Source organism: Phoenix dactylifera, unplaced genomic scaffold, assembly GCF_009389715.1.
Source record: "Phoenix dactylifera cultivar Barhee BC4 unplaced genomic scaffold, palm_55x_up_171113_PBpolish2nd_filt_p 000190F, whole genome shotgun sequence".
In the NCBI taxonomy this organism is placed as follows: domain Eukaryota; kingdom Viridiplantae; phylum Streptophyta; class Magnoliopsida; order Arecales; family Arecaceae; genus Phoenix; species Phoenix dactylifera.
This window is the reverse complement of record NW_024067717.1, coordinates 745851-890029: the sequence shown is the minus strand read 5'-3', so window position 1 is coordinate 890029 and position 144179 is coordinate 745851. Positions and strand designations below refer to the sequence as shown.

The following is a 144179-nucleotide window of genomic DNA, read 5'->3' as shown; positions in this document are numbered from 1 at the left end:
AGTAGTTGCAACACAGTTGTTGAATTTTCTATTGCCCATGGACCAAGAAATATCTAACATATTATGTTATTTGAGTTTTTTGGCTCTGTATAACTAATATGGAATTAAACACATGCCCACATGAATCTACTCATACTCTTTCTGTTTAAGCCCTGGCATCCTCGCTAGGCTAAAAGTTCAAATCCATTTAAATTTAATTACAAACACCACGATTAGCTCGTGGTCATCTCCATGAACCCATGCTGCAATGTCACATAGTCTATATAGACTATGGGTTGATTCCGCTCTGATATATTTGTCACAATTTAAGAGCTCACCCAAAAAAAATAGCCAAAAGATATTATTTAGATTTCTTGACGCTATAAATACCTAAGATCTACCTACCGCATAACTGATGTAGGATTAAACATACCCCATATGGATCCTCACAAATTATCACTCTGAATCATTTTTTATCAAATTGCTGGATATTGGTGTGTTGCTTGTCTATAGAACACTGTATTCAGCGAGGGTGGCAAATGCTAGATCCATGGCAGATATCTGACGATGATTCGCACCAGTGAAGTACGTCCTTGAGCAATGGGGAACCCCATCTTCTTTGAGCCAATTATATTCCCACTTACCTTTGTTACCGTGGCTCCAAAGGCAGAAGTTAGAACCTGAACCTCTGGAGTTAAACTACATCCAGGTGCAAGAAATGGCTAGGTTATAACTTATAAATCACTTGTATAAGAGATACACGTACAGCTGTTTTAAACAAGTCAATACTAACAGACAGCGAGCAACAAATATATTTCTCCTCGTATAAACAGAAGCAACAAAAGTTTCACATCCAGGAGCAAAACTATTGAAAATGAAAGACAACGTCATTTAAAAATAACATACAGTGTAAAACGATACCATAGATGCCGATCTTAGAACTACTACTTTTACATCAATCTTGGATGGATTTCAGGTATGAGAATAACCAGCAGCAGTGGAGATATCCCTGCCCGTGGAGTCCTCTTTGGTATCGAAATCGCTTGCTATTATCCCCTCCACCTCCCTGACCACCTCCCCCATCTCCGGCCGTTTGTCAGGCGACATCTCGATGCACGATAGCGCAATCTCTAGCAACCTGATCATCCCCTTCCCCGCACACCTCTCGACTAAGATCTCAGCATCAAACACCTCGGCAGTCCACTCCTCTCGAACTGCTCGGTGGATCCAACGGCACAGCTCCACCCCCTCGATCCCCTCTGGTGCAGTGTAGGCGGAGATCTTGCCTGTTAGGAGCTCGAGAAGGAGACATCCATAGCTCCATACGTCAGTCTTCTCAGAAATTTTTCCAAGTTGCTTATAATCAGGTGATTTATACGACACCATCCTTCGGACAGCCAGCGATGGAGGGAAGAGGGAGATAAGCCCATAATCACAAACCAAGGCAACATCTTTCTCGTCGAGAAGAACGTTTGTCGATCTTAAATTCCCATGAGGTATCGATCCTTTGGTGTTCCGGTGCAAGTATTCCATTGCTTGAGCCACGCCATGTGCCGCCGATAACCTCGAGCTCCATTTGAATGGAATTCTGTTCGGTCCCTTTCCTCCTGCTTATGGAGATGATCATTTGGTGATTAATAATGAGTAAATTAGTACGATTGCCTCGATGATCTAGCAAAAAATGATTAGTTAATCTTACCATGGATTCGATCGAACAGGTTGCCATTTTGTGCAAAGTTAAAGAATAAAAGCTTTTCATTCTCGGAGTAATGGAAGCCGAGCAAAGGCAATAGGTTTGCATGCTCCATGGCTCCAAGAGCTCTCATCTGCTTCGAGAATTCTTCGCTGCTTAATGGGCTTAGCTCCCTTAGCCTCTTCACCACGATCACCCGCGCATCAGGGAGAATAGACTTATAACTAGTCCCGAAGCTCCCCCTCCCCAACCCCTCAGCCGTGGCTTTCAGAAGGCTGTCCAGATCAAAACCACCCACATCCCTTACAAAGGTTATCTCCCTCTTCACTTCTTTCACTACTTCTCTCTCTTCCTCACTTGCCAAGCCATCTCTATTCACATCCAACCCAGAAAATTCTACCTCGAAACTCTTCTCCTTCACTTCCTTGCTCTCTTTTGGCTTCATACAACGAACAAAGATGCTCCGTGCCAAAAAGATTAGTGCGATAATATCTAACAATATAAAAACGGCTACAATTGGACCATCTGAGAACAAACTTCTTTTCGTCTCTGGGCGGTTGTTCACTTCAATATCTTGGCATGGTATAGGACCAGGCTCGCCGCACAAGCCTGGATTATGGAGATAAGAAGACTCGTTGAACGCTTGGAGGGTGGCGGTCCGTGGAATCTGGCCAGTTAGATTGTTATATGAAAGGTTCAATGCCTTCAAGCTCGATTGATTCAATGGCGGGATTTCCCCATTTAACATGTTATGATCAAGCTGCAAAGACTCCAAGCGATCAAGATATTGCAAAGAATCGTAGATTGGCCCGCTAAGCTTGTTCATCGAGAAGTCGATGCTTGTGAGCTTAAGGTTGAAGGAGAACTCCAACATGTCACCATAGATCGAGTTGTTTCGGAAGGATAAGATGGTGAGCTCCGTGAGGTTGGCGAGAACTAAGGGGTCATCGAGCTGGCCGGAGAGGTCGAAGTCTGGGAGATCGATGGCTGTGACACGGTTGTTAAGGCAACTGATGCCGCGCCATGCGGAGCTGTTGAGCAAGCAGTGCGGTCCATTCCAGCTGGGTTCATGGAGGAGGCGGCGGAAGGCCTGCCTGAAGGCCAGAAGTGCTTGCTGCTCCATGACCATGTACCCTGGATCGTTACCGTCGCCGATGACGGCATCATCGAAGGTTAGTAGGAGGAGTAGGAGGAGGAAGGAGTGGTGGTGGAAGGATGTTGAGTGCATGAGATAATATTTTCGCCACAATGGTTATGGAGAGCTTAGAGGCTAGCTACGTGTTGGTTGTCTCTGGAATGGGCCTTGAAAGAAAGAAAGGGGTATTATAGCTTGGCTTCGAAAGTTCCTTATGGATATTCTTCGATGATTCCAGCTCTATAGCACCGCTTGCATTGAGAACAACGGGGCCAGGCCTTTTTTTTAACGGTATTAACCGGATTTATTTGTTGAGAAAACAAGGGAAGTTGTTGCTCTGGTGCAAAGCTTACTGCAAGAAACAATTTGCAATGCCGTTTATTTGCTTTATACTGGTAGCATTTGTCCCTTTCGGACCTGAATTTCTTGTAGGTGCTGAGTTAGAAAAAAAAATGCAAGGTCGTCAGTTCTTTGTGAGAATGGACAGGATCCTGTGAGTTCAAGGGCAAAATTCCGGCACTTACTTATGGTTATTTCCAAATTCCAGGTGATTTTAAGCTGACTTAACCTTAACTTGCCTTGCCAATGCTTACAAATTAAATTGTCTAGATATTGGATGTTTTTGAATTATTCAAGTCTTTTTCATTGGCTGAATGATTATCTTCTCTAAAATTCTTCATGAATTTTATGACTACTCTTAACTACTCATGACCTTTTCAAGCATTATCCATGGATTTAAAAAAACAAAAAAATACTTGATGGTTGTATAATGCTATCATATGTTGTGGCCACCTCACTAAAGCTAGCTGCTTTTGTGAGTAAACATATGAATATACTAAAAATTTTATATTTTATTGTTTAATTTTTAATAGTGAATTTATCACATTTTTTAATGAATCCTAGATTTTTGCATTTACCCCAAGTTTTCTCAAACATGATATTTATGTTGCATTGCAGTGTTGAAGGGTTAGCGGCATGAAAGGTTGAAGGGTTATGGAGCCATTCTAATTGCTCGGTTGAAGAGAAATATAGGATGTTGAGCACATGACAGATATTGCACTTACTAGTATTTATAATCAGGTGATGGCTTATGTGGTTGGAAGTTATAAGCAAGCGTGGTTTGCTAGTTTAATTAATTGGCTGCGACATCATATAGGAATATTAGACAGGCTTGGTTGATAGTTTCTCGGCTGCGGTGTGTGTAAGGTGAGCTGGACTACGTGTGAGAGGTGTGAGGACAAAAGTTAGAGATAATACCTAAAATGAGGTGATAAAAGATGAATTCTTCTTGTTTTATCTCTTTCACTAGATAGAAGCCTATCTATAAAAAGAGCATATACGTTTGTTATATTCCTATGCATCGTTGGTTTCTGCTGAATAGAAGATTGTTTAATTGGTTAAACAAGCCCTCTTGATAGCAGATTTTATTCATGCTAGCAATAATCACAAGAAATGCCAACACGATTATCGTTTTTGGTGCAGTTCAAATTCGAATTTTGTAATTAAACCCAAATCAATTAGGTCAAATTTTCTATATGTATTCTTATGTGTCTATAAAAACAATACAATACAATAGTGGTAAAGCGACCACTATTCTCATTCTCAAAAATTTTCTATTCTTTCTCCAAAATCTTCTTCTCTTTCTTGGTATCAGAGCGTATAGGACTCATCGCCACTTGTTCTTGGCATCAAAAATTCGAAGGTCATGGAAGAACTATCATCTTTAGTCCCTACATTTGAAATATCATCAGTCGCTCCTCTGGTAATCGCAAATATCGCCAGTCTAATTCCTATTAAGCTTGACTCCAACTGTTATTTTATATGGAGTTCTCTTTTATTCCCAATCCTTAGAGGTCATAATTAATGGGTGTTGTAGATAGAAGTACTTCTAATTCATCAAAATCATCTTAGAAGGTGATAAAAGAATAGTGAATATTGCCTTTGATAAGTGGTATGAAAAGGATCAAATGGTGCTATCCTGGATTAATGCTACTCTTTTAGAAACAGCCATCCCATACCATTTATCTAAAGCAAGGACTAACTAGGTACTAGTGGAGAACCTGTAAGTGACATGGATATTCTTTTATACACCCTAAAAGGTTTTACAAAAACTTATAGATCATTCCAAACTGCAGTTAGAACATATGCAAAATATGCACCAGTTACTATAGAAGAACTCTATAGCCTTCTTCTGATAGAAGAGTTAAGTCTCGACGAGCCATCCAATCCCACACAATACATAATGGGTTCAACAGATAGAATAATGATTGTGGTCCATTCAACAACAAGCAACAACAATGCTCCAACAACCATCAACAGCAACAGCATGCATTCACTACAAGAAAATACATATTCAACGACTAAGATTCTAGTCGCCGAATAATTATATTTGGTCGCCGAAACCTTTTCGCGACTAGCATACCCTTCGTCGCCGAACCCTAGTCACTGAAAGGTTTTGGCGACCAATATTGTGTGGTCACCTAAGGTACACCAACAACGACCAACGTTTGGTTGCCGAAGAAAATTTTCAGCGACCGAATCTGTTGTCGCTAATTTCAACGCCGACCAAATAGTTGGTCGTGGAATGTTTGTCTTCCGCTACCAAAAACATGGTCACTGAATGTCTATCTTCCCCCATCAATAGTTTGGTCGCAGAATGTATTGGAATGCATTGGCAACAAACATTTTTTGGTGGCAGAAAGTATTAACCTGTATTTAATTAACAATTCAAATTATATGCTTAATATTTATTTTTGGGCTCGTTCCAAATCCTGTACAACCAACACAGCCTATCCAATATCCATATTGCATAATACATTTGCTCATCCAAATAGAAGTATACACAATGTTGGAGAATCCATAATCATTCATTATAAATATCATCATCTATAAGTCTAAAGTCAAGCATATCTATTAATACCATACATCACAATATTTCATCCATACCATATGTTAAGGTGATAATCATCACCAAATACATCAAAATGTAAATTAAAAATTCCAAAATATCTGATCTTGCTGTTCATCCAAACAACCATCATGTAGTCAAAAATATTCTTATACCAAAAACTAGATTCTGCTTGTAGACAACTCCACCATGATCATCTGAACAAAAGCTATCCATGTACCAAAAACTAAATTTCACATGCTCATAACTCCACCATGTATCTGAGAAAGCAAAAAAGAATACAAAATCAATAACCACATGTGAAAAATAATAAACTAAAATTCAAGTATAAGTTCACAATGACATTTCGCTTAATTTGGTCAAAATCTCTAAATAACCTATGTAATATAAATGAGAATACATACCAACGAGTATTTGTACCACCAGTTGAATACATGGCCCCATCATGATGGATAGATGACTTGTGCGTTTGAGTCTTTTTCTTTAAGAACTCTGTCACCAAACTTGTAAGATGTGCAATTTGCTTCTATTCTTTCTTTAAGAACTCTGTCACCAAACTTGTAAGGAAGGAAAGGTTACAGATTTAATGAAGATTTGCAACAGTGAATAAACCAAGAAAGCAGACAACATGTGCAATATCACTGTCAGGCCTTGAAACAACAATATAAAGGGGATAATACTCAGGTTATAAAGGCTTCAACTGCAGGGCATAGTTTGAAAAGGCAATAATTTTCTTTGAGCTGAAGATTGGATAGAACACAACATTCCCAACCAAAGACATGCAATGGAAAATAATCTGATCACTTTTTTCCCCTTTTGGTTGGGCATGAGTACATGAAAATTGAGGACATGTGCCTTAAGATTCAAGGGAACTTCATAAAGCTTCAGGCAAACTTTTTCCATTGCATTATGCAGTTGTGTTGCAGATTTATAAGCATGCACTAAGTTGACGATCAATAGATCTTATAAAACTAATGAGCTAAACTGAATATTCACCTAAAACAATAATCCAGCATCTGTAACTTTAAGACACATAGAGGACCTCTGTTATCAATTATGTAATGATAGAAAGAGCTTTAGTAATGTATTATTCATGCAAATAGTAAAATCAAGATTTTATCTAAAAGGAAATATACTACCTATAAACAACACACCAAAATTTTCAATGGTATTCAAGCTCCGAATCAGATTTAACATATGGAGAGTGCACTGTGTTTGCTGAGCTGCAGTCAAATTGAATAGGAGGTGTGCCTAAACCTTGTTGCTGATCAGATTTTGGATGTAGTTGATCTGGTGGTAGATCAAGTCGATGCAAACTAGAGAATAATTGAATCCAACCTCAATGGCAAAGTAAGTGATAACACTGATTAGCTATCTCTACCTGGTTGCATGTGAAATATGACAAATAGAATGTACTCTACCTAGAAAGCAGAAAAATACTTAGAATGTGCATATAAACAGAAATGCTGTATATATTCAGGCATGCATACAAAAATTTATCTGCATCATCCAAGTAAAATTATTTTCTTTGAATTATTTCTGAAAGAGCTGGGTTCTCCCATCAACTCTCATCTTATTGAGCTACTTGTGCTACAGCCCTCCTCACTGCACCAGTTGACCGCATTCATCTCCACTAAGAGCAGGGAGGAACCATATCTGTGAACTGATTGAATTCAAAATATGGAAGAGCTAGAAAATGGTTATTTCAACTGCACAAACTGCTGTCATTTTGGTAAACACAAATCGCAGCATGGATCTCTCAAATCAGATGAGTTTTTAAGCAGCAGAAATTAAAGCTCCAAAGCAATGGCCACAGAAGGAGTCAGACTAACATACATCCTAGATGCTAGGGCTCTGCCAAACAAATTCTTCCATGGCCATTTATTATAGTTGAAGCAATTTCCATCCATCATCAGATCAAGCTACCAATCCCTTCTCATGATCACAATGTGGAATAAACGCTGCATAAGCAAGTATAATTATAGTTGAAGCAATTTCCAATTCCATCAAGATCTAGCTACTAAACCTTTCTCATAGTTGATATGTGGAATAAACTCAGCATGAGCAATTATATTTAAATAAAATAACCAGAAATGTTTTCACATATAACACAAAGTGTTAAATAAATACTGCACCAGAAACAAAGTCACTGCACTGGATACAAACAAACAATTGCATGACATTGATTACAGAATCTTTTTAACAAATTCTGGCCAGTGAGACTAGAGACCTCTTACAAGAGAAGCCTGGGTAATGAGACGAGCAACATTGGTTCAGTGGTTCATGCTCAGCCATGTGGCAACTGGCAAGCGATAATCCTAACATTTTAGAAATAGTATTGGAAATGAAACCTGGTATTACACTCCCAAGCCATGAGATTGTCTAAGAAACCTCCAAAAATATTGCTTGAATTTATGCAGTTCAGGCACTTTACCAGTGGGAAAAGCCTAACCCAGAAAAGAATCATCATATGTTGGATATATGGTACATAGATCTATTTTTTTCATATCGAACTTCCCAGCTTAAGTAACTTTGAGCCTGAGAAAACTAATATCTCCTCAGCATACATATTCAGCCTTCTTATTACATAGTGGAGAAGAAAATCATGAGAAGTGATCCAAGAATCTCAGCCTTCTTACCGAATGGAACTATTCAAAAGGTGATTTTCACAGAACATATGATACGATTATAAAAATGTAATCCCATTTCCTCATGTGAGGAAACAAATAGCATTAATTATCCAACATATGAGAAATTTTTTCTTTATTTCAATATTACACTACCTACTTGAAGAAAGCATCTCTTTGTGACTCAAGAATCTTTACAATGAGGAAATTATGATGTAACAGAAATTAAGAGAGAGAGAGAGAGAGAGAGGAGAAATTTGCCTACGTTGGAAGAGAACTGGACCAACCGGTACCTCTCCCCATCCGGAATCGAGGTTGCGAAACCTCGATGAAGAAGAAGAGCAGCAGAACCCTAGGCGGCGGAACCAGAGGGGTCTCTGGTGGCCATCGAAGCAGCTCCGCCTGGCCGAGACGGAGGATCTCAGGGCGGCAGCGGAGAAGCGGCACTGGCACTGGGAGGATAGGAGGGCCGCCATGGGAGCTAGGGTTTCGAGAGGAGAGGGATTGGGGAAGCTAGGGTTTTGGAGTTAACGCAAAGGAGAGAGGAGGGGTTAGGGAGGAGGAGGAGGAGGGGGAGGGGTCATCCCTGCCGTGGACGGCCTTCCGGTTAGGGATTTGTTGGATTTGGGTTAGGGAGGAGGAGGAGGAGGGGTTAGGGATCGCTAGAGGGGGGGGGGAGAGGAGGGGGGTGGGGGGTGTGCGCGGGTTGAGGGGCGGCTGCAGGGCTGGAGGATTAGAATTTACCATTCCTTGCTTTCGTGTTGGCGCCGGACTGGGGGGATTTGAGCGGGGCACACTTAGTTTCATTTTAAATTTTTCTTTTTTTATTTTTTTTAATTTATAATTTTTTAAAAATAATATTTTTAATATTTTTGGAATTAGAAATTAAATTTAGTGACGGAAATTTCTATCAATAATCCGTCATTGCCAAAAATAATCTTTTAAAAATTTATAAATACTTGGGTTACGATTTTTGTGACGACTGAATTTGTCACTGTCTGGTTGCAATTTTGGTTACCAATTTTGCGACAGATATCCCGTCACTACGGTGGTCACTAAGTTTTGCCGTCCATCCTATCCGTGTATTCTGTGACCGGTCTATCACTAATCTGTCACTAAGTTCACACCACGGTGACCAAATTTCTGTCTGTCACTACTACATCACAAATAGTGACTGATAACGGGCCGTCACTAGTTTTCCGTCACTATACGCTTGTTTTCTGGTAGTGTCTGCCGCAACCGGACATAGTCTTCCTCTTCTCCAGATATAGGGCAGGAACTCGGAAGCGAAGAAGGCTTGGCTAGCACCGAGTGGGAGGGATTTGGGATTCTGGATAGGGGAACGGCGAACGGGCGAAGGAATTAACTACGGCGACGGGTGAAGGCAAGGAGTTAAAGCCGAATAGAGGAATAGGGAATTAGGGTTTGTTTGGTTTCTCGCACGACGTCCCTACATGCATACTTTTCTCGACTTTTGTGGGATTGAGATTCAGCCGAAGAGACGAGGATATGCCTAAGTGAATTAAGGTGTTAAACGGCACCGTTTGAAAATAAGCCGTTTTTTTTTTTTTTTTTGAACTTAGAAATTAGCATCTTACAGGGGCTAGTACAACATCGTTCGGTTTTACGGGAACCTTCCACTACCAAAAGTTTGGTCACTAAAAAACTCAAACTTTCTGCCCAATTTTTTCATCGAAAAAAGGCGCCATTCGTAAAAGTTTTCCTTGACTAAATTTTTTTTAGTCGCTGGAGGTGAACCTTTAAGGACCAAAATTTAGTCGCCAAAAGTTTTACCTCCAGCCCGCCAACTTGGTATTGCTTTTCCGCGACCAAATATGCATTTAGTAGGTGTAGGACAATTATTCAGTAACTAACAAAAATGTTGGTCGCATATAGCTTTCTTTTTAGCGACCAAACTTTAGTCACTAATCGTTTTACCTCCACCCCGCCAACTTGGTTTTGATTTTCCGCGACCAAATATGCATTTAGTCGGTGTAGGACAATTATTCAGTAACTAACAAGAATGTTGGTCGCATATAGCTTTATTTTCAGTGACCAAACTTTAGTCACCAATCGTTTTACCTCCACCCCGCCAACTTGGTTTTGATTTTCCGCGACCAAATATGCATTTAGTCGGTGTAGGACAATTATTCAGTAACTAACAAGGATGTTGGTCGCAAATGGCCTTATTTGCAGCGACCACTATTCATTTAGTCGCCGACAGTGGTCGCTGAAAGTGTATTTTCTTGTAGTGATTTAGCATTCAAAATTGATTTCAGCAGTATTGTAGAGGGCCTAACAATCAGGCAAATAATTGTGCAGCGCCAGTCCAGCAAAACACTATACATCCTACTTATCAAATATATAAAGAAGTTAGGCATACGGCTTTGGATTGCTATCATCGTCTTGATCTTGCCTTCCAAGGTCGACATTCTCCTTAGCGACTAGCTGTAATGATGGCCACAGCACATCCCACGAGTGACTTTACATGGTACACAGATACTAGAGCTACTCACCACATTACAACTGATCTCGGAAATCTAACCATCAACTCTCCATACCAAGGCTCAGATAATGTGCAAATCGAAAATGGTGAAGGTTTGGTTATCAAATACATTGGATCTTCTCATGTCACCACTTCATCCCAATCATTTATATTAAAATATATCCTCCACTATCCAAATGCATCAAGCAATTTACTTTCTATCAAAAAATTTGCTTATGATAACAATTGTTCCTTTACATTTGATGCTAATAGCTTTGTAGTATAGGACAAGCCTATGGAAAGGACGCTCCATCACGGATTTCTTGAGAACGGACTCTACACCTTTCACCCACTCTAATCATCAAATAAGAAGACCTCTCCTACATTATTTATCGTGCATCGAGTATCAGATGAGGTATGGCACCGTCGGTTGGGGCATCCATCTTCTTCTCTATAACATTTAATTCTGTCTAAAGTTTCTCCTTCAATAAAGTCGTCCAATAATATTTGCCCATCCTGTCAACTTGGAAAGAGTCCCAAAATCTCTTTTTCTCCTTCTAGTTCCTTGTCTAATAAACTTTTTGAAATAATAGATTGTGATGTATGGGGCCCTCCTCTTGTTGCTTTGATTTCAAACTTCAAGTATTATCTTATTTTTGTTGATAATTATAGTCTTTATACAAGGTTATTTCTATTTAAATGCAAGTTTGATGTGTTCATTATATTTGTTCACTACAAATACCAAGCTAAAAATCTTTTTGAAACAAAAATCAAAATTTTATAGTCGAACGGTGGGGCGAATTCATAGGACATGCATTCACTATTTTTTTTAAATATCATGGTATTGTTCATCATTTAACCTATCTATACATGCCTGAACAAAATGATGTTTCTTTTCCAAATGAAAACATCACCATATTGTTGAAACCGCTCTAAGTTTATTGGCCTACTCTAATTTACCTTTAAAGTATTGGCTCGAAGACTTTTTAACTGCTACATATCTTATTAACAGGTTGCCTATTTCCTCTTCACCTCGCATATCACCTTATAAAATTTATTTTAAAAATCACCAAACTACACCCGTCTCAAAGCCTTTGGATGTGCATGTTATCCATGTCTTCACCCTTACCGATCTCATAAACTAGAATTTAAGTCCTCTTGTTGTATTTTCTTAGCTACAGTACCAATCAAAAGGGGTATTAATGCCATGATATTAAATCAAGTCGCAATTTTGTATCAAGATATGTCGCCTTTGATGAGTCTTTCTTCTCATATTGCCATATCACCTCTCTTTCCTCATCCCCATCACTTTCAGATTTGTAACATCGTGGGTCGCATTCAGTTTCCAACAGTGCCACACCAAAATACTACCCAATGTTCAAGCTCTACTTCAAAACTCCAGCCTATTTTAAGCATTTTTCTAGCAACTAGGAGTCCATCGACCAACTTTCCCAACCACTCTATTCAACTCACCGAGAACAGTCCCAAAATAATTTCATCCCATAACCTAATCCAACATCTAGCTTATTTCCATCTGGCCCACCTCAACTAGCCTCAAACCCAAGCCGCACTCATTCAATGGTGACGAGATCCCAACATAGAATTGTTAAAAAGAAGACCTTCTTTAGCTCCAAACATCTTGTTCCTACTTTTTTATTCGTTGCTCATCCATCTGAATCATAATATACACAAGCATCTAAAGTTTCAAAGTGGCGTGCTGCTATAAACACTGAACTCCCCGCTCTCCAACATGTTGGTACATGGTCTCTTGTTCCATTTCAGTCCTGATGTTGTAAGTTGTAAGTGGCTACGATTTCTTAGATTTTTTTTGGCAAAAAGAATCTTTTTATGCTTGGATGAACTGGCTTGATTAATTATGTCTTTTTTGTTAATACCAAAACTGTAGTCCATCCAAAGTAATCTTTTTTGTGCACTTGAAAATGATGCTTTTATATTTGGGGGTGACTGTTGTAGAATTGGAGGTGCTTTATACTGGTGGGTGCTCTATATTATCTTTGGTAGCAATTTTGGTGTTGGTTGAGTCACGACCATGATGTTTGTATTGTTGCTATCCATGTTGTGGATGGAGTTTTCTTGTTGTATATTGTATGCTCATTTCAACTCTCCAATTAATTAAAGGTTCTCAACCTTACATATTTGCAATAGGGGTTTTTCTTTGTTTATTTACCAAAAAATTGTTTTGCTTAGAAAAACAAAGAAGAAGAAAGACTCATCCATCTCATGGCCTAAAAATATCAAAACTTAAATAATCCACATATTATGTTTGAGCTCAACTTTTCTAGACTTTCGAGTTTTACTTGTGATCTACCAACTCAACAATCTAACATTGATGACAAAAGTCCAAGAAAGTTATATTGCTTAGACAAATAGACCGATGTAGAAAGCAAGAACATAAACATATTCTTAGAGCTTATTTGGATAATTCTATTAGATCCTTGAATTTGGAAACAAGATTTCTAGTATTATAAAATATGAGACCTGATTCAGCTAATGTTAATCGAATCTTTCCAACCCATTTTTTCAAAAAAAGTGAGAAAAAATTATTGAGATTTTTTTCCACCCTATAGTATTCGGGCCTTCCTAACCCCCAGCCCCTCTCTCACCCTCTTCTTCTTTCCCTTCTCCTTCTCTTTCTTTCTAATCTAAGGTACCAAATCTCAATTACTAGGTTGTAATAGGCCCTTGAAGTGAGAAGCATGCTTCATGCCAGAGCTCTAAGTCATTTCAATTTCCAGTGTTACTTTTCTTGACCGCCACATATAATTTGTCCACAATTTAGATCTAAATTTTACTCTTTAACTTGATAAGTTAGAACATGTTGTCCTCTTCTCTTCTCAAGTTAACCTATATCTAACATGCTAAATCTACTTTTCGGCGCTATGTAGCCCTTTCTAGTTTGATCAATGGGCCCAATCCTTCAAGGCCTTTGTTTAACTTAGTTAAAAGTGAAAGATAAGACATCATATGATTAATCTACAAGAGTATCATGTTTAAGTCCAAATTACATCATTATGGATCAAATTCGGGCTCATTTAACCCCAACATTTTTTTTTTCTGATACGAAAGGACCCACACACAATCAATCATACCACATGCTCGGCAATTAGATTTTCATGCACCTTTATGTGGGCCCCACCACACAGAATATTCCAACCCATTCCCCCCCTCTGATCACCTCATGACTCATCAACCCTATTATGTTGAAATCTCTACCGTCCAATTGGTGGACCCCCGCCTTCCTTTTTTTTCTTTTTTTTCTTTTTTTTTGCCGAACCTCCACCGCCTGCTCTTTGGTTTTATTGCTCCCTTATTAACCGGCTCACCCCCCACACCACCCCCCCCCCCCCCCCCCCCCCCCCCACCTCTCTCTCTCTCTCTCTCTCCCCCTCCCTCCCTCGGTCTCGCTTTGGACAGCCTTTTTTCGGATATCTCTACCCTCGGCGGTCGTTCAGCTGGTCGGACCGTGGCTCCGCTGTCATCCGCCGCCAGATTTGCCGGAGGTAAGCCACTCCTCTCACGTTAGCACCGCCCTCATTTGCTCTTGTTTATCTTGCGCTTGTGATCTCCTTCTTTTCCTCTCTGGATTCCATCTGGCATCGAGTCGTTATCTTTGCCAACAATTGATATGTGGGCTCCCGGAATCTGGGGGGAACACAATTTAACGATTTTGACTAGTTTGTTTTATTGGTTAATGGTGGATTGCGATCTTTTTTATGGATGTTGGTTGACTTTTGTGATGGGTGTGGATTACGATCTTTGACCTACTTTTGATTAATGTCATTTGACGAATTTGTTGCGTTCTGTGAGTAATTTAGCTCATCCGATTAAAGCGTTTAATTGAATAATATAAGAAAATGGTTGTGCTCTGATCCGTTAGAGATTAGTTTGTTGACGGCATTGAATTGATCCCTTGGATATAAATTTGTGTTCTGGATACCATTTTTTTTTTTTGTCTTTCAGTAGTGGAATCGGTAGAGAATGGTGTTGACTAACTGGATTTTGGTCAAGATGTGGACCAGAAATTGGCAGATTTTTGATGTTTGCTCAACAATGGCTGCAAATCATGCAGCGAAGGAGAACTGCATGATGTATTGTGTCAATGGAGTTTTGGGTGGACAAAAGAATATCTTCGTTAAGAAAGTTTAATATATGCATGGAGGATGCCAAGTGGCTTAATTGGCAGGGTACTGGGCACTGGATGCTGGTGACCTGGATTGAATCTTTCCCTCACCCCAATTTTGGCTCGGCTTCCTTCTGTCCTATTCTCAGAACAAAAACAAGGAAAATAACAAGGACACCAGAATGCTATCCATGCAATTGTAGGCAATGTTTATTCTGTTTGGCTGATATGGGGCAAGTTCATAATCCACCATTTATGTGATTTATGCTGCTTATAAGAAGGTGCAGGTAGCAGAAGTTTGCAGAAGTGTATGGCATGCTAGGAAGCATGGACTCAGATATAGTATATGGATATGATGTTATTACCAATATGTAGGTATGGCAAATTTTGGAAAAGTAGAATATGATATGGCTAGAATGTGGCAACATATATATTTTTAATTTTGTTGTCTGAAGCAACATAGTTCATATAATAACTTCAGAAGATTGACGGGAAAGTCTTGGAGACTTATGAGGCAAAAAGGTGAAATCTTTCCAGCTGTGAGTTACTAGTCCAGGACGCCGATTAAGTGTTTACTTAAGAAGTTACCCAGAGGTGGAAGTCTTAGGGTTTGGTTCCCTCGAAGACTTCTTATCTAATAACTGTTTTGGTCAAAAAAGACTTCTTATCTAATAAGGATTGTTTTTCTCTAAGTCAATTATAGTATTCTATTCTCAGGTCGGGGGTCCTTATGCTTCTATTTTCATTCATTCTGGAAGTTTTCAGTTACTTTACCAAAACATGAGCCTTTATACATTTGTTTCACCGTTTGCTTTTAGGGGTCTCTAATTATTGCAGCATGGGGCACCACAGGGATCAAATTTTATAACCTTATTAGTGAACTCTTTGTAAGTCTAAAGGTGTCCCTTTTGGACTCAAATCAGCTAGCTTAGTGACTCTTTGTAGCCGGGAAGAGACCCAGATAAGAACAGATGGAGCCTCTTCTAGGAGCAGTTTATTGTTTTATTAGATTCGATAAAAGCTTGGCTGATTTTCTTGAGTTTTCCCCCTTTTCTACACTTAGAGGCTTATGTTTAGGTCAGGGAGTTAACTTAAAGCACAAGAAGTGATTTGAAGATAGACTGAAAGTGCCTTTAGGAGGCAGTGACTCACTCAGGACAAAGAGACAGATCTAAATGCACAGTGTGTTTGTAAGTGAACTAACAGGAATGACACAAAATTAATTCAACACAAAGAAGCTGGATGATGGTTTTAACCACACAAGGCTAAGATATCGAAGAATGTTCAACATGCTAGAAGGAAAAGTGGACAAAGAAAATGGATATAGCGGACTAGTTGGGGCCGGTAAAGAGACACAAAATGCAAGTAAGTTCGGTAAGTCAAACTTGCAGAGAGCCAAATGATTTATCTATAACTAAATCATTTTATTTTTCTTCAAGTATTGTGATTTGGTTTCATCTTTTTTTGGCCACAGTTGATTAACTCATTCTCGTCTTTTGGTTAAATTCTCAGAGGAGTTATCATGTTAAATTAATTGCAGTTTTACATTAGGTTTAAGAGAAGCTGATTGTTGCCTGTTTCTGCGGGCAAAAGTTTTTTCGTGAACATCACATTCTTTAGCTCTTTCTCTCCAGGAAACCTCAGAATTTTTGAGTATGAGTTCAATGAACTCCGCGTCAAATGGTTCTGAAAAGCAATCTGTATTTGAGGAGCAGAGAGCTAAGGTGATCCATCTTTCTTCTGCTGCTTTCTTGTTTATAAAGTTTAGAATGTTGGTAAAGTGGATGCATTATGCCTTCAAATTAAAGGTTTAAGAGATTTTTTTTTTGAGGAAAAAAAGGTGTATCCCATTTTCTCTTGATTTTGATGTTTTCTTTATTTTCCGTCGCAGATTGGTATAGTAAGAGCATCATTAGGCACATTGCCAGACAAATTATCCCTTTATTGTTCTGATGCATCAATTGCAAGATATCTGGCGGCAAGAAATTGGAATGTTAAGAAGGCAACTAAAATGCTGAAGGAAACCTTGAAATGGCGCCTTCAATACAAGCCAGAAGAAATTCGCTGGGTAAGTCAGTTATGACGGAAGCTCAGATGCTAAGTGTTTTTTTTTTCTTTTGAGAACTAGTTTGCATGCTGAAGTTATAGTGCAATCATTCTTGTGTATCATCGTTTCGGAGAATGTAATCATTGGGCTAATACAAAAGAATTTTTCTGATGTGGAATGGCCAAAATGGCGTCTTTTAACTATATCTTCTAAATGTTGAATGAGAGTTGTTTAGTTGATATTGGAACTAAAGGTTCTGCATACTTCTTCATAAGTTTCTATCCTGCTTCCTGTTGATGTATATATATAATTACTTTGTATATGATAGAAACTTAGTTCTTAATAGCAAGCAATACAACTTGTGCTCAACTAAAAAAGGCGGCCAACGCCAAATCTAAAATATATTTAAAGAAAAAAAGGAGGTAAGAACAAAACATATTTAATTACAATAATGAAAGCAAAAAGGAGTATGGGCCTAGAAGACCAAAATAAAAGAAAGGGAAAACAAAAGGAAAAAAAAACAAAACATAGCAGTGCAGTAATGGGGGAGAAAGGAAGGGGGAAGGGGAAGTTAGGAGAGGACTTAGGCACGATGGCAGAGTTTAGCAAAGTGAGTTTGTGGGGAAATTTATATGTTGTCTACTTAAGTTGCCTTCACTGAAGATTTATATATTGGCTTTACTTCTACTATTCCTTGTTATATGTTTCTGAATTTTATTGGTCAATCTTGTGGCTCTTAATAGAGACAAATAGGGCAAGTTTCCATGAAACCTGCGTGCTTTTCTATCTTGTTTGTCAATCTCTAGGTCATCTGTTTATTCTCACAGCTTGAAAATTGGAACTAAGTTCCTGAAATCCATGAGAATTTCTTATAATGGTATCGAATATTGATGATCCAAGAATAGGCACTTAGGTACCATGTTATTGAAAAAGAGGCAGGCATATGATGAAAAAACAAACTGGTGCATGAAAAAACAAACTGTCTCGGCCACTGCTCCCTCTCAATGTACAGCCAGGTGAACCTTAATGTAAGAAATTGCTTCACCCATTGTCTTGGAAAAGCAAATGAGTCATTTCTGTTGTTTTAGAGTTAAGCAAAATTAACAACTTTAATGCTGTTAAGGATATAAAACTTCAAATGTGTCTCTAGTTATGTGCTTTGTTAGCAGCCTTAGTTTTTCAAGTTATGTCATTGGCAGCAGCTGCAGTTATGTTTCTGAGTTATCTTCCCAAAAACTATCCAAGGAAGATGCCGCATAATGTAGACAGGGGTTACAGTTTTAATGTAATACAATTTGCTTGTTATCGTGAAACTTACTGGTTTTTATTTTCCTTTTATCCTTTTTATCCTTTCAATACTATTGCTTTTAGGAGGAGGTAGCCAATGAAGCCGAGACAGGAAAAATTTACAGAACTAATTACTTCGACAAGCATGGGAGGAGCATTCTTGTCATGAGACCTGGGTGCCAGGTTTGATCTGTTTCTATTCCTTATGGTTCACCAAGCCTAAATGCACATATGCATATGGATATTGGATTTAGTAGAAACCTGTTTCACGAAAACTGTAATTTCACATTGCTGATACTTGCCTAAATGTCACTTTCTCAAATTTCAATTGAACTGCAGAACACAAAGTCAACAAAGGGACAGATTAGATACTTGGTATATTGTATGGAGAATGCTATTATAAACCTTCCACCAGAGCAGGAACAGATGGTGTGGCTCGTTGATTTCCATGGATTCAACCTCTCAAACCTATCAGTGAAAGTAACAAAGGAAACAGCCCATGTTTTACAAGATCATTACCCAGAAAGACTGGGCTTAGCAATTCTGTACAACCCACCAAAGTTCTTCGAGTCTTTCTGGATGGTAAGTATCCATTTTAACATTAAAAACATCAATACATTTTTATACAACTTGCCTCTTGAGATAGAAGCGAAAAAATGACTTGCAGCTATAGAATTGCCTCACTTGCCATGTGTAATTACTTTTATTTTTTTGATATGTGTGTATTGAAGGTTTTAAATCCCATAGGACAGAGGTGTCCGGTTTCTCCACGGAACAGGACGTCCGTTGTCCTACCCCATCTTGGCGGCGGTCTCGATCATCCATCTTGATTGATATCTTCCGTCTCTCTCCTTTTCTTCTTGCTTCCCTTCCTTTCCTTTTCTTCTTGCTTCCCTTCCTTTCCTTTTCTTCTATCTTCCTTTCTTTCCTTTCCTTTTTCTTTCTTTTTCTTATCCCTTCCTTTATTTCTTTTTTCCTTTTTCTTCTTCTTTCTCCTTCCTTTCTTCTTTCTTTCCTTCCTTTGTTTTTTTCTCCCTTCCTTTCTTTCTTTTCTTTTTCTTTTTCTTCTTTCCTTTCACCTTTTCTTTTCTTCATCTTCCTTCTTTTCTTTCTTTCCTCTTTCTTCTTCTCTCCCCGGTTTTAGAGTCCTGACATTGTCCTTGTCCCATTTCTCATAGGAATAGGACAGGACGACTGGGACACCCCCCCCCCCCCCCCCATCCAACCGGGACTTAAAACCTTGTTTGCATTGCTGATCAATGATATATTATTTAATACCTACCTTTTGATATTTGAAGCTGAAATTGTAAATAGTTCTCTCACGTAACCAGATGATTCATTTTTTATGATAACAACCAGATGATTCTTTGCTTTTTGATTCATATACCAATGTTCTTCGTGGGGAGATGCCAGCCACTTTTCATGAGGCTGCAAATGCACCATTCCATGCATTCTCATGGTCCATCTAGCATATATTTTCTAAATATCTGAAAATACAGAAATTACTAACTTATCCTTAACACATAATAATCCCTAATCCTAACTAGTAGGTGTATCTTAAGCCCCAACGCCTGCACTGGTTATATAGGTTTAGTTTATTAGCCCATTATCGATATTTTGCTAAAGATCCAGCCAGGTGAAGTTGATCATTCTAAAAATTGTGCATCATTATAGAGCTCGACTTTCATGTAAGTTTATGGAAATATATATTTTTTGGATTCGGGAGATCAGCAAAATCAAGCATGTAGATGTACTTTTGTTAGTTAAAGATGCATTAATCATGTGTGGCAGGTGGTGAAACCCTTTCTAGAGCCGAAGACTTACAGAAAAGTTAAGTTTGTGTACTCTGACGACCACAGCACCAAGAAGATCATGGAAGAACTTTTTAACATGGATGAACTAGAATGTGCATTTGGGGGCCATAACCAAGTGGGTTTCAATATCAATGACTATGCGCAGAGGATGAGAGAAGATGATAAGCGGATTCCTTTATTCTGGAGCCAAGAGAATGCGTCTATGTCTTCTAAACCTTTGGAAATGGCAATGGCAGTCCTTGACACAGGCAACTCAGAATCAGATTCTGATCAGTCTGATAAAGAGTGTGAAGGCAAGTCAGGAACTCATATGCCTGATTCTGAATGTTCACCTGTAGATGGTTCAGTGGAGGTAACTGGCAGTGGGAGGAGTGGCGGATCAGATCAGCAGTCAGTTCAGTGAGAGGAGAACAAGAATTGTTAATGTGATACTGGGTTAAACTGAATAAGACCAACTTACATTACCTGTGTTTCTTCATAGCTGTTCACCCTGAGCTTCAAATGAGCTCGATATTTTTCCCCTTACTAAGAAGAATTCCATCAGAAATCAACACTTTATCCTGCGAAGATTGTTCAATTTCCTACCTTTCGGTTCCCCTGCTTACTGTTGTTTATGTGATGCCCCATTCAAAGCTTTGTTCTTTTTTGTCTAGGATTCACGTGGTTATTGATAACTGTTTGCGAGTCAGTGTATCAGCTGAAGCCCATTAGGGGGAAAATTTATGGTGACTTCCAATTAAGTGCACCATTATTGCTAGGCAGTATATAAGATTGTAGCTGAGAGTGAACAAGCTGAAGCCTTTCGTATGCGTATTGGTGGGGGCTGAACAAGGTGCCTCTTGTTGTGCACTGTGAACTACAATTAAGCGGGCCATGACATTATGATGATGAATGCAGATCGTCAGACCTTTTCCCTTTCGAGCTTTCATTGGGAATGGACTATTTGGATTTCAGCTTGTATTTCAACAATATATTTCCTATGCTTATCAGTTGTTTCCCAACGCAATGAATCCCGGCCAAGAATGGAACTCCGCAGGGAACTCCCCTATTCCACTATGTATTTTGACCGCCCAGGTTTAATCCAGTGGTCCAGATGTGTACAAGAGGGAAGGCTTGAAGAAGAGGTTTGCTTGTGCCCAAAAATATGCCGTCTAAGGCTCGTTTGGCTCACGGGAAGAAGAGGAGGTAATGAAAAAATGGAGAAATACTTCGTATTTGATTAGAGTTTTTTAAGAAGGGAGATGAGAAAGTAGTTTTTTCGTGGAAAAAAAAACTCATATGGAACATTGAAAAATTCGGATGGAAATTAGGTTTTTTTTTTTCAAAAGTACTCTTAAGCTTTTAAATAGAATATAGTAAGATCTTTTCTTTAAGGACATATGTTTAATACAACTTTTTTTAGAAAAGTAAATGCTCAACCAACTTTTTCAAAAATTCCTTTCTCATGGTATATCTAGTTATTAGTTTTCTAGGAAAATATATGAGTAGGAGAAAATTCTTGTTGCAAACTAAATGAGTCCTAATGTAGGATAATGTATTAATCATTTCTAAGGTCTCTACATATGATTGCGAAGGTATTTTTTGAAAGTTTTTGAGAAATATGGTAAACTAATCAGGTTATTAATAGGAAAGCAAGTATTGAAGAAAATCCTAAATTGTGCTAGGACCTCTATCCTTTCTGATTGCTGCTGAGTTAGCTGGCTTAATAGGCTGAACCGTCTCCATTTTTCTTGCACATCCTACCTCAGCGCAGGATTCGGTGGTCTTTAATTCCCTGATTTCATTTGCACCTGTCAACTAGCCATTGGGCTCTGCCATTCGACAGCCCATTGCCTGTTGCCAAAGGGCATCTCTCTCTCTTCCTCCCTACTATCAAACATTTGTGAACCTCCATAGAGGAGGTTATCCTTTGGATAAGGGCCCATCCCCTCCTTGGTGGCCCACAGGAGAGGAGGCCCTGGAAGGCAGGATAAGGAACCTCATGACCATAAGAAGGCTTGTAAGCTGAGGCTCTTAGTACAGTCATCCAGTATATGAGCCCAAATTTAGACCATATCACAAGGTTGGTTTGGCAGTCTTAAGAGACTACAGAATAAAATGAATGCTGGAGAAAGTGAGACATGGTCTAATGGTAGGTCCCAACTAGAGAAGAAGAAAATGAAGACAAGGGAAAGGAAATGATATCCAATGGCTCTTCCCAAAGAGAAGATAAGCCATGCAAAATAGCAGAGTTACAATTCTCTCTTCGGGTGAGAGGAACCCAATACAAGATAACCAGCAGGACAGGAGACAAAAGACTCCCCTCACTCCCCTCTCACTCTTAATTACTCCCCTGCCTCCGTACAAAGCGAGCTATCGTCCATCAGTTCCGATCACGTCCCCCCATCTGCTTCGGAGTCCATCAGTGCCCTTCTCCCCCACGTCAACGCGAACTACGGGCCATCACGCATCGCTCCCATTTCCCCACGATCGCTCCGAAGCCTCTCTGGCTCTCCATCCTTCGTCCGCGTGTGATCCGGGCCATCATGCATCTCCACCCCCCGTCTTGCGTCCGCTTCGGAACCCATGCACGTCTTCATTGTTGGGTTACCCCTTGCTCCCCACGCTTCCGACGTTGTAGCTAACTCGCAGAAGCAGTCCATGGATGTTAAGTAGCGTGGGTTCGGCCGGACACGACGGGGTCTGGTGCACCCATCATCTAAGGTATGTAGTTAACCAGGAGGAGGCCCTCTTGAAGCTTAAGCAACACTGCACCTCAAGGATTTCCCTCCAATCATCACAGCAATGACAAGAAGAAATGTGAGTTTATTAAGGACATAAAAGAAAAAAAGCTTCCGAGGTGATTCAAAGAACTTAATGGGTGCTCAAAGCATAATTCCGATCTACGAATGGAAAGTGATGGATATTGTGATGAGAGTCATCAGACTAGTGGAATAGTTCACTTATCTGAGATTGGTGTCCCAGAGAGGTCAGTTGATGAGCTCATGATGTTGTATTGCATGAGGGATGAAAAAAGGAATTGGCAATGGGTTCATCAATGGTGTGTCCGAGAGACACAGGAAGACCATTAAATTAGGGGATGGTGATGGACATATGGTGTTTGAGACGCGGAGGGAGGAGATGGACATGGATTACAGTCCTTTGGCTGCAGAAGAAGAAGACCTGCTGCCACTTCTATAGAAGAGTTGGATTTGGAACTTTGAACTGCACTGAAGAGAATCACAATAGGAGATGCTCATGCTCATCTTCTCCTACTATACATGTCGTCAGGTGGGTGTACAAGGAAAAGAACGATAGTACTAGTGCGTGAGCTTTCCCTATGATTACTTATATACATAGGTGCATAAGCATGGTGTACCAATAAAAAAAGAATTCATGTATTTTTTATTGAATGGGGGTCAGTGTATTTACTGATGCCTTTATATTATTAGTTTCTCTTGTGATATATATGGTGTTTGTTACATGTAGTTCCCATTGCCCTCAAAAGAAATTTTGGGGGAAAAAAGGACACAAGAAACGTAGAAGACCTGAGTTCCTGACAGCTATTTTACATGCCAAAAACCAATTTTGTTGGCCTTGTTTGGAGACGTAATTAATTTGAGAGCTACAAGCAAGCTAGGGACATAGATACAACCTTTCTTCATTATATAAGTATACACAATAAGAGAAATCTCCCTTTTAGAATTCATAGAAGCTGTGTCTCTGAGGTATGAGTTCATCGAAAGGAATCCTCGAACCGACACTGGAATAAACCATTCTGCCTCTGCCACCATTGCTCATATCAACCTGAGCCACGAATACGGCACAGACAGGCCTATGATCGGAGAATCTCGACTCTCCTCTTATATACTGAAGCTGTTCTATTCCGTTCCCATGCCATAATATTCGATCGCACCTGGATTAATATCATAAAAGCATTCAAAGGAACTTATTAGAACTGCCTAAACCTATCAATTCCTAATTACTAGCATTGGAAGGTATATATATACTTGGAATAGATAATGCTACAATATACCATGCAGGTGTTCTACGCTTCTTCTTAGATTTTACTGTCTCCCCAGCATAAGAATCGGAGTTGTGTGAGTATTTGTAAGTAGGAGCAAAATAGATCTTCCCTTCCTTCCACCCATTGAATACTCTCCCTGCTTCTTTCTCTAATTTTAACTGTAATCAGCAGTATAAGGGAGAAAAGAAAAGAAAAGAAAAGAAAAGGGAGCCTCAGAAATATGATCATTTTATCAAGAGTCTAACCAACCATAAGTTCGATATGGAGCAATGCGGTATGGTAAACAGGCCATGAAGGGGGACACAATGAAGGCATGGAATTTAACTATGTAGTGATATATAGGATGACAGGTAGTGATATGATCAACATATAGCTTATCATGGCAACTTTATCCTAGCCTACCAATCCTGCCATTTGATCGACTTAATATGTAGCGAAATGCAATACTCTATAATTCCTAACTTTAGCATTTGTTTGCACTTATATTTTGCCAATAAAGAAGCATCTCACCATTATAAGTTGTTTGATTAGACAAAGATTACATACCTGATCTTTTTCTAGGAGTGCATCCCAGTCATTATCCTCCAGAAGCACTCTTGTCTCGTCATAGCTTAGTGCTACACGGTAGTTCAAATCACCAAACCATATCACTCGACTGCCAAGCAATAAAAACTAAAAGGAGTTAAAGAATCTGATATCATGTTTCTAGTTTCCGGCTCGTTGCAAGTTATGGATCCATACTCATGTTCAAGGATTTTTTCAGGAATTCGACGACCCGGGGTCTTGCAAATCCTAGGAAACTGTGTGCTCTTCAGGATCTCATTGACATCTGAGTTCCTCCTTAGCTCATCGCCCCCCTTCTCTCCTGAAGCCAAATGGCTGCAGACGAAGCAAAAGGTCGTCCGATGAAGCGACATGCTCATCGCAATGCACCCCTGGAGCATAAACATTCCTGTGAGCCACCAATTTTAGCTTTAATGGGGGGCTAATGAGGCTGAAGTTTGTGTCTGACCTTGTTACCAAGGCAGCCCATGATCCCTCTCCCCAAGGTGGCCACCCTAAGGTGGCCGATGTGTTGCACCAGCTCACTCCTGACCCACACGGAGAGGAAGATACCAACCATTTGCTTGCTCGAGATCAAACAGTAGTTCATCTGGTTTTGCTGATCGGAGCCTGCAAACTTTGTAATCGGAGAGTCCTCGTCGGTGGACTCAATTCTCTGGACGAACTCCCTGAGCTCTCTTGCCCTTCGCCGGACGCTGGAGGGCTCCGATCCGCAATTGCAGGTCTTAACAAGAGCACTATCAACACGATAGTTCTTGCTGAGGACCTTGAGTGAAGGCTTTTGGAAGAAGGGGAGGCCGCTCGTGGACTTGGAATCTTTACTTTGTTTTGAGCCAGTGTTGGGATCAGAGGAGTCATCCCTGGAGGACTGGTCTTGGGGCTTGTTGAGAGCTTGGCTGATGAGGGCGAGCCATTTCGCAGCAGGCTCATTGTCCTCAATCACCAACACATTCCCTGCGTTTAAAGGAACTATTTCCTGAAACCTGTGAAGGAAATACAGAGAAGAAAGAACACCACATTATTCTAGTCCATGGTTAGTGGATTCTAATGCATGCATGAAGAAGACTAGTGCTGATATAATAGAAGGAAAGCTCCTAATAGCTAAATATTTTTCCCTTCAATTCTTTGTCAGGATCAACTGAACGAACAATATGAAAGACTGGCTTGATTCGTCTAAATGAATGGCTTCTCCGCATTTGCAGTTATTGGTGAAGAGAATGCTAGTTTCACGTACTACCCATGGAGTTTAAGGATTTGCATGGCACATTTCTTATAATAAATTTTGAGAGATTTCCCTAACATTACTTATAAAGAAGCCATAGTTGATGTAATATATCTGACTCGTACGATATATCGGCTCATTAATTAATAACTTACGTTGAATGGTTAAATGGCTTGTCACAATGACTGTAAGTGGTATTTTTTGGGTTGAAATTGCTGGCCTTGAATAGGAAATAATTACAAAGTAGGATCCATAGATCCACCCAGATTAAATGAAATAAGGCTATCACCAATAACCCCTCAATACAAACTTAATCACACAATGTGAATGAGTTAAGAATGGTGAAGAGATCCTTCTCCAAATGTGCAAATGGACATGCATTCAATTTGTTAATGTAGAAAGTCGATTTGGATCAGCTTCATCATAATTGGATTCACAAAGCATTTACAATTTCTTGGGATCAAACTTATATATCTTTAGTGATGCCATTGTACCAGATTGTGTGTTTAATTATTTGTTCCATATCAAGATAGAAAACTAAAACATCAGATATAGCTTCCCCTACCCTAAGATATAGATGTCTGAGGATCCTTCTACTTGTAGAAAATCTTCTAGGTTGATACCATTGTGTGGAGGCTTCCCCCCTACATTCCATGTTGCCACAAATATCCTGCAATGCACAAAATTTCATCACATAAGAAATATTAGGCTGAAAGCATGGCTCTCCGAATACAACTCGACATGAACGAATCACATATCATCCTACCGGAATTCCTGAATTTCAGAAGGTTGCCGGCATGGCCGTTCGAAGCTGCATAGATTCAGACCTTCGATGCGTGAGCTCGAGTGTCTATCTGAAGAGAAGCAAATCAAAAATAAAAGTCTGGCTTATACATAGCTAATCTCTGTGCTATGCTGGAATTCAAGCAATCAACCACAATGGATGTATTGAGATCAAAATTTCCACAAGCCACCTGAAAAGCTTTTTCTGATAACTGGAGATGTGTCCATGAAACTTCTCCTTATCATGTACCTCCTCTCTAAATCTATCAAATTTGGAAAAACAAAGAAACAAGAAAAATGCATGTCACGAAAAACTTAAAAAATATGCTACTTTGGACAAATGACATGAAACTATCAAAGAAATTATTCAAAAAAGATTGTATACCATAAACAATATCCCTCCGCGGGAATATATCGTCATTTGCACTTCCCCCATTCTTCCCCTTCTTGCTAAAAATATTTGGTATGATGGACTGGCAATGAAAGGTAAACGAGAAGATCAACCACGTAATATAATTACAGGAACCCTGTCGAAGGAGGACAAGCTGAGCTACAAAGCCTCGACATATACCTTCTTCTTCTTATCATTCTTGACGGAATTTTCATTACTAGCGCTGGATTTGGTCATATCACGAGGCTGTTCTTGAGTGGACATTCAGATGGAAACGAAACCGAGCGTCAATTGATGGACTTGGTTTCTGCCGTCTTTCAATTCTTCTCATAATTCCATGGTCGCCGGAGAGGCTTGCCGGCAAGCGAGAGCGGGTGGGATGGAGGCAGGGGGGACGGAAGATTGGATGGTGGAGAGAGGTTTTGGGAGATGGAAAGAGAGCCAAGGCCTGAAACGAGGGGTGGCTACAGGTGGCCGCGAGGCCGTACTCTGTTTTCCGTTTTGGCCTCCTTTCGCTGCTAACGTTGTTGAAGACAACGAACTCTCCCGCCAACTTATGTGGGAGGGAGACTCGGTCTTCTCGTCCTGTTATCATATCACGCTACAATAAAGGACTGGGATATCCGGATTCATTCTTTTTTTTATATATATATTTTGCATGAATACTTTTTTAAAAATTCAAATTTATATAAATATTTTTTTTTAATTTATATTTATTTCTGTACCCTTATAAAATACTATTTTTACACAAATACCTCTAATATAACCATTCCCCTAACACCGTTAATAAAAACCATATTTATTTTAATTTAAAATAAAATTAAAAAATTGAAATTACTTTTTTGTCCTCCATCGCGATCGCCTTATATATACTTCTTTTTGCACATTTTCCCATTAAGGATATTTTGATCATTTTAATTTGAAAAGATCTATGAGCTACATAGTTTTGGTGGTGGAATGACCATTTCTTAACTTTGCAAGATGGATGCTATTAAGAAGTACTTTCAAAAGAAAATTCTTAAATTTGTGTAACATGATATAGAGAGAAATAGGAAGGAACATAATAAAGAAATCATTCCTTAAAAAAATATGGAATCTTGTGAGGAAACTTTGGGAAAAAGTATTTTAAAAAAATGAGAGAATGCAAGCAAAATGTACTATGTAATTGTAGTAGAACTAAAGTTTCATTTTTCAAATTTGATTGTTTTTTATTAAAAAATATTGTATTGATCAAGAGACCTATTATGTACTTTTTATGGTAAGTTTAAAATATTTTATTGAGAAAAGATTAAAAAAAAATATTGAGAGGCTTTAAGAACCTATTATATACTTTTTTGTCTTAAAAAAAACTAGTATTATTACTAGTTAAGGTAGTACTAAGCTGACTTATCTTGTTGAGATTGTAATCAGGTCAACATTTTTTTATAAGAGAACTCTTGTATAGTTGTACTACAATGATTATTATTACCCTTGACATCTAATTCGCTCAAATCCTCCCCCTCTGTCATCCTTCTCTTTGTTTATTTGTTGCACCTGCATCAAATTAGATTTACAGCATTCATTATGGTGAATGGTAGAAAAACTGCCTTCTGTTTTTTTCCTTATGCTGTGTCCATTCGTCTAATAATGCCAGTATCGCCACATTACAGGCATGCTCTAAAACCATTATTTTGCTGTCATAGCAGAAAGAAAAGAACGCCTCATAGTCCACTTCAGCCTTGAGTAAGGGCTTCAACAAAAAATTAATAATTGCTACAACTGGCAATATAACAGAAAATAAAGCATATTTAGCCAGTAACAGCAAAAGTAACATATTTGTTTGGCCATGCCTTTGGGGTTTTCCTTTTTTTTTTTTTTTGAGTCACCTTTTTTTTGGTATTACGCATGGAAGTTTGTCTTGGAAATTTCAAATAACAGCCGTCATTCCCGTCATACAGCAGCTGTTATAACAGGATTATTGGCCAAGAGATTGCTTATTTAAATCTTGGTTGCGGTGATTATCAATTTTCTCTGAAACCCTTGGACGATGAAGGAGCTTATCTCTATATTTACCGAGATGATGGATATATGGAGCATATCTAGATTGCTTATCTCTCTTTCCGCATCATATATTTACTGAGAGATGAACGAAGCAGTAGATTGAATGGCAGCTTATGTAGAATCTTTTGGTTTCAGGATACCTTTTCTTCTAATATGAGTGAATGTATCCAAACTAGATGGGTATAAGTCATCTGTGTAATCACAAAAAATAAAAATAAAAAAAAAGCTTATCTGTATAATAACTCCTATGCAAGCAAGCACCAAAAAATGCCTACTATGAAAATGAGCAGACATTAAGAGTCAAAGCCAGACATTAAGAATCAAGAACCTTCATTCCTATCTGCAAAACAGAAAGTAGAAATAATCCATGGTACCTGTGATTTTTGACAAAAGAAATTTTTTTCCCATTCCAAACAGCCTAATGTTCACAAGATTAGAACCTCAATTCAACTAACACACCAATAATGATAGAGAGCAGAGAGCCAATCCAACCACCCTAACAACTGGTTACCAAGGAGCCAAACTATCAACATCGACATGGTTCCTGCTATGGCTACTAGTGGACTGAGGTATGAGAAACTAGTAACCAGCCAAGTGCTTGTCATATTATCATTCTATGTGTGTAGCTTATGTGGAGAAAATTGTAACAAAACATGGTTGTTGATCCCATCATGACTACATGTGGAGATCTTGCATTACAACTGAATGCACTGACAGTCTCTTATACATCAGTCGAAAGCAACCACTCCATGAAACTGATCACATATGATTGAAGCCACTAAGACATCACAAAATGATAATGCTTAAGCCATCACTAAAACTGAATGCACTGACAGTCTCTTATGCATAGTCGAAAGCAACCACTCCATGAAACTGATCACATATGATTGAAGCCACTAAGACATCACAAAATGATAATGCTTAAGCCATCACTAACCGAGAAGACCTTCATTATCAATCTGGAAAACAAAAGGAATGAAATATAAATCAAATTCTTGGGGTCATACCACACAGTACAAAGAAAATTGAGATTACCTGCTTAAACCTTATCAGTGGAACATCTCATCTAGCTTCTGCCTGTAAAGAGCCAAGCTCTGCATTGAGAGACAGAACTATATGACTTGTATTGTCAATGACTGAAAAATGCTTCAAGCAAGAATTCATCAATGCTTATAAAAATGCTTGCACACAAGAAAATTTTTTCATGCTGGAAGATGAGTGTGGTTTGTGTTCATTTGTTATCCATAACAGAAATTATTGAGATATGACAATCAATCCTTTTCATGGAAATGATTGTTTTATGCTGTACGAGAAGAATTCATATTTTAAGAGAAAAGACAATTACCAAAGTGAAGAATAAGCAATAAGGAAGATAATTAAAAAGACTACATAATTGGTTATCAAGTATTTAATCAGCAGCTGCAAAGGGGGGGAGAGCAACAGATGGTTTAAAAACTTTTAAGCCATCAAGTACACCATGTCCAAATCTTTCCTCCTTGAACCCAAAAAAGCAGAGGGGTGGAACCATATCTGAACATGTCTCACCAATCATTCACTTACAGCATATGCCATGGGTCCTCCAAAACGTCAGCAGTCAGTTCACTCATAACAAAAGAAAGAAAAAAGGGTCTGAAGTCCAAAATTTTGGAAAGCCCAATCCAAATTAAAAAAGAGAATAGCCAATCATGCTGCAGTTATTCAAAATAAGTATCATTCTCCTTGTGTAACCCTAAATACATCTTTCCTGCACTGTAATTTTTTGCTGTTTATTAACATCTTGCATAGCATATGATTAATATTATGATCATATGGTATACCATTAACAAAATCAATGTTTAAAAGAAGGAATAGCTTGGGCCAAAAGGAAAATTTTAGCCATACATGAAAAGTGTGAAGAAGTAGCATACCTTTGTATAAGCATAAACACCAGCCGCAGAAGGTCCTACAGGACTCCCTCTCCTGATGAATTTGCCATCTCTGAAAATATAGAGCATAGGAATGCCAGTTGACAACTCAAGGCTGATTACCTGCAGGGAGAATAATTTTACTTTCCAGTTCGAAACTCATACACAGATCAGTGTGTCGACCTATGGGTACTTGATAATAGAAAATTTCCCAAACATAAAGACATTTGCAGACCTCTTGAGAAGTAAGCTTGTCAAGGTACATAATAATAGACCTTAGTGAATTTCCATGCGCAGAAATCATCACATTTTTTCCACTCAAAAGTTGGGGTTCAATCTGCCATACAATCCTTTCCAGTGGTCAAATAATTGAGTAGAATAGCTAATATTTGAATGCTAAACATATTAGACAAAGACTATCCAAGGGCTGCTTCATTACAAAAATATCAACAAGATTTTCCATTCTTATGCCAAGGGTTAGATGATAAAGGCACATTTGTATGGCAAGACATGAGATAATAAACCATAAATCTAAAGATGCAAGCTTTAATCCTTTGAAAATGCATATTGGATAAAACTTTGAATTTGTTCCCTACATATAACAGTTCCAGACCCCCCCCCCCCTTCCTTTATTTATATATAATCACAGGAAAAAAGATAATGGCTGTTATAGTGGGCTATTTGGTGTCACAATGGCATTATAACACAAATAACCGCCATTCGGCATTTGCACTACTCCCTTAATAAAATAGCATTTCTCTTCAAAATCCATTTTTTAAAAAAATTTTCCCTCCCAAAATGGTTGTACTGCCCGAAAAAAGAAATATTTTATCAACCGAATGTGATTTTGTGAAGGCCCGATCCAAACCCAATCCAATTGATCGGCCCGGCCCATCGCAAACCCTCGCGTGTCATGCACATGATAGGAAGTGGAAGACTCTAAAGGGAGTCTTCTTTCTCTTCGGCGACTCCAACTAGGAGTCGGAGACCTAGGGCCACCGGAGCCCTAGGTCTCCTCTATATAAACACCTCCTCACCTCTATTGGTCCTCCACCGACGATCATCGAGCTCCCCTCTCTATTTTCTCCTGTTGAGTTTGTGTTTGCTCGATCTTGTGCCCGCCAAAAATTGGGGCTGTCGGATGCTGCCGGAACCGAGGTAATACCCTTCCTTCCTCCCCTTTCCTTTTTCTTCTTCCCACGACTTGGAATTACGGCTACCAACTGAGAAATCAGCCAAAAACTGCTCGAGAAAAAGGATCCCCTGTTTTGCTCTGTTTTACTTCCTTTTTTTGGGTCATGTCCACTACCGACGTTCATCACCGAAGCCCTCAACCACTCCCTCATGTTGGTCCCTGACCGAAGCCAGACCCCCCCATCTGCTGGCGAGCGGGCTGGGATCCGAGTACAACCAAGCCAAGAATCACCCTTCTTGGCTTTGTTTTTGAGTTGAATTCAGCCGGCCGCTGCCATCGGCTCCTCTCCACTGTGCCACCCCTGCCAGCTGCCACCTCGCCAGACCACCATAGCCAGCCACCATCCACTCCCTTCCTCCCATGTTTACCAAGAAAGAAAAAAAAGAAAAAAGAAGAGAAAAAAAGAGGAGAGAGAGAGCCCATCATTCTCTTTCTCTTTCTTATTTTCTCTCTCTTCTTTCTCTCTCATCTACCTATTTCTCTCTAAACAGACTTATGAATCCCATTATGGAATCCTGTCCACCTGTTCTATGGACTTGAGTTGATCCCTGCAAAGATGCCCTAAACCGCTCTAGTGCTTGGGCTGCCTACCGAACAGGTCCTCCTAGCCTTATTGAATGTTCCTAAAACCATCATTAATGAACCTTATCGAACGACCTTGACCCTAATCGAGTTCGTGCCCCATGACTCATTTTTTGGGTTGCCCAAGCCTGACTGACTTAGAACTATGGAACGCTGTCATCTGACTAATCATCCTTATTCTTTATTATATAATTTCATTCAAGACATTGAATAGAAATTAATTTTGCTTTTAATATTTTAAATAGGTTTAGTAGATTTGCCTAGCGAAGTTTGATGGTTTAAGATGGAAGAGGTAAGTACATATTACGCTCATTATTTTTCAAATAATCATGTTTTTCGTGCATAACATTTGCTTGTGAAAGTATCATGCTTTTCTTAAAATTACATATCAACATATATGTTAATGAAAATAGTTTTGTAATGAAAGACAAATCTGATCATGTCATTTAGTATTTTTATCTATTTATATGTATATTTTAAAAAAAAGATATAAGTATTTGAAAGGCTCTCAGATAACTATGCATGATTCTAAAATTAGAAAAATCGGCATCCGGAGCTAGCATCCTTATGAACACAAGCCCCGCCAGCAGGTATAAAGTTGGAATACGAAACAAGAATCTTTGTCCACTACGAATACGGACTCTGTCACGAATATAAAGTGACTATAGCACGAGTATCTATGAGCAATATTTTGAACTATGATATGGTAGCAAAAGGATGATTTACGAATTGATTTACAAAATAAACTTGAAACCATGTTTATGAAATATGAATGATTTGTGCATGCATGATTGGCTTTATAATTTGTTTTAATATACGGTACTATGAAATACTTTATTTTGTAATATCTATTATTTTTCTTAAATAATGTATTGATATAAAAAAAATTATGCTTGATCGGATGAGATAGATAAGATTTACTTACTGAGCTATGTCGCTCATATATCTCTATTCTTATTTTTCTATTTTCAGATAAATAAGTTCAATAGGAACGAAAGATGATCCAGGCTTAGAGTTCGCGCTAGCAAGCTTGACAATTTTGTAGAAAAAATTTAGTATTTTAAATTGACTATAAATCTATGGTTAATGATTTTCAGAATATTGAAAATTATGGGTTTGGTATTTATGTTTCGATTTAGACACTTTAAACTAGTATTAGTTTCATTTAATGGATGATGAAATTAGACTTTTATTTATTATATTTTGTTTTGAGATGAATTTGAAAGTTAAATAAAATGTTTGGCTTCGTGTTATCGCAGGTTGTACCCCCCAGTAGCATGGCCATGTTATGTCCCAAACTTAGGGCATGACAGATTTGGACAATAACACTGTTATTTTTCTGTTATTGTCGCTATATTCTGCTATAATGGCTGTTATAATGAATTATTTTAATACTAAATAACTAGAAATCGCACAAAATGAACAATGGTTCCCTTTGAGGTCTGTTATAATGAAATAACACCCATATTGAAACCTTGCTCAGAAATAAGTACTTGTTAATCAAATCCATTTTTCACAAAGAAATAAAAGAAACCAGAAAAAGCATAAGACGAAGAAAAATATCCACAACATGCATCAGCCAACATATAAAATGTTTACAGTGAAATTAGTAAATCAAATTAAGTATTTACCTGTTCTTCGAAATAAGCAACAGCCCTCTGGGCACACATCTCCAAACTCTCTCCATTTGGGGGAGGGATGTCATATCTGCGACGCCATTCGTGAACTTTCTCTTTCCCAAATCGATCTGCTGTTTCTTGCTTGTTGAGACCCTGTAATTCACCGTACCTGGAAGAAACAACAGTTGATACAGCAAAGCAACATTACCAAACTAAGGTTAACATTCGTCCAAGTAAAGAAATATTCTTAAAAGAAGTGAAGAGAAGTCATTACATTCGTTCATTCAATTGCCAAGCTGCTATCACTGGAATAGATTGTTTCTTTGTTTCTTCACTAGAAATCTGACTCCATCTCTGGGCCTGTTCACTCTCACTGTGCGTGATGATTGGAACCTGAAAATCATGAGATATGCAAGAGGAAAATAATGTTAACATGTCATATGTAAGTATATGTGTATGTGTGTGCATAGTTCTTGGTCAGTTGGTGTTAGAAAGGATACATACGATGGCCACACAAAAAGAAGATCCTTAGCATAACTACCAAATTTAAGAAGACAGAAATAAAAGGAAACCTTCTTCCGGCGATGCTGTGTCATGGCGAGCATGGCAGTCATTTGAGCACGAATCAAAGAAGAAGTATAGATCATGTCCACAGGTATGTTGCATATCCTTTTACCAGCTTCAATTGCCTCCTCCACGCCTTTTTGGGTCAAGGGTACATCAACACATCCAGTAAACAAATTTTTCTCATTCCACAAAGACTCACCATGCCGAATCAATATAAGCGCAGTTTCATCTGCAAACAGATAAATATCCTTTTCAAAAGGAATAAATTCAGTAGTCAAAGAGAGACAAAACATTATAATCACACATGCTGATAATATCCTTTTTGTGTGGCAGAACTTTGATCTTATGTGGCTTTACATGCAATCTTGAGGGTTTCCAATGTACAACAAAAGCTGCAGATGAAAAAGACTTACGTGGTTTTTTCTTTGAGTCACTAGAATTATTCTTTGATGGTATTTGAACTGGATCAGCTACGGAAGAATGTGAGCTTGATGCACGTGTTACACTTAATCTGCAGCTCCCAGAGCAACAATTTCCCCTTGCAATAAGCCGTGCATCAACACCAAAACCCTTAGAAACCATATTCACTGAATAATTTCTAATTCCACTCTGAAAGCCAAAGCTGCTGCGACACCCATGGGTGTGGATGGACCCAGTGGCCTGATGAAATGTAGTGACAGCCATTCTAATCTGTTTCTTATAGACATGAGAACACAGATATGAAGGTTAAATGATTAATTACTTTATGAATAAAAAGAACAATTATCAGCAAAAATAATCAGTTTGTTTGAACTTCTTGTGTTCAACATGGACTTTGGATATGAAATATACCATTTATATGATTTCTTTTATTTTTCTTGCTTACTTTGTGGTTTAGTCACATAAGCAAACTATGAATATTATACTAAAATCAGCTCATAACCACATCTGAAATTGCAATTTTCCATAGAAGCATACATATTTAAGTTTAGAGAGGAATTATTAAAAGAAAAAAAGTCTACAGCTCACTGAACCCATTCCTTAATCAATATTTTCACCAATTAACTGCAAACTTGTTCACACACACATTAAAGTTAATGAAAAATATGCTTAAAAATATACGAAAGAAATGAAGAGGAATACCACAAACCCTGTAAAAATCGGCTCTCATAACTCCATATCATATCCCAGCAAATTTGAACTCTAAAACACTATCAACCCATCAATCTCCAAAAGGCCAACTTCCCCACATGAATGGTTCCCATTTCCCACAGAAATCGCTCACGTGCCCCAAAAACATCACGACCACGAAAAAGGCCACCGTACATGCAAAGGAAGTCAGGAAAGCGGAGACAAAAGGCGAGCTTGATCGAGCTGGAGAGGCCGCAAGATCTCACCTTTTATAGGGAATCGGTGTCGTCCGCCAGAACCCGAAAGAGAGCGATGTGAACGAGGGCCAAAAGAGAAGCTCGGAGGGATCTTAGCAGGTAAAAGAGAGGAGAGGAGGAAGACGACGAGGGGCACAGCGCCGCATGTCGATCCCGAGGCGGGGAGGGAGGGAGAGGATCTAAAGCGAGAGATCGAACAAAGGGATCGCCTTCGGGATGAGAAAAACGAGGGCTTTGGCAGGAGTTGGGCAAGGGGGAGACGTTGAATCTGGTTTATTAGGACAGAAGAAAGAAATTTGGCAGCGTCGCCAAAACTTGGCATTAGGGGAGACGAACAGAGTTGGTGGGTAAAATTTATAGTAGCAGGGGAGGGGGAGGGGAAGGGGGAAGAGCGGAAATCAAAGTCCAAAATGAAAAGAATATTCCTTTTGTTTGCATCTACAGATGAGCAATTACAAGATTGCCCTAGAACAAGGATTGATTTTTTACTTTTTTTTTTTTTTTTTTTTTTTTGGGCATCCTACATGATACGGAGATGATATGGTCCAATCTTTTGAAAAAGGTGCAAATCTAAGGCATTTCTCCAAGATCATATAGCTACTTATCAAGAGATACCCGGAGCATATTCTTAGAATCTATTGTTGTATATTTTAATCCTTGTATCTATTACATCATAAGCAATTGTACAGAAATACTATAAAAGAATATATAGATCTTCTCACCATAGTAGGTTAAGAGAGAATTTTTTTACAACTTCAGATTTCTTTCTACAATATCAAATTATAGCCTTTTGAGCTAAGTTCTATGTTAATAGAACTGGCTTCTTTAACACAACTAAACAAACTAATCTACTTATAAGTGATTGTAAGTGTTGTTGGTAGGAACCGACCCATCTTAGGCACCGTATGAGAGATGCGGAGAACTCAACAATTTGTTGCTCCGGGACGAGGACTCGTAGTGGGCTGCCACTACAAAGATTCTAGTTGGGTGGTCGTGCTCTGACTTGAAACAACACAAACGAAGAAGCCCTTTAGTCGGAGTGTATCCGGCGGAGGACCCTCTGATACCTTAGTTCGGATAATGTTCAAGAAACAGAAGGAAGTTCTCTTATCGTCCTTTAGAGCGTCTGAGCACTTGCCCCCTTGGGTTCCTCCTCTTTTAATGATTGTATAAGTGGAGGAGCTTACCTACCACCGAAAAATTAGACCACGTGGGCTAGCCAGGAATGAGTAGCCTCGGTATGGCGCGGATATCAAGCTCAAGCGTCTCGCACGTGGATAACATCCTGCCAATCACATCGGTAAGATTTCAGTGATCACCGGAGCCTCCAACTATGCTGCTGTCAGCCATAGGGAGCTCTCCAAATACGAACCTGGTCACACGGCATGGGATTTGCCCAATGGCAACTTTTGACTAGCCATGCACTGGCGTCGCGATAAATTTTGATTGGTCGGTCCTTCTGGTGAGTTGGGGACGACCTGGATGCACATCAGTAAGTATCATTGCTTCATGATTTGTCATTGCAAGCGGGATCTCGTGCATGGTAGTCTATGTCATATTTGTAGGGTATGGATGTATGTCACTTTGCAAAGTGGGTAGGTGTGGTCCTACTACTGGAGTTCCTCCCATCAGCTGCCCCGAGGAAGTAGATGGAGATCATACTAGACTTGCCGGAAGGTGGATTCCCTAACTTTAGAAATGTTGACTCTCTACATGGAGAGCGACTGGGTCTAACAGCCCTATCTTACCTATAATCGACCAATTTTAAAGCAGCTTTTCAAGCTTCCAAGTTCTAACCACTGCAATTCTCCTGGGGCCAATATGCCCCTTGACCTACCCCCTCAAACTTCAACCCTCTAAATTAGAAAAAAAAAAAAATCGAATTCAAGGTAAGCCTCTTCCATGTCATACAAACGATGACTCCACTTTTTTATTCAAAAAAATAACATCTTTTAGTCCATGAAAAAGACTGATCACTTTTTTTTTTTACTCATCGAACCTTGATCGAGGAAGTTCTTATTTAGTTTCTCTTATTTGACCAATTAAAGTGAATGTCTCAACGTCGCGTGCTTCGATCTTCTTATGATTCTTTACTCCAGGTAACCAGCTCAGAGTCTCCTGTCCCTCTCATCAAATTTCTTACCAAAATGGTGTACTAAAAAGCTGAAGAAAATATAACATAGCTTACGTAATGGTAGGTGATAGCTGCACCTTAAGAGTATCCTCTTGACATATTCTTTGTTCCTCTCAGAATGATGCCTAAATATTTTTATTGATGTACCTTTCGGTCTTGGAAAAGTCTAAAGTAGGAAGTCACCGTCGGTCTAGGATTTGATTGTCAACATATCTTTCTTGCACACATCTTCCGACCACCTGTTCTCAAATCAAGTTTCTTATTGAAGGGAGGAGGGAGAAATGCTACTTTAATAGTCTAAAATTGGAGGTGGCAACACGATGCCGATTGGATTCTGAAACTGTGGGCATGTCGGAGTTCCTACGTGGTTCGGATCTCCAATCTTTTTAAGTAGAATTTAAATTAATTAAAAAATCTATTAATAAGATGTATAATCTCAAAAAACTGTGGGCTGCAATTCCATTTTTTCATTTTAACCCATTCACCAACTCCAGGAAGTGGATTCTAGGTTCGAACACTCACAGCCATATCCATCATCTTCCACGTAGATGGAAGTTTTATTTTTTAATTTTTACTTATTATTTGGATCTCTGTGAAGAATAGGATATAGATTCGACTAGATATATTCCAAGCACTTTGTTTTTACCCCTTCTCCCGAGTAATGTGACATGGACAAATGCTAGTACTGAAAGCGAATGATAAAATAATCTCTTGGTTCTCAGCAGCAACTTGGTTCAAAGCAGTGTATCACTGGGATCACTAATGCCTCCATCCAAACAGGATTTAAGGATTTTTTTCAAAACGAAATTCAAACATCCATTTGGATGCTGAAAATCAGAAGATCTCATCGATACAATAACATTTTCATGCTAAAATTTCAGAGTAATATCCAGGACTATTGTTTTATCTTGCCATGTAGCAAGAGGGGATTGGTTCAATCTATGGAATTTGTTGTCAAACATAACAATCGGTTGATCATGGAGTTAGCAAATCAGTGTATGTAAAATCAACAAATTTTTTATATTCTTAAATTTTCATTTGAATCTTAAGAAAGAACTAGAACATTTTAAAGCATGATTCACCATTTAGCAAACAGCTAAACCTGGATTTTTGAAGATAAGTTACTTATCACTTAACCTGTTTGGATAATTCAGCAGAATTGAGGTAGATTTTCTGCTGGATTCATAGTTTAGATAGCCAATTCGAGCATATGGCCGGTGTCAACCCAACATCCTCAAGCTTAAACCCTGCAGGAGAAAGAGAGGATCTTTTTTTTCTTCACTTCCCTCTTATCCTCCCCCCTCGCTCTCTCTTCCTAATTCTTGCAAGAATACCCAAACAGACTCTTAAAATAGGCACTAGGAGATCCCTGGACCCCTCACCCCACAACTTCCCCATTCCATTTGTTTGCCGCCATGCTGCAGAATAAAAAGAAATAAACTTGAGATGCACAGATCATCCACAAATAGTGGATTCGACCATCCAAACGAGCCCTAAACGTGACGCCTGGATACAGTGGTCAATCAAGCATGCAAAGTGCAGACAGGCTTCAAATCATGGTAAGTATCAGCAGGTCAGAAATAATGAAGGCATTGGTTCAGTGCTTGCTATGAACTACCCCTAATCCTGCATAGCCTTTTACCTTGGGCAAGCTGGTCGATGACCCAGTAGCACTAAATTTGAATTGCAGTACTATGGTTATAGAACTATGAAACATTAAACTATTCCTATGGGATGGCACTGGCCCATCCTTTGGGGCCTCGATCGTGTTTTGCATTCTGATTCATCGTAGCGTATTCATATCCATATGTAGTGAGACGCTAGTTTACCAAAAAAAAAAACATTAAACTAAAGAATTATAAGACCATCTGTTGGATTCAATGAGGTGAACTTAGGCTAACTAATCAGTAACCAAGATAGCCAGAAAACTTGGCCAAGACCTGGTTCGCATCAGTGCAGAAGCCCCACCAGTACAATGTCTTTAACTGGTATATCAGAGTATCTCACCTCTTCTCGATCAATGTCTTAAGATGACACACAAAAATATCTCAGCTTTCTCATAAATTTGCAACTAATCATCTTGGCCGAGACACTGAGATCTCTCTTTATAAGTCCCAGCATCAGCCATCAACCAAGATGCAAAACTACTTTAACTCTTTCAGGAATACAAACACTTGAATACTCAGGCTAATGCAAATGACAACTGCAGGAGGTCAGCAGAAAATCATGCAGTGGATGAAGAAAGCACCAGACACCATGACAAGCAGAGCGATCCAAAACACAAATTGAATACTAAAACATGCAAATATTTGAGGATTATTAGTTTAAGAAACATTATGATGTTGTTGGAAAACTCCACATATTGGAGGCCTCTAAAAGACTAATATTGCATAACCATCTCATGTTAAAAAGCCAATAAAAATCAACTAAAGAAGACATAATTTCACCATGTCAAGAATCACAATGGCCATGTCATCCAAGTATCAGTCTCTAAAGGTGGCGGCATTATATGGTATCACAAAAAATGAGCGGTATAACCCACCAAAAATATTGTTTCTTTATAGCATCACAGAAAAACTTTCCCGTGTGTATAAAAGAGTGTCATTTTTCTTTGACAGTTCTTTATAACAGAGACACACTTTTACCACTGTACATACCAAATAACATTTAACGTAACAAGATAAAGCCGGGAACGGCTCAATGCATTTAGGAGCCTAAGGAACTCATTAAGAGATATCCTTTTTCTTTCCGTTTTATCTTTGAAGCCTTTTCTGTAGTGGACCGGCCTAAAAACTCACTAAGGGGGACTTTTTTTCTTTATGTTTTGTCTTTGAGACCTTTTCTACGGTGGGCCTTCTTTGGGCCGAAGCCCTAAGCAACCGCCTTAGTTGCCTAAGGATTGGGCTGGCCTTAGATAAAGCAGTGCAGCTTAAAGCATGAGGCATCTCAATAACATACAATTATATTAATAAACTTTTATATCCTTTTCTCAGAGAACTCAAAATTACAATATATAGCCTACCCTCAAAAACAAAAAAACAAAAAAAAATAGATAAGCAGAAAGCAGCTCCTAGTCCCTAACCTCTTTATGTAATAAAAATAAAAATATGTTTGCACTCCTTGATCCTCATTTAATGCCATTCTATGAATACATGCTGTCATCCAAGGAGAATCTGATTTCAATTAACAAAGCCAGAGCTCTCTCTCTCTCTCTCTCTGTGGCTTATGAACTAAGCTGCTGTAACAATTCTTTAGCACCATCTGCAGATCAAAAGCATACAATTTAGTCCTTCCTCGTAGATGCAGATAAAACCTGTCCCAAACAGTACCTGTCCATGGAGGAACCCAACATCGCATAGTAATAACTGTTTCCAATGCACTAGTTTCCAATGTACTGCTTTTCAAGTAACAAGCAATTATATTTCAACCATGACTAGTATTTATAACGTTTATGATCCCTATCTGTATACTCTGAACATCCTGCTCCAGCTCCCTCTCGTGATGGGTGGGAATTTCCATAATGCTGCACACTCTCCGAGCGTCTTCCCATGCCCATATCTTTCTCACTGACCAGATTTGGAGGACCTTGATAGTCATCTCGTTTCCTTTTCACACCATCCAACCATCCTGTCACAGAAACCTCTCTCAAGGGGTATCTTGTGTTTGTAACTTTCCCATTGCTACTGCGCACCTTTGGAGAGGGGCATTCATGCTCATCAAGAGATGATAATTCTCCTTCCTCTGCATTTGCTTGGTCTGGTTCAAAACCATAATCGATGTCAGTTTTATCTTCAGAATTAGATCTGAGCTTAATCTTTTCCTGTGAAGCTTGTTGTTCTGAGGACCTAAAATTCCTCATATCTTTGCTTCCAACTTGCTCTGCACGCTCATTATCAAGTTCTTTCTTGTTCGGGGGTTTAAGCCAGGCAGGTCTTCTATCCTGCTTTATTTTCTCATCATCGACCACCAACTCAATTCCATTTTCAAGCTCCCTTTCAATGAGATCATCTTCATCCATTATGTCAGTTTTCTTAGCTATGTCATTTCGGAGCTTCCGCCTCTTCTCCAAAGCAGCTTTAACTTTGTCCTTGTCAATCTTCGTGATTGCATCTGATGGGCAGTACCCTTTAGCAGTTTCATCATACTTGAAGTTCTGTCCACGAGTGCTGCTGGACATTGCAAACGAACTATCATCCTTCCATTCCTTTGTCTCCATTGTTTTACCTTTTTCAGCTATTGCTGCATCTCCCAAAGGTCGATCAAGTGTGGCCCTGCGATAACTTGAAGCTTCTGTAGCACTCTCCGTGCAGCCAGAAAACTTCTCCACTTCATGATGAGAGCAATCCTTGCCTTCGATATCCATGTTGTGGTCCCATATCATGCTTTTACTGTCAGCACTCCAATTGTCATTACTTTTTTGTGTACTCTGAAACCCAGTACGATAATTATCAGCATGCGAGTGGGACCCCACAGGCCTAGCAGGTGGTTGAGGTTGTCCTCCTTGCTTGAAATTAACACCTCCAGCATCTTGAGCAGGCCCATTTACTGATACCGAGCTCTCACTAACAGTTGAGGTTGTTGGTGCATGCTGGTTAGTCCCACCACCTGTGCTTCCTTCTACTTCATTGACATGAGAAGGTTGCCCCGTACGATTTTGCTCATAGAGCTCCAACATCTGATTGCTAACATCTGCATGCAATACATTCAAGAATAGGAATCAATGCCCATCATAAATGTGCAAAATGTCTGAAACCAAAAGTATTTTAACAAAAAGTAGAACCTTCCAACTGCCGTGGGGTGACATCAAATTCTTGCCACCAGACCTTATCACCATCAGACGGCAACTTCACTTTAAGAAACTTAGCAGCAAGAAAGACGGCACCAGCTGCTACATGATGGGGCTTAAATTGCAGGCAGAGCGATGTCCGCAGTCTGCATACCCCACATAAGGAATGAAGAAACGATGAAAGGAAGTCAATGTAATCCACAATGGAAATAACTAGAAACTGATGCAAACAATAATAGAAGGCTTGACACACCCATCATTTACAAAATTCCATGCAACTTGAGCAAGAGCATTCTGTGCCACTTTGAATCTTTTGATTGCTTCAACAAGGGGTTTATAAGGATGGTGCACATTCAGATCAAAACCAAGTGTGGCAAGAACAACCCGTTCCCCCAATAAAATGAGCTCCTTCTGCTGTTCATATACTTCCTACAGATAGCATACAAAATTCACATTAGAGAAAAAAAGATGCTTGGTTGATAAGCCAAATGCAAAGAAGACAAAGGAAACAATTGCAAAGATAGGGAAAGAATCTATATGGAGAAGAAAATGTAAAATGTGAGTGGAAATAAGACATTAGGTAAATGCTGATAATAAAATCAGTAATAATAGTAACTATCCTATTCATGTCAAATTAAGATAGATTATGATGATTAACAAAAAGCAAAAGTTAAACCTTAAACATACCTTCTGCTTGATTTTCTGGACAGCTGAAGGGTCCTTTTTATGCATAATTTCATATGAAACAAGTATGACATCTTTCAGTGGGCGAGGGGTTTCTTCAACCTTTCCGGCAAGAAACATGCAGACAGTTGCAATGGTCTGTATGATATACATACATAGTTGGAATTAAGCAAAGTATACAATGCGAGCAGAAGCTTTTCAATTAATTAGTTTTCATTTAAAAAAAGCATATCTGTCTATGGAGATTTACTTAAATCAATAAAATTTGTCCAGAAACAAAATACCATGTAATTGACAAATTATGGATCTGAAGAATAATGATAAATCAATGTGCCTCAAAAAGAACCTAAGTTCCAGCAGAAGAGTAGCCAAATCAAAACATGGGAGACGAATTGAAACCAATCAAAGAAAAGCATCATTATAAAGTCCACAGTAGATCTGAACAGACAGCAACATTAGCGGGCCATGCTCGGGCAGTAAATCACCAACAACAACACTCGCCACCAACATACCCAAAAACCACAGCAGCTTATCAGACCATCAATCTAAATATGTAAAGGATCGAGCATGACACAGAAGGAATAAGTCTCAAGAAAGCCACCAGAAAAAGCCTAACCTTGAAGTCTATATTTGATTGGACAGGCAAGACTGATCCAATGAATAAAGTTAGACCACTTCAGTCAACCAGATAAGCTGAAGAAAAGAGACCCTACAAATAAATAAACAATCTAAAGCAAACTTTAACTCCATAAAATTCATCTATTGGGCTTGAACATGCCATAAAAAAAAAACATAAAAAAACATAATGTGCAGAGACCTCGAATTCCAGGATAAGGTTTATAAGGAACTTCGGCGGTGGAAAATCATATTATGTTCTGAAAATAATGTTATACAGCATAGCCAGTGCTTGATTTTAAAAACTCATTTTCTTATGATTGATATCTAACAGAGACACCATAGTGATTTTGAAGAGTTCCTAAAAAACATCCTGACAAGCAACCCTGAGTTTATTACGACCTTCAAAATAGACTTTGAGAAATAAAAAAAAATGTGAATTAATGTGAGGATATAGATTAAATAATTCACCATACCAACAGTCATGGTCAGACTGCAGAGCCATATCTTGATTACGAAAACTCAATCTATCTCTCGACTGATATCTCACATAGGCATTATAGTGATATTGAAGAGTTTCTAAAAAATTCTGACACTCAATCCTAACTTGACAACAATCTTCAAATATAATATACACCAAGGTTTCTGGTTCGACCTATACCGAGCCGACCTGATGGGGACCGGGTTGGTTCACCTATTTTTTATGGAATCAGCTCTGAACATGCCGGAACCAGTCCCAAACCGATAAGAACCGGTTGCGAACCACATAGACTTGGCCCGAACCAGACGATTCTATGCACAACTGGTTCGTCCGGTTCGCACCGAGTCGAACCGATTCCAAACCGCCCCCCTCCCCCCCCTCTCTTCCTTTTGTTTTAAAGGTAAGTTGGGAAGTCCCGAGAAACTAACCTATTCGAATAATCTCTCCTTCCTTGTGGCTAAAAACACATTGATTCAGTACGATTGAAGAAGGATCCAACCCTGAATAAGGTATGCTTCCTCTCATCATCTCATTTTCTCTATTTTTTTGGATGCCAAAAAATATTTTGAAATTTACAAAATAAGGAAGGATCATGCCAAAATTTTTGATTTTAGCTTTTTTTTCGTAGACCAAAATATTTAAAGGGGCACTGACAGCTTTGGAGTCCGACAACTGTCGTAAATAAATAAAGTATGAATACAGATATACTATACATTAACGATAACAATTACCTGGCTTTAGATGGTTACTAATATGATACTATCTTATATATAAATTTTTTCAATGTTTTTGCAATTGAATGGTGGATTTATTTTGGTTTGTTCGCGAGAAATCTTAAGCGACTAACTATCTAAATCTTCTTCCAAAAGATCTTCTCGAGTGGTTGTAAGCGCAACTAGTCCACCTTCCACAACAAGCAAAAGAACTGTCTGACACAGAAGCGTCTTAACGATCTTGTATATGTTCACTACAATCTGAAATTGAGATTGAAGTGCATTGAAGAGGAAGTGGAGCTAAAGTACACAAACGATCCATAATAGTTTCGTTGACGATGAGGATGATCGTATGATCGGATGGCTTGTGGGCCAGTAGCAAGAGCCGAAGCTTGAGCGAGAATCGCCTCCACGACCAGCCAGTTTCATAGCCGAAGCTAGAATTGATGCAGGACAATAGATAGATTGCAATATGTCACGCATCCTTCCAACTGATCAGCCACAGTCATAGGGGTCACTAGGGAGTCGGTTATCACGACTCCTTGTCCGAGACATCCTCTCAGAAATATGATTGAGAAATGCTTAGACGAGACCACCACGCTACTCGGTCGACTCGGTCAGAAGGGTGACATTTATCCTTCCAGCATAACCAGACGGAGAGGGGCATGAAGAGTAAGCAAGCAGTTGCTCAGCACCAAAAAAAAAAAAGAAAAGGCAGTTACAGCCCCCATAGAGTTGTAGAGAAGCCAGTTCACTTACATTCAGATATCAGGAACAGCAGCAATGATAGTTCTGTTGGTCATGGATCTACTAGCCAGAGAGAGAGTGAAGGACATAAGACTACCATTTATGAGACAGAGCCGCAGGATAGTCTTCAATTCACCGATGAGTCTTAGTTTACAAATGCTACACAAGATATGGACCATAACGCATGATCTGATAGAGCCCGATAGGATACGATTACATATAGGAGACAGACTCCTCGAGGTTATTCAGAAGGATACGATACAGCTGCAGATGACCTCGCACGTGGAGTAGGATCCATAAGCGTATCAAGTTTCGAGTCGTATACTAAATCCTATTATCTACAACCACAAACAGCTTATGACCTATACGGATTTGGATTTGGATATGGATATGATGTGTCTAAGACATCGTCTTTCGGTGACTACTACCTTATACAGCCCGAAGTATTTTACGGATCGAATTTCGCCGTCGATGTATTCAGATGGGCTCCTCCACAAGCGTATTATCAGCCAGAAGACATCTCCTAGAGCCAGAACTTCAACGAAAGATCCAACAATGCTTATAACCCAAAGCGCATTCCTTATGGGATGAACATACAAGACTACGTCGGTTGGTTAGAGAGGTGTACTAATGTGCCTCCTGGCTATGCTAATGATCCGGATATCTACGAAATGCATCACCACTCGACGAAATTTTCGATATCGGTATGTATGTTGTACTTTAAATATATAAAATTGATTTTATTATTTTATATTTTGTACCTCACTTGTTGATTTTAGGATATTTCATGTTGTTTCTTATAGCATGCAACATCTCAAAAATCATTTTATGTATTGTATCACTTTAAAACAACAAGTTACATCATTTGGATTATACCAAGATCATAGAAACATCAAATTATACTTAAAATCATTAAAAAAGTTGAAAAAAATTGATTACCAATTAATCAAACTCGAAAAACTTTAAAAGAAAAATTGGGCATGCCAGTTGTTGTACCGACCCACTCGTCGACTCGTACGGATTTCGGTACCAGTTTGGCGGACCTTGATACAAAAGTAGTCTTAATTAGTGCAACAATAAAGATCACATAATGTATTGGACCAACTCTCCATATCAAAAGCTTCATAAAATATTTTTAATAGCTTTATCACATATTTCAACATTGAACATATGCAACAAAGGGACAAAACACAAAGGCAGATGCCATTAGCCAATGTCACAGCTTATCTTTTTACCAAAAGAGAAAAATCCATGGTTATGAATGCAGAAAACATAAGCATCCTAATTAGCAGTAGTATTCTGTTCTTGATCCTTTTTATGCCTTTACCATACATAACTGATTAAAAAGATTTTACATATGTATGTGTTTGTGTATAATACATAGACATATAATCGATTGACAATGGAGTGAATAAAGGGCTTATCATACCATATCCCATATCCTCACTACCAGTCCAGGAAATATAATTTTAATTGGTGAGGATCATCAAATTGCATGGAAATTGTTCATATATGTAATTACTCAAAGATTATTACACTTGCCACAGATACACTTCATATCTATTTTGTATATCTGAGGGGTCCTGCTTCCTTGAATTTTTTTTTTAAAAAAAAAGAAATGGCGGTCCGATAACCATATTAGTCGGCAAGAGAATTTCTTTTTCCATCTAATAAGCATTCAGAATAACTAGGAAAGAAAATCTGTATATCAAAGCTATCTAAGAAAGGTGCAAGTTCTGCAGTGCAAGAGCTCAAGAGTTCATGGGAGAATTTTCTCCCTCTTAGCTCGACCAATTTCAACAACTCAATCCTGACCTTTTTCCCCGATTCCCACTTAACAGAATCTTTGGTTGAAAATGTAGTAGTATTTCAAAGGTAAAATATTCATCTTGTCCCTTTGAAGTTCAATCTGACAAGGAAGACAAGGCGATGGATTTTGCAAAGACTAGATGATAAAGAAGACAATAATTAACACTACTATCTACCCATGAATTCACTCAGAATGTTAGGTATATGTATCGCTCAAGTGCTATCTTTATTTGTATTAACCTCAAAAATTACTCATAAGATTTTGTGCCCAATGTAATTTTACATAAAGTTCATTTGGCTTCTAAATCAAATGCTTGCAGCACTACCCAATCAATCCCACCTACAAAATTTCATGGAATTCATGATATTCGCCCTACAAGTGATAAGCCACTCCCAGACCCTGCTCATTTCTTCATTTTGGGTGGTCTTCTATGGTTGACCATCCATGGTAGGGCATTGCATGTGACACATACAATAAGCTAGTTCGTTGGTTAACCTCACCGAGAATAGAAGTGTCTGCCCACCATGCTAGGCATGGACCAAAACCAACCTAGTGTTACTTGGACATGGGAAACGGGTGTCAAATGTCCGAGAGTCCAGAAGCATCCAGCACAGAAATCTTCCACCAATCAGACATGGGGACACACTTGTATCTTATGCGTATATATAAATATGTAATGATGTATGCATATAATGAATAATGAGCTGGACCCATACTACTTAAGTACATAAAAGTTCATAAAATGGTTGCTACTTGTTTTATTAGAATTTAAAACTTTCAAATAAAAGTACCAAAGTAGATATATAATCATTATGGCATCATAATTTGATGGTATGAAGTGTCCAAGAGTGTCATGAAGTGTCCCTAGTATCCCAAGTGTCGATATGTCAAAATACAAAATATTTGGAGTGCCCAGGACCTAGCTAACATTGCTAAACCCTTTGGCATTGTTGCATGCTCATGCATGCCAAGCACTGTCACATCATATCACAACAACTAGGTACATATCACCCTAATGCAAGGCTCGCATAACTCTAGCATACCACACTTGAAAACTTACACCTTACACATAGTCCTAGAAACAGGCTCTGGCCATCTTCAAGTCGGGCTTTGGCCCAACCTGAGAAGGTCCAATTAGGCTTGCCAATGCCCAATTTATGTTCTGGGCCGAGTTCACGTCTAACCTTGGCTCAACCTGAAGACCAGCCTAGCTCCCCTATAATACCTCCCCCCCACCCCTCCGGCTCGCCCCTTCCCTATGCTCCTTCTCCCCGACCCTTCTTTTCTCCCCATTGTCACAAGGGAGTCAACACCTCACTTTAACCTCTCTCCCTCTCTTCATCCTCCCTCTCAACATCCTTCTCTCTCTTTCTCTTGACAAACCTCCCTCTCTTCATCCCTCTCTCCCTCTCAGATCTATTTCCTCCCTTCTCCTCCTCCCCTCTCGATATCCACACTCCTTTGCGCCTCCCCCCCCAAAAAAAAATAAAATAAAATAAATAAAAATAAAAATAAAAAAAATCTCCACCCCTCTCAAGTGGACAACAATAGATCAGGAGCGAATGAAGCTACTAGTTGATTTGGGCCTTTGACTAGTTGGGCTAAATTCAATTCGAGCTTGTTGGGCTGGATACGAGTTGAGCCCATTGGACTTCGGACTAAGGTCAAGTTTCGACTCTAAGTCAAGTTGGGGTTGAACCTTGAAAAAGAAATTTAAATTTTTCCCGACCAGGCACAAGCAAGAGGGAAGCCCGAACCTACCTGATTCCATCGCTACTCAAATAGCTCACTATAGCACTATTTTACACATTTTTAGCTACATTGATGAAATCATTACTCGCTCTTCCATTTTTTTCACCCTTGGTATTGAAGTTTGACCTTCATGCATATGTTGATACTAATTACGACAGTGATCCTATTGACTGATATTTCAAACCAACTTCTATCCATCTTCTGTGACTCCCTTGTGTCCTATGAGAGCAAGAAGCAAGATGTCATTTTCTGGTGTATAGTGCTAAAATAGAATCACGTGACAGCCAATCTGACTGCAAAAATTGACTTCATTGTGTTCTCTCAAAAATATGACTATAATTTAGAACCACATCTTATTGTGACAACAAAGGGTAATCTAGATTGCAAACAATTCACTTTTCCACAAGCAAAAGCAAACTTTGGTCGATTGCTACTTTGCTCTTTAACTTTATCCTCACCCTTTCACTAGGGGTGGCAATCAAGTCAGGTCGGATACGGGTTAGGTCGGACGTAGTCGGGTCAAAAATTGGTCAACCCAAACCCAGCCTGTTTATTAAATAGATCAAAAATTCAGATCTAAACCTAACCTGTTTATTAAATAGGTAACCCAATCCAACCCACATAACCCGTTTATTAAACATGTCAAGTTAGGTTAAATGGGTTAAATGAGTTTTTAACAGATTGAATGGATTTAAATAGATTTAAGCAAGTCAGATTAAACAGGATAAAAATAGATTAAGCAGGTTTTAAACGGATCTTAAACAGATTAAATGGGTCGGGTTCTGACCAGACCCAATTATTAAATTGGTCAAAATTGGTTACTTGGTCAAATGTCTAAACTTGAACCCAACCCATTTAATAAACAACTCTAGGTGGGTTGATCTGTTTGTGACCCAAACCTATTTATACCAAATCCGAACCTGCTTAAAGCAAGTCGTTCACGGGTCGGATTGATAGGCCGGGTCATAAATTACCACCTCGACCTTTCACTTCCATGCTTGTCTTTTATCAAGCAATTTGCAGAATTCTCAAAAGGCTCAAACTACCAAGTGCTTTTTTATTCACTTCTTAACAAGCTCTCAATCATAGATCCACCATGAAAAGTTGAGGGGGGAGGGCATTCTTATACATATGTATATAGTATATAGTATATAGTATATACAATAGCGTTTGTATGTCTTCCTTCACATACCATTCTTAAGGGCATGTGCCCATCTTTGGATGATCAAAAAAAGAAAGAAGGAACACGAACATGAAGAGTGGCAAATTGGCATGTTTTTTTAATAGCTGAATCAAAATACATATAATTTATTTTCTTAAGGACAATTACTGGATGTTATTAGGTGGTCTATTTAAAGAATCTTTCTAGAAGACTTACATTATTGGAAGTTTGGGATGGTCAACTAATCTATTTGAATTTAGTAAAACTAAGAAAGTTGAAATCAATGTGACAGAACTAGGAAGGTAGACTGAAAAATGAGCATATTAGAAGTGCCACAGGAACTATACCAATTGAGGACCGAATGAAGAAGAATCAAATGAGATGATCTAGCAAATCATCAGAGGGAGTAAGTCTTGAAGCTACCCAAGTGGAGATTGTGCTAAAGGATATGAGAAGACTTAAAAACAGCATTAAGGTAAGCCTAAATAAAAACCCTTGACAAGTAAAGATTTGTAAAGCCGACATCAAATTGTTACAACAAGGCTTGGTGGTTATCATATTAATTATTCATTGGCTTAATTGAATGCTTCCTTTTTTTTATCCTAAATTAATACAAATGATTTGCAGGGCATGCATCGAAGGATATACCTTCTGACGAGAAACAAGCACCAGTACGTGATTCAAGATGCCAATTCATAACTGGATCGAGACATCCTGCCCAACCTAGTCAAAACCAAGGGGGACGGGTTGGTACCAAGGCTGATGCAGCCTATACCAAGCACCACCTGACTGATCGCCTCATTTTGAAAAAAAAAAGGAGAAGGAGAGCTCAAGAGTCACTCTCTTTTGTTATGGGTGGCAGTCCAAGAACGAGAGAAGGGGAGGGAGGGAGGGGGGGGGGGAGGGGAGGGAGAAGACGAAGAGGAAGAAGAAGAGAAAGGAGAGGGGAAGGAGCCTAGAGATATGAAAATCACCTGCTGCGAGCCATGGTCCTTGTATGCTAAGGCGGAGATTAATTAATTGCTGCCACAGCAGGCGCCTATCTGTAGACAGATTGGATCCATAAATTTAACATAAAGTAAAGCTTTTCAAGGTCCCCTTCTCAGAACAGCAGCAAGTCAGCACCTGGTCAAATTCGAAAATTTTTGGAATATCCCAAAAACGAGGATCCTATAGGAGCAAGATTATCCCTATAGGAGAGCTAGTATAGTTGGCCATAAGGTCACACCCCTTCTTCATTCTATGAGCTATTCTAGAACTTCAGGTTTCACAGACTTTTGTGAAAAAATTCATCTAAGATAAACAAACTGAACAAATTGAAAAACACAAAAAAAATAATCCAGTGTGGTATTAGTATGCAAGACCATCACCAGAGTCGAGACTGTAGAATCCTAATACCATACCAACCCAATGAAATACCAGCAAGGTCTTGATGCTGGTATTTCAAACCATGAGCTGAGGCCCATATATGGACCGGCCACCAAGAAAAGAGAAAGGTTCTTCCCAACACTTTGGGCATCCTTGGACCCAAACAAGAGATGTTCCTCCCTCTGTTCTTTTCTGGAATATTTGGGGAGTCTAGTGGGTTTAGGAGTCCTTGAGAGTTTATGTAATTTAGTCTTTGCTGATTGGATGATTAAAGGCTTCCTTTCCTGGACTGAGATACATGTTGCTGTCTTTCTTCCTTCATCTTGGACCCAAATAAGAGATGTTCCTTCCTCTCTTCTTTTCTAGAGAGGTGGCTTATGTAATTATAGGGGATATTTGGGAAGTCCGATAGTGGTTTAGGAGTCCTTGAGAGTTTATCTAATTTCGTCTTTGACGACTGGAATAAATTAAAGGCTTTTTTTTTTCCTTAACTGAGATACATGTTGCTCTATTTCTTCCTTCTTTCATTCGTTTTCTTTCATCCCCTTTTATCCTCCTCTTTACTTCGTTCTAATCTTAATCTAATTATTTCCGCTCTGCTTGATGGCAAGATTTCATGTGCAATGAATCAGTAAACTAATATCCACAGCAAGTAATAGATCACTACATTCATGTTAATAGCAAGTTATTGCTGAAATCCTGCACGCAGAAATTCAGGACAGCAGTGCAGTCTTTTCTCTGTTTCAACTGTGCCTGCTTGAATCTATGGTCAATAGCCAGAAATCCCTTTGCAACACTGAAATTTCCATCTGCAACGCATCCTAACCCATTTTTGAGCAAACCTAGGTAACTCTAGGAAGGTCTACTAGCAATTTCTGTACCACACATTCTGCAAATATCTCGTGAATTCTAAGTCTTTTTAATCAAAATGAATCATGTGTGTTCAAATTTTTTTCAAATACTAATCTTTAATTTTCTCTTACTTTTCCGAGTCCTGATATTTTTCAGATCTTCTCTAGTTATTTTTCTGCTATGCCATGGATTTTTGACTGCACTTGATTCTAAATGGCAGCTTTCTGGTTATGGTTAACCTATTTAAATCTGTAACAACATAAGGTGTATGGATATTAACACACTTTGGCCAAGTTTAGCAAGTATCCTTCGCATTAAAATATCTCATCCAAGGTACTAGTGTTCCAAACAGAAGGTGTTACTTTAAATAGTAGTGAAGTTTTAAGGTTACCAACAGTTAAACGCCAGTTAGAAAAGATGGTAGACCATTTCCAACACATCAGACCAAAGCATTTGCAAGTCCTGCAGGTTTCCTCAAAAATGTAATGAAAATTCAAGTTTCATTCTTTGCAAGAGGACAAACCAGGTTAAGACTTTAGAGAAGGATGCTCAAACTTCTAGGAAATTTCAAAGTATATTCTCCTCAAATCCCTATATCCATATAGCATACATATCCTAACAATCCTACATATTTATTCTTCACTTATTTAACATTCCTAAGCCTTTCATATGATCTCAATGTCTTTCTAAATCATAAAAACAATATATTGCCAGCCTTTTTCCTTTTCAATTCTAGTTAAACATTAAATCATGGAAGACTAACCTAAAAGAATAGGTTTAGACAACAAGTTGTCTTTCTAAAGAGCCCCAAATTGTCTCGATTCTTACATCACATTACCTTCTTACAGAATATCTTCACAACTCTTTTTTCTTTTCTTTCTTTCTTGGATAAACTAAGCATACAAAGTAGATCAAGCTCTATGATACCAAGTTACCAACAGCATGGACGCAGTACGAGAATCAGGTTTGAACATGTATCCTACTAGGTGAGCATCAACAATACCTAACAGATGCATTGTCTTTAATGATTCCAATTGACACTTAGCAACCAAATTTAAAAACCCAACTTAAAGCAGTGTTGCCTCCTCAGAGAACTTGGTTGCCTCCAGTCCTTGTCCAAAACAAGCAGGTCCTGCAGTCAGTCCCCTCATGTAAGTTGACCCGAAAAAAACCCTGTAAGTAGTTCCAACCAAAAATTCCTCCAACCATTCCCTTAATTAGTAACTTCTCTCAAAAGTAAATAGTTCTGAATGTAAACCTCTTGAACAGAACCATCATCAGCAAAAGCCCACAATAGTCTCCATGCTCATCTCCTCCCATTACTGCAATGCTGTCTACAGGCTATCCAGAAGATCTTGATTGAATTTGTAGTTAATTTTCCCAAGAAACCAAATTAGCTTGACAACAAGGTCTATGCAGCAATGGTGAATAATGCAGGAAAGAATATCAAGACTTCTGATCTAATTGCAACTTTATGCTGCATTAAAACTAGATTCTAAGAAAGTGATAAGGGAACAACTTTTGACTTTTGAGGCCATTCTGATGTATCCTAATTCAACCCTCAGTGAATTTCAGTCAATAAAAGAAACGATGTGGATATATTGCAAAGAAAGATTGTCATTAATACACTGTAAATAGACCCAAGTATTTGCCTTCTTGATGGTTCCACATCATCTCCTTTCATTTCCTCCCAGCACAACTTCTGCATTCTATAAGCTTATAACCTTTGAAAGCCACACCTTGATAGATCACTTAGCTATTTACTTACAGAAGATAACAATAAACTTCTTACTGGCACATGACTCCATTTTTTATATTGAAAGGACCAAACTCCAATCAATAAAAATCACAAGGCCTAGAAAAAGCAAACTACAAGCATAAAACAACTAACCAAATTTTCCCCAGCTTCTGTATCAGATGATAAATCTGAACCCTAACCCCTCAATTCCCCAGTTCATCATAGGCCCATAGCACTATCAAGCATGTTATTTATAAATGTGACAGTTACAACCAAAGAATCTGTGCAGGAGGTGAGATGGCAGTTTGCCTAGCATGCAATAACTTTGTGGAAAGTCAAACAACATAAGCAGCATCACATACTTACCCTCCTGTCATTCTTTGCATGAGATTGGCGAAGGAAGAAGCGGTGACAAAATACTATTGCAGTAGCTATTGTCACCTGAGGCCTGCAACACAAATAATTTTCATCAAGTTTTGAGCATGGTCAAAGAAGGCATCATGTCATATTTCGCAATGTTCACTTAAAAATTTACACACTGGTGAATATCTAATAATGGCATCACCAAGACAGCTATAAAAGATTAAAACAAGGTTTGTCGTACCGATCAATACCGTACCATACCGGACATACTGTACCAAAGCAATATGCAATCTCAAATTGTACCTACACTCGGTACGTCTCGTCGTCTTATACCATACCGCATGCTAACACTGTAATAAGATAATATCAGTACGGGGTCCAGTACCGAGACGGTAAACCTTGGATTAAGATGTATACCAATGTAGGTATATCACGTGATCAACATATCAAGCTAAACTTCTATGCCATATAGACTATAACCATATTCCACAGAGCTAACGACAACAATAAAGGCAGAATATTAATTGGCCTGCAAATGTATACCTCATAGAACAGTTATATATTGGCATCTGATTTCCGAAATTAACAAGCACAATACAGTGGAAATATTACCAATTTGAAAACAGGCTGATCTTAACAAATTAGACATTTTGGTCAGCGACGAGTAATCAACAGATCTGTCTTTGTAATATCTGATAAGCCAAACTATCAATGAACACAATGTATTTTTAACGATATAAGCTGCTTAGAGTGCAGCATCTCCACTACTCTTTCAACCTGTACTAATAATTTCCATCTAGAATTAAACATAAGGTCACAAAACTGGTCTTAAACCTTGAGATGGCATATGCATGTACCCCACACGCCACACTTCATCTATGCATCATCATGCAATACCATCATGTACTCAAACATTAAAGGCATATCAATACAGGATCAAGGTAAGTTGCAGCTTACAGGTGTAGCATCAATTTACTATTGTGTTTAAAGCCGCACAATAAATACGATACACATGCCTATACCATATTAAAAAGTGAGAGACTGGAATTCTAGAAGCATTTTAGAAACATCCCATCTATCAGCAATGCTCCCAAGATACCCTCCCAGTCTCTCTTCACACTAGTGAACCCACCCCCCTCCCACCAACCTACCTGCATATGATATTATAATCAGCCATGTGCACATTCTCCATTTCCATTTATTGGGAACTTCTGCAATCATGGGACTGATGTTGTCCCATCTCCCTAATTACAACTTTTTATGTGTCACATAAGCCAGATTAGAATGGAAGAGTCTGATTTAACTAAAATCTACGCACCCAATAAGAAAGCACCAGTACCACATGGCCATGCCTAAAATGGAAGGATGCTAATTTGATCCTTCTATTTTCTGGTCATGAAGTTTCTCAAGATTTTTACATTAATATAGATTATGCCAGCTGTCAAATAATCTAATTTCCAAACTTCCCATAGCAAAACTTTACATGCAAGAGCTATTATAGAGAGAGGCAGATGGTGGGAGGAAAATGCACTAAAAAGGCATCCCTTCTCTAGTAATAAGCTGTTTAGGCAGCACTATATTGCAATCAAAACCAACTCAAAGCCCCCAACTCAAAGCCCCCCATATAAATAAGCCTGTCTACAACAGAGAAATAAAAAATAAGCCCTAAGAAAAAAGGTAGAGAATGAGAAAGCTGTTGGCACATGGTTTACCCCCAAAGCAGATGAATCGCATGCCAACTTCAGTAATAACAGCCCAAGATATGGGTTCTACAGCACCAACACATCCATTGGTTGCCACAGCTTCACCATTAATGCCAGTGCCAACATATAATCAGAGTTCTAGTCCAGGAGCACTTGGTGCTAGTCTGCTAGAGAAAGAAGACAATGATGGGATCCTCTGACCAAAGATCAGAACTTGCTGTTTTGGGGGTTTGAATCCTTACCAAGGTCCCAGATTTGAGGTCATCTCATCCAAGAGGGTGGTTCAACATAAAGAAGCATAAGGTGGCACAACAAGGCCCACCATGGTAGCAAGCAGCAGAGGCATCAGAATTATTGGGTGATTTGGAAGTGAGACTTACCACTCACCATGAAATTCCTTGCTCTTTTTAATCTTAATATCTTGCTCTTTTTAATCTTAAGGGTTTTTTGCATAGATATCCTTCTAAATATCAGATTTTGCATGAATACCCTTCCAAAATTGATATTTGCATGTATACCCTCGTAAAACTTTGTTATTGTACAAATGCCCCTAATATAACGGTTGTTCTACCAGTGTTAAAAAAATTATTTATATTAATTAAAAATAAAATAAAATTTTTAAATTCTGCTATTGTCCCTATCTTTTTCTCTTACTATCGGAATCGCGATCTATTTGCATATCTACCCATTAAAGATATTTTAGTCATTTTAATTTAAAACCATTAATTTTTTAGCATCGTTAGATAGAATGGGTACATATGCAAAAACAAAAAAAAAATATGGTAGAATAGCAAAACAAGTGTTTTACGAGGATATACATGCAAATATCAATTTTGGAAGGGTATTCATGCAAAATCCGATATTTAGGAGGGTATTCATGTAAAAAAACCCTAATCTTAATATCTTACTCTCGGATATGACAGGCTTTGCAATGGTTTGCAATCAACAATAAATTGCAGTTTAAACAACTACCTCTCCACTATTAAATTAGTATCCCACATAATACCCAGCATTTCATACATGACTCCCCAATACTAATATTTTTCCCTTCTCCTCTAAATTTATCAATTGCCTCTTAAAAAGTATTCCTTAATGTCTTCTATTAATTACCTTTAATCATGGTGGGCTTCTTAATGTGTGCTATAAATTTCAACTTCGGCAAGAAAATTTGCAAATAATTCCTCCTACCTCACCAATGCAGACAGATAACAGACCATATAAAGCTGCTGTCAGAACTATACTAAAATGAAAATGGATTTAAAAAGAATTGGTTTTCAATGACAAACAGATTCTATGATAGCTTTCAATGAACCAAAAAAATACAAAATTTGTAAATGCATATACATATACATATACATATATATATAGATGCTTCAGTTCATAGACTATAAAGAATATAAAAATGACATTTCATTAAAAAAATAAATTAAACAGTACAGATAATTTGATTGATAATGTCAATGTACATTTATTAATGATATACTTGAAAAAAATGTAGCAACTGGGTTATCAAAGGTTACGTTGCATACTAAGAACTGGTAGACTAGCTATAAACAATATCCACTTTGCATTACGTTGTGAAAAAGTATGTACTATTTCATTTATTGTCTTTATGATTATTATAATATATAGTTTGCTAATTTTAATATCAGAAGGTGGTCTTCGATTCACCGGTGAGTCCTAGTTTATACATGCTACATAAAATAGAAACCACGGTACACGATTTGGTGGAGCCCACGAAGATCCAATTGCATATAGGAGACGGGCTCCTTGAGGTCATTCAGGAGAACGCGATAAGTTGCATATGACCTCGCACGTGGAGTAGGATCCATAAAAGTATCATGTTCAAAGTGGTATGCTAAATCCTATTACCCACAGCCACACGCAACCTATAACTCATACAGATATAGATACGGTGTGTCTGAGGCATCATCTACTAGCTACTACCCTACGCAATTTGGAGCATCTTATGGGTTGGATTTTGCTGTCGGTTTATTCGAATGAGCCTCTTTACAACCGTTTTAGCAATCTAAAGACACCTCTCAAAGCTAGAACTTCAGTGAGAGATCTGAGAGTGCTTATAACCCAGAGTGCATTCCTTATTTGATGAACATAGAAAACTACAACGTCGCTTGGTTAAAGAGATGGGCTGATCTACCTCCTAATTATGCTAATGATCCAGATATCTACGAGAGACATTGCCACTCGATGAAATTTTAAATATTGATATGTATGTTGTACTTTAAATATATGTAATTGATTGTATTATTTTATATTTTTTACCTCACTACTTGATTTGAAACGATTTTATATTGCTTCTTGTAGCATGCAACATCCCACCAATCATTTTATATTTTGTATCATTTTAAAATAACAAGATGCACCATTTAGGTTAAATCGGGATCATAGAAACATCAAAAAAATTAAAAAACATCAAGTTAGATTTAAAATCGTTAAAAAAGTTCGAAAAGATTGATTACCAATTAAATCAACTTAAAAAACTCCAAAAAAATAGGTGTGCCGGTATGGAACAGGCACGCCCAAGCATATCGTGTATTGTATGGTACCGAACTAGTACCGTACCGACTCATCCGCCAACCGGTACGGGTCCTGGTACCAATTCGGCGAACCTTGGAGCAAACCACATTCAAACGTGCTTATTCAAAAATCTGAAATAACAAAAAAACAACATGTTCAACATTTTAGTTTGTAAATTGAAAAATTCATATATGGTTAACATATAAAGCACGATACCCACAATTTATGTCTAGCCTATCAGGTTAGAACTTGTAATCAAGCCATTAACGAAAGAACAACCTATAAAATGACACAACTTGAAAGCTTCCACATATGATAAGATCCCCAAATAACAAACTTTGTATAATAAAGGGAAACTACATGAATTCATAAAAAGGAAAAAACATGCAATGGGAACTCACACTTTAAGTCTCATGCCTAAATCCTGCAAAAACGTGCAATATGACTTCCGAAGATATGTCTCTTTCTTCAGATCAATGCCATCTCTCCTAGATGGAGAATTTTCTTCAATTTCCTTGCGTAAGAAATACCATCCAGTCCCAGAACAATCAAGTTCCTCCCACTTATCGTAAGAACTATTGTATGATCCACTTTTCGCTGCTCCATGATGTGATGACTCCCCAGGATAGAAGAAGCCAGCCATAGAGACCTTTCACTTTGAGAAAAGTGCAAGGAAGTATCTTATAACCTGAAATACAGCGATATTGCAATTAAACTCCTGCTACTCATTGCAGAAATCTGGTATTTAAAAAAAAAAGGCAAAAGAATTCTTCTCAAGACACTCACATCCAAGTATCAGAAAACATGAACTGCACAGCATTCCAAGACATCAATAGAACCATTTTTCAATAATGCATATTTATCTAATAACCAGAACGAGCAGAGGTAGTTATTCAGCCAATATTGACTAATTAATGCCACTTAAATTATATAAAATCCTTGTGATGGTTCTTACAGCCTCAAATAACTGTCATGTTCAACTGGCATGTAGCATCTTGAATACATCAATCACGGAACTTAGTTGCACATCTTATGACTATACCAAACCTATCCTAGAAGTTAGGACTTAGTGCAACGTTAAGGTTGCCCTGTACTTAGTGCAACGTTAAGGTTGCCCTGTACTTAGTGCAACGTTAAGGTTGCCCTGTACTTAGTGCAACGTTAAGATTGCTCTATTATAACCTGAGTGTCACGGATTCCATACCTGAAAACGACCCCTTCACATGCAGGAGGATGGCTATGTACATCTAATCATCTCAAACCTTGCAGTGGCTAGAGCCTAATGCACTGGGACACCTTACTCAACCTATCCTAACCTGTATAAAGGATGGTTAACTGCTATAGCAATACAATTGCATACATGAACTTCACATACAAAACCAAGTACAATTTTCAAGGTAGGAAAAAGAAATAAAGAATTTAAGATCTTGTGAAAATACAGATATTCAACATGCTATGCATTTTTGAGAGAATAAAGCATCCTTGAGACAGTGAACTGGATCGAAAAAGAAGATCCACTTAAAGTTGGACCATGTTCATGGAGGTTGCCTGAAGTATTTTGGAGCCTAATCTAAGTCCTGCATTGAATAGACAAAGGGAGATCAAACTTGACGAGGGGTGGTTTGAGATGCTTAAATCACTGATCATAGAGCACAGCCAACCACCTGGTTGACGCATGCAAACACATAATCAATGGTGTGGAAATGTTTTAGCCCCTTTCCATTCAAAATATATGAGTTTCGCTGGGCAAAGAGAGCATTCTGTGGAAACACAGTGAAATAGCTGAGAAAAGAAAGAAGAGCAACCTCCCCAAAGGGGTTTACTTAATAAGGAGTCTCTTTTTTCCTCTTTGGATGTATTAGCTCGTAGTAAAAGCATAGAGATGATCTTTGGACCATACAGTTTTTCAGCACATTCCCTGAAGAAAGAAGGGAAAAAATGTCTATACTACAATATCAGATCACCTTTGCAGTTTTGCACAAACTCCATGGCATGCAGTCCCCAGGCTTTTGCTCTGAAAACTTCTATTTACATTCCTTAACCAATTATTCTGATGTACTATAAAAAAGTCGCAGCAATACGAGCCAATGATAATGGTATCAGACCATCATGCTAATGGGAGACATCAGCCATCAGCCCTGACAAGTCTAAAGCAACTAAAAACTCTAGGTAATGAGACTAAAACCATCATTAAAGCTGTTGGTTGTTACCATGTTGTAACACAAGATATTTACTGATTGATACTTACCAGCATGTAAATGATCAAAATGCTCTTTGATTGCAAAAATCCAATATGTCAAACTGTTACTGTTTTATTGTTTTGCTCATAGTGTACCAATAGCTACACTAAGATATGTTGGTTTCAAGTTGCTTGTCATTTGGTCAGTCTACGCTCAATGAGATCACAAGTAAATACAAACAAACTTTCTAGATAAAAAATTCGGTTATCTGAAAAAACAGTGACCAAATAACTTTTGAAACGAAAGTTCAAGAGGCATCAAGTCTATAATGATCTGCCACATCCAAATACCAATGCTACTTTCAAGCAAGGCTTTGAGTTTTGGTCAAAACATGACTATTTCAGCTAAACCTATCCATTTCAGCTGAAACAGAACAGTTTCAGCTTAGAGCTTGAGACCCGAAACTCAACAAAATTTTTGTTTCGGTCACTTTTGACCAGTTTCAGCACATTTCTTCAGTTTTGACAAATTCAATAGTTTCAAAAAGTTTCCACTAATTTCAATAATTTCTGTTGAAATTATCCAAAAACCTTTTTCATTTAACAAGTAGATTTTATTCTTCTATACATTTTGTTTTAATTCTCTTTTTCTTTGAATCTTCTTATTAATTAGAAAATATCATGTGTTAGATATGATTTATTTTTTCTTTCTTAGAAGTTTTTTATCATTATCAGAAATAAAAAAAAATGAAGTAATGAAATCAAACAATTTCTTATTTAGATGGGTTTTCCATCTCAGGTAGGTTATCAAAATAAAATAGAACAGAATATGCTTAGATGGGTTATTTTTTTATACTCTTGCACTGAAAAGTTTGTGTAATTAATTCTATACTCTGGTGTACTTGTCTTATTACATTGAGCTTGATTAATTGAAGTTTAGCATTTTTTATTTCCTTTTTCTTAGCTTTTAGTATTTTCTGGCATCTATGGTTGAAACTCAAAAACTTGAAGCAAAACTGTCAAAACTGAAAGTTTACCTAGGGGGACTGAAACCAAGATTTAAGACCTTACTTTAAAAAGAATATTTTTGATTAAAAATTTAAAATCAATTCTTTAAAAAAGTTTTGATATGGCATTATTTCCACCATATTTTGCTAGGTACCAATACCAATGGATTAGAAGATCTATAGATTTTATTAAGTTTTCACAAAGATACATGGTAACTGTTATGATTTAATATGTAGATACATCGTAACTTTTATGATTTAAAAATATGTAGATACATAGTAACTTATGATTTAAAAATATGTAGTATTTGCATATAATAAAAGTCTAAAGACAATAACATACATTGACGAGTGGTAAGATAGGTAATTTGAGCAAGGCAGCATACAAAAACATGATAGAAGGAAAAAATAAACAAAGGAAAAAATATTTCATACAACACATGAACCAAGAGAAAGGAAATAAAAACAGATTTCAGGGAAAACAGGACAACTCCAATCACTACCATTGATACAAGGAAAGTATAACAAAATTCCAGCAATAAGAATTCCATTAGCAACCAAAGCATAAACAAGCCAAGTCAATGAGGGTAACCAAACAGACCCAGTTCATTGCTCACCATCCTCAAGAAGCAATTTTGGACAAGCAGCATCCATCAACTTATCAAACAAGCATTTAATTCCCTCTATGTATATACTAATAATTATCCCCGTATACACACCTTCAACAAAAACAACCATCATATCAAAACGAATCCCAAGTTATAAGTAACCCAGTCTCCATCTAAAACACGCAAGCACCATAATAAAAATAAAAGACCTATTTAAGGAGGTCAAGAATATGATCATGGTGAAAAGACAAAATTAAACAGATTCCATAATTGGTCTAACAATTTTATCTTGCTTCTCCTTCCCATAAATAATTTTGCTAAAATCAAACCATGCTCCCCATAGTCCACATTTTCCTATTGCACAGCAAACCTAAATTACAGAGATGCTCCCCATAGTCCACATTTTCCTATTGCACAGCAAACCTAAATTACAGAGCCTGGAAACTGCAACGACATTTAGATTTCACGGCAAAACAGGAGTACAATCGAAGTTAAACTAAAACCCCAATACTTTAAAAAAACCATAACCTGATTAAATTGAAACCCTTGCAACAAGATTATTCGAATCCAGTAATTTAATCCAAGAAAACCCTAAAGAAAACCTAACCAACAAATTGGATAAGCCAGGAAATCCGCCTAATAACCTAAATAACTCTTAAAACGAAGACACGCCGCCGTAAATCGATGCCCTAAACTCTAATGTAAACGAAATATTCCACACAAAAAAAGAAACGTTGAAAAAATCGATTTGCAGAGGGCTGAGCGGCGGATAGTAATGGGAGAGAGGAGAAGAACGCATACCTTTCGGCTTCCGCCGCCGCCGGCGCCTACGATCACCCTCGCCGCGACTGTGCGAACGGAAGAAGCGAAAGAGAGAAGGGGTAAAGGAAGCGTTGGGATGGGTTAACGGGTCGTGGTAGCTTTGAACTGGGAGACTGGGAGTAGGTGGCTACGATATCGGATTCGGGTCGGTGATACAAAACCATGTTCGAATCGAACCCGGAAAAGTCCTGTAAAGGGAAGAAGCCGAGGCTCTTATGATAATTTTTTTTTTTTCCTTTTCTTCAGGGTAAATGAGGCACAAAGCCACCCTGAACTTTCTGATAATGAAGGGTCCAAGTTCTGGTGGCTTAGGAGAGAGAAGGGGATAAGAAGATGGGAGGATTTTTTTTTCCCCCTAAAATATTGTTTTTTAGTGTCTTTGGAACCAACTATCAAGGTGGACACTTTGTTATCTTATTTGTATTGATAATTGCATCTCTATCTTGTTTTGATGATTTTAATTTTTTAAACTAAAAACAAACTGATGGGTGATTTTTTGGATGGATATGATTTATCCAATTACAAATCTCGAGACATAAACATGATTCATAGAAGTTGTAGAGTTTGTTGATGGCCCATCTAGAGAATGATTGAATTTTGATAGCTTCCAACAGCTAGCAAAGTAAATCATGTCCTTTTTAAAGAAAGGTTATGTATACATTTATGGAGACATGGAAAGTTGATTTGGAGACTAGGGGAGGTTCAAAGCCTCCAATGCGCAGACATCTAGATTAAGCTAGTCAAGATAAACATGTCAAAAAATTTCAAGATTTAAGAATTATTCTAATATCATATTAAATATGTAATGTCTAAGATCCCAAAGAATGAAATATGTATCAAATACAAGATCAACTATGATTGCTAGTAGTAGCTTTTTAAATATAGTTAAATATTTTCCTAATCCATCTCCGAGATTTTTCTTGAATGAATGGTTCTAGTTATACTCAAATTGAACTGCATAGTAAGTTATTTTTCTAGCTAACAAAAATTATAAACCATGATGATTTATATCCAACCATACGTAGAGAGATATTATTTGATATTTGCTAATATTTTTATAAATGTACCATGTCAGCAAATACCCTAGCTAACAAAAAATTAGAAAAACCATGAGGATGTACTATTATAATATCCACTATTCATAGAGATATGTTAATTTATATTTGCTAATGTGGTAAAAACTAATAATTTACGTATCCACATTAGTAAATGCTTGATACTCATTCAAGCAGATATCCCAAGCAAAGTGAAAACCATATGGTCCATAATTATAAAAGAATTTTGATATATTAGTAGCCATCCCAAAACAATTCCCTTTTCTTTTACCCCCTATTTTCAAATATTAACTAATTTTGGTTGATCATCGTCCATGCATTAATTACTAACTAATTACATAATTTGGTGTGTAGACATTCCAAGAGTTAACAATAGATTCTTAATTGTCTCAACAATGATTCAAACTAAGTAGTTATGTCAAAGCAATCAACATCATAAACCATTCAATACTTAATCCCTTTCTTATAAACATGTAGCCTTGAATCCTGATAATTAAAGTCTCATCTACTAAAGAAGAAAGGATAGTTGTTTGAAGAGATAGAGAAGTTTTAAATGTTATAGTTGACAAGTATCACTAAAGCCCTCTTCACCTAGGTGTTGTTTACATTGAGCAAAAATCTAGCATATAGGAACCTAACTATGCATTTTTGAACTCACGAAAGGAATCAAATAGTTCTAAATTTTCAATATGCAATTTGTTAGTTTAGAAGGGAAATGGTTCTAAATTACAAATTACTATTATATGACGGTCTATGAAGGATCATCTTTTTTATGACTAAATGAAAAACGTTATTCATCCAAGTTCACTCAAATAAATGAAAAATTTAAAAAGCCTTCAATACTTAATAATGAAGACAATGAATTAATTGTTTTACTAGATCATTGATGTTAGGCATCTAGGTTGGGCTCGCCAACATAAATAGATGAGAAAATTTCAAGATTTGTGAATTATTCTAATAATATATATGCAATGACTAACATATTAAAAAGATGAAAAATCTAACGAACGTAAGATCAACTAGATTTTAAGCATCCATTTTAACATCTAGTGAGTAAAAAAAACTAAAGAGTTATAGTAGTAGCTTTCTAAATACAGATAAATAAATTTCCATGTTATCTCCAAAACTTTTCTTAAATGGGTAGTTTTGATTGTATTCAAACTATAATGGCATAGTAAATCATTTTTCTACATGGTAAAATTAGAAAAACCATGATGAAATGGTAAAATGAGATCAAAGAATCTTAACTGTTGTTTATTGTCATAGTATTCAACTATATGGAGGGATATATTGATGTATATTTGCTAATACAGTAAAAGCTAATATTTTATATGTGTACCACATTAGCAAATATTCAATACTAATTTAATTAGGTAATCCTGCAAAGATGAGAACCATATAGTCCATATCTATAAGAAAATTTGAACAGTCTCTCAACCCAAATTAATCCCCTCTTCCTTTAGCATGTATTTTGAACTATTAACTAATTTTGGCTGATTTATACCATCTATTCATTACTAGCTAATTACAGAATTTGGTATGTCGATAGTCTAAAAGTCTTAGCAACGATTCATATTAAGTAGTTATGTCAAGATAGTTTAACCATAATTCACATCTTGTTTAGCTACTTAATTCCTTCCCCACAAACGTGCAGCCTCAAATTCTGATAATTAAAGTGTCATCTACTAAATATCAAGAAGAAATGGTAGTATGAAGAGATATCGGAGCAATAAATGTTACAAGCAATAGGTATAATTGAACCCTCTCTACCTAAATATTGTTTACATTGAACAAAATTTAGCATATAAAAACCTACTCATACATCATGGAACTTTGTAAGGGGAATTGAACAACTCTAAATTTTGAATATGCAATATTTTAGTTTATATGGGTGGTGATTCTAAATTTTGAATTATTACTATATGATGGTCTATGGAGGTCATCCTTAGCACACTTAAATGATATCCACCATTGTTTTACCAAAGTTTACTCAAATAAAGAATATAAGTTACTATAAGAAAAATAGTGTAATCATTCTGATGTCATAATTCAAGAAAAGAGAAAGGGTTAGGTAAGTGCACCTCCAAATTATCATGCATTTCAAACTAACCAATTATAATGCATGTGCAGAAGCACATGCTATTAAAAATTTTAAATTTAGGATAATTTGGATAAAATTTTAAATGTTAAAAAGTCATGAAAATAGTTGATTCATAATTAATTTTTTCCAACATATCATATCTCACTTTCATCTCTTTGTTCAAAAGTATATCTCTACTTCCTCTTTTGAAATTTCTTAAAGTCCAGATTCACCAAAATATCTTTTTTAGAAGTTTTTGAAATCTCTTCTTCTATAGAAGTATAGCATGTTTCAAACCTTTTAAGAGAAAAAAATAATTAAAATTATCATAAAAATATTTCTATTTTAATGAGCAATCTAATTTGGATTATTTTTTAGAACTGAAAAATTGAGTAATTAAGCTATTTTCATATAGTTCAGGGCTTAAGGAAAGGATTTAAGGACAGGGATGGCAGTAATATACATGCATCCAACTCAATCATACTTTGATGGGTCTGGATCAAGGCTTTTTTAGCTTCGGTTAAGCAAGAGCCGAGTTTTCTAAACATGAACTCTATTATCTTAGGTCATGAGGGTGTTGCCCTAATCGGGTCGGGTCGGGTCAAGGCCCCATCCTTTACCACCCTATTAATCTTGCAATCCTCTCGGGTCTGCCTTTGGGTCTCCCGTCTCCCGCTTCTTCCCCCACTCCCCGCCTCTCGCTCTCTCTCTCTCTCTCTCTCTCTCCGCGCCAGAATGGGAGCTTCGGCCATGGCGAATTCTGCCCAAAACCCTGTCTTCAGCTGGAAACCTACAACCCCTCCTCTCCCACCTCCTTCTGGAGATCCCTTCTCTCCCCCTCCAGTACCCTCCAGGCTCCAATCCTACACTTCTCTCTTCCGCGTTCCTGATGGATAACAGAAGCAGTTCCGTTCGTTCTCTCTACTTCAAGGATGACCCCCAGAACGCCGAAGGGAGATTTCCAAGCCGCAGGAGGTGGTAAGCCCCATCGTCGATTTCATTTCACGTGTTTGTGATTGGATAAGTTTGCGTTTTGTTTTATAGCTCTGGGCTTCTTCTAATTCTAAGTTCTATGTCGCTTTTATCCTTTTTTTTCCTTTTAAAATTATAGACATTATTCAGTCAATGGTAAATAATTATGAAAAAAGCATTTCTTTTTGCTGCTCCACTGCGTCATAATTTGAAATATCAGCTGCTATCATATCACTGGCTGTCATAATAGTCTCACAGACCTCCACTACATTATTATACGTACATTATATGGATATTTAAAGAATAGCCTTTATTATCGTTTCAATGATTATTGTATGAGGGAATAAAGGACATTTTTTTTATCATTTTTTTTGCTGTTTATTCCAATTGAATGATAATGTGAAGTCAAATATCCATGTCATTTTTTAAAAATAATGTTTTATTTGTGAATGGTGCTGTGGTATATCAAATTTACTGTAATTATCCATTATATCACATCTTAGCTGCCAATTACGGCAATTATAACAACTATAATGTTATTCCCAAGGCTGTCCAGATAACATCCATTATTTCTGTATACCTGTAAATTGCAGTTTCAGAGGGGTTTGGGTATTAGGGGATATTAGCAATATTGAAACCATTCTTTTTTTCTTTTTTGATCCATTTATACATTACATGGGGTATGGCGTTATAAAGGTGCATGCTATCCTATGTGGTCAAGAAAGATGCTGAGAGATGCGGTTGGGTGTGGGGGGTGGGATGCCCAAGTGTCAGGTTTGGTCCGGAGAGAGTGATTACAGCCTCTCTGTCTTAGCTTCTAGGTTCTTTTGAGATATAACAAATCTGGCTGAATTGAACCCACCACTGGACCTCAGGAACTTGGTTGCAAGCATTGAGGTACCTAGAGAGAAGACATGAAGAGAAAGACAAGAATCCACAAAACTTTAGAAAGAGATCAATCTAAGAAGTCTGCAACCACTTTGAACAGTTTGGAGAATAAGTGGGGAGATACTGGGCCAATAGAGCCCACTAGCAGCTAGTAATAAAGTCTAAATGATCTCACATATATTCATAATTTAAAACTTTAATTATGGCTCACTGATCTGATCTGAACTTAGACTTTAAAGAGTCTTTTTTCCAAAATTAAGATATAAAAGACCAAGAATTTGGGTAGGCTCAAGCCAATAAGGGAAAACCGGTAATATGAAGCCCGAGCCTGGATTGGTATGGTGTGGCACAACCTTGTGCATATGTGCAGTGTATCAAAATATTATCTCTTCTGAGTATGTTGTCTCCAGTCATCTAAGAGAGTGGATAAACAAAGAGGTGTTGATAACTAAATGAAAATATTAACTCTTCTAAGTATATTGTTTTGAGCTATGTGGGAGGGTGAAAAAACAAAGAGCTGTCAATAACTCACTTATATGGACTATGAAGTTTATGTACTGCACACAATTGAAATTTCCAGTATATTCTTATAATTCAAATGATAATAAAATAGCTCATAAAAAGAAACACCCCGCAGTAAAGTTTAAGTACCTGGGTAGTTTTTTTTTCTTGGAGTGATGATTTTGATTGCTTTTGACATGGTTCAGGTTCTGGATCACAAGCTAGCATGCTTGAATAATGACCATCATGATTTTGTAATGGGCATTGTTACAATTCAAGAAACTTTAGTTTATAATATATTTATAATGGCTATATATGCATTATAAGGGATATGTCAGAAATATATGACGACCAAAACATTCATTATCTGGCATTTCACTGTTTACAGAATTTAATACTGTATTTTGTACTGCAGTTTCTAAATGATATCTGGAGATATTTCATTTCATAGAAGAAATAAAAGAATTTCAAAACAGGATCTTAATTCCAAAGTAGGATTTTATTCTTTTTTCCTAAACCAAATAGTAGCTGTTTATAATGTCTTACGATCAATAATGGTTTTGGGATGGAACCACTATATAGCTGCAATTGTGTTATCAATTCCACTTGTGCAAGCATGATAAGTACGTAACAAAATTAGATGGGCTGAAGCATTGAAATTTAAGACTTTTTTTTTTGCATGGAATCCATATAAATGAGTATTGAATTTCTGATAATTTTAAATAAATTAGCCTCTATATTTTTTTCACTCCTATTACCTGTAATTATCAAATCGACTGTAAGAACTCAGAAGATTTGGCCAATCATTATGGTTCTTAATGGATAATCATTGTAGTACTTTCATATTCTTGATGTAGAAAGAGAATTTCTTCTTATCTGAAGAAAAAACCTGATTTTGCATGTTTCAAATTTGATGGTTCAATGTGAATTGTAGATGGAAGAAGAGGATCACCGAACTGGTATCGGAACCTATACCGGTCGGCGACTAGTTCGGTACGGTAAGGCGTACCAGTTCCGAATCGACATGCCATTATTTTTTTCGATGTTTTTTAGGTTTGATTTATTGATAATCATCTTTTTCAACTTTTTCAATGATTTTAAGTAATTTGATGTTTCTTGATGTTTTTGATATTTCTATGATCCCACTATATGTAAATGATGCCTCTTAATGTTTTAGAGTAATGCAAAATATAAAATAATCAGCAAGATACAAAATATGAAATGATACAGTCAATAATATATATTTAAAGCATAATATACATACCGATATTTATCTGGAGAGTAGCTTGCATGCCTCTAAATAAGGTTTTGATTTTACAATCATGTTTTGAGTTTTATTTTATTTATAAATTTTTTAATGGAAAAATATATTTTTTAATTTAAAAATTATATATAATCCAAAAATTAAAAATTTTAGTGGAATTGTGTAGATCATCCATAGATTTACACTATATCATGAAATCATGCTAAAATCAAAAATTTTGGCACGATCTCCCCTTATTTTTGAAAATTTTGAGGCATTTTTCGGTTTTGAAAAAAAAGAGAAAATGAGATAGGGGAGGAGAAGCATACCTTATTTTGGGTCGGATCCTTCTTGAATCGTCATGTTTTTGGCCGGAGAGTTTGAAGAACACTTCAACAAAAGAGTTGGGAATGTTCTCAGGCCTTCCCAACTCAACACACACACATATATATAAAGAGATTGAATTGACTCGAACCCAAACTGGTCCAAACCGGCAGGTTCGCACCGGTTCCAAACGGTTTCGGCCCGGTTCGGGTTCGGAACCGAACCGCATATCTGAATCGATCCGATTCTGCATCGGGTAAGCGGTTCGGCCCGATTCGGCCATCCTTGGGTAGACAAAGTAAAGGGGTCTTACACCTTGCACATTTGATGAATCAGTTCATGCCATCTTAAAGTCGTGAAATGGGGTTTCTAAAAATATCTCACAACTTTGATCATTTGCGCCAATTCAAAGTGTCGTAATATATTATACCTTTGATAAGTTGTGAAACGGGGTTTCCAATAACTTCTATAGCTGAATTCAAATTCACATAATTTTATAGAATCTCAAAAGTCTTCGCAATATCTAATTCACGTTTAGAACATTTTAAACCATTCTTGGTGGAGCTCTAAAGAATTTTATTACATGAAATTAAATATGGATGTTGATATCAGAAAACTTAAGATCGTAGATATTACAATGCATGTTTTATTCACATTTCTTCAAATTATTTCTTACAACTTCCATCCATGTTAGGTTAGGGTATCCAGTCCTTTTCTTGACTTCTACACGGACATAATTTGAAGCATCTCTACTTATTAGAACCTCCTCCAGTTTTCATTGCAAGTGCCTCTTTCAATAACTATATCAATATAATATTAAGTGCATAGGGCCTTCTAACTTTCACATTTATCATGACTTCTCTTTACTGTATACTATTATGTCTTTTGGATATCAGATTTTGCTTAAAATTTTTAAACTAATGTAATGTGTAGAAATACATTTATGAATCTTTGATTGATCTTAGTTAATTAAGATACGAGTAAGATACTACCGTCCGTTTATTAATTTGTACAGATTTTTTATTATTGTATAATTTTAATTTAGTTTAAATTGGTGAGTGGTGGCACATGCATGGGAATAAAGGATCACTGAAGTTAATAGTAACTGTGGCAATTTGATTGGTGCTTTTGCAATAACTGTGTTTGGATTGGCAGAGTGAGGTTTCAGACATGGTGATTATAGAGGTCATTGTGGCCATAAATTGAAACTTGGTCAAACCCCTGAAATCATTTTGAGATAGAGAATATGTTGAAGAAATCATGCATTGGTGGAGAATAATACCCGAAAGTACATCTCATCGGATTAAGGCTTTTCTACTGCTATTGCATAATGCATGGTAATGATTCTAACCAAAGGATTGATACAAGAAGTATTTGATGAATAGTCGTGATCATGTCAACCAGTTAACTCTGTAGAGACAGCCCATTTTTAAATCTTCTTCATTGCGTTTGGTGTGTAGGGAATTGGAAAGAACAAAGAGACCAGTATAAAAATCTACATGTCAGAACAATCACGACAATTTTAAGAGTTGCTTTTAGGTACAATGCACTTCAGCAGCAACTTAATTTCCAAAATATTTTATTATTGGCTAGTCGGGACTTGGGCAATTTAATTATGCAACTCTCTTGGGTACAGTAAACTAAATCACAGTTAACCTATATGAGTTGTTGTCCATGAAAATCATAGGTTGTAATTTGTGTCACAATCATGTGGAGTAAGTTCTCAATATGTGGAGTAAGTTCTCAATATGATAGACTGGAATCTTTGATAAAAGATTCAACAATTCCAGAATAACGATGAAGCACTCAAATTGAATATCCACATCATTGCGTTTACTGTCTAATCTACACCTTCAAAGTAGATGGAAACAAAAATCATATATCTTGGATATCTTTAACTTGCACATCAAGTGAGTACAAAAGTGAATGGTATCAATTGTACTAGTGGCAAAATACATGATAGGGCATATAAACTGAAAATATGCTTCATTAATCATGATCTACATAGAAATATTGGTAGATTTGAATTCAATGGGTTTTGATGTTTAGATCAAAGCAATTCATTTTTTTCATCCATCTGATGCTTAGGTTAAAGACTACCATAACACGTTACTTTTAATTTCTAGGCATTTTTCATGTTGTAGGTCATGTTCGACATCTAGATCTTAAATTTAGATGGCACATCATTGATTTGAATCATTAAATATTTTATAAAAGATTTAATATTTAGTGTCTAATCCAACTTCTATATGTATGTGTGTATGTACGTCCAGATGTATGCATTCTATACTTATATTTTATTTGTTTTTAAGGGCTTTTTGCATATATGCCCCCATAGATATAGCTTGTTGCATATTTACCGTCCAAAAATCAATATTTGCACACACACACACACACAAATATATACATATAAATATATACATACAAACATATATATTATATATATATATGTGTGTGTGTATGTTTATATTGACTCATCTTATTTTTGCAACGGTGACCCTCTTGTTAGATTGTTGACCAATGGTATCAATGAATAACCATTTCAAGAGTAAAAGGAAATATTATCCTTTTGCCTTAATACTTCTGACAATAAATTAGCATTCAGTCTATATTGTAAAGAGTTATATTTTTGTCTAAACTTTTCAAGGGGTATTAATGCAGAAAAATAATCAAGTCATTCTATATTTAAACAATTATTTATTAACACCATTAGCCAAAAATCTAACACTAGGAGAGTCATTGAAAAAATAGAACGATGTCAGGGGTATATATGCAAATAATGATTATTGAAGGGTAGATGTGCAATAAACCATATTTGCAAGGTTATATATGCAAAAAATTCTTTTCGTGATAGTAACGGACTTGTGTTAAGTCATTGAAACTTCCAAATTGCTCTCGAAGAAAAACCTAAAAAGACATGCCAATGGTACCATTACATGTTAACTGTACTTGAAATGGCTCTACTTTCAACTTAGAGAGATAAGGGGTTTCACAGTCACAGACCCATCATTTTCACAAGGTTTCTCGTTTCACTTCCCACCTTGCAGTTTGAGACTTCATATATATACGTGTGATCATTTCAAAATGTTGTGTGATGTACCCTCAAACATATGATAGCAGAAATGAAATGCAAATGACTAGCCAAACATGATCATGTTGAGACTGCATAAGTTGCACCAAGAAGGAGTCTTTGAATCTTGGACATTTGACTCAACTTATAAAATTTTCCACATCATATAATAGGGGAAAGAGCTAATGAAAATTTAATATAATTCGGCAAAGAGAAACTTAATGACTATACTATTATAGCTAATCTATTCTCATCTCTGCTTAAAAAGCCCCATAAAATCCTTAGCTCTAAAAGATTCAATAGATTTCACATCCATTGTATAACTCCACCCACCCACCCGCTTACACACACACTCTAACAAATCACTATCTCTCCCCTTTACAATGTGCAATCCTTTACTTGTTCGACTTGCTTTCTTGCTTATGCTCTTGCCCAGCACAAGATCAAAGGGCAAGCTTCGGATTCTACAATTCATCTTGCCTGCAAGCAGTATCATTCATATGGTACATGGCTGGAGCCTGCTATTGCTTTAACCAAATAGTTAGATTGAGGCTTCTTTAGCTCCAATTTCTTCATTGTTTCGTCAGATGGCACGATGCCTCTATTTATTTTCTTTGGAGGCATTCAATCAAGTGGACTGCTATTTTACTAAAAAAAAGAAAAGAAAAATCTAGTGGACTGCTCCAATCGTTAATTTGCTTGGTGCTTTGGGCGTTGATAATCAAGGATGAAAATGGGTTGGATATTGGTATATTCATATCTTTATCCATTTTTATTTGGTTGATGCATATACTAGTTCGGATGTTAAATGGAAATTGAAATTGTACGTATTTGTTTTAAATGGATATAGATACAAATTAGACATTATCATATCCATATTTGCCCTTCACCGATACGTTTATTTAGATATTAGCAACTCATCCAAACTTATCTCAACTATTTGGGGTTATTTAGGGTCTGCTTTAAGGATCCTCATTTGCCAAGTGTTCTTATTCAAAGCTACTTCTGATTTTTCTTTTGTCGAGCAAAATGGCTACGTCTGATATTAATTCAAGCTTTTCCATGTCTTTTTCACAATCTCTATCCATGTTACCTTAGGTCTTCCCCTCCTTTTCTTGCCTAGATATATTCAGACATTAGTCTGGATATTTTGAGTTTAGAAACCCTGGTCTTCAGATGGGAGTGCTAAGAATAATGTCTCCATGAATAACGTTATTATATGGATCAGAAAGAGTTTGGAGCATGTTCATAGATTTCTTAATTCATCATTATGTTTCCATCGTCCCCATGGAGGAACTCAACCCTCTCTAGTCCATCCTTTTCATTGACAATACTCTGAAAAGGGTGGTCATGAATGCCCAAAAAAATAATGAAGGTTTTCTCTTTATGGCTGATGGCATATTTCACTTAGGTCTTGAATCTCATAATGTGTTTTTAAGAAAAAAACCTTGCCAATCAACTAAGTTATGATTCAACTAGACAATAATAGGAAAACAAAATGGGAAGACAATGGGTTGGCCAGCATCGTGAAGGGAAACATCTCTTCCTTGAACAATAACAAAATTTAACAGAGGTATTTAGTAAAAAACAGAACTCAGTGTTCTTCTTGGCTTCTTTTCTGATATCTTCCTCTTCTTATGGTCAATCTCCTCTCAAATGGTTCAAATGAAATTCCTTATTCTTGTATACATAAAACATAACACATGTTGGAATTAAAATTAGTACATATAAAAGCAGCAAAAATGGGGATGTTTCAAGTAGCTTGAGCATAACAGGTGATATTTAAAGGTGAAAATGCAGTGGGCATGGACCAAGATTTTTGTGTTGTAAAACATTGTGATTGTGGGTTGGAGGCACCGACATTCGAATAGTTGAGCGTAAGAGATGGTTTTGGGAAGGTTGGAATTGAGCTGTGAACTGATAAGCAAGAGGTTGGAGGCCAGAGAGAGAGAGAGAGAGGGAGGGAGAGAGAGAGGTTCTCAATTCCACAAGGACAGTCTGTAGAGATTGGGATGGACAGAGAGAGGTAGGCTGTGAGAACACCAAAGGCCATTATGTATGCAGAAAGGGAAAAGAAAAGAAGAGAAAAGAAATGCTGTTGTCCAAATACGATATAAAAGTGGGACCTGCACTATGAGCAAGCTGTGCGAAAAACCGCAGATTCGAAAATCTGTAGAGGTTGTTGGAGGTTAGAAAATAAGTTTACTTGCTAGAAAGTCAGCTTAATGACTAATTACAGTGCCTTTCTGTTTTCTTCCTGTTTGAATTCCTTTGCATCTTTAGTAATATATGCAGCTTTTGTTGAATTTAATAATTGTAATTTTCTATAATTTGGTTATGAATGGTGTAAAACAATTATATTTTAGTGACTAGTGACATGCATGGAGAGTGGGCTTGCCCATGTTGGGTTGTAGTGATGCTGCAACCTTGAGTAGTCTCTTGCAAAACTGTGCTCAGATCAGCAGTGAGAAGTTTGAAGATCTTCGGATTGCAGAGAACACTGTAGCCATAAATCCACTTTCATTCAAATGCCAATAATCATTTTGGAATAGTGAGTACGGGTGGGAAGACAGATGTCTTAGGTTAAGTGAGTTCTAAAGGCTACTAGAAAGCCCGAAGTGATGTGCAGTGGAAAATAAATTATTTTTCTCATGCTACTTCCTATTGCTTTTTAATCCAACTTTGCCGGCAAAGTTGTCCTCCTCTTTAATCTCCAGGTTTTAGCTCTTACCTATGTTAGTGACTTGTTTGTCAGCAATTTCCCCCAAAGCATGTCAGTCAGAATAATCAGTGCTTTCAGTACTTAGTGCTCTTCTCCTAAGAACTTTTTCTTTGGCAAGACTTGACTTGAACTTATGCCATATGTACCTAGTCTGTTGGATATCGGCAAGTTGTCAAATGAGCCATCTCGATTTTGCAAAGAAAACCAACTTTATTTTTCTTTTTTGCATCAGGAAAACTTTCTGTTTTGCAGGAATGACTCAGTTTGTAAATTCTCATGCATATTTTTTGCCCCTAGCCCCAATAGATAAAACCAAACCATATGGTTTTTCTGGGTAGCAGAATTTAATGCACTTACTTTTTATGGCAAATGTTACATATTTTTATAGTAAATGCACATAGTTTTGATACCAAAAGCACATGCTTGTTCAGCATGCAATCCACATTCAGGGCCGGAATGTGTTTATGACACCTGGGGTAAAAGCTTCTAGAAAATTTAAAGCTCAGCCATTTCTGCAGAAAATAAAAGTTGCCTGGATCTGTAGAAATGGAAAAAAAAGTGGGCTGTTTTTGCTAAATTCACAAAATTAAATCACTTTAGTTTTTATTCTCATTAAACTGTTATTTTCGTCACCAATCAGGTAGGCACCATGGCCGTTATGCACAAATATCCTGGAACTGATCAAGTGCTCTGTGACATCCTTACATCAGAGCAGTCTATCATGGGAAGGAGTCAGCAAAGAAAAGAGAGCGCAACCAATGATACCAAGCAGGCACCAAGGAAAAAGAGCTTTATGCTTCTGCATGACTTTTGAGCTCATTTTGCTGATGCCTTGAGCTAAAGTCTGGTTCTAGTGGGCAGGCAATATGTCATGTTTCTACTTTCTGTTTTAGTTGGTAGGGCCAAGACCTGACTCATCTCCTCTCTTTTATTTCCAAGGAAGGGTCTGGTGCGCACATTAACCAAAGGCCAGTGGTGAGAAGGGCTGTTATCTGAGCTGTAATTCCCATACTATCGTTTTAAAGAAAAGAAGCCACCTTTAACCTCCATATATAGATAGTGGAAAGAGTGCATGCAGGGAAATTCTCCACATGTTGCCGCATCTCTGGTGCTTCTTTCTCTGTGTCCAGTGGGGAACATGGAATATGAAAGCAGGACATGAATAAAGGGTGAAGGGGGCGGGGAAGTGATGCTTCTCAATTCATTGAAAGCAACAGGGCTATTTCCTTATGGTCTGACATTTGCGTCATGGTACAGATCCTTGGGTGTTGGTTGCCTGAGAAACGGAAGGCGGTGGGGTACCTGTGGCACAATGCAGAGAGAGGCTTTTCAGTAGGCACTGATGGTGGAGTCTAAAATCTTGCATCTTGTTTTCTCGGATGTTCAAAATGCCCGTAATTTGATCTTATGTTGCCTGAGTGAGTTGTGATGATTCTTGCTGGCAACTCTAGTGGCATTTGTGCTAGGGGGACTTGTGTCCAAATCCCAATCCATTCTGCATATATGTGGAGGATCTGAACCATCGACCTTTTGGTTTTCGGTCTGTTATTGAGTTTTATATATTTAGATTCTGCAATGAATTTGTAAGCATCTTGGCTCTGGCTTTTTTTTGAGTATTTGGTGAGAGAAAATATAGGTGGATCAATAGATCAGCCACCTTACTACAAAAATGTTAGTAACTTTTCTGGTTTAAATTTTTGATCTCAATGTTTTAAATCTTACACTAATGGTGTCCAAGGATATTCAATTATGCAGCATATATAATTTTTAGTTAGACACTGGGTATTCAATTATGAAGGTTTCTAGCCTGGCCTGATCAAAGATTTGCCCCATTTTATGGTTCAAGCATAACCAGGAACAGTGGGCTTTCGTCACACTGCATGTATATCCTAACAGACGTGTGGTTGTGAATAGATCTATTCAGAATTATGTGTGTAAACGGAGTCAGAGGTTGGAATATTGCCTAGATTGTGCCTGGTTCATGCGGCCTCATGCTGGGTTTTGTTACCTCTTATAGATGGAAACAATGGTTTTTGATGCTTTTGTTATGTGATAGGGTTCTTAAGTGGCACTTGCAGCCCTACTTTGTTTTTAGTTTGAGGGTAAAAACGAGTCTTATTTAATGTGAAAGTAGCTCAGGTTGACTTATTTTCAGGATGCAACTGGCTGAGCTAGCTATCTTAAACTTGGGCATGCACAAAATTGCTACTTGTTAGCTGACAGATGCATCATAGTCTAACCAAGGTAGAATATCATATCCATTCAATTCAATTTAATTTATAGCTCAGGCTAGTCTCTTTGAAGAATGATAAACTTGTAGTGTTATCACTGTTGTGTGAACTAAGGCTTGTCATGGTGGTCGCACCTCTTTCTTAGCAACTAGAAGTTTTGCATTCGAGTCTTGAACGATGCAACTTTAAAGAAATCAGACTTTTATAATTAAGGTGCACAATCTCTTTTGGGGGTTAAGTATGAGAAGAAGCCCAAAAACAAGCAAAAAGGAAAGCATGCGTTGCAGTCAACATCTTACTCACTAGTCAAGGTACAAATTTTTCTCACTGCTGGTGGCCATCGTGCTTTATGACGACAGATTAAAATACTAAACTTGATGAACGACTCTGCTCTCGGTCTCTTTCACATTTGCCTTAATATCAGTATTTCACATTTACAATAAAATTTTCAAATGTTGACATGCTGTGTGTCATGCCGCACAAAAGCATCCTGCCTGATTCACTAATTCGTGGCAAGATACTGATCTCGTCTTTGAAAAATGCTTTAGAAGGTATCTCCAAAGTAGATGGCGATTGATAAAGTAATCCTTGATCATAATTTCTAGCCCGCACCGCCCCGCACCCGTCATTAGAAGATCTTGCTATAGAAATGTACGTATTCACATTTTTGGTGCATATGAGAATCGTAGTCTGGTGGGAGGCATATAATGTAGTGGATTGTCGAGTATCCTATGATTTCAAGTATATATGGCATGGTTGATTGAGACATATGCAGCATAGGCGGTGCAAAGTTAATCTGTTTTCGAAAATGCTTTGGTGATGCAGATTTTAACAAGGAAAGCTACGAGTCTGACGTTTAACTTTTCCATTTAGCCCACTCACTGCCACTGATCTGCAGCAAAATGGACCATAGAAACTCTCTGATGCTGGCACCGCTTTTTCTTTCCTTTTTCTAATCGGTAGAAACTATTTGCTTGGCCAATGAAGTCAAGGCATGATATTTCCAATTAAAAAAGTATTATAAAGAGAGCAAATAAATAGTAAACTAATGTAGTTTATGCATCACTTGGCAATGAGAAAGAAGGATTAACACAAAGTAAGTACATCAGCTTTATCCGCTCTGTCCAAATAATATGAGCACATGCAGTCAAGCTTTGTCATGCATTGTGTCAGGTGATGCATGGAGATACTTGGCGCACATATGATTTTTATCTTGTTGCATAAAATTGACATATTTGATATTATTTTGGTGTTGCATTTTCCTTTTCCTTGAATAATTCATTGATTCTAAAAGCTTAGGCCCGTCAACAATGCATATCGAGCTTAACACTCCATTTTATGGCTTGGACCGTACAAAGAGAGATAACAATGTCTAAAATGAGTCAAGACTATAAGGCATCTAGCAAACTTGAGCTCTAATATGTATTAAATAACCAATTGTGTGAGGATCCGTATGAGCGTGTGTTTAGTCCCACATCGGTTATTCGCCGAGAAGATCTTGGACACTTGTACAGGACTAAGGAATCCAAATAATACCTTTCAGCTAGCTTTTATGGATGACATCCTAGGTTGTTACAAATGGTATTAGAGTGAACTCGGCTCATAGTCTATGTGGACTAGAGGACACTTGAGCACGGGTTAATGGAGATTGACCACGGGACTATCATGGTGCATGTGATTAGTTTTGTATGGATATGAATCCTTAGTCTGATGAGAACGTCGGAGTTTAAGCGGGAGAGAGTATGTGAGGACTTGTGCGGGCGCGTGTTTAGTCCCACATTGATTATTTGCTGAGAAGATCTTGAGTACTTATACAGGACTAAGGAACCCAAATATTATCTTCCAGCTAGCCTTTTTGGATGAGGTTCTGAGTTGTTACAAATTGATTCCAAAAACTTAAGCTCATAAGAAAGGTTAATAATATATATTAGGCTATCTCTACATAACTAAAATTGTCTGAAGTGGTTAAATAAAGGGGTTCCACAAAAATTTTGATTGATAAGTCGAAGTCACAATCTGGAGCATAGCAACTGAGCATGAAAATTGCTGGAATTTTGCGTACTGGCTATTGTTCGGATTGATTAACTGCTCAGTTGAATTCCTATACGACACCAAAGAATGGAAGCCAATCAAGTTGAATTCCTATTATCAATTACATGAAAGCAAACATGACTTTGATTGGTTGCTTGGCTCCTTTTTAGTAGTGGTCAGGAGTTTAAATACTACAATAGTTATAATTAAAAAGAAAAGAAAAAAATGTATGAGAATTTGAATTTTGTAAACAACCCACTTAATTATTGATTTTCCTCATAGGAAAAGGTTAATAATATATATTAGGCTATTTCTACAAAACTAAAATTGTCTGAAGTGGTCAAATGAAGGGATTCCACAAAACTTTTGATTGATCAGTCGAAGTCACAACCTGGAGCATTGCAACTGAGCATGAAAATTATTGGAAATTTGCGTACTGGCTATTGTTCAGATTGATCGATTGCTCACTATACGACACCAAAGAATGGAAGCCAATCAAGTTGAATTCCTATTATCAATTGCATGAAAACAAACATGACTTAGATTGGTTGCTTGGCTCCTTTTCAATAGTGGTCAAGAGTTTAAATACCACAATAGTTATAATTAAAAAAAAGAAAAAATGTATGAGAATTTGAATTTTGTAAATAACCCACTTAATTATTGATTTTCCTTGCAAAGATTAGATTATTTATTGTTTATTTATTTATATATATTTATTTTGCAGTTTAATATATATTTTTGAGTTTTTGAATGGTTCTGCTTCTGGATCTAAGAATGAGTAATGAACATATTTTGGAGTGATATATGAGTTTAAAATACTTGATATATGTATTTTGAATATCCAGTGGATATTTATTTTGACTATCACCCATCTTATTCTCAAATATGTATTATTAGTAACATTTTTTATTAATAGTTCTATAGAACATTATTTTACAAAAAATTTCTCCAACCCCATGTTATTTTCAAGCAGATTAGCATGTGCATGTAAATGTGTTTGTTTTTGTTGCTAGCTTATTTATTGTAAAATATTGGCAAAAGAAGAAAATAAGTTTGTGCAATATGATTCATATCTTTGTTTTAGCTTTAAATAAGAAGTGTCTAAAGGGATTTGAAAAATTAAAAGCTACATCATTTGTTATATTGAGACCCGGATTTTTGGTTTTGAAGGGTTTGGAAAATATGACCTACACTCAATGTTTGATGATGATATGTGGTGTTCTTTTTCCTTGATTCTTGTTCATGCGTATGAACAAAGTTAATTGAAGAGAGTAAGGAATCTCTCCTCTTAAAAAAAGTCGGTGGACCAAAACCTGCCTAAGATTTGTATATTACTCAAAACCCTACTTGAAATTAATGTCGCAAAAAGATGATCTCCAAAGCCCATCTAGACTTACATAATCCTACATCTTTTTTCAGGGTTAGAATCCATAATTGCTCCTTCAAATGTAAGAGGATAGATGTTCTAAATAATGATGCTATAATTGTTTTTATGGTTCAGGCACCCCATGTTATATTTATATACTAATAGGAAAAATAATGGTCATTATTTTTATATGTACATTTTCTTAATAAAATCCGTTTTTTTAATTTTAAACTTTTAGCATCAATTTTCTCTCCAAAAGTGATTGCATGGTCTAGAAATAATATCTTTTTATTCAACGAAAAGTAAATGGACACTTTGTTATTTTCCCATTATTTTTTTTTTGTTATAGTATCATTATAACAACCATTATAATATGTTATTTTATTATAAAAATTGATATACTATTTTGAAATAAATAATAGCCACTATAATGGTCAATAATAGTTTCGATGAGAGTCTATTATAATGGCATGACACATTATTTAAAATCTTGAAAAGGACATAAGGCTTATTAGTTGCTTGAATCTATAAATCAACACATAAAATCAATTTCCAGGAAAATATAGCATTATATTGTAAAATTGGTTTGAGCCTATTACCAATTTGTTTTTGGAGAAAAATATCCAAATTCTACTTGAACTTAATTTACTCGTTCATCATACCTAAAGAACTCGGAAAAAAGAAAAATTGACATATTTCTACAACAATGGCTCTACATGAGCTATTATCTCGCATCAAGATTAGATGTGTTTCTACTTCACGATATGTGAATTATTGGAGACTATTTTGATCATAAAGTCACAAAAAGTGGCAAATATACATGCATCTCAAATAATTTATATATTCTTTTGAATGAAATATTGGTTAACCATAGACTAACGCTCATTGATTGCTTTGGTTAGTCATTTATCACAAACAATTTTAAGGTTAGTGATTTGCCAAGTAATATGAGTAGTTATGGACGAATATATCTGCCTTATTGTACTTATAAGTAGTCATGTTTTATGTTTCAAAAAATTATAATTACTTATTTGTCTTAGACACTAAATAAATAAATGGTACATACAAAGTTGCTCCATATTACGTGCAAGCGAACAAGCACAATGAGATCCACTAGCACAATCATGATTTTCAAAGTTGAGGCATTCTTGTGAATCATTAGGGTTAGGAGCCACCTTATGATGGACCAATAATCTCTCTTAGTCTTTTATGTTCATCATAGGGCCTCCTAGTAGGAAAAAAAATGCTAAGTAAAAAGTTACATCAAGAGAACCGAGATAAAGGATGGATCTCAAGTGCACTCAGCACCTAGAAGAAAGATCAACAAGATGATGTCAACCAAACCTCTCAAAATTCTATCTATTAGCTAATTTGTTGCAAGTTACATGAATTGGTTGATATAACAATGGGCTTGTGCTGCTACCTTGCATCTTTCTATCCTCTTCAATGATAAAAAGATGAGTCCTTCCCCATCGGCATAGTCTTCTCATAGTCTCCTCCAATGAATTGGTTGATAAGACAACGAGGCTTTTGCTCCTCATATCACCATCAACCTTACAAACTAAGAACTATTCATGCAAAAACCTTACAAACTCATAAATATTGAATAAATCTTGATTAGCCTGATATTCGAGGATAAATAGAGTAAATAAATTTATAAGGTTCAAAAAATTTAATAATTTTAAATTATTGCTTGGATGGTTGAACTGGCATCCACCATGCACGTTAGGATGTTATCGATATTAAAATACTAACAAATATAAACCCACAAACTGTTAGACGAATGTGTCGTCTTTCATGCTACTCATATCTCTGGAGAGGCTAATAGCGCTGTAGATTGAGTGACATCCTATGCAACTTATTATTTTAAAAATTTTATTTGAGAGACCCAATATTGTCTTTCTTGTATTTTTTTTTATTGCCTGACTTTTTTTTGGCTGTGCTCATGCCCTACCCGGTGTGAGAGAGCTCCCGACATAAAAGAATAAAATAAAATTTAAAAAAAAAGAGAAAGGGACGGGCCCACAGGGCTGAGTAAGCGTGAGACAGGGGCCCACACGGTGACATCATCATCTGATTAAAATAGTTGATCCTGGCTGGCAATTTTTTTTAGTGGAGAAATAAATAAATCTTTTTTGGGGGGGGAATAAATAAAAAAGGACAACGTGGGGAGCCCCCAATAATTGGCGCCACCCCGTATAATTGCTGACAGCGATCCTTCCCACGCCCACCCACCGGCGATCGCCCGCCGTCTCGTCTCGTCTCGTCTCGTCTTGCCCCGATATTCTCCGCCACCGCAACCGTCTCGCCCAAGTTATCGGCTCCACTTGTCGCATGGAGAGCAGCTCGGACGGCGATTCGATCCATCCGCAGTGGACGCCCGTTACGTTTGGGATTTATCTCCGTATAACATAACATATTATATATTATTATTATTATTATATTACAAAATAATAGAGGTTTGAAGGGTAAACATGTCCATTTATTCTTGAGTAGCAACTGAACAACTTCAATCACTGTATGATATGACATTATTTTTAAAAATAAAATTAAGGTTTGTACATGCTTATGCTGTTCTTTATTTTGTAATACCCTTGGGGCGTAGGATTTTGGCTTGTTAGGGTAAATGGATGGTTCTAAGCTGGAATGGAGCTTAAGCTAGGATTACAATGGCATTGATTTGTTATTTATTTGAGATCCTAGTATAACGTATCTCTAATGAGCAAGAGTGTGGATTCTTTCAAGTTTGGGGACCGAATTTGGTGTTCTGGTTTCACAATTATGGCCGACCGTGTATTTTAGGATGGCTCGTGATGCATTAAAACTCAAGTTGTACACAATACATGGTTGTAATATAAGAGGTCCTGCAATACATGGATGGCCATATATAATTCCGAACTTGATCATCAAGTGGCCATATATAATTCCGAATCTGATCATCAAGTTCTTGAGAGGGTCGAAACTCCAACAGCTTAGTGTTTTGCTCCCACAAATAATTCTCTTACCATACGGTGAGAGGGATTGATTGGTATAAGCCATGAATTTACTTTCAAACATAGTGGAGTTAGTATTTTGAATTACTAAGTAATTATTGCCTGATGAACATTTTGTCCATGCGGAACATGTGTCCAAAGCATTTTCTATTTCTAATATCTAGGAAATTTTGATGCATTATTTAGATCATCATATTTGGTCCATGAGTCACCTCTACATGCATCTAGAATGAATAATGAAAGAGGTGACATGCTGAAAAAAGGGATCGAATATGACAGCATATGGAAGTAGCTTTCTATGCATCCCTAATGTCTAGATATTTTTGATGTATCAATTAGAGTTATGATAGGATGTGCATAGCTAAAAAAGGTTCTGAAATAATATTCAAACAAATACTCATCTTTTGGTCTTTATTAATATAGCATAGACTGCTCGAACCTTTGCCAAAGTGTTGTCATATATGCATCCTAAGGCTATAAGATGTTTTATGTATACCCTTTTTTCTTCAAAATATGCTTTGATTAATTATTCTCTTTATTGATAGATTAAAAAAAGAGTACACCAATTAAAAGCAGGACCTCATCTTATATGTATTAGAATTACCACTGCTTCTTACTCGATCATGGTCATTCATACTTTTCATTATGTGCATGATATGTATCTAGTACTTGTTTAGGAAGTCAAATATAGCCTATTGTATTTCATTAATATGACAAATGTTCAAAAAATGGAGCTTAAGTTCCACTTATTTTCTGAACAAATGAGATTGAATGAGCCACTAAATCCTCATATTCATGAACAGCTTGATTCAATTGTAGTTTATGTGCGAGACTTGTATGTGGTATCTTTGTGACCATACGTACTCCCTTTCTCATTGATTAAACCAGAATATTTACCTATACAGAGGTAAGGTCTTTGATTTTAAAATGAAACAACTAACCTTCATTGCCAACTTTTGTTCATGAGTTTCTTAGGCTGTGAGCCTCATCCTATTTTGTTATTCTACAGCAGACAGCTAGCTTAATAAGCCTAAGCACTGTATAAAAACCTAGGTGCCATGACTGCAAAGGACAACTTGGGTCAAATTATGGGTACTCAATGTACATTTATTTCATCCTGAATATAATCCAAGTTTGGTTGGTTAGTTTTGAGACAAGATGAGAGTGCTACTTAGATTGCAGGGTCCAAGAGCATTGCATGGTAAACTCTGCATGCGATAAATGTCACACAGGGTATTACCAGTTCAATCACTAGAACTAGGACATGTATCCAATTATACACATGTTGTTCCCTATCCAGGCTACCAAATGATGCACCATATAGTAACATTTTCGATACAATAAAAACTATCTAATAACGAACGTAGGTCCATAATGTCGGCAGTCTTGGGCTATTAGATGAGCATATGCATTGGGCAGCATGCCATATATCCCAATCTTTTAAACTTACGATACACATAGAGAGAAGCATGGATCATCAAACTCTGAGGGATGTTTAAATTAAAGTACAAATTGTTATGCTTCTAATCAGATAATCTGAGTTATTTTTCATTTTTTGTATAATTTGATAAATAAACTTTTGCTCTTAGATGATACACATTGTTAACCAACCAATTGAGCCCGCAAGCTTAGGTTACTAAGGAAAGGATCGGTAATTTATATCAGGATTAACAAGCAATTCTTATGTCAATTTGATGATTATTATTTTTTTAATAGAAGGCCACAACCATGTATGCACTGCAAGGAAAATGGACAAATCACATTGAGAGCTATCAATGAAAGCATTCCCATTGCTCTTGGTAAGATGCACTATGTTGACGATCCAGTATAATTCGAGAATACTTTAGATTACATAGGTTGCTAATTCATTTTATTTATTATAAACAAGTGCTAATAATACGAATTGAGTTTTTTTTTTCTTTTCCCCTTTTTGCAATATAATTTCAAACTAAGAATAAATAAATAAATAAATATAAATCGAAATTATATTGTATATTAACATGACTACATCTTATTATGGAATAAGTATTCTTATTTACGGCCAAATCTAGCTATTCATCAGAGAAGACAACAAAAATAGTAGGAGATTAAATCTAAGTCTCTTGTATTAGTGCAAGAGACTTTCGTCAACTCGGCGAGCCGGTACTCTTAGTTAAGCAACAAAATTATAGCATTTGTTAATCAAAATAGACCAACAAACTGCTCAGGGCAAAACAACAAAGGCAACCATTCCCCTGAAGTTCCACCTAGGGGTTCCATTGGCTGGCCGGTTTGAATTTTTTCTACTCTAGACTCGATTCAAGAGGACCCTAATATTAAACTTCTTATATCAAACATTAACTATGTACAAAATTTTGTGAACTAGTCCACTTATTCCTTACTAGAACTAGGAAGTAGAGAGAGGGAGAGAGGGAGAGAGTTCCGTCCAACAACTGCTGACCCACCATTCCCTGATCGGTGTACCCTCAATTTTGTTCCCTACCGCCCAGATGACTCCACCGAGCGCCCATCACCGCTTGTCCCCTACCTGAGGGTACAGCCAAACCCTAGCTGGTCCCACTCCCGGCCGGTTCCATCAAACTCGCCCTTCTTGTGCCACGTAACGCGCTTGCCCTTCGGGCCCACCCTCAACATCATTTAACCTTTCCCTCACAAAAAAAAAAGTAGCCTAAAAAAAATCCTGCGGATGTCCCCATGGTTTAGATAACAATGTTGTTCTATTATAACGAACCTCCATGGCCATTATAAGTATTATAAGGGCTATTAATTATCCAAAAATATATGAATTCAAATTTTCCTTCGTTATTATTTTATTATTTATTATTATTTTATATTATTTTATAATTTTAAAATTTAAAATTTATTATTCGAGAGTCTAATTTTTTTAAAATATTATATTAAAGTCGTAATAAAAAGCTAAAGGCTAGCAGCCTTTCGTGCTGTGAATGTAGGCGGTTGTGGACTGGATAGCCTCGTAGGTGGTCAACTACTCCGAAGATATCTAGTATACTTCAAAATATATTGTATTTTAATTTTTTTAATCATCCGTTTCAGAAAAAAAATTTTAAAAAATAAAGGCCACTGTTGATGTCCTAATAGGCTGTGTAATGACGGTCATTTTTATTTTTTTACTTGCAAATGATGTTAGTAACAATTAAAATGTAACGGAGTGAGACCGAAATCATTGTAACGGCTGTTACTCTAAGCCTCGGCGCCCCTCCAGTCCGGTGTGGCCCACGTCATCTCGTGTATCGTCTTCACCCAGCTCAGCCGTGGGGCCCACAGGCATGATTCCATCGGGGACCAAATGGCAGACTCTGATGCCGGTGGGGACCACAGAATGGAGCCCACGTCCCAGGCGTCCGGAACCGTCCGATGGAGATCAGGTATGGGCGTGGTTTCTCGGGGATAAATCGGGGGGCGGTGACCGTTTACAGCCGGTGGAGCGACCGGCCGGGCGCTGTTTCGTCCGTCAGAAAGCGTCCGCAGAGTTGGGAAAGATCATTGGACTCTGGGTGACAAAAGCAGCGACCACAGGTAATTAATACGAGAAATGACACCGCTATAAATACCAGTCTTACGGTCACCTTCCGTGGGGATAAGCGATCTCTGACCCCATTTCCTCATGCCCGAAGTTTGGGCGTAGTCTCTTAATAAAACCTAAAATCTAATCTATGTTATCATCAATCTTATAATTAGACCCTTCTTAATTGAACTGTATGAGATCATTGACGCCTTCATATTCCCATCCGCCTTCTTAATTGAACTATGTAATCCTAATATGGTTCAACAAAAACTAAAGTTAAGAGATGACTGGCTGGTCTGCTTCGAACCTACCAAATAATGCATGATGGGCAAACCTATACTCATCGAATTCTGGTCACTTTGTCTATTCTCAAGGTCAAAAATTATAGATAAGATGTTAATTATAAAATTGAGTCTAGAAATTACATTCATCCTGGTTATGAATCCTAAAACTTGGATCATCTAATTAGATCTATGTAAACTTGACTTGGACACAAATTAGTTTAAAAATTTAGATGCAGCCATTAGAACTTAAAAAGAAATTTGGTCCAGCTAAACATGGTCTCCATGAATGGATTTGCATCTAAGTCTCAATCAGCCCACTGTTAGTCATAATTTACAACACAACTACATGCCATACTACCGCAGAGAAGGAGGTAAGCTCACCGTCAAGAAATTCACAAACCTGCTAAATTTTCACAAGCGAAAAAATGACTAAATAGAAAACCGAAAGAAACGTGGGATGATGCGGATGGTTCGACGAAGCGATTACAACCAACGGTCCAGATTCGTCCTCGACTCTTTTATCTTCCCCTCTCCTCCTCCTTCCCCAAGCCCCCCTCCCCTCCACTCCCTAAGCTCAGACCACCTCCCCCCTCCCCGCCACTCCCTGAGCTCAGACCACCTCCCCTCTCCCACTGCCTTATCTCAGATCTCTCTTTCTCTCTCTCTCTCGATCTCTCTATTGCCTTAATTCTCTAGAGTTTTATTACATCAAAGAGAGATGTTGTTGGGGAAGCGGCCGAGACCTCCGATGAGGAGGACGACAAGCATGACGGAGTTCTCGGGGGACATCCTCGCTGACGGGGATGCTCCGCAGCCGTCCGATCAGCAGAGGGGCCACCACGGCCACGGCCACGGCCACCAGAGGGACCGTCAGCGGGCGGCGGCGGAGGGCAGCGGGGGGCAGAGGAGGTACGGTGGGGCGGTCGGGCCGGAGTGGCTCGAGGCGCGGCACCTGGGGGCCATGCTGTCCCCCCGGGGCGCCGGACACCCCCGGAGCTCCGGCGACTTCGGGATGGTGGAGACCGCCCCCTTCTTGAAGGCCTGCAGCCTCTGCAAGCGCCGCCTCGGCCCTGGCCGCGACACCTTCATGTATAGGTACAGCTCCTGGATCGCGATGGTCTCTCCTCTTAAAAATCCGATTTTTATTTCGCATCTCGGAAAAAAAATTGATCTTTTTCCTTCTTCGGGTTAAAAATCCGATTTTTATTACTCCTCCAGGCAATAAATTTCATCCTTTTCCGTTCTCCTGATTTTTTTTTTTTTGGAATTTTGGAGATGCACAGGTGGGCATCATCTCATTGTTTCTAAAAGATAAGGATCTTCCTCGTTTGCTGGTTTTATGTGATGATTTCTCGCAATGTTTTCTTTCGTTCTTTCTTTCTTTTTTGTTAATCTAACGAATTCTCATGCTTATAAAATTCTCATGGTTATGCCATGCTAGCCTTAGTTGATCCTTTTAGTTATATTGGTGCATCCCTGGTAATATTTAGAATTGTTAATTTTTTCTTTGGAACATGTTTTATTTTCTGCCGTCATATCTATTCAGTCAAACGTCAAGATTTAGAGTTCGTTTTTTCCCCGTTCTCCTGCAATAACATGGTGGTATTTGGGTGTATGAATTTTTAATGCTTTTAATTAAGAATATTTTGATAATATGGTATTCCTTTAGATCTTTATAAAATTTTTAATTACTCTTCAGTTATATATATTTTTTTGGCATACTATTCCACTTCACAACCATTGATGAGCTCATGTCCAACTCTTGCACTTTATGCACCTGAAAAGCTATAGACAATTACTTCCACCAAAGAAAAAAAAGAGAGAAGAAAGGCTATAGACAACTCCAACAACATTGTAGCGGTCAGTCAAACTATAGCCTATATGAACATCTTATAATTACACTCTAAAATTAACTACTGCTGTATGCTGACCATGAATACTGGATTTTCATGCATTTCATGTCCATCACTCCTGAGTGGAATAAACAGTCCATGTATTGCTCAAACACCATGCCACTTGTTTAGATCTATAGAAAGTCCAATCCAAGCCACTGCTTTCCCTTGAATGAATCCAGCATATATACACCTTTCCGTGCATGCTAGCTTTATAAAATTTTAAAATCCCACTGTTTATAGTTTGCAACACAAACAACTGAGAGGAGTACTTTTTTATTATATATTTCTATATGATACATGGCTTCATTATGGACAAAAGCTACGTGATTCCCGGCTCTGAATGAGCTAACATATCACTCTACTAGATGTTAATTTGGCCTTTGTCATTATAAGGTGGCTATGGTTTAATCTTTCTTCCTTTTTTTCATTGTGTTCCACAGAGGCGACATTGCCTTCTGTAGCCTCGAGTGCCGGCAGCAGCAGATGAATCTGGATGAGCGGAAGGAGAAGTGCTCCCTAACTTCCATGAAGGACGCTCCCCCTCCCACCACCACCACCACCACCACCTCTGAGCAGTCCGGTAATGGTGAAACCATCGCCGCTGCTTACGCTTAAACGCCATCGATCCTCTCCAATAGAATCCCGAAAGCTCGCAGATATATGCATTGTATATGCCATAAGGCAAAGGAAATAGATGTTGCTGGGTTTTATGGTTTTCCGGCATCAGTGCTGTTATCAGAGAACATGTATGAAAGAGCTGATGCAAGTTATTTGCCGACTCTCTTTCTCTTTTTTTTTTTTTTTTTTTTTTCTCTTCTTTATTAATGTGAAGGAATGGGGGATGCTGCATATCTTTGTGGCTTTCTTAATTTTATTCCTGCGGAATATATGTTTACAACTTGTGAATCAAATCATGGCTTTGGTTGGCTTGTGATTCAAGTAGCTAGGTTTCTCATATGAGTCGGGTGATTCCCCCTCTCTGTCATGTAGTTCCTACTAGCTTTTGGCCTTGGAAGGGGAGATAGCGCAAGCTTTCGGGGACAAAAGAACTAAAACCGTCGATGCTCTTTTCTGAAGGAAGTTTAATGCCTTTGTTGTTGTTATTATTATTATTATTATTATTATTTTGTTTTTGGTACTACCAATAAAATCAGAAAAAAAAAAGATAACACAGAAACTGAGGTACTGACGTGTGATCACCCCAGGTGAACTCTACTGAGTGGTAGGCTGCAAATAAGACCACCTAGTCGGCCGCACTATTCGTCTCTTTGTAGACATGTATGACCCATGAAAGACCATCCTCATTTAAGAGTTTGCGAACATCGCGTAGCAGCAAGCTCGAACTCTTGCCGAGACCTCGGCCCTATATCCACTCTATCATCGTGGCCGAGTCTTCCTCAAGCAGAATGCAGTCCGTATCGCATAGATAACTCCCTTCCATGCAGCCCTGAGCTCAGCACAGAGACGTGTCGAAGATCTGCTGCCCTCCCCTCCCACTACAACCAATCTAACCTCGTAGTCTCTGATGATGAAGCCGACGTCTCCAATACAATGCCATCGAAATTTACCTTGAGAAATTCAGAAGGTGGAGGCTCTCATGAGATCTGTAAGGTCTTGGACGCTACAGAAACAAAAGAGGAGCTCCAAATTTTTCCGACCATCCAAAAGGGCAACGGCGTGGCGGCACGAGAGACCAATGCCTTTTGTTTTTCGGCGCAGCTTTTTTTTTTTGGTAAAATCAGATTTATTAAATTAATCTAATAAAGATATATCTATATAAATCTGAAAATAAAATATTTTAAAATTTTGTAAAAATATCTGATACAGAAGCCAATAGAATACCACCTATATGATTAGCCTTATAACTCGCCATCCAATACTGTTTGCTTTAATAGCTTTGCAGATTTGAAACATTTTACGCACCCACAAACAATAAATGGGAAGGTCACCACCCACATCATTCATTGGTGCCGATGCAGGGGTGTCTCCACTAACGCGCTCAGCTGGTTGATACTGCAAGAATTGGGTTTCTGGTGCAGGTTGTGACATGTATAATAATGTATTGGTATAATAAGAGAACACGAAGTACGTTGATAGGCATGATAGGCACTTCTCTTCCGACGAGAAACCCTAGATTCAGACTTCACCGTATGCCGAAAAAATTACCTTAAAAAACATCATATTTGAAAACATTAATAAGAATCTCAAGATTTATAGATTAATTTATCTTTGGCTCATGTCTTTGACTCCACTAGTAAACATGGTCATGCAAAATTTAATTCAGGATGCATGTTATGGGACGTCTGGAATTTTAGACGGCTACAAGGAGGTATCAAGTTGCTAGGCTGAGACCCATTCCATAGATCTATTGTTATTTTCAATATCATAGATTCTATCGTATAATCTCATGTGATCTTCACATAATTCTTAATACGTTTATTTAGACTTTTTCTGAAATCTTTTCTTTGCTGATAAAAAAAATAAAACTTATCAAGAATATTTTTTGCATAGAGAATATGAGACGTAGATTTATACATGGGGTTGTGGCCTTGTGGGCTAGAGGATACTATTATTTCTTAATACATATATAGTATCTTGCCTACAAGACAGCAGAGTTTGGGACCTTGGGGGTTGTTTACACCACATACTTGTTTGGTTGACACGTGGAACATATGTGCTTGAATTGGTCGTGTGGCGAATTGGCAACAAATATAATGAGCATCCCAAGAGTTGAGATCAAATGAGCATCATATAGAAGTCGGATTAAAGACATTCAGGGAGAGACCGAATGAATAAAATCCTACTAGAAATCGAATGTGTGAGATAATGGTATGTTGACAGAAGGGTGAATAAAGATACAGCAAGAGATTCAATTGAATGTGTAGGATTATAAGCCTGATAGGTGGTATAGGATCTATCGGCTTGACAGGTGGTACCGAGTCATGATGTAGAGTAGTGGAGATAACTAGTATTAGTTACCATAACTGCCAGGAGTGAAAGTAGATATGGGTAGTAATTATAGTGGATAGTTATTTTATTTCAGAACAAATATTAGATTTGTACTCCATAACAAAGATTTTTTTGACAACAATGCAATAAATCTTTATCTTTTATCTTAGTTTAATCTATCTTTTGTTCTAGGAGTAGATGCAACTTAGCTTTCTATCGTAGCCTACTATAGTCCAGTGCTACACTTCTACCATAGCCTAGTGCTATACTATACCCTTTATCGACCTTCAAATGGCAGTATGATGATGGCGAAAGTTTTTAAAAATCAAGACACTTGGACTTGTGCTACTCTCTGCTTTTTCTTCAATTTTCATTATCATCTTTTTGGCTGATCAGACGTCGGTGGTACGCTTGCGCATGCCAATCTTATTATTATAGAAGAATTGGCACCTTTCTTCGCCGGCCAACTGAATTTTCTGAAATTTCAAATTTTCTAATGCTCATTTGGGATGGAAAAAACGCCAATAAGGGCCCTTAATGATTATGTTTAATTATGCTTGGTCACATCGTAGGATGATTAGTTAAAGCATTAGTAAGTACAATAACCCTTTTAGTTGAGTGGTGGGAAATAGGAACACGAAGGTGGAGAAGGTGTCGGCTTGCATAAGTTGGTCCCACCTCTAAAGAGAGAGAGAGAGAGAGAGAGAGAGAGAGAGAGAGAGAGAGAGAGAGAGAGAGAGATCTCCATTTGTAGAGAGAGAGAGAGAGATCGATCTCCATTTGTAGCTTTTAGGCCTTTCATGTTTTGAGTGGTCCATGGAAAGACGCATTGATGGAAACCCATAACCCCACCATTATCACCATCCATTCCTTCCCACTGCTTCAGTATCCTTCAAACGTCCTCTTTCACTCTCAAATTTGCTGTATGACGTAGATCACAAGCAAAGAAATGGGAAAAAAAAGGTTGTAGTTTTCTAAGTTGTGACGTAGTCATGCACTGGTGCCAAAAATCATGGCCTGTTATTTTTAATAATAAAAAGTAACATCAATCGTCAGCATCATCTGAGCCTTCAGAAGTTTTTATAGGTCTGGAGAGTCCACTTGATGCATAAGAAACATGTATTGCATCAACTGACTGGATAAATCTCCTCAAATTGATCTCGCTCCATTGAACTCAACCACCTTTGTAGCAAATTATATCTTTGCAGACAAACTACATTACCATCAGCAAACATTAAAGGGTTGGTATGTTGCAAGGATGGCATCATGCCATTTTTTTTTTCCAGTGCTAGATGCGTACTGTCAACTTATCTAGCTTATATGCTTTCCACTTGATCAGAAGATAAGTTAAGTTAGGTGCCTACAAGCATGCCAGTTTCCTGTATCAGCTCAATGTGTGTTCATACTGATCCATTTTTCCATTTCACAATTTTAGTGAACCATTATTTAGTTGTTTATGTATTTTTGAGAATAAGGTTGCTGGGCTTCATCTTTGGGGATAAATTTGAAATATTTTTCTACTCGAGCAGACCGAAATCCCTTCCACAAATGTCGAAAACCATGTCAAATTATTATTCATCTTGGTTGTATGAATATCCAAACAATATGCAAGTGCATGCACACACATCGACAAGTATTTGGCTTCCAAATAGAAATTTGGAACTTTTAATCTAACATTTGATTATTTGCCATGAGTTAATTATTATAAGAAATTAAGAAGGATGTGTCAAATACCGCGTTTAATATGCGCGCACATAGAAGATTTTCCTTGGATGCATGAAATTACTCCTACATTGGCTCTCACTCCATGAACTTTTTGTACAAACCAATCTATCTTTGCAACATGCATTGCAAATTATTGATTCTAGACAAGGCAATCTTTTCTTTAATAGGAGGTCTTATTAGTTTAATGGCTTAAGATCTAGATGAAAAAAAAATATGAAGATATCTGAGCAAGGAACATGTATTTAGGGGTCAATGAGGTGAGGGAATTTCAATTGGGCCCTACAATGGTGGGGGGAATTAAGTAAGGGGTTAATAAAACAATGAGATGGTTCCAAAGGCATTGCACTACTCACCCATAAAGAAAACATATTCCCCACTAAAAAAGGAGTGAAAATTGCCTTCCATCAATGACAATTATAGGTAGTAAGAGATGTGCAGGTTGATGTCGAAATAATGGAGAGCTTTGGTATTCAATGGCTTTCAGGGACTGGCAGGGGAAGGGGTGTCTCCCTTTGTACATCATCTCTTGCCGTGTATGGGGAAGCCATGCCATTATTTTAACTCCCCAAAGCAGACTCCTTTGGCTTGGCTCAGCCCCTATAATAACCATTAAGGGCCCTGAGATTGCTTGGGGCTGGGGTTTGGGGAGTAGGGGAACTCCTTTCCCTTTTGTTTATTGCTTGTTTTCACTGGTTCCAAGTTAAGATGTGTTGTCAAAACCCCACTTTGAAAGGGATAATTATTGCTGTTAAAGGCACTAACTCCAGTACCTTTGCAAGTTGTTATATAGTAAACTATCATCATTGGTGAGAACGCAAATGATAGATGGCACTTGAATTGCACTCATGGATTAAATATAGTTGATTTGATGGAAACCTGTATGTGATTCTTATCCTCTGGTGAAACTACAATCCACCTGAAGAGAAGTAGCTGTTGATGCTTGGTGAAGGCCATGAACTCTCATGATAGCAGCAACAGGTACTACAAAAACTAACTAATTCAGGTCAAATCAATGGAAACTAGCACTGCTTTTTTTTTTGGCCCCTGGAAAACACTTGCTCTGCTTTAAAAACATGCCATAGGTTTAATGAATCCTCAAAATATCTTGCACAGCGAAAACTTATTATGCAGGGTTTCTGTTCAGTATTTATGTAAGGCTGTACAAGCATATATATCTCTACTTTTTAATTGGAGCTATATTTTTTCTATTTTATACAAGAATGATTAAAACCTGAGAAAGTTAAGATAGATCTCAATACAAAAGATAATATAAATATTTCTTTCACTTTTAATATTTGCTTTCAAGTTTATCAAAATAGAGTTTTAATATTTTTACTATGTTACCATTTTTGAAGAGTGGTGAAAAAAAGAAGTGGTGAAACACTTCTTTGTACCTGCTCTATTTTTTTGCTCCCTGTACATTATTCCAGCTCTAATAACATCTGGGTGGGAGTTTGCCTCCCTTTTTCATAAAAAAAAAAAAAAAAACTATATTACCATGATCTCATGATAAAAAATATAAATAAATAACCTTTACGATTCTCTTACCTCCTTATTGCTGTTGCTACTGTTTTAAAAATAGCTTTCTTCACTCATTTTTTCCAAAGTTTGAATATATAGTTGCTAGGTTGAGAAAGGAGTTCGAGAAACAATACAAGAAGTGAAAGCAAGAAATGATTAATATTAATTTACATCATTTAAGAAAAATAGGAAATATTTAAAATTATAAAAAATAATTATATATTAAGTGTAGAAAGATATAATTTATAAAATTTAACAAAATATTAAAATCTCTATCATAGCCAATATCCTCCCTCCTCCATCTCCTTAAAAATCTTCAAAAAAAAAAAAAAAAAGAATGAGGCAAATCCATTGCCGGTGTATTTTCTTTAAAAAAAAACGGACTATCGAGGTGAATAATTTGGTTTCATGTATATCGGTAGATAATATAGATTGCTTTCAATTAAAAATATTTTTATAACTTTAAGGCTTGTAATAAGAGAAAGAAACCATTAGCAATGCCCTCTATGAAAAGATAAGGCACTTGTTTCTCTTATTTTAATTTCTCTCATCCTTGAAATGTAAAGGAGGGTATACTAGCTAAACATAATTCTGTTTTTGAGGAAACCAAATTTAATTAAGTTTAAAATATGACTTTTAATTAAGGTCATTATCTTACTTTTTTCCCCATGGACTTTGAATGATGGAACTCAGCTTTTCAATGCTTTTTGATTAGCTTATAAAAACAACCATCCTAAGCAATCCACCAAGGGGTAATGCAAAGTAGGTGAATGTGGGACTCCTCTTGTTGGTAATCTTAGGTTATGAACCATGAATACTATGTGGTCCATTATCTAGGCTTATAGGCTGGTTGCATCATGTCTCATGTAACAAAAGCTCTGCTTCAGCTTAAGTTGCAGCTCCCTAAAGAGGGCAAGATGAAGTTGGTAGCCAACTCCAAGCTGACTTGTAACTATAAATCATGATAGGGACTAATAATAATGGGTGCATCAATCAACTGGAGCACGTAGATCAATACTGACAAATTTCTCTCTCTTTTTCCTCCCCATAGTCTCCAAATTTATTGAGTTCTCCAAAAAATGTTTAAAACCTGGCAAGTATTAAGCAAATATATTTATGCCGATGATATTTTTCTTTATTGTTAACATATAATTATGATAAAATTAGTATTTTGAATGTTCAATTATCATGGTAAAAGGAAAAGGAAATTGTTTAGGACTCTGATAGCCACAATTGTGGTGGTCTTTGCTTCCAATTTTGATCCAAGGAATTATGGTAGGAAACCTAAGAAAAGCCAAATTTGGAATTTTTCCATTGATTCCCTGATAAGAACAAGAAAACAATAATTTTTCTTTCTTTTTTTTTCAGAGAAAAAACAGGCTTTAAATTCGAAAATATGGCACGTAGAAATTTCTGCCGGAACAAAGCCAAGCATGACACATGTTAATCAAGGTGGAGGTTCAAATGCATCGACGTGGGCTCCACCAAATGTGTTTGAGTTCGAATGTGGTCTAAATAGTCCAGAGATGGGCTTTTCTTCTTGGAGTAGATTGATAGACGAATGAGATGGACTTGAGTGGTGGTTCAATTGGGGAGAAAAAATTTTTCTTATCTCGTTCAACTTGAATCTCTTAAAATAAATTTAAAAGACAGATAAAAAAATTGACGAAACAAAGTTTAGGTCCCTTTTTTTTCATTGACGATTCAAAAAGTAATATTTATAGCCTATAACTATAATAGGAAAGTCTGATCAGATTTCTTTCTTAATTCGAATAAAACCAGCTTTTCAAACGTAGACATGATTAATAGAAATAAGCATGAAAAGATAAAATCTTATAAGAGGCACATCTCGATTTCTATGTCAACTATGCTTTATATCACTTCATCTAATTCTTTCTGAATTGAAAGATGCATTAGGTCAAAATTTTTCTCGAAAGCAAAATTTTGGTTTGACGCTTTGAGAGCCCAAAGGATGGAATATGGGCCTAATTGTTAGCTACACAATTCCTTTTAGGAGCAGAGCTATATCATAGATCTTAATTGAGTGCCGTATGACCGAGTAATAGTTTTTGGAAGTTTAGTAAACAATTCAGCTTTTTGATAAGATGGATCTTATTCCTGAATCCTGTCCAGCCTTATTTGTAATGGCTAAAATAATCCATATTGATAATTTTTTTAGATCAAATGGAAACAAATAGATATATATGCTTGAAGTGGTGCAACTCCGGGACCTGCTTTGTCCCCTCTAATTGCTGAAGAGGCAATGACTCATGAAATGAGAGCTTCGTGTGGGAACAAACAAAGCCCTCAAGACAAGCTGACTGCTGACAGGAAGTGCTTGGATTCTTCTCTTTTTATATTATTGAGAATAGCCCCATTCGACCAGCTTGTATGCTCTTCTTCATAAGAATTGTCATTCGAAGTCAAAGCCATGGATGCCTTATGCTGTACTTTCTATATTCCTCCTGGAAAGCAATATTGAGCCTTACAAGGAGAGTCAGTGTGCTGTCCATGGCTCAAGTGCCCAATAAGCATATCCAAATGCAGCTGTCTTCGTGCAACTTGTTTGTTAAATTGTGAATGCATATGGAGTTGGATATGAATGATGATTCACACATGCTTAGAGGAATTAAAGATTGCAAGTAGAGTGCAAGCTCGTCAAGTAGAAGGAATCGGAAAACAGTAGCTTCTTTCTATGCTTTATAAGCTTACACTAAATAACTTCTTTCTATGCTTTATAAGCTACTCCAAGTTCTACCATTAAAATTCTATTAAACATGATTTTCAGAACTATGTCTCCATGATCTAAATAGGGCATAAAACTACTCAAGCTGTTTTTCTGTTGAATTCTCGATGCAAATATCCTCTTACATGCTCTTTTTGAGCAAGATTTCAAGACTAGCAGGATACTAAAAATCGGACCTTTGTGTACTAATCCTTCTACAATCTCTACATCATTGTCATCTATTTTCTCTATGAAGTAATGAAAGATCATACTTCTTGTAGTCTCCTACATATTCTTCTAACATGGAGGAACTCGACGACTAGAAATCATGCTGCAATGCTTATATATAATTATCTTGCGCACGTGTACTAGTTCCTGTCATTAATGTAAGGATCGAATAAGATAAAGGTAGATGCAGTGTACTTAGTATTTGTTTAAGATGCTTAAGAGTGTATCTCTAATTAAGCCTACGTCGATGTTGGTTGGAAGATAGCCTAAGCATAGGCCAGCTCGATACTTATCTGTCTCGGTGCAAGTAGTTCTATAATTTATGGAAATCAGCACATGGGGATTGCAGATAAGCATTTAATCTTGCATGTTTAAGGAAATAGTCCAAAATAATCTGAAGACCGATGCATCTCGAAACAAATGTGATGGCCAATATGTTTATCTTCATATTGTCGTAGTGTTGTAGATCTCGCCGCATAGAGCATAATTCTGAAGCACTTGCTATAAATGTGGACCGTAGCAAGTGGGTTATTGCGAATGGTCAATGTGTTTATCTTAATTGTTCTCAAGTTATGTGTTCCATCTTTATGTTCTAGTTATGTTGCATGTCATGTAGGATTAAGCTGTGATTAAGGGACTAACAAGAACAAGTTGACTCATTTGCATTTGGATCAGCTTTGAAATAAAGATCATGGATTTGGCCTAGATCATAATAATCTCATAGTAATCTGCATTCAGCCCAATAGGACAAACTATCCAAACCAATCTAGAGAAAAATTAAGGAAATCTGCTAATAAACTACATTTGGACCTAATCAATGGATTTCTTAACAAACGGGCTAGAAACAGGCCGGAGCCCGTCTGACTGAACCCAAGCCCAAAAATTTCGGTCAGTAGAAGCCACCATAATTTTGTGGAAGCCTATCTTCAGAAGCTACATGAAGCAACTTTCTTGTCTTTGAAAACTAGAAGAAGGGAGGTACATTAAGAAAACAATATTTCAGCTGGAGAATTATTCCTTGCGAAACTTGAAAATTTGATGTGGTGACAATTGTGCAAGAAACTATTTAGTCATCGGTCGTTAGGGCACTTAGTATTGGATATTAAGTCCAAATTCTTGAATTCTATCATTAGACTCTGAGGTTCATGTGGCGACAATTTGATGTGTAAGAAAGTAGAAAATTCTCCTCAAAATATAGATCGGTTTATTCATATTTCTTCGAAGACAAAGTTATGCAAAGGATGAACGCACAAAACTTTATTAATTTTTGATCGAACAATGCTATCCCTTGCCACTATGTTCGCTACTTTTATTCATCATTTCATGCAACCGGTAATGTAGCACCTTATGCTTCAGCAACCCCTCATGGATCATATCAAACCTCAATTCCTCCTTGCCATGTCCCACAGTGAATAGAAAATAGAAGGGTGAGTAAAGTGTTGTGGTATAGCATTACCCTTTTCAATAAGTTATGCAATTGAGACATGGGTTGGACTGGGCCACTAGCACCCCTAGCCTAAACCCTTTCCTAGCCTGTAGAAGAAGTTAGTACGCCCAAAATTGGTTAGGCCATGCAACAAGGATTAGGCTGGGCTTAGTTCGTTTTATTTCATTAGTTATTAAATGGATCATTCAACGATCTGGATGATTTAGTGTTGCCCTTATTTCTATTACATAGAATGAGTAGTTTTTTAGTTAAGGCACATGTTAATCAAATTTATGATGGTGAACAAAATCACACATGTTATGGTTACCTTCTTTTAGGCAACCTGACTTCAAGAATGAGTTATACTTAATTAGGTGGTTTATCTATCTTTCTTTAGTGGATTTCTAAGGAGTTAGCCTTTATAATTTATGTCCTTTACCTCCTCATGGATTGATCACTTGGTGATGCAAGGAAACCTAGTTTTACTTGGTGAATTTTTTTTTGATGGGAAGGAGTCCAAGGAGCTATGAGGTACATAAGACCCTCAATTTATTAACAGAAAAGTATATACATCAGTGTAAAGGAAGGATTAGTATAGAGGAGAAAAGGAGTCTGAAAAAAAAGGAAATACAAGATCTGTATATGAAAAGACAGTAACTGCAGAAGTGAAAATAGAAACCTCTGAAGTAAAGGGGAGAAAAGATTAGTGTATGTAAATTCCCATGTATGATAAGGTTGCATGAAGCTCAGCAACAAGGACTAATAGATCATCATAACATAGAGTAAGAAATGTTGATTCCATCATTGCAAAATGTAGCCAAAAGGAACAACAGAATCTGAGTAGAGACGCAGCAGAAAGTCCAACCGTGGTACCGGAAAATCCCATCGTACTTAGAGATGGACAGCAAAATAGAACCCATGACGGATCAAATAAAAGAGAACAGATTCCATCATAGCAAACAGTACAGGGGTTCAAGCAGGATTTGTTCCATCACAGGCCTATAGGGAGGCAGCAAAAAATCTGTACCTATGATAGAATCTGTAAGAATTATGCGGGTGTGTATTTAGTCTTACATTACTTATTCACTGGGTAGATCTTGAGTATTATTTATACAGGATCAAAAAAATCTAAAGAATACCTTCCAGCTAGTTTTTTTAGGTATGCTTCTGAGTTGTTACAAATGATATAGAAATGGACCTGGTCCATAACCTATATGGACTACGGAACATTGCAGCACGGATTCAATGGGGTTGACCACGGACCCATCGTGGTGCTTGTGATTAGATTTAAATGAATTTGAACCTTTAGCCTGATGAGAATGTCAAGGCTTAAATGGGAGAGTATGTGACGATCTGTACGGATGTATGTTTAGTCTCACCTCGGTTATTCATGGGATAAATCTTGAGTACTTATAGAGGATCAAGAAATCAAAATAATAACTTCTGGCTAGCTATTTTGGATGATGTTCTGAGTTGTTACAGAATCCCTTTCTACATCTTACCAAAAGCTGGAAGAGTCTTACGGTTGCACAAAATGGACCAATCATTGAAGGGGGTCAAACTTCTAAATGCAGCAGCTTCAGAAGAGCAATTCTTGTTAATAAAGATTTGTTTGTTTCCTTTTAGACCACATGCTCCATACTAAAGAAGCGACCATCATGAATATTGGCATCTGCAAATTATTGGAGAAGTTGAGCTTTAACCATTTAGAGCACAAAGATTGAAGACTGCAAGCAGAAGGAAGAGCACCCAGCAAAGGACAGAAAGAGTTCCAAATAGATGCTGCAAATAGGCAGTTGATAAATAAATACGAAACGTTTTCAGTGGGGTCACCGCAAAGGACACAAATACCCAAATAAGGATTGATTTTCCTAAGGAGACAGCCTTTGGTATCGAGATTGTCAAGCAGAGAAAGTCACAAAAACTATTTGAATTTAGAAGGAATGCAGAGTTTCTAAATAGACTTTGCCAGGTTCATTTAACTCCTTTAGAATTGAGGAAGTGGTACATGGCAGTAGCTGAAAAAGATCTGGTATCATCTAGAAGTGAAAGGAGTTTGTTTTGATCTAGACAGAGGACGAACCCATTTAAAAAGGAGAACAGAGCTGGATTGCCTGAAGCTGTGCTTCTTGAGACAAGTGAGAATGACATCTGAAATTCTAAGACAGGTTTCCGGAATTAAAGAACCAGAAGACTAACCCCAACTTTCTGCGACAGCTGCGCTAAAGGTTAGGAAATAAAGAATTGTGAGGAGTCAATCATTTGTCTTTCCAAAAAAGAATGCTGAGTCTATTGCCCATAATGAGTTTAGTTTTGCTCCAAAGAGGTGGCAAGCTATGAATTATATCTTTCTATAGAGGAGAACATCTCCTACCAGGTTTCCAGTAATCATCAAGTTCAATTGTTTTCAAGTGAATCTCGACCAGAAGATGTCTCCAAGGGCTTGACTCCTTTTTCAAGAATCTCCAGCCCCATTTAGAAAGGAGGGCTTGATTAAAATCCTTGAGATCTTTGGTTCCAAGTCCTCCCTCTTCCATAGAGAGATAGACCTTGTTCTAGCTAATTTTGCAAGAAATACCCTTGATATAAGCGGCTCGAGCCGAATCAACTACAAATTCATGCAATAGCCTTCGATAAGATTTTTATACTACTATTTACAAGGCTAATTGGTCTGAAATCAGCCGGGGTATTCACAGCCTCTTTTTTAGGGATCAAAGTTAAGGAGGGCATAATTAAGTTACGAAAGATCCACATTTTGAGTATACAACTGTTGGAAAAAAAAAAAAAAAAGATAGCCGGACAAACTAGGTTCCAGAAACGTTGAAAGAATATCATGGTAAAACCATCCGGTCCTGGCCTTTTATCACCCTTAAAGCTGAAGATGTCAATAGGAAAAAAGTCGGATTCTTGAAGATGTCTTTGAAATAAGATGAAAGAGCCTTGAGGATACCTTCTGAGTCATTAAAAGACTGAAGGTCCCAATCGATGCAAGGGATCCAATTGATTTTCTGGTGATAATTGGCAATTTTGTGAAAGAAATAGAGTCATTTTCCGCTTAAAAATGAACCCAAATGGAAGGTCCATGCGATGGCTAAACAAATGAGTTCGTCCAAATCGTTTTGGTTACCCCATTTCATTTGATTGCCACGAGCCAACTTATACTTATTCCAGCTATAACAACTATCATAATCATTTTTCTTTGGTCTACATATATAATTTGTACTAAAAAAGCTAGAGTTCCTGCCTCACAACCAAATGCATGAAATAATACGAATACAAGTATACAGTACAAGAAAGGGATTGTTACTGCACCACTACTCTACATACAGTGTTGCACCACCTTGTTTCCAAGCAGAGAGCGGATGGATACCAGAAGGAGACAAGCAAGGCCTGATTAAAGAGATGAGGATAAAGAAAGAAGAGAGAGCGAGAGAGAGGAGATGCTGTTTGCTTACAAGCCCAAGGCACCAAGAGGGGTCTTCCCCTGGCCAGCCTCGAAGTAGAAGATAAGCATGGCCACCATGGCAATCCTTGCATGCTTGATCTCTGCCACCTTGAGCCTCTCGAGCTTCTCGACATCCGGGATGTAGACGCCATCCTTGATGGTGCCCGCGAGGCACAAGGGGTCGAAGAACTTGCCGCCGGGGTAGCCCTGGTCGCCGGTGGCGTTGGCGAAGTTCTCGGCGGTGCGAGACCAGGGGGTGGCCCACTCGACGGACTGGGACTCCGGGTTGAAGAAGTCGACCCAGCGCTTGGACTCGACCCAGCCCATCAGGAGGAGCTGGGTGCCAAGGAGGGTGCCGAAGGAGAAGGGGGCGAGGGCGCCGGGGTCGGCGCCGGCCTTGAACCAGGGGACGCCGCTCCAGGCCTGGCCGACGAAGATGCCCACCACGGCGACCATGGCCCACCGCCCGTGGATCAGCTCTGCCTCCCGGTACCACCTGAGGAACGCCGGGTCTTTCCCCAGTCCCAGTGGGTCGAATCCGTAGTCACCCGGCAGCCTGCATGCATGCATTCATACTTCTGAGTTTTAGGTCCAAATCATCAAACCATTGGTTGGGAAATTTTCAGCATCTTTTTTCTCCTTTTTTTTTTTTTTTTTTGCTTGCTTGCTTGTTTTTTCTCTTTTCCTCTTTTCTCCAGAAAGAAAAGGGAAAGCTGGGGATGAAACTAGAAACGGAATAAGTTATAGAATAGGTTGCTGAAAAATGCTTAATTTGATAGATGCATAATAATTATTTCTTTCCTATCAAATCTTTCACAGATCAAAAATTTAATAATGCATATATATTAAAATTGAAACATATCGCTAGCTAAATACTTGAAATCTAAACACATCTCCAGCTAATTATCCTTCACAAGACTGGATAACAATTGTACACATGGATACAAAGGGATCACAGCACTTACGAGCCATCGAGCCACTCAGGGTCGATGAGGTTGCCACCACCCTTGACGAAAGGTATCCATGACTTCTTAGGTGCGGCGGCGGCGACGACAAGCAACCTCCGGGATGCACCGGTGACTGCAGATTTGCCACCAATGGCAGCATTCAAAAGAGTGCGGCCAGCCCTCGAGCCAGAGAGAAAGGGAGTGGATAGGCCCTGGACGACTACAGCAGAGGTGGAAGCCATTACCGTTGCTCTTCTTCTATTAGTAACAAACCCTCGAACAGAGGAGTGAGTTTTTCTTTTCTTTTTTTTTTTTTCCTGGTTGTTAGGCCTCGGCGATCTCTCTCTCTCTCCCCCTCTCTCGCTGGTGGGTGGTATGGTTGTTATACTGTAGTGTGATTTGGGAAATGGGAGGTACCCTCAAAATCTTGGGAAAATCTTGGGAAATCTGGGAGAGTAAGGAGGATAGATTGCTGACCAATGGGAGGAAGTTCTCGATCCACTTCTCCTGCTATCTGCCTTACACGTGGATAGTGTCATGGCCGCTAACCGAGCGATTTTATTAGGTATGTTCCGAAGAAGTCGTTCGTTTGTTTTCCCACTAGGTTAGATGGGAAATATCCATGATGCAAGTGGGCTGTTTGGCCCATTGGGTCGAATTGAATCTTATAAAGCACGAGCATGGAGTAGTGGCATACTGGCATGGAAAAGGCTTCGAACTTTCTCAAGTAAATTTATTTGAATAGAAAATCATATAAAACTTATGTAAAACTGAATTAAATTAATGAAATTAGCAGATAGTGAATTCTGAATTTTCAACCAAAATCCATGCAAACTGGCTCAGCCATTTATCAACAAATGCATAAATCTAGTAATGAATGAAAAAATAAAAAACATTGGACCATATAAGTTCTTTACTAAATCTTCCTGGTAGTTCGGGCTACCATGTATCTCCATAAAAGAAACAATGAGAAGATAATTTGCACGCTGGAAGAATCTTAACAAAAGAAACACTGTATGCTGACATCCTTGCTGCTACTACTGGACTAATACTCACTACAAAGCTAATGACAAACATCCCCAGTCACAGAAATGTCCCAACTCATATAAAACAGGAGCCAACAAAAAACAACCTAAAGCTCCAAGTACGAGAATGCAGCAGCAGCAACCAAAGCAATCATAGCCGTCATAATGGAGATTGGGAGCCTCCGAGCAGTGGAGGACTCATTTTCTGTCTGTGACTCCACTGGAGTTGGGGCTGGCAGCGGCGATGGTCCGTCTGGTATGGTTGGAACCACCGACGGCGCAGGTGGTGCCGACGACTTAGGCGGTGAAGCTGGAAAAGGTGTTGGCGGCACAGCTGGAGAGGGTGATGGCGGTGATTTTGGTGCCGAAGGCGGCGATGGAGTTGGTTTCGATGGTGATGGCGGTGGTGGTGGTGTCGGAGCTGACTTGGGTGGCGAGGGTGGTGCGGGCGTTGGCTTTGGAGATGGAGCTGAATTCAAATATAAAAAATACAACAAAATTAAGCAGGAGTTATTCAGAGAATATTGCGAGTAATAGTAGTTTATAATCAAAATCAAATGTGACATTGTTGTAAGTAGTTCAAAGAAAGAAACCTTAATTTTGTTATTGATTATATAGTCAATACATGCATGACTTGAATTTCCATATGGTATATAAAAAGGCAAAAAAATTGAAAGCAACATAGAATAATGTATGGTAGCAAAAAAATATTGCATAGATTAAGTGCTTAAATGTAATCAAGTACATACCAGGGCCTGGGACACTTGGAGGTGGAGTTGTAACTGAAACAACAAATAGAATCAGAAGGTATCAATCAAACCAAAAAATTAAAATGTTTTTAAAGAATAGCAAAACAATGAAGAAGGATATATAGTAGATGAATAAACAATTTAATAAAAAACGTCATCGAATTAATTATTAGAAAATGAAGACTTTATAAACTTGAAGTTTTTTTAATATTAATGGATTTCTTTATCAGGAGAAATCACTTGCTCATGTAAATGATATTCAAAGTGGTTATTACTGACAAGGCTCCAATCCCCTAACAAAATCGATCTTCTATTCTTCTTGTTCATCCGAGGAACATACAGCTATCACCTTACAGAAGGATTCTTCATATCCAAATGTTCAAATCTAAAAATCTAGACAGTAGATAGATCATAACACATCATATTACAACACCAAGTGAAAACAGATCGAAAAGATTATTCTGATCGAGGAGAAAAGTTTCATAAAGTACGGAGTTCTCAAACATTAACAATTCTCCCTGCAATGACCCTAAAAATGCTTGTCAGGAGGCCACCAACACCCTTCACAGGATAAATATTCCATTCTATTGCATGTCTTTAGTTATTTCTCAGATAATAATATTGCACCACGTACCATTGAATCGAAAATAAGAGGGTTCACCTAGTCATCGTGCTGCCTTATATTTAAAAAATCTACTGTAAAACTCCTAATCTTCCTTAGTTACAATAAAGAAAAAAATGTAAATAGATAATTACTATAGAAGGTATATACACATATAAACGAACACTGCACTAAACTGTATCACAACCATAAAATATCAGGAATTTAGATTCAGATCAAACAATCATGATAATAAAACTCACGTATCTAGATTCAAATTAACGAGTTGCGATCATGAAACATAGGTAACATACCACCACAATCTCCTACTGAGACTTTGATCGAACAAGCCGCCGGTAGAGCGGCAGCCCTTTTCATGTCAAGATCAACACCCATGTTCATCGCTTCCTGAAGGGCAGCACAGAGACATGTCGGGCTTGTGTTCACGACACTCGACACACCTCGGCAGCACTCTTCGTCAGGCCGGCTCTGCTTGCTCCCCATGCTCACGTATGATATGCAGTCCATCATGTCCATGACGACACTATCGCAGTTGACGGATGACGGCGGAGGCGAAGAGGAGGCCGCGGCCGAGAGGGCCAAGGTGGCGAGGAGAGAGAGCACCCACATGAGCCTAGCCATTGTGGTGGTGTTGGCGGTGGACGAGAGGAAGAGAAGGGAGGGACGGGGGGATGTGATAAGAGGATTGGGTTTTAGGGATGCTTAGGATGAAGTATCTATAAGCAGGAGGGAAGGATCAAGGATACTAAAAGTATTAGGTGCTAAAGAGTTTAAATGCGTTTGGGACTCTCTGTTGGAGTTTATCTTCTGTTATTTAATCTGGTGTTAGCTTAACTGTATAAATCATGTATGGGGTCTTAATTTCGTTTTTGGATTGAGTCTATCTTCGTTTGGTTACATTTGACGACGTTCAAACTTCAAATGAAGAGAGAAAATCTGAACGAGTTATGATCTTCCGGAGCCGTCTTGGGTGGATGGTGCGTGCATGCCAGCAAAACTGGCGTGGGTTCAAGTTCCAGCACGACTCTTAAAACTCGCTGCTTGTTTGTTTAGTAAAGTTGACCATAGGGCTGAAAATTAGATTATATACATCCGTACTTATTTTCGTATCTGATTAGAATCGGACCCATACTATTTTTTTTGGGTCTGATCAGAAATCTACGGAAAAAAAAAGAGTTTAAGTTAAGTTAAATTAAAAAATAATTAAATGATTAGCTAAATCTAAATTAAAAAAAAATATCCAAATATCGAATAACTATCATTTAAAACCATAACCCGAATACAAAATATCTGGTCAAAAAAAAAAAAAACTCCTTTGATTTATCCCACACGCCTGAAAAGCTCAAATCTCTCATTCATTTGTTTTGTTTCTCTATCCTTTTCATCATTTTCAAGCAACCAAGGTTTCTAAGATCCCATTTATTAGTTAGTCTTCTGATTGCAATCGGCAATAACCATGAGATGCTTTGGAGGCGCTATAGATCCCGTCTACTTCGATAACGAGGAATCTTGAGTAGTATATCTTTTATAAAATTTTTAGTTTTTATTATTGATAAATACTTGATAAAATTATATTTTTATGATCATTTTTTTTATTGCTAGTTTTTATTCTTGAATTTTGCTCAGATTTGATTAATATTCAAAAAGTTATCTGATTTATATCTGTATTTGAATAAGAAAATATGGATATATCTAATATCCAATTTGTATCCGTTTGTAACACATATGGATATACTTAACATCTGATTCGTATCTGTATCCATTTAGAATATATATGGATATTAATTTTGATATCCTGTATGTGTAATTATATTCGTTGAAAAATGTGAATCCATTTAATTGACTAAATAATTTAAAATAGATGCAAATTTCAGAATGGCATGGGTTTAACGCCATTGCTTCCACTGGCTACCAGGAATATGGATTTTAGTTAATGGATGGCATCTGGATTGCCTTGAGATATGAGCAAGTTATGTGCCAGAAAAAGAGTTGAGCAAGGCCTACTACTACTACAATTAATAATAATAAACTTTTAATTACTTTTTTTTTTTTTGGAACAATAGGGTGATGTGAACTGGATCTCCTCCAAGAGCAAGTCACTGGGAGAGAGATGCTAACCAACTAAACAAATATTATATTTGGCGTTATCTCTACCGTTATAAAGTCAGTGCTTGAGATTCTAGTCCACTTTGAGCGTTCAACTTCTTCCATTCCAAATATAATTTTCATAAAATCATTGTACTCTTCTAGCTCTTGGCATCACCTCTACTAAGTGAATGCTTGGGATTCGACCCGAGTCCGAGAATATTGGACTTCAATTCTAATATGATTTTTCTATTCAATATTGGTCCGTTCTTATTCCCTTTTTCATGATAAAAATGTTGCAAGGATACGGTGGATCCAGCAGAAATCCATGACGACAAAATGGCACAGCACTGCAAAAACAGCACAGTAGATTTTGGGCCTTTGCCCAGCAAAGGTCATTATTGATCGACGCTTATAAGCGTCAGTGAAAACCAAGAGAGCCCGACGCTTATAAGTGTCAACAAAAGTTCGAACTAGCCCAATGCTCATAAGCATCGGCAAAACTTCAATTTTTACCGACGTTTTCAAAAAGCGTCAGCAAAAAAGATTTCTACTCTTAGTTTACTGATGCTTTTGCGACACTTTTGATAGCGTCGATGCAAAAATTACTGATACTTATAAACGTTGGTACATGCTTTAAAAAGCAAAAAAAAGACATTTTTTTTAGTGAAATATCTTTTCTTTCGCTAATTTTGCTTCCATTCCTCCATATGATTCCTCGAAAGAGTATGCTAGGAGACTCCTAAAACATTTTTATTCATTAAATAAAGCTGTTTTGTTGCCCAAAATAGTAATCGGTGGAAATTAAAGAAACTTTACACCCTAGCTATTTAGTAACACTTATTGTCCTTTTTGTATTTTTAAAATAAAAATACAAAATTAGATATTTTTTTCTTAGTAAATATGCTCCCTTATTTTTTTCTTGTGGAAATAGAAAACAATGATGGCTGCCAAACACATTTACATTCTCAGAAATTTAGACAAAAATAGAACATAAAATTTCTATTTTTAAAATTTTTGGAAAAAGTGACAAGTACTTTTATTAGTACTTTCATTTGTCCCCTGCTCACCTGGTACTTTTAAATTCTTGGCATGGTCACAAATTCAGCATTTTGAAAAAAAATTGGCTAAGGTGTAGAATCGAAAATATTTGGAGAAAACAGAGAATAATTGCGAAAGCTTAAAATGAACCCAGAGTGAAACAAATAAAATAGGATGAATGAGTGGAACATCAACAATATACTATCACTTGAATAGGTTAAAATGACTGCAGAGTAGACCAAATAAAAGAGGTGGAATGAATGTAGCATCACCAAGATACTATTACTTGAATGAATTCAAAACAAGGATTGGAAAGTTATGAAGAGGAAATATCAGAGAAAATATAAAATAATTGTTAAAGCTTAAAATCAACTCAAAGTCAAACAAATAAAATAGGAGAAATAAATATGACATCTCCAATATGCTATTACTTGAATAAATTAAAAACAAGGATTGGAAAGTCATCGACAAGGAAATAATAGCAATAGCACTGTCACATCAACAACAGAAATAGCATTAGTTTATACACCTTGAATCAGCTGGGAAAAATCATATATACATCCATTTCTTTTAAACTTTGAGTACCAAATATATGCTAAGTGTTTCCTTGATTAATTCAATTTCATAAACAATTCTGACTCCAATAGCCCAAAGCAAACCCCAAACCACATATTCCCCACACTAAAGGAAAATAGAATTTTGCAGCTGTGATCTCTGTCAATGCTAAAAAAAAGTGTCGGCAATGTTTGATTTTTCTGTAGTGCCCTATGATAAATGTTGGAACTAATTCTACCAGACATTAGTATTTAGTACAAATTTTATTAATGATTTTATTTTCTTGTTAACTAACTTGACCCACTCACTTCCTATATAATTATCGTACTTAGCCAAATCTGATCCCTTCTAATAATAATAATAAATGAAACCAACTCCCCCTTTTATATTTTGGGCTGCGAGAGCTCTCTGGTGACAATCCAAGGAAGTGCCCCTGCATGACCTTGCAGCACATTAGTGGAGAAGCCCAAGAACCAATCCACCGTACCATATATGGCGGAAGCCAAGTGAGAATTCCAATCTCACAATGTATGGATGGCCAAGAAACTGAAGTCCATTTAACTACCAGGTTCCATCTGGATTTCATCCACATAAAAACTCTATAAACATTTTCTACCTTCTTGGAATGGAATAACCTTCTATCCCCTGACCTAAGATACTCTAGGGGGCGATAGGGCGATCCGCACACTGTAGAGTGCTGTGCAGCGCTTGATGGCTGCCATCAAGAGATGGACAGCTATCAACGACGACGCACCATGTATGGCACATAAGGCCATTTTGTCTTATAGCTATCCATCTTTTGATGGTGACTATCGAGCACCTTGCGGCGCAAAATTTCTAGTTGCAAAGTACCACCAATCATAGAGAGCAAGATAGGTAAATATCAGATGACTCCAGGGAAGAAGAACAAACCAAAAGAGAGCAAGACATGCATCACATACCTATAACACAATGCTCCATGGGCTGAGCAAAAGCCCTGCAGAGAGATGTTAGCCTGAGAGCCCTTGTCATGTTGATAGGGATACCAAACCTTGACCCATCCTTGAGGACCTCACACAAGCACCCTATGCTCTGGCCTGCAACAGCCTCAAGGCCAGTGCAACAGGCTTTTCCTGGTTTTTCCACCATGGACGCATCCTCCACAAACTCCAAACAATCAGCGAACGAAAAGAATGCGCCAGAACAATTCAGTGCTGATGAAGCTGATGAACCATCACCTTTGATTACTTGAAACCAGAGGGCCATGAACAAAACGACCAATTCTTTTGGCCTAGCGGCCATTGAAGAATTATGAGTACCTCAGAAGATGAACAGATGACAAAACTGCTAACCTTTCATATACTTTGATGCAGATGATTATTGTTTGTAACTCCTAAATTTGATGCTTAAATGGTGGCTCATTTATAGCATTCATTAGGAAGACAAAAGGGTGCAAAACCTCCAAAACTAATGATATGATCCCAAAGAAGAGTCATGTGCATATGCCACATTACTTTAATGCATAAATACAAGACGGAACAATTAAGATGGTGAAGTTAGAATGCAAGTAAGTTTGTTATTATCTGATTAAAATGTCTAACCCCTAGGACCAACTTAGAGCCGAAATTAGAACTCATGTGATCGTTGTTGTAGACCTCATTCACGGATTACTTTAAATCCCAGTCTATTAATATTAACTCATCAAAAATGACTATAAGATACTTTGACCAATATGATTCGACTCAATTTGGACTATATTAACAAACAGATCGAGCTTTGGTTCGAACGTCTACCCAGTTCATGCGAGGTTTAACTCTAACTAAATCGAATAGCTAGCACTATGAGTGGAACTAAAGAAATTAGTATTTCTCATGTGCATTGCATATTATTTTATTAAAAATATTCGATGGATGAATGTGATTCCACCAAACAGAACTGTTTGCTTATATAATCCATGCTTGCTCTTAAACATTCTTTTTCTTTGTCTCTCTCTGTAATTTTATATAATGGAGATGTTCATTTTTCTAATGAGAATGGTGTGCTTGTAAAAGAAAAGGGACATATTCAAAAGTGTATTTGAAAAATATTTTTCATGACAACATACGGATGGGGATGTGAGGGCTACACATTTAGTAGCTAGCATTATAAGGTAGTGTTGTTTTATATGCCATGTCTATTACTTGATTAAGATATGAAAGGTGGTGTATCCTTTGATGCTACCCATGGGTCACATGTACTGCTTTTTGAGAGTGGAACATATCATGGATTCAAGGTATGTGTCTGTGAGAATCCGTACGGACGTGTGTTTAGTCTTATATTGGTTATTCGCTGGATAGATCTTGGGTACTTATATATGATCAAAAAACCTAATTAACCTTCAGGCTAATTTTTGGAGGTTAGGTCCTGAGTTGTTACAAATAGTCTTAGAACGGATCTGTCTTATAGCTTATGTGAAACAGTGATTCTTTGGAGCTAACCATGGGCCGATCGTGATTTGAATGGATTTGAACTCTTAGCCTGACGAGAACGTTAGAGCTTAAACAAAGAGAGTATGTGAAGACCCCTAGTCTCACATTGGTTATTCGTTGGGTAGATCTTGAGTACTTATACAAGATCAAAGAATTCAAATAATACCTTCTGGTTAGTCTTTTTTGAGTGAGATCTTGAACTGTTTCCCAACGATGGGCTCTTAAATTTAGTGTCACTTATGAGTGGCCCAAGGGCTCTATCCTGGCGAGGAGCTTATGGCACCGGCACTTGTTCCATGGCTAGAATGGCGAGGAACTGCTTACGTGATGGAATGGAGTGGTTAGGCCATCAGTATAAGGATCCAGGAGCCAAGGTAAATCCTTGAGAAATGGGACGGGTGTGTGGCTTGCAAAGTAGAGGATGACTCAAGTCGGATATCCTGAAGTGGTGCAAATTGGATAGCTTGTATCACTTTGGTATGTTCATTTTGGTGTTCTTGGACTATGACATTTATGCATTGTCTTTCATTAGAATCTTAAAGCGATATCTACCCATTAGTATCGTAGTGTCACGGCAAGTGTGAAGATTGCCGGCTTAATTTACGACGTATATGACCAAAATAATTGAGAGACTTCAGCTATTGATTGTTTGGTTTGGACTGCTGGCATATCATCGTAAGTTACGATCTCAACGTAGCACGTATTATGATATGGGCAAGATTCAATTTGTCATTCCAAAAGATGACCAGATGATTCCTATTGCCTTACGAGTTACTATAAATAATTTGAGAGGGTTGTTACAATGGTCTTATCATTTTGATGTTTCTGGGTTCAAGTCTTGAATGGTGTATTATCAAGTATTTGCATTTGAATAACCTTTTCTTCTCTTAGAAAAAAAGAATTGTATGTAGACTTGCTCAAGCGAAAATTCAGACTACTTTATATACATTTTTTTTTTCTTTTTTTGAGAAAAGGATGAGCAAAGGTTCTCCACCTGCTATATTACGCTAAGAAAGATAACACAGGGACAGAGGGGAAAAAGAAACCAAGAATTACAAGCAAGATTTAAGAGAAAAGAACGAGAAGAGATACAATCTTGTTGAAGAAGGGAGTGTATTTGTTAGAAAGAAGGGGTTGCCAAGAGAGGAAGAGCTGCAGTATATCTTTTTCTAAGAATTGGGAAGAGGATTAGGAACCCTCCCACTTTGGAACTTTATTAAAGAAGGAATCTATGATTAAGAGAAAGAAACGAAAGAGAGAAATGTAATGAAACAAAACAAAACATAACATAATAGAACAAAGGAACAAACGACCCAACAAATGCTAAAAAAAAAACTCTCGAACACCTCCATACATGCCTTAGAGATCTTACTGGAGTGATGCAAGTAAGGAATCCTATAAGATTTCTCATCTCACACGAGATCAAAGTAGCACGGCGGAAGACAAATTAAAAGTAATAGATTAAAAATTCTAAACCGAACCCAACCTATACTTCTCCAACTATTAAAAGCAATAGAAAGCTCAAAAACTAGATGTTCACAAGTAACTAGGAATTTAAAACAACCAGAAGAAACTAAAAAATTGAAATCAAAAAGTTTTTTTTTTAAGATCAGAAAAAAGAAATTCTAATGGTATTAACATTCAAAACCCAACCCAACAAGAAAGACTCACTCTAATTTCAAATCTGGTTGAATCAGATTTAGAGTCAGAGTTTAAAAGAAAATCTTTTTTTCCCCTTTATATTTTAGATTTTAAATTAAAAAAATACTAAATATGATACAGGCCAGAGGTCCTATAGGATTCAGGCAGGATTCAAACCCGGGTCATTGGGTATCGTAACCTAATGACTTTACCAACTGCATTAATCCGCAATTAGGTCATTGAGCAGTTTGCATTGTTTGACACCTAACTTAGATAGCTATGCGAACCTTGCTTTCCATTTTCAAGGAAAAAAAAAAGAAGGATGAACGTAAATACATATCATACTTGTATCAAAATTTTCTCCCAGAAAAGTATTATCAATTTAGTGGGTGACATGGAGAGTCCCAACCAACACAGCAAGTGGCTCCTACAGAATTCTATTTGCTCACCAAATACAGAGCCAGAGTTTCTTTAGCAAAAAAAATAAAAAAATACAGAGCCAGAGAGAACAGAACAATACAGCATGCGCATTCCTTCTTCGCCCTCCCATGGTGATAGAAAATCATAAATGTACAGGCAAATAAATAAAATTAAAGACTGAAGAAAAATGAAAAGTTTCCTCATATTTTACCTATATCCAAATTTCTTCTTTCTAATGCGTTCGGCAGACCTGGCCTCCAGTTCATTGAGCTGGTTAATCCACACTTCTTTGGGAAATACGGTTCTCCCTGCTCCTCTGAATTCTTGTTCATCTCCCACTTCAACCAAGCCCAGCTGACGATCATATTTCTCACGTAAAACTGGATCGGACAGAGTCTCATAAGCCCTTTGGAGCTCTATAAACATTTGTGTGGACTCCTCTCTCTCTGAAGGTGGACAAACATCAGGGTGGTAGCGAAGAACCATGCGTCTGTAAGCTCTCTTGATTGCCTCGACACCCACATTCTTCGAATCGAGTGCTAAAACTTTATAGTAGTTGACCTCCTTTCCCAAGGTCATTTGGATAGCTTTACATGCAATGGTGCAGCTCTTGTGATTCCTCCTTACAGGAAAGGTTGCATAAAGCTTTCCTGTATTAAGGCTAGACACAACTGAAGGATCCATAGGAAGGAGTTTGAGAATGGTGCATGACTTGGTGAAAAAAACATGCAAGGGAATTCTGATGGGAGACTAATGAGTCTGTAAATAGAGTTCTTAAGTGGCAGAGTGGAAGTTGTGCTCTTTGTTTTTATTGGGTGAGTTCAGCGGTCAATTTTTATTAAATATCAAGGATTGCCATAACCTTACTTCAAGGGTTTGATCCATAGACTTTGAATTGGTCATGTTGTCGTTGATGGTTATTTGGCTCTTTCCTGTTGTCCCTTTTACAACTGAATTTGATCTCCATCTTAAACTATTCCACCAAATCTAAATCAAAAGGAATCATCAATCATCCAAATAAAACATAAGACTTGTATACACAAATAAATATATACCAAAAGTGGACCTCATTGCTATCTAATCTCAAATATGATTTTTTTATAATAGAATTTAAGGTTGTCAATGTCTTACTCTCTGTTTTATATCATAGATTTAGCATGTTGCATCAAAAAAAAAAAATATAGCCTAGTGCACGAAAATTGTCAGATATACACAATCTTGCTCTTACGTGTGGGGAGATTATTTCTATCTTTCGAATCCAGGACATCCAAATCACGATAGAACAACCTCGCTGTTGCGCTAAGGTTCATCCTTATTTAGTCTATTGTGTCAATGTAGTAATATATTAGTATTAAAAGAAGCATGTGATTGCCGGCCAAATCCTTCTTAAACTACGAAATCAATTATTAAATTTTCCTTGCACCTCTGTTTAGTTAGGGTAGATTAAACTACTCATGGAAGAAACCTCAGTTTGCTGCAATTTGGATGATTTGCCACCAATGCCAAGGGATGTTTATCATTAAGTCGCACGGAAGACTGGTTCAGCGTTAAAGAGCATTGCCACCAGAGAAAGTTGACACATAAATTGAGTCCACATGTGATGAGTCAACGGTACAAAACCAATGTTCAACATCATAAGTATATTTTGATCGGCAGTATGATCAATTAAAGTATCTCAATAAGAAGACAATCTAGCTTTCATGTACTTTGGGATAAGCTCTTCCTTGCTATTAGATCAAACATATGTTGTATTAAACACTGATGTTAAGTGCTGGGAACCTATCTTTCCTGAACTTTATTGAACCATTTAAGCAATACAAGTGTAACCAAAAGAGCAAAAGATACAAATTGTATAACAAATTGCATTCAGACTAACTTACCCGTGGAAAAATGTGCTGCGTTTTCTCAAAAAGAGAGATGCATTGGTGCTCTGATGCTGCATTCTTCCTAGCTAAGCTTAGTCGATAGACATGGCTTAGGAAATATCTTAAAGATTCTTAAAAAATATCTTAAATATTTATGTTTTGATTTCCCATATACAACAGCTAAAATTCCTTTATTTTGAGGAGAAAAGATAGGTGGGGTTTGTATCAGACAGCATCCAACAAACTTCAAACAGAGAGTGGAAACGATGACAGGAAGCATGCAGGGCCCCAAGAAAGTAACCAAGACAACCAACTAGAGTACATCCATACTGGACAAAGACAACCCCTAGGTTAAACTACTTGAGCAACTTCAGAAGAACCACATCCACCTTTCCTTTGGGTCTACCAAGGAACCAATTCAAACAATCACTGAGGAAGTAATTAATATTTTGATCAGCTTCAGACCAAAAATAGCGCCATTCAGAAAATTTCTGTTTTCCTCCTCTTTCCAAACTATTAGCATGCCATGACCCACATGCCGCAGCCTCTTCAACACCCCTTTCTAACTCTTTTAATGCTTCATTCCGTCAAAAGGGATCCCAAACTCTTCAACGAGTCCCTGATCTGAAGCAGATGTTTGTAGTGAAGTTATGCAGAACCGGCACGAGGGCAACCTCATAGCAGGTGAAGTATATGTCATGACAGAAGATTTGTTAAAAGAAGACAATAATACAAGAATGACCTAGTCCTTTTGATCAAGTTTTTCCTTGGCTGATCTATTCAATTATTGACCTCCATCCGCACTAAAGTTTTTAACATTACAAAAACATGACACCTCACAACCTTCTAGCAACCAGGCATAATCTACCACTTCTAAGGATAAAATCCTATACCAAGAGCTATATGTGCCAGCTCCAGATCTTGTAGTCTAATTTTTCTCTAAGCTGGAAAACCCCAAGCAGGTTTAGAAGTTGAAATAGATCAGACACCAGGTCTATTTTAAAGTCCAATACTGCAGTTTTAAGAAAACAAATTGGCAGTTCTTGTTGAAAACAAGCTTCAGATGAATTTAGTGTGCACAAGCAGATGGCCTTAGTAGTAGTTCTAAATGGAACCCTTTTATTTGGGATTTCATAAACGGCCATCAGGCATACATTATCTCATCTTATCATAAGAGTAACAGCTTGATATACACAAAATGAACAATATCCCAGTAATTTCACCTCTCCGTGAAAAGGATGTTCCAGGTTCCAACCTTCATTAGGAGGTGTTCCTCTTGTGTCAGGCCTAAATAATCTCCACCATTTTTTTTGAAATGAGGCTCAAAGTTGGTCTATAATAATACAACTTAATTAGCATATAATTAACTATTGGATCTAATCCAACAACTGACTTCAGTTCAGTTAACATAATATTAGTCACCCGAGGTTGAAGTGAACTTGAATCAAGCTTAAACCGAGCTCAGTTGAAACTTGAATTGAGCTTGAATCAAGATAAAGCTCGAACTGATTTCAGCTTGGTAATGGGTATCAAGCTGATCTGGCTTGGTTCAAAATAAGACTTTATCAAGTAGCAAATGAGGAAACTTAATTTCAGTTTTCAAACTCAATAAATTTCAAGCAGGGCTTGATCAGTCTCAATCTCAATTACCTCAAGCACACCACTAACCCAAAGCCATCCACTACCTTGCACCAAGCACATCCTTCCCCAAATGCCAGGCGGGCGCAAAACAAGTCATTGAGGTGGGCAGTTTTGAGTATTGCCAGATCTCAAGGCATCAAGTATAACTTTCCATCAGAATCTCCTTTTGCTATCCATATGGCAAAAATTGTTACTTAGCACAGGAGTGAAACTATCAAGTTTTTTCCAACTGAGAATCAGCAGTGTCCATCTTGCCCTAATAAAATATTTTGTATGGTCAACACAACCCAACCGATCCTTTGTCATATAGCATTCAATCATTAGAAACTATGACTGATACGAAAAAAAAAGCACCAAAGAAATGTTAAAGCCTCTGAAAATATTCCGGCCTCTTCAATCAACCTCAAGTTTTCCAGAGAAAAACACCTCACAACAGCTACTTGTCACCTACTCCTCACTCGTTTCCACGCACCAGTTCCTACAAATCTTGAGTTCTCCCCACCTTCCCTCCATCATCTCTAAGTCGATTTCAGACCAAAGTTCGTACAATAAAAACAACAGGTGGTGTTACCATTAGCTTCAGCTCACATAGTTTAATGCTTCCAAGCTCAACACATTCTCATTGTAGAGCTAACAACTTGGACATGGGGGTAGAGACCACCTTCTACAAAGTACTCCCCCTCAAGTCCGAGACCGGGTGTTTATTTGATAAAGAAGGCCTACAGAAGCATGGCTTTTACGCACCATCCTGATGTCTACCCTCCTTCAGGGAAGGATGAGCTCACGAGAATGTTCGTTGAGCCACACTGAGTTTATGAGACACTGTCAAAGCTCGCTTTGCATAAAAAGTATGATAATGAGTTGAGAAAGAGGGAGACAGCAAGGGAGATGGTGCTAGAGTTCTTCAGAAAGGCTCAACCCTGTGAACCAAGGAGACGGTTGGATCCTTGTGAGAGAGCAAAGGCTGGATTTAAGGGAGCATAATGGAGAAGAAAGAATGGGCAGTCTTGGCCAACTATTATGTCCATAGTCTCAGTATATTTCATTCATTTGAATTAATTAAATTTAATATAAAATTGTCAGCAATATGTGATAGGTTGGCTTAAGTTTTAATACCATTTCTTTTTTCTTTTTTCTGAGAATTTTTCAATGGCATTTCTAAATAAAATGCTGAAATGAAGATTGAGTTATATTCTCAAAAACAGAAAAAAAAAAAGGGAAAAGGAAGAGGGAAAAAAGGATTGAATTCTAATCTCGAAAATTAGAACAACTATAACCTTTAGGTACAGTAAAAAAAAAATCAAATTATTTATAACTTTTTTGCTTGTCAAATGATTTTTCAAAATCAAACTAATCAATGTTCATTTAATTATTTCATAACTTGCCAAAAAATTTGTGATGCTATCAGTAGTTATGACTTATAAATTATGGTGGTTTTGCTGTTGTTCATTGTTCTGGCCTGTTCTCTACTTGTTTTAGATGAACACACACATAAATAAATCTATATATAATACTATATAATTCATTTGTGCCACAATTATTGTTTCTTTTCAAGAAGATGTTGAGACTGAAATCAAGACAAGGAAAAAAATTGAACAAGATCTTCTCACACATGAAGTTGAATTCGTTGGGATCATTGCTTAGTCTAAATTTCTTCATTGCTAAACTTAAGCCGGCCATGCTCATAGTCAGAAGCCAATAAACATATAATACCTCGCCAGTTTTGCCTTGCAAAATCTGTTTTGTGGCCTATATTCTGCAGTGAACCAACAAATTACCTTCGATACCCCCTGGATTAGTTCCCTAGAAAATCATTAATTGCTTCAACAATGAATATGTATGACCTGTTAAAACAATATCAAACATTTTATAATTTGTCCACCGTTGCCTGGATAAATTGTCCATGGAATAAATCCATGTATTGCACCAAATGAGAGAAAGTGCAATTAGAGAGAGGAATCCAAGCAATTGCGGGAAGCACCCGATTGCTAAGGATGACTTTTCTTCATTCCATTTGAGGGATGACTTTTCTTATCCAGGTTGCTCAGGATAAAAGTTTCCAGCTATATATGGTTTATTCCATGGATAAACCATCTGGGAATCTATAAAGGCCCCAAACTCCCTGAAAATACATATAATCATATCAAATTCCTAAACATTGTAAAAAAAATCCCACCATATAAAATGGAAGCCCAGCTTTCTTTCTTTCTGCTTGGTTGTGGCACTCTCAGGTCTAAATGGATTCCACTCATCACTACTCTCCACAGAGGGATGGCAATCTGTGGGTCAGAGCAGGTCTGAGTTGGGTTGAGATCACATATCAAAACCCATAGTGCCTCATCTGAACCAGAACTGACCTTCCAATGAGTTGACTACCCGACCCGAATCTGACACTTAGCTAACCCACTGACCTGTTTTACTAAGCCCTATCTAACTTTGGACTTCATACTGCATAGATAGGTTATTTTTTTCCATAGTTTTGGACTAAATCACATGACATCATACAGTAAATGAAATAACCATAGAAACCACAAATCTCTAAACAAGTATTAAAAACCAAGTTAAGTTCTAAAACAAGCTAACATAATAATATAAACTACATATCCATAACTAGATAGTACAAAATAATTCCAATTTGAAAACAAACAAAACGATAACATAAACCAATATAATATGTGTCCTGATGGGTTGACGAGACTTGATCTGAACCAACCTAACTCGTAACCTGACCTGAAAACCCAACAGGTCGGGTTAGGCAGGTCTGAGTGCAGGTCGGGTCAACAATAACCACCCCCATCTCCACACACTTACAGATACACTCATTAAATATGCATCTTTTGGATCAGTACTCTTGTGAAGGGGGAGAGACACAACATGAAAGTGGGAATTTATGTATCAAGATACATAAAGCTTTATATCAAGCGTATCGTGCATGAATGTGAAGTAATTATGCTAGCAGGGAGACAAAAAAACTATTCAATTTTGTCTCTCGAGCTGAATGAGCACGCACCCCTCCTACAAATTTAAATATCACAAAGACATGTACCCTCATCCAAAAAGTTGCAAAAATTAATTGTGTGCAGATACATAGATTAAGGTTCACAATGAATAACCCAATTGTGTCGATTTCTTGGGTTGAATGAGTGCAACTCCCTACAAATTGAAGGATCACAAAGACAAGCAACTTAACCAGAACTATGCTAATTGCTTGTTTCATAAGGCTACCTAAAATATCATACTCCAGACAACAATAATACCTCTGAACTTTGTAGATAGATCAAGAAAAATAACATGATGATGTGCCCAACTAATCATCTCATCTTCATTAAGTTTATGTAATTTTACACATGTTTTGCCACTATTCTTATGATTTCATGTAATATTACAGATGCTTTGCTACTATTATGTAATCTGCTGTCTGTGAAAACATCCCCCAAAATACATGGGTTATTGTCGACCTGCATGATTTTGGTGTTTGGAACATGAGAACCCTCGAATCTTCTGCAGGGTTCACCTCAGCATCAACACTCTTCAGATACCTTCAAACATCTATGTGATGGCTTAGAGTTGTTCAACCTCGAACTAGCATCAGTGGCCACCAATAATTATATAAACACCATACTTTGCCAATGATTATACTGTATTGCCACACCCTTGTCAACAACTAATAATGAATTATCTATTGCTCCTCCAAGACCAGTTACTAATTTCAGCTCCATAAAGTATGAGACCTGTTCAAGTACAAAAGACTTCAGAACTAAAATGTTCACATGCATGGCAACCTCGAAAGTACAAGTTCCATTAGTCAAAATATTGGCCCAGAAAGGATCAAAGAATTGTGCGAACCGAGCAACCTAAAAGAATCATGCGAAGAAGGAACAAACATACCTCATTAGTGATTCATTTGCCAATACAAAATTTGCCAAATATGGTCGATAAGATTTCTTCAGAAATGTCTTCCCCACTTATCTCCCCAAGGGCTAATGCTGCTTCCCTCAAGTCGATTGTCCAAAAATCCATTGGCAGTTCTTCATTTATAGATGACTTCAGTCTTGAGAGAGCTTCTTGAGTTCGCAGGAGTTGCTCAAATTGTCTCTGACCATATCATCAAAATCAAACTTACAGTTAGCCACAGAGCAGCTGCATGTTCTTCTAGCTTGCTTTCTTTCTTTTTCCCCCAATTTTGCTAAATTGCACTCAATCTCTTAAAGAAATCAAGAATTAAGCTTTATATCTGCCAGCTTTCTAATGTTTTATTAGAGCTATTATGACCAACATCAGTACAATGTCGCTTACGATCACAAGGCCATGGGTGGAAATCATTATGGACTCTGCTATAACAATTATAACAAATATTATAGTTGAGTTTTCAAAAATGAGTTTTCTCGTGCACTTTGGCAGAAAGGCAAAACTTAGTTATCTCCTGGAAACATTAATGCCAATAATTAAGTTGTCTCATAGGAATTCGAACTGGGGATTCCTCAATAAAGTCATTTCTCTGCATTTACTGGCTTTAGTTCAATGCTTAATACATCATACAAGGTCCTCTGCTTTCCAAATGCAAAATATTTGAAAACTCACAAATTGAGCATCAAATCAGAGTAATAAAATTGAGCATCAAATACTTGACAGACAGACAATCTTAGAAGGGAAAATAGAGTACAAAGAAGGTGTCTACTGTGTATGACTACCTGATTTACAGTCCACCTACGTCCCCCTGCAGGAATGGGGTCAAGGCCCCTGACATCTAGTACAGCCCTCTCCAGTTCTGGGATGCCTTTACCAGTGACAGCACATGTTTGGACATGCTTCGTGAAAGAGTTGCCAACTGCCTCAAATGTTTGGACTGAAAAATATGGTGCACAATCTATTTTGTTGATAGCAAGTATCATGGGTATGGCTGAACCTGTAGACTTCTGCTCTCCACGCGAAAAGAAAAATGGTTACATTATACTTTTCACGATCAACTAAGTACAAATACTAGAAAATGTTAACTAACAAAAAGGATCCAAACATCAGAAGAATAATTAAGAACAGACCAAAGTGAAAATAATTAAATATTTATGACTAGACCAAACTGAGATGCTTAGATAGAAACAATAATGAGAATCTTATTACCTCACCAACGTGAAAATAATTAAATATTTATGACTAGACCAAAGTCATAAATATTAAAATTGCATTACCTCACCATAGTTATTTTGTTTCTTTCCATCAATGAAGTTTCTTTTGTTCTAGTCATAAATGTTACCAATCTTCTTCATTTTCCATAAGGAAAAATAAATTATTAATTAGATAGCAACTGGTAAATGGAAACCTGATTCTTCCAAATGTGCTCAACAAGTTTCGTATCATCCTCAGTCCATCCATCAACTGCACTTATTGTCATAATAATCACATCAGCAGCCAGGGCAGCAGCTTCTGATCTCTGAACACCTGTGTGCAGAAAAACGTCAAGGCCTTTTCGTCTCTTCATTGTATCATTTAAAGAATGCAGCACATCATGAAATATAGCATTCTTATACCTCGATCTTGAATATAAAACTATGGAGACGTGCAAGCATCAGAAAAAACCAGGAGTGGCAAATTTTCTAGCTATTAGTATGTGATTGAATGCCAGCCTGTTAAACTATAGATCCTTCAAGGGGAAAAGAACATAATCTCACCAATTTTTTCTACGATGTCATCAGTTTCCCTGATGCCAGCAGTGTCAAGAAGAGTGACAGGAATACCCTGAACAGTCACATTTGCTTCGACCACATCCCTTGTTGTTCCAGCAATTTCAGTAACAATTGCTCTATCACTCTGCATGCTAGAATAAAATATTAAGAATTCAATAAGATCAAGTGCAACTGACATACTCGCAAGTGCATATACACGAGCACATGCACGCTTGCATGCATATTCACCCACAAGCACATGCATACTACTGGAAGGTCAAGAAAAAAGTGTATCTTTCAACATGATACAATATATTATTTCATTCACAGATTTCTCATGCCTTCGACTAAACATGTAGCTAGACAAGACAAGAATTAGGTATCTCCTAACTTCTCCAAAATCTATATTACTAATTTCATAAAATATATTAATGGTCAACCAGTTAAGGACCAAGCTTGTTCATTGGTTAATAGATGGCCATAAGATAATATGTACATTCATACATATGTACATACGTGTATAAGTATTCATGTATTCCCAAAACAATTAACCAGTAATTTTTTAAAAAAACTACATATCTGTTTAAACAATGTATACAAGAACAATAAGAAAAAAAATAAATCGAAAGCAACTTTTCTCTAAAATGCATTCAAACTACAAGAACTACACAAATGTATAAATCTTAGCCCTGGAAAAAATACTTAAATTATTTAACTGGCACCATGTAGCAAAAGAGGAATCATGCAAGGAAATACATGTATCATTGCCAAAGACAGATCAAGTAACATACTTTGCTCCAAGCATTGAGGAGGCTCGACTTTCCAACATTTGGCCGACCAATGATTGCAATCTGCAAAAATTCGTATAGCACGTCTCAAAAATGTTTTGAGATCGCACAGGAAACAAAAACTAAATCTGCATTGACCCAAACCATATATCAAAAATAAAAGCATGGCCAGTTATATAAAATGAGGCACAAGTAACATCAAAAGATCCAATTCTCATGAAAACACAATACCAAGCACATGTGGGATCACAAAAAGAGCCAGCCTCCAAAGGAAAAACCATATATCTAATATACAGTATGAGTTTTTTCAGCAATAGCCAGGATTTGATCCCTGGACCTCATGAGGGACAAGCCCTTAAATGTGAGGTGCCACCCAACTATGCTAGCAGTTGTTGGCCACTGTATGATTTTTAGAGCAAAAGGGAAAAAGAAAAGATAAATGGTGAATGCTCAACTTTCAGTAAGACAGCGAATACTCATTTTTAAGTTGTATGTGAACAGAAAAGTGGGGAAACAAACAACTAAAACACCCAGTTAAAATATTAAAACAAATACCTGTAGACCAGACTGCAAAAGTTTATCATAATTAGCAGTGTCCAATGCCTGCCGTACATCATGCCACATATCATCTATTAGATTGATCAACATGTTTGAATCTAGAGGCGGCAATTCATCATCAAAATCTAAACGAGCCTCGATTTCAGAAATCAACTCGATGCATTGCTTTCTCAGTGACTTGACTAAATAAGAAAAGCCTCCCTGCCACAAAATGTAGTTCACAGCCCAACCATCAAATATTGTTGGCAAACCCACAGAAAGTACTACATTGACAAAAACTAAAAAGGAAAACAAAAAAAAGAACAAAAGAAGAGGAAAAGTGTGCATCATCTCTTCACAGTGTGTGAAGTTTGTTTCAAAAGCATAATGCATCTGGAAGTGCATATACATGCCTGAATCCCAGCCAATGCAGAGTCTGCTGCAGCTACAGACTTAGCTGAAATGAGTCTGCCAATATTTTCAGCCTGAGATAGGTCCAAGCGACCATTTAGAAAAGCACGAAGGGTAAATTCACCTAAACAAAGAAAATGTTATACACAATGATCAACATATTGACATTAAACGCTACTTAATTTATTCAAAACTCAACAACTGAAAGAGAAAGAGATGCCTCTAAATTACTCTAAAGAAGTTCTATAAACAAATACAGAAACATGGATTTCCTTAATGAAAAATGAGAACCTAGTAACAAGAAAGGTAGATTTATAAGAGATTGCATTAGAGATCAAGTTATCCATAATTCCATTAAGGATGAGGATTGATTGAAATTTAGTATACTATCTCACAGAATTTAATTCACTTCCTTAGTGGAACAAACACTTAGTCATAAATATAATCCCTAGGCCTCGCCAGAATAATAACTAATAAAGAAGAAGACAAGCATGCAAGAAATAAAAGGGTGGATGGAATGAGAAAGATCTACAGTATTGAGTGGTTGCAAGGAGGAATTACATGAGACAATGTAAACCAAAAAATGTTGTACGAATTGCAAAACTGGGAAACATTGGAGGTCCATTCGTATAAAAGAGCATGACAAAAATGCGATATTGATGTAAATCTATGACATAAAGGGAAAAAAGGAAAGGTTAAATATTAGGAAGAGCTTTGAGCTTGCAGTATTACAGAATTAACTAGTGGAGCTGAGATGGTAATGGCATGACACCCCAAAACTTAAGAAGATCCCTCTGAACAACATGACTCAAATTTCATGTCAAATAATGAGAATGAAAGTTGTGAGAGAAACCAGACAGTTAGGAAAATATTTCCCATAGCAGACCAAAGAGCAAGATCATAAAACTGACCATAAAGCTGGGAAAGATTAAAAGTTAAAACCAAGGATTGCCAAAATGTGCCTAACTAGCTAGTTTGGGACATACCGAACCAATCCGGTTGGTTACCGGCATGGTTTAGATGCTCAATCTGGAATATAAAGTCGCTTTCCTTGTTTGGTTCACTTCATTCGTCTCCTCCCCCATTTTAAAACCCCAACCCCACTCCATTCCTAGCCGATTCAATGACAACGCTGCATGACAATGATGACGACAAGGTCCCTGGCCAGGTAAGTCTCCCTCTCCCTCTCTCTCGCTGAATCCGAGCATCTATCTTTCACGGCCTCTCCCTCCCTCCCTCTCACTCTCTCTCTCTCTCCCTTTCTCCCTCTCTCTCTCTCACCAGATCTGAGCCTCTATCTCTCTCTCTCACCATATCCAAGCCTCCCTCTCCCACTCTCTCCCTCTCTTCTTCCCTCCTTTCCTCCCTCTCTTACGAATCCGAGCCCCTCTCTCTCAACCTCTCTCCCCCCTCCCTCTCCCTCTTCCTCTTCCTCTCCCGCCCTCTCTCTTTTCCTCTCTCCTTCTCCCGCTCTCCCTCCTTCTCTGGCTCTCCCTATTTTGGTACGCCTAAGAACAGCATGGTAGGGACTCGTGCCATCCGATACCGATTCGGCGAACCTTGGTTATAACTGTAGACATCACTTATAGGAAGTTAACTCTAGCAATGTTTGCTTTCGATTAACTATATTTAATGAGTGGCATCAGCCATCAACTTTTGTATTAATTTATGAAATTTCAAAGAAAAAAACATTAAGTGAATGCAATTTCAGTAAGGGTAGTCGTAGTTATGAGGCATATTAAGTTCATGAGAAAATGCATGACATGTAAAGCACATAATATCCCTTTGCTGAACAAAAATAATTGACATCAAGCAACTTGAAAGAGTTGTTTTGTCATAGTTATGAGACATTACAACATGTCTCAAGCAAGCATAACAATACGAAAACCGCTTGGCTTCATTACAATAGGAATGTAAAGTTATATACATGCTTAAATGCCATCCGGAGAAGGGCTATAGTCAATAGATGTAAGCAACATGATAGAAACAACACTTCTCTTATGCCTTGTTGCCCAAAACTTCCTACCACACAATATCTCCATAAAACATGATTGAATAACAAAAAAAGAATCAAAAACTAGAAAAATGAAGAAGTTAACCAGGTTCTGCAAGCCTTGCTCCTGCTTCTAAGCAAGCTCCCAATACCCGACGCAAGCATACATCATTCCCATGACACTGGAGCTCAACCACATCTTCTCTAGTATACGATCTTGGTGCCAACATAGGAATTGCCAAAACCTAGGTATGGAAAAGAAAAGGAAACAGATGAAACACCATCTTACAAGTAAAAAATCAAAAAAAAAAAAAAAAAAAACACTGAACTTTATTTGTTGCCCGATGAAGTTTACAAGGATTCACCAAAAATGCCAAAAAAAGGAAATAATATAGGCATTCTGCATGATACAAATGAAACAACTGATAATTCAAAAATGCATGCATATGCAGATTAGCACAAGGCATATATGATGCATGTGGCTAATTCAAAGGAAGTCATATTGAAAATGGAGTAGATCTTTCTTACCTTTATGCTGTACTATTTTTGTTTCTATTTTTCATGGATAGAAAGGAACATCAAAAGGAGTATACATGCATCAACGTATTGTTAGGTTGTGCCGTGTAATTAGAGGAATCTATTGGCAAAGGGTCTCTCCTCAGACATTCAACTCAGGGGCTAATCTATATATTCATATATATGCATGCATCTGTGCACACATGTATGTATGTGTCTACATATGAAATGCATTTTTCTGAATAAATACATGGAGGCTTGTCTTTCCTCGATAAGACAGAGTTTGAGTGGGCAATATCACTTGATGTTTTGTAATCTGTAATTTGTAAATGAACCAGTGGCGAATGCCCAAGCAACTAAACAACTAAACCTAAGAGTCACATATTGAAGTACCACTGTAAATAGCAATCAAGGCATGCTAATGTCAAGCAGAGAGAAGAAAACCATTATCAGCCCAAGTATGGTAATCAAACTGAAGCACAAAACCCCATCAACATTTGTTACTGTCTGAGAACCTCCAACAAACTTAAATCAACAGCCTTGCATGCAAAACCTAGATCTTAAGATAATCATTATATGAAACCTTCAACTCATCCAATATACAAAACTTATCATCAGACTCCTAATTAGCGATGGCAGGAAAGCAATGATTGAGAGAATGAAAGACTTAAGTAGATCAAACAAAAACTAAATGGAAGGAATGCATAGTACAAGGGTGCAACTGATGGTCAACAAAAGCTAATGATTTCAAAGAAGGGGATGTTCTTGTGATTTATATGAGCAAGTAATTAAGATTCATTTTTGGATAATATGACAAACTCTATCTTAATAGAATCAAGCCAAGTTAAAGACCAGTTCTGGTATATAGAAGAACAAGCTAAGTCAAGCTTAAATACATTAAAAGACTTGAATCAGCTAAAAATCATGTGTGTACAAAGATTGAGTTGCCATCATCAACTTGACTTATGGACAGTATCCTCACTAGATTGAGATGCATCAATTGTTTAAGCATATAACTTGGGATGTACCAAGGCTGGGCTTGGATCACGTCAACTGTCACCAAACCAAGCATGCTCTCAGAAACTACATCCCAAGCCAGGCCTCAGACTGTTTTGGTCTACATTTGCGTCCAACCCAGCCTACTCCTAGTATTTAGAGCTTGTGGTAATTCCAAATGTTCATATTGGTTCTTATATGAACTATAAAACCATTCTATGGACAGCTTGAAGTCCTTGCAAGGTAGATACATATTCAAATTTGACCTCATACACAGGATCCTACAGTATAAGTCCTTCTTCCCTAAACAATATGGGCATTTTCTGTTTTTTCTCAGTTGGCATGAAGGGACCAAATTGACCACCCATGTCAAACCCATGTCCATGACTCTGCCTGGTTTATCTGCAGACCTAGGAAATTAATCCCAAGCCCTTCCTAAAGATTGTAGAATTGGCAATTCATAGGATTAGCCTATATCTGCACCTATATCTCAAACAAAGGTTATCCCTCTATCTAATTCTATTTAAAAATGCTATGTAAAGAAGGGTATCATGATAAGGGCCTCATGTGTTTGTTACTGGTGAAAGATGTTTTCTTAAAGAATTATATGATAACAAGAAGGAATCAGAAATTGGAATGCTGAAAAAGAAACCATGGATGGCACTAATTGGAACCTAGGAAAGTAAATTTTAATTAAAATTAATGGCCAATGGATACCAAATAGTGATAGCTTCCTATATTGAATAATTATCAAGATTAGAAGTAGATGAAGACAAATAAGAGAATAAAATTAAGTGAAAGTTCCTTTGAAGGGTTGCATGCATGTCAATTAGGCATAAAATAACTAAGCTGATGGCAAAAAATGGTATATATATCATAATTTCAAGCAATACCAAGCAAATGGAAACTTAAAAATTCAAAATGATATATGTGAGGTTGAAAGATAAATAATAAAAACAAGACATGAGTGTAATAAAAGAAAATTACTCATTGCAGCTACAAGATATGAACTAACTAGTTGGTATGGTCATATATAACAGCAACTAGATGGTGGAAGAAGGCTGTCTTATAAATGCAAATATAGGAATTTCTATGGCCATCTGCTTTTCCCTTCAAAAACATCCCAACAGCACATGAATGCAATCTCTTCAGCATCAGTTTTCTTGAACACTTATTTTTGAGTGTGATGACATCCAACAGCAAAAGGATAGCCTCACAAAGGCAACATGTACAGCTTAAAAAACCTGCAAAGTAATTTCCATGCATTGAATTTCAAGTTACATGTAAGTTTTAAGAAAGCCTAAAATCAAATGTAATAAAAGCAAATGATAGCGACCAGTCAAAGAACCACTCCAAGTTTTAGTATTGGCATGAAGAAAGGTGGCAAATTCTGACTCCACTTGATGATCTTACCTGTACTAACTTGACCCAGTCATGGCCAGGTTTGGGCCAAGGACTTTCCAATTCAAGTTGAGTTTGGGTCAGCTCTTGAACCTGGACTTTAAATGAATCAGATATGGGTTAGATCCGTGGCCATGTTCATGCCATCAGGGTGAAGTTTTTATTGCTTGGTTTGTGTTTGGTCACTTGAGCCAGAAGGGGTTTGGTCTCTTGAAATTGATTAATTACTCTGTTATCAGTTTAGTCCCATCAGGCACACCAAAATAGGAAATTTTAATTGCCATCTATCAGAGAAAAGAGATCAGTTAGACTACTATTACTTTTTACATCATCAAAATTGCTAATTGTAAGTGCACTCTCACATAAATATCATGGAAATTCAAGCATTAGGTCAGTTGGGGACAGGTCAGATTGAGAAAGGTCACATTGCATCAAGATCTCAAGTTTGCAGGTGATGTTGTTCGAACTTGACCCAACCTGCCCTAACCAATTGCCACTCCTAGTCATGACTATGTATGCGGCATACAGGCTCAGATGCATTGCAGCAGATCTACTGTTAAGAAACATTTTATATATGCACAAGTAGCTGAAAATGTGAATCTCTGTAAGACGACAAATAACACCAAAATTCTCAAGATGCAAAGATGTATCTTGGATACAGCCACAAATGAATGGCTTTATATGAAATCCTTCAGAACCAACAAGCTAAAAGGCAAAGCTCTGATCACATTCCAAATTAAGAAAAAAAAACATAAAAACAAACCAACAAACAAAAATGTAACCCATTTCACCATGAAAGCAAAATGAACTTACAGAAGTAGTCTACATAGAACCCCACAAGAGCCACGAAGCTAATCAGAGATCAAGTCCGAGATTTCTAATTACTACCATCAGACATCAGTACTACTTTTGATCAAACTACGAAAAATCCATTGAGAAACAATGAGAAACGATCACTACCTCATCGATGACATTGCCTTTCTGGTCCAAAGCAAACCCATACTCCACGAAGTGGCTTCTGGGCCTCCAGGAAAATGCGCAAGACGCCTCCTTGGACCTCCCCACCGGCCGGAACACCCGAGCCGCCACGGAAACCGCGGTCGGTCCCGAAAGCCGAACAATACCGACCGCAGCCGCGCCACCACCCAATGAAGTAACGATAGCGGCGATGGTTCCCGCCTCCGGAGTGGCCTCATCCCTGGCCGCCTCCGAGGACCCAAACCGCTCGTCCTTGGTGAGAACTAGGGTTTGTTCTGCAGCCAAAAGGAGGAGAAAAGATTAGATTTTGAGGAGAATGGCGAGTTGGCGACAGAGAGGGGAAGGGGGAAACCTGGAGCGCCGGCGCGAGAAGTTAGGGTTTTGAGGTGGGGGATTAGAGTTTTGGAGAGAGGAGAGGAGGGGAGAAAGAGAGGAATTTTAGGGTTTAGGAGATGGGAGAGGAGAGGGTTTTTGTGTCTTCGGCATGGGACAAGGAGGCGGAGGAGGGCGAGAGCCATCAAGGAGACAGGATAGGAGCAAAAAGGCCATTAAAATGTTCAAAATTTGGGGATTAAACGGAATTTGTATGGTAGGAGTATAAAGGATAAGAAATTATTGGACATATAGGATCATGTGGTATGGAGAATCTGACCGTCCAAAATCTGCAAAAAGAATAATTATTTCTTCATTATAAAATACTTGTGCAAATATTTTTATCAAAGAAAAATTATCATTACATTACATGATTCTCAATGAAAACATTCCTAACAGATATCAGAAATGATTGAAATTGAGACAATTTTTTCAAGAGAACGATCTTTGGGAAGATCGAACAAAAAAAAAGTTCAGATCAAAGTATGTTTCAATAAAAAGAATCTTAAAAAGGCCCATTTTTATTTGTTATAATGTAGGAAAAATTCAGGATTCTTTTGAGTATGTTTTTATGTTGAATTGAAAGTTGTCATAGCCAAGAACCCATGATCTTACTATAACCGAGTGAATGTGCATTGGGGATTTCGATGAATACATGAGACTCATTTGGCAGGAAACTAATATGCAACAATTCAACTGTTTTTTTTTTTTAAGAATAGGAGATATTTTTATATTTTTATATTTTATTTTTGCTTAAAGCGGGTGCTTCATATATAGGAGATAGTTTTATTAGTTGATGCATCAGCTGGATATTGTTGTGCATAATGGAACCAAGAACAAGTGACACAATGAAATTAGACTGGTATTGTAGTAATGCTGCTCTCGATATATAGTAACATCCGTAACTGCAAAGATTGGTTTAATTTCTATATAAATATTATTTAGAGTTTTTTTGCATGAATATCCTCCTAAATATCAAATTTTACATGAATACCCTTCCAAAATTGATATTTGTATCATACCCTCATAAAATACTTGTTTTTCTATTCTACCTCTTTTTTATCCTTGTTTTTGCATATGTATCTACGCTATCTAACGCCATTAAAAAATTAACGGTTTCAAATTAAAATGACCAAAATATTCTTGATGGATAGATGTGCAAAAAGAAACATTTATAAAGTAATTGTAATGAGAGACAAAAAAGTAATTTCAAAATTTTATTTTATTTTTAATTAAAATAAATATGTTTTTTATTAACGATGTTAGAAAAACCGTTGTATTAAGAACATTTGTGAAAAACAGTGTTTTATGAGGATACAGAAATAAATATTAATTTTAAAAGGGTATTTAAGTAAATTTAAATTTTTAAAAGGGTATTCATGCAAAAAAAAAAAAATCCTATTATTTATTTGATAAGGCTACTGAATCGAAAAATTAGATCATTAAATATCTTAGTCATCAAATTGTAAAGTTGAATCATATTTAGATGATGATAATTGAGTTGTATCCATTAGTATCAATATTTGCAAAGGGTGCGCTCCAAACCATCTAACTCTATTCTAATCCTACCCATCAAATATGAAACTAAAACCCACTAGAGCCTTAAATATTAACCTGAACAGCTTGACTTACAATAGATCGGATTATATTGAATTGGCTTCCTACTTGACATTTCAAAGGCTTTTCTGATTTAAGATATCAAAGATGGTATCTTAATTTTCCACACCCTCACTAGCTAGCTTAGAATTTCACTATACACTATGTATTTTGTTTGATTAAATTGGGAGATACTGTGAGATACGGGCTGAAGTCGGCAGCCCCAGCCGACTTCAGCCCCGTTTTCCTTTTTTTGGAAGGAGCCATAGCAGGGGATCGCAGACGCGATCCCCTCCGGCTTCTTCGGGCGCAGCGAGGGCGGGGCGCCGCGGGCGTTACGCGGCAGCCCCGCGGTCATTCCGCGGCCACCCCACGGCCGCACGAGCGGCCGTTGATTTTGCCCCACCGCCGCGATTTTCGCGGCGGAGAGCTGTTGAAATGGGGTTATAAAACCCCCCTTTCCTCCTCCCTCTCCTCCGTCTCCTCCTCTCCCTCTCCTCCCTCTCCTCCCTCTTCTTCCTTTGTTCTTGCCTCCCGAGTGACCGGCGTCCTCTTCCCGACCGAGCGCCGTCCGGATCCCCATCGCGGCCATCCCCTGTTCCGAGATCCATTATCTCGGTTTCGAACGCCACCGTCGCCGCTGCTAGCCGCCGGATCGAGCCACCTGCGGCCGGGATCTGCCGCCTCCGTCGACCGCAGGTAAGCCCCTTCTTTTTCTCTTTATTCCGTTGCTAAACATCCTTGTGTTCTCCCTTTGTTTTGGCCCCAAACCGAGATCACTCGGTTTTCCCTCGATGCCCGTTGTCGCAGAAGCTGCCGGCCGCCACTGCAGTCGGCCGGCCGTCGGCCGGGCAACAGCCCCCGGGCCGCCTTGGCTGACCCCCCCCCCCAGCCGGCCCCTTCTTCTTCCTCTCCCGTTCTCCCATCTCCCCTGTTCATGGGGAGCTCGGTGAAGAAGAAGGCCCACTGCATGTGGGCCGTGAGCAGTATGATGGGCCGTTGGGCCCTGTTCACCGTGGGCCCAACTTGGACCCGGTTCAAACTTGAAACCCGAAACAAAAAAAAAAAAAAAGAAAACCCGAAACCCAGTTCATATCCGAAACCCGAACCCGAAACCCAGTTCAGACCCGAAATCCGAACCCGAAACCCAGTTCAACTCTAAACCCGAACCCGAAATCCGAACCCGAACCCGGAACCCGAACCCGAATCCAAAATCCGAAACCCAAAACCCGAAACCCAGTTCAGACCCGAAATCCGAAATCCAGTTCAGACCCAAAATCCGAAACCCGAAACCCGAAACTTGAAACCCAGAACCCGAAATCCGAATCCATTTGGCCGATAAATGGAATTTTACAGATAAGCCCTTGACAGTATATTATTTCACAAAAGGGTATTCTATAATTTATGTTTGGTCCCTATAAGAAAGATTATTACATAAATAATCCATTAGAGACCAACTTTGGGGGCCCTATTTGGTCGGGTCTATGCGGGCCCATTGGGCCGTGTCCGATATGGGCCCTATCGGGCCATGCCCATTATGGGCCAACTCTGGGCCCTGTTGGGCCATGTACAATAGTATTATTTTTTTTTTTAGTTCTGCTTAGCTCTGAAATTAACAAAGAATTAATTAAATTTAAACAGGTGAACCTGATCCGCCTATCTGAAGTAAGGGTTAAGCGAGAAGAGGTAAGTAACTTAATACTTCGAGTGTGATTTCTAAATTATTTGATAAATAGATTAAATTCTGAAATATGTTTTGTATTTAGTAAAATGGGTCTGGCATGTTAAATTTCAATTGAAAATTTTGCTTTGAAATCCGTAAACTATGACTGGAAAATTTATGAAATCTGTTTTTATATATATGTATTCTCAGCATGGCTATGATCTGTTCTGTTCTGCTCTGGCCCCGCCAATGGGGATTATACGTTGGACCTGTCGACTTGTATTTCTGTGAGAAACCGGTTTCGACACCGTACCACCGGTGATTAGAATAGTGGTATTTGGACACCGTACCACCGGTGCTTAATAATAGTGGTGTTTGGCACCTTGTGCAACCCATGCCACTGGGTTACGTGGCCGTAGCCTATTATGTTGAGATTCTGGTATCAGAGTTTTTGGAAAAATGATAATAAGTTTTGAAAATAGTAAAACAATGTTATTTATGATTTATCTTATTATCCTGTATTTTGATCTGATATGCTCTGACCCCACTCTGGGATATTTTGTTGCTTACTGGGCTAGTGTAGCTCATTATTCTGTTTTTCTCCATTTTTCAGATCCAGAGGCTTGATCGCACGGGATTGGGGAGTGCGTTAGAGTTTCCGATGATTCTTCAGTTATTGGCATTTTAGTTAGTTTAGTTTGGACATTTGAATTATATTGGCATATGTTATTCTGAAATTTTGTAAGACTGCTTTTGAACAATTTAAATAATTATGTCAATTTTGAACATCTGTATCTGCTTTGATGTAATCCGTTGCCTTGCACGCCTGCGCGGCCCGCCGTGCGGGCGTGCGGCGTCTGCCGCGCCTCGGGCTCGGGGCGTGACAGATTTGGTGGTATCAGAGCTCAGGTTTCAGATTCCTAGGGATTGTGTTTGAAATAGTCGGATGGAGCTTAAGTTTTAGGATCTTTAGAATTCGTCGGAAAGTTTGAGAGATGGGCAGACATTAGGCCATTAGACGAAGGTATTTATTTGCTTTTGTTATTGATAAATTTATGTTATTTTACCAGAATTTTGAAATGCAACCTAATTATGGCTGTAACCAAAGTGTGAATAAGTTATTCTGAGAGTTTTCTTGGTAGAGCAATTTGTATTTCAATGATTAATTAGATTTTGACTAAATTAAGTGAAGGAACATTAATCATGAGATATTATCATGCAATATAATTATTTTGAAAGTTTAACTTGATATCAGGCACTGTGGATATTGCTTCTAGTTCAAGTTAATTATTTTGGTGGCAAGTTGATGTTCATTTATAAAAAGTTGTTTAAAGTTTGGACTAGAAAATATTTTATAATATTCATTGAAATATTCTTCGAGGATTGAAATTTGTATGTAGATCATGTATGAAACTCTTGTGTAGATAGAAAATATACTTGGGGATGAGACTTAAGAGTTCTTATTTGGCTCTATTTGAGACTTGAAACAATTAAGATTGATATTTTGATGGAAAGTCAATTAGTAAATCTTGAGAATATTGGTGGATTAAAATGTTTTTGGGTTGGTCGAAAATAGGACTTGTTTGATTTGGAAAAGTTCTTGATGCTTTTCCTTGCTAAAAATAATATTAAAAAAAAAAGATTGTTGGAAAGTAGAATACTTTTGATTTTGATCGATATGGATATCATTGTGTTATTAGTAGATTCTCTAAGTCTAGTAGATTTACAAGATCCCGAAATGTTTGCAGTACTGCAAATAAAAATATTTTACTTATTTGAGGAGTTGATCTCAATGTAAAATCATAGAGCTTATATCTTGGTGGAATTTCTTGTAAATCTTTGAACCATATTATTAGATTCTTGTGAGTTAAAATTTATAAATCAAGACCATAAGTTGATTGTGGATTTTGTATCACCATATGAGAAATGCAAGTGGGATTTCATGAGAGGCCCAAATAAGTTTAGCCTAAAAGAAAAGATTCGGGATGATTGAGTAAGCTCCTGAGTAAGTTAATCTAGAATCTTTTAATTATCGAAGCTTAGAATAAATATCAACTTGTATAATGGAATTGTCAAGGAAAACTAAAATTGGCTTAGTTCAAATTTGGATCTAGAATATGATTAGTTGATTATATGATGGTACAAATACGACAACTATCTCAAGGGTTAATCATGACCTAGTGTACTTGAAAAGCAAGGATAAAATTTTGCTTGGATATTATAAAAAAAAAAAAAATGTTGATGATCTGGGATCATTAAGAAATTTTGGAGAATATTGATCAGAGTTGCGCAGCGAAAGTATGATGGACTGAGTCAATTTAAACTGGTCAAAAGTATTGACTGTGTTTTGGTAACATGTTATTATGAAAGACTATATTGTTCAATAATGAAAGATTTTGTTAATAAGGGAAGGTGTATACTATTGATTCTCAGGTCAATCATGATATGATTATGTTATCTGTTGGGTAGAATTTGCTATTTTTGGGTATGCTAAGAAAATAATAATAATAATAATAATTTGAGCGTATCATGACTCGGGTTAGTTGATTGTTGACTAAATATGGTCTAATTTGTTAAGTATCTGAATAAACCATGCATTATTTGCTCCCATCTTATAATTTATAAGTTTAAGTTAAAAGCTTTGTGGCATATTGGATCATGGTATCAATACTTTGCCTTCCTAGACCTGCCTTTGTGATTTGATGCAAATCATTTTTGAGATAGACCGTTGCTATCTAATGATCGTCAGTACATGTTCATTTTGTGAATTACATTTCTAGCCATTTAATGATTTGACCAAGGTTGGTCATTATCCTTTGAGGGATCAGCACACTACCATGATAAGTGTATGAGATCTATTTCATTTCAAGTTCTATCCCAAACACAACTAATTTTAATCAATCCTGTTGTGAATCGATCCTGATCCAATCTCGAGTGAACATGCATCAAGATGATAATTTCAATATGAGATTTTAGTCAATCACTTATCTAGTGTTAATCTTGCGAGTCTTATGAATTTTTGATAGTTGATCCAAAGCTATTTATCACACTGATTTTGATACTGATCCAACAGTGATTAAATCCATAAGTATTTTGCTATCATATTATAATTCCAAAAATATTTATAATTCCAATAATAACTTATGGTATTATAAAAATAAATATTGGATTATTATAATTCCAACAATATTTATAATTCCAAAAATATTGGATTATTATAATCACTGTTGGAAGACAAGAGAATGATAGCAAATAATCCATAAGTATTTTGCTATCATATTATAATTCCAAAAATATTTATAATTCCAATAATAACTTATGGTATTATAAAAATAAATATTGGATTATTTATAATATGATACCATAAAAATAAATATTGGATTATTATAATTCCAACAGTGATACCATAAAAATAAATAATGATCAATATAATTATAAGATTATTAAAATACTTATGGATTTAATCACTGTTGGAAGACAAGAGAATGATAGCACAAAAAATATTACTAACAAATCAAAGATCACTAATTTTTGGAATCTAAAAGCATTTATCAAATAAACCATGAAGGATTCAAGAAGCAGCATGAATAATTGCATTATTTATCTATTCTCCATCACTTAGGTTTGAACACTGAGACTTTTCCAATGAAATAAAACATGGCAACCGAGTTAAGAGTTTGGTGCATTAATATTTTTTCCATGAATTGGATTATTTGAGAATGTTTCAGGCGATCATTTGGCCTAGCAAAACAATTTAATAAATTCCAAGAAATTTTTATAAAATTTTGAGAATGTTAAGACTATACATGTGCATGCATGAATAGCATACCAAGGCATGTTTTAAGTGGGAGCAAGTCGGTGGAATGCTTCCGTCAAAATGCCTACAAGGAGATGAGCAAGATGGATACCTATTCCACGTGAACGAAAGGGATTCTTGAGTGGCCACCAATATAACCTTGGTGGAGCACTACGAGAAGCATGCAATTGAAAGAAAAGAACAAAGTCAACCGGCTTTTATTGATTTATTTTTTTGGCTACAACAAATGATTCCTACATTTATGGTATGAACACATACAAAAAAATCGAAAGATAACAATTTTCGGAATGTTCTAGGCAACTCTTTCTCACTGATCTATAGGTCTCCTCAGAGTGGTAAGCCACATATAAAGCAGCTCCATTGGCCTCTCTATGCATATGCTTAGCTTGAAAAACGTTGTCTCCACCTACCATAGCCCAAATATTTCGGAGCTAGGAGTAGCACCCACTTGCGCCACTGGTGCCCCTGGATCCAACTGATCACCGTAGCCGAGTCACTCTTGAGTTGGACTGTGCTGGTCCGCAGAACATGCCGGCTTGACACAGACTAGCCCAAGCTACTTTCAACTCCGCCTTCGGAACAAAGATGTCGAAGATCTGACATCTACCAGCAACAACCACTCTAAAGTCTGGGTCTCTGATAACGAAGCTCGTACCATCCCTCTTGTCACCGTGTAGCACGCTTCTGTCCACATTGACTTTGAAGAAACTCGAAGATGGAAGTCCTCAAGTAAAAAATATTGTCCGTGGCGCTACAAGAGCTACATCTTTACTTTCCAAATGAATAAATTTGAGCAGAGTTTCCAGCTTTAAATAGTGTCCACCATTAAGATAACCATTCCTATATATCACGAGTGATAGGGCATTGGCATGATCACGGCTTAACCAAGGGTGTGAAAAGGACCATATTGTGAACCAAAGATTTCAGTAGCCATATATTCCTAGTCCTAAATCCTAAACGCTATATAAGTGTGGCAATGTTCTATATGTAAATTTTGACGTTCTCAAAATACCCCTGTAATAATTAAAGTGCATCTCTCATTTCAAACTACCTGCATAAAATTTTAACTTTGCTCAATTATTACTCTAACCTTGACTAAAATAGTCCCATTAGCTCCTGAGGTATTTTAAATAGAATATTTTTGATACCATTAGTAGAGACTATGATATGGTTAGGTGTTTCAATACAGATTAATTAGTAGATTGTGCCCCATGCATATAATAAAAAAATGGCATTCTCATGATTTTCTCTTATGTCATCTCATAATTCCATGGGATTAGGCTATATTAGCATTCAAACTAAAGGCTAACCTTTTAGATTAGGACTCTTCCATGATGATGGTAACTCTAGCAAGGGATTCGATTAATATGATTTTTTTTTTCATTGGGTCATGATCTTTTTTTGATTTGCAAATTCAAGCCGTCAAGATGCCCCATCTAAAATTTGGTAGGTGTTCGTACTTTTTTTTTTGGTCTCATCTTGGTGAGTAGTAGAAAACTTGATTAGTTGATAGAGAAATGTGCCATATCTTAGTGGTAATGAGGTTAGTGTGCGTAGGTATGCTACTAGCATCTGATCAGTCGGAAAGATGACTATGAGGATTGTAGGAAGAAAGAAGAGTAGTGTGGATTCAGATGTCTTAATCTTTAAGAAATTTTGCTACTATCGCATCGTTGTTCAAAGATAGATAAGAGGTGTAGCACTGAGCTACGATAAGAATGTAGTGTTGGGCTATGATAAAGGTATAGCATTGGACTACTTAGAGATCTAAATTACACTTATTTCTAGGATAAAAGCTACTAGTAGAGTAAACCTAAGATAAAGTAAAGATATATTGAATTGATTGTTGAAGGATCTTTTGTAAAATATAATTTCTACTTATTTATAGATAGTAACTGTATACTATGGCGGTTGCTTTCATATCTAGCATCTACTCTTAGTAACTTTAGTACCTGATACTAGTTATTTTCTACCACATACGTTCATTAGCACGGTCGTCCTACACAAATTGTCTGAATGATAATCATATCTCATCGGTCTCAGCTAAAGTGACGTCCGCATGTTTTGCCAAATTATACAATCCTTTTGATTTAAAGACTTCTGAATAATGTAAAGTTTAATTAGAAAATTATAGAAATATATCCCTAGATGGATATTTTCTTTTCCATAGTCCATGGGCTTCATATAGATTCTAATTAGAATTCTCTTTGAGAGATTGTGCTTGATTTCTATTATAAAAAAATATTGGCACTCTTGGACTCTAGAGAGGAATTCCAAGTGGGGGACTCTCTTGGAGTTAGGATTTTCATGCATAATAAAAATCCCATATTTTCAAAATACAAATTCATATTGATTTGTCCAATCATGGCAAAGCTTAAATTTAGCTAAATTAAGAACCTGATAAATCAATAACGTGAGAAATGCAAATTATAACCTAATCGATGCTAAGATCTTTCTCAAGTTTACTCTACATCTAAAATTTTTATACTAGTCACTAGCCATGTGTATTTGCACATGTATCGTAATTTGTGTGCATGAGTGTCTATATATATATATATATATATATATATATATATATAGAGAGAGAGAGAGAGAGAGAGAGAGAGAGAGTTGAAATTGGATGAGGGTGGATTCCAAAACCATGTTATTAGTATCAATACATCATGATTTTACAAACTGAACTAGTTGGTTGTCACGCCCCAAACCTAACACACGGATCCGGCTACGAGACACAACTACATACTCCCTAGGGCAAAATCCTAGAGAATATGCAAGGTCTAAAAATTTATTACAAC

The 144179-nt window shown here is 37.4% G+C and overlaps 12 protein-coding genes across 14 annotated transcripts; 3 read left to right on the top strand and 9 right to left on the bottom strand.

Annotated features, from left to right (window-relative positions):
• Positions 1-951: 951 nt before the first annotated feature.
• LOC103720324 (probable inactive receptor kinase At2g26730) lies at positions 952-2801 on the bottom strand. The gene is made up of 2 exons (XM_008809968.2): positions 1679-2801; positions 952-1586 (listed from the first exon to the last, which is right to left on the bottom strand). Exons 1-2 carry the CDS (start codon positions 2799-2801, stop codon positions 952-954), a joined length of 1758 nt encoding a protein of 585 aa, XP_008808190.2.
• Positions 2802-14207: 11406 nt separating this feature from the next.
• LOC103720317 (phosphatidylinositol transfer protein 3-like) lies at positions 14208-20712 on the top strand. Its single transcript, XM_008809962.3, has 6 exons — positions 14208-14348; positions 16603-16692; positions 16860-17036; positions 18387-18485; positions 18642-18884; positions 20094-20712. Exons 2-6 carry the CDS (start codon positions 16624-16626, stop codon positions 20517-20519), a joined length of 1014 nt encoding a protein of 337 aa, XP_008808184.2. The 5' UTR covers positions 14208-14348; positions 16603-16623; the 3' UTR covers positions 20520-20712.
• A 2782-nt stretch (positions 20713-23494) lies between these two features.
• On the bottom strand, positions 23495-27652 carry LOC103720325 (type I inositol polyphosphate 5-phosphatase 5-like). Its single transcript, XM_026809698.2, has 10 exons — positions 27263-27652; positions 27077-27164; positions 26883-26954; positions 26675-26762; positions 26474-26578; positions 25135-25669; positions 24864-25057; positions 24669-24777; positions 24132-24280; positions 23495-24011 (listed from the first exon to the last, which is right to left on the bottom strand). Exons 1-10 carry the CDS (start codon positions 27344-27346, stop codon positions 23795-23797), a joined length of 1641 nt encoding a protein of 546 aa, XP_026665499.2. The 5' UTR covers positions 27347-27652; the 3' UTR covers positions 23495-23794.
• Positions 27653-29502: 1850 nt separating this feature from the next.
• On the bottom strand, positions 29503-36730 carry LOC120105102 (2,3-bisphosphoglycerate-dependent phosphoglycerate mutase 2-like). The gene is made up of 9 exons (XM_039117234.1): positions 36366-36730; positions 35403-35679; positions 34995-35218; positions 34697-34815; positions 34435-34591; positions 31262-31363; positions 31030-31149; positions 30158-30216; positions 29503-30081 (listed from the first exon to the last, which is right to left on the bottom strand). The coding sequence occupies exons 2-8, from the start codon at positions 35671-35673 to the stop codon at positions 30172-30174; spliced, it is 1038 nt and encodes a 345-aa protein (XP_038973162.1). The 5' UTR covers positions 35674-35679; positions 36366-36730; the 3' UTR covers positions 29503-30081; positions 30158-30171.
• Positions 36731-41459: 4729 nt separating this feature from the next.
• Positions 41460-64529, bottom strand: LOC103720319 (cyclin-T1-4-like). The gene is made up of 7 exons (XM_039117233.1): positions 64398-64529; positions 60204-60490; positions 55565-55646; positions 43964-44098; positions 43530-43705; positions 43271-43422; positions 41460-43179 (listed from the first exon to the last, which is right to left on the bottom strand). Exons 2-7 carry the CDS (start codon positions 60443-60445, stop codon positions 41924-41926), a joined length of 2043 nt encoding a protein of 680 aa, XP_038973161.1. The 5' UTR covers positions 60446-60490; positions 64398-64529; the 3' UTR covers positions 41460-41923.
• Positions 64530-90245: 25716 nt separating this feature from the next.
• LOC103721061 (FCS-Like Zinc finger 5) lies at positions 90246-92538 on the top strand. The gene is made up of 2 exons (XM_008811097.4): positions 90246-90799; positions 92040-92538. Exons 1-2 carry the CDS (start codon positions 90423-90425, stop codon positions 92212-92214), a joined length of 552 nt encoding a protein of 183 aa, XP_008809319.2. The 5' UTR covers positions 90246-90422; the 3' UTR covers positions 92215-92538.
• Positions 92539-105343: 12805 nt separating this feature from the next.
• Positions 105344-106953, bottom strand: LOC103721060 (chlorophyll a-b binding protein CP24 10A, chloroplastic-like). The gene is made up of 2 exons (XM_008811096.2): positions 106584-106953; positions 105344-106174 (listed from the first exon to the last, which is right to left on the bottom strand). Exons 1-2 carry the CDS (start codon positions 106805-106807, stop codon positions 105625-105627), a joined length of 774 nt encoding a protein of 257 aa, XP_008809318.2. The 5' UTR covers positions 106808-106953; the 3' UTR covers positions 105344-105624.
• An 802-nt stretch (positions 106954-107755) lies between these two features.
• Positions 107756-108124, top strand: LOC103721070 (glycine-rich cell wall structural protein 1.0-like). Its single transcript, XM_008811104.2, has one exon. The coding sequence runs from the start codon at positions 107756-107758 to the stop codon at positions 108122-108124; it is 369 nt and encodes a 122-aa protein (XP_008809326.2).
• A 1007-nt stretch (positions 108125-109131) lies between these two features.
• Positions 109132-109582, bottom strand: LOC103721069 (non-specific lipid transfer protein GPI-anchored 11-like). The gene is made up of 2 exons (XM_008811103.2): positions 109255-109582; positions 109132-109136 (listed from the first exon to the last, which is right to left on the bottom strand). The coding sequence occupies exons 1-2, from the start codon at positions 109580-109582 to the stop codon at positions 109132-109134; spliced, it is 333 nt and encodes a 110-aa protein (XP_008809325.2).
• Positions 109583-113381: 3799 nt separating this feature from the next.
• Positions 113382-113923, bottom strand: LOC103721068 (non-specific lipid transfer protein GPI-anchored 11-like). The gene is made up of 2 exons (XM_008811102.1): positions 113584-113923; positions 113382-113479 (listed from the first exon to the last, which is right to left on the bottom strand). Exons 1-2 carry the CDS (start codon positions 113921-113923, stop codon positions 113382-113384), a joined length of 438 nt encoding a protein of 145 aa, XP_008809324.1.
• Positions 113924-117357: 3434 nt separating this feature from the next.
• Positions 117358-117834, bottom strand: LOC103721067 (chaperone protein dnaJ 20, chloroplastic-like). The gene has a single exon (XM_008811101.2). It carries the CDS (start codon positions 117832-117834, stop codon positions 117358-117360), a length of 477 nt encoding a protein of 158 aa, XP_008809323.2.
• A 6116-nt stretch (positions 117835-123950) lies between these two features.
• On the bottom strand, positions 123951-134499 carry LOC103721066 (tRNA modification GTPase MnmE). 3 transcript variants are annotated; one of them, XM_008811099.3, is made up of 11 exons: positions 134289-134499; positions 133919-134211; positions 130152-130290; positions 128055-128176; positions 127660-127863; positions 127108-127167; positions 126323-126461; positions 125974-126092; positions 125348-125572; positions 124545-124751; positions 123951-124387 (listed from the first exon to the last, which is right to left on the bottom strand). In XM_008811099.3, exons 1-10 carry the CDS (start codon positions 134452-134454, stop codon positions 124557-124559), a joined length of 1662 nt encoding a protein of 553 aa, XP_008809321.2. In that variant the 5' UTR covers positions 134455-134499; the 3' UTR covers positions 123951-124387; positions 124545-124556. The 3 variants fall into 3 exon arrangements, with proteins under 3 accessions (XP_008809321.2, XP_038973158.1, XP_038973159.1); XM_039117230.1 differs by lacking the exon at positions 134289-134499 and adding an exon at positions 132545-132801 and having other exon boundaries at positions 133919-134011; XM_039117231.1 differs by lacking the exon at positions 134289-134499 and adding an exon at positions 132573-132801 and having other exon boundaries at positions 133919-134011.
• Positions 134500-144179: the final 9680 nt, after the last annotated feature.

Bases quoted from the DNA above. Each gene is read 5' to 3' on its own strand.
- LOC103721070 (XM_008811104.2), top strand. From the start codon at position 107,756: ATGGAGATTGGGAGCCTCCGAGCAGTGGAGGACTCATTTTCTGTCTGT.
- LOC103721069 (XM_008811103.2), bottom strand. From the start codon at position 109,582: ATGGCTAGGCTCATGTGGGTGCTCTCTCTCCTCGCCACCTTGGCCCTC.
- LOC103721068 (XM_008811102.1), bottom strand. From the start codon at position 113,923: ATGGCCGCTAGGCCAAAAGAATTGGTCGTTTTGTTCATGGCCCTCTGG. The intron at 113,480-113,583 runs GTATGTGATGCA...CTTTGCAACTAG, and splicing joins CATGGAGCATTGTGTTATAG to AAATTTTGCGCCGCAAGGTG.
- LOC103720319 (XM_039117233.1), bottom strand. From the start codon at position 60,445: ATGGCTGGCTTCTTCTATCCTGGGGAGTCATCACATCATGGAGCAGCG. The intron at 44,099-55,564 runs GTAAGTATGTGA...TATATCATACAG, and splicing joins ATGCAAAGAATGACAGGAGG to ACCATTGCAACTGTCTGCAT. The intron at 43,180-43,270 runs GTTCTACTTTTT...TATTGCATGCAG, and splicing joins CACCCCACGGCAGTTGGAAG to ATGTTAGCAATCAGATGTTG.
- LOC103720317 (XM_008809962.3), top strand. From the start codon at position 16,624: ATGAGTTCAATGAACTCCGCGTCAAATGGTTCTGAAAAGCAATCTGTA. The intron at 17,037-18,386 runs GTAAGTCAGTTA...TATTGCTTTTAG, and splicing joins AGCCAGAAGAAATTCGCTGG to GAGGAGGTAGCCAATGAAGC. The intron at 18,486-18,641 runs GTTTGATCTGTT...ATTGAACTGCAG, and splicing joins TCATGAGACCTGGGTGCCAG to AACACAAAGTCAACAAAGGG.
- LOC103720325 (XM_026809698.2), bottom strand. From the start codon at position 27,346: ATGTCCACTCAAGAACAGCCTCGTGATATGACCAAATCCAGCGCTAGT. The intron at 26,955-27,076 runs GTATACAATCTT...CAAATTTGATAG, and splicing joins GCGGAGGGATATTGTTTATG to ATTTAGAGAGGAGGTACATG. The intron at 26,579-26,674 runs GTAGGATGATAT...TGTGCATTGCAG, and splicing joins TCTGAAATTCAGGAATTCCG to GATATTTGTGGCAACATGGA.
- LOC103720324 (XM_008809968.2), bottom strand. From the start codon at position 2,801: ATGGTCATGGAGCAGCAAGCACTTCTGGCCTTCAGGCAGGCCTTCCGC. The intron at 1,587-1,678 runs GTAAGATTAACT...CTCCATAAGCAG, and splicing joins CCTGTTCGATCGAATCCATG to GAGGAAAGGGACCGAACAGA.
- LOC103721060 (XM_008811096.2), bottom strand. From the start codon at position 106,807: ATGGCTTCCACCTCTGCTGTAGTCGTCCAGGGCCTATCCACTCCCTTT. The intron at 106,175-106,583 runs GTAAGTGCTGTG...GCATGCATGCAG, and splicing joins CCTGAGTGGCTCGATGGCTC to GCTGCCGGGTGACTACGGAT.
- LOC103721066 (XM_008811099.3), bottom strand. From the start codon at position 134,454: ATGGCTCTCGCCCTCCTCCGCCTCCTTGTCCCATGCCGAAGACACAAA. The intron at 127,168-127,659 runs GTATTTGTTTTA...GAATTTTTGCAG, and splicing joins TTTTGCAGTCTGGTCTACAG to ATTGCAATCATTGGTCGGCC. The intron at 125,573-125,973 runs GTTTCCATTTAC...CGTGGAGAGCAG, and splicing joins AGCACATTTGGAAGAATCAG to AAGTCTACAGGTTCAGCCAT.
- LOC103721061 (XM_008811097.4), top strand. From the start codon at position 90,423: ATGTTGTTGGGGAAGCGGCCGAGACCTCCGATGAGGAGGACGACAAGC. The intron at 90,800-92,039 runs GTACAGCTCCTG...TGTGTTCCACAG, and splicing joins CGCGACACCTTCATGTATAG to AGGCGACATTGCCTTCTGTA.
- LOC120105102 (XM_039117234.1), bottom strand. From the start codon at position 35,673: ATGGCTGTCACTACATTTCATCAGGCCACTGGGTCCATCCACACCCAT. The intron at 34,816-34,994 runs GTTTCCTTTTAT...CATGATTTTCAG, and splicing joins CACAGCATCGCCGGAAGAAG to GTTCCAATCATCACGCACAG. The intron at 31,364-34,434 runs GTAAATACTTAA...ATTGTATGGCAG, and splicing joins TTGCTTATTTCGAAGAACAG to ATTGAACCCCAACTTTTGAG.
- LOC103721067 (XM_008811101.2), bottom strand. From the start codon at position 117,834: ATGGATCCTTCAGTTGTGTCTAGCCTTAATACAGGAAAGCTTTATGCA.